The sequence below is a fragment of the Mustela erminea genome, chromosome 17 (assembly GCF_009829155.1).
Source record: "Mustela erminea isolate mMusErm1 chromosome 17, mMusErm1.Pri, whole genome shotgun sequence".
Taxonomy (NCBI): Eukaryota; Metazoa; Chordata; class Mammalia; order Carnivora; family Mustelidae; genus Mustela; species Mustela erminea.
In genome coordinates this window covers 65,854,861-65,967,689 of record NC_045630.1, presented here as the reverse complement: position 1 = coordinate 65,967,689, position 112,829 = coordinate 65,854,861, and the positions used below count along the sequence as shown (strand labels likewise).

Genomic DNA, 112,829 nt, shown 5'->3' with positions numbered 1-112,829 from the left:
AGAGCTTCCATTCCCGCCTTTCCAGATTCAGAGAAGGGCTTGGGAAGCTCAGGTGCCGCGGAGCTCTTGCAGAGGCTGTTTGCCGGGGCGGGTGCTGGGCGGTGGGTTCCCCGGCGTGGCCCTGGTGCTGTGCGCTCTGCTCGGTTCGGACGCCCGAAGGGAGCCTGCAGAGGTCTGGAGAGGCGGCTGCCAGGCGCGGGGATTTGGGTGCAAGCAGCTGACCCCTTTCACCTCCTCTATCGCTACCGTGCTATTATGTCATTATGTATTACTTAGACTGTCGCAATGGACACCTAGCTGGTTTGTCTGCTTCCACTATTTACCTGCCAGTTAGACAGAAGGCAGCCGGGGTGACCTTTTAACACGCAAGTCAGGTCATATTATTTATCCCAAATCTTCCTCATCACACATTAAAAAAAAAAAAATGATCACAGAGGCTTCCAAAGAGGGCCTCACGTTTGTTGCACCTGTTTCTCTGATTTCCTCTCCTCCCATGCCGCCTGCCTCTGGCTTAGCCCCATTGGCTTTCGCTGCTCTTTTAACTCCAGCCAAAGCATGGCCCACCCTTAAGGTTTCTGCATTTGTTCCCCTTTCTTGGGATAGTCGCCTACCAGATCTTTACCAGTCTGGCTTCCTCCACTCAGATCTCTACTGAAATCCTACTTCTGGGTGGCAGCTCTTGACTGTTCCAAGGCAAACGGTATCACACACTGCCATCGTCCTCTGTCTTCTCACTCTGCATTGTTTTTTCCTAATTTTTTTTTTTAAATCTGTGAACACTTAACCTATAATTATGTATCTGTAATCTAAGTATACTAATAGGATATAAGCTCTATAACAGCAGGGACTTGATCTTTCTCATCGTTGTAACCCCAGCATCTAGAAGAGGATCAGAGCACAAAGTAGCTCTCTGATGCCTTACCACTCCATTCTTTCATTCGCTCCGGCAACATCTGTTGAATTCCTGTAGCGTGTAAGGCCCTGTTCTAGGTACTGGGGTTGAAGCAGTGAAAAAAACAAACCCAGATGCCTGCATTCGCAGAACTTAACTTCTTTCTTAATGCAGGGTTGGGACTGTAAGGGGAAGACAGGGCCACACACACTTAAATACTAAGGTCATGGAGACTAGCTGCAAATAAAGCAGGGTTCACCTGAGTAGATGTGCTCTTTCACAGAGAGGGTTCAGGGAAGTCCCTCTGCTGGGGTGACATTTGAATAAAGATTTGAAGTGAGAGAGTGAACCATACACACAAGGGAGAGAACCTTCCGGGCGGAGGGAACAATAAGGTAAAAAGAGCTGAAACTTGAGTGTACTTGTACCCAAAGAACAGCGGGGAAGCCAGCGTGGCCAAGAAGCAGGGAGGCAGTTAATTAGTTTGGAGATACACGATGGGGGCCAGATCGCTCCCAGATTTATAGACCAAGGAGAGGACTTTGGATTTTATCTCCAAGGAGTGCTAGAAAGCCATGAAGGATTCTAAGTAAAAAATTGACACAATCTGATTTATTAGTAAAGAGATTTACTCTGGTTGCTTGCTTCTTTGAAAACCGCCGAAGGGAAGCAAAACAGAAGCTGAAAGACCAGTTAGGAAGCTGTTGCAAAAGATCTGCAAGACTAGTGTTGCAGTGGACGTGGTAGAAAGTAGTTGGATTCAGGCCATACTTCGAAGGTGGCAGAGGTGATTTGCTAATAGTTTGGGTATGAAATGCAAGATAAAGAGTCAAGCTATCTCAGATTTTTTGACCTGAGTGACAGGGTAAGTAGTAATGCCATTTACTGAGATAGAACTCCAGGCAGGAGGAGGGGAGCAGAAGGGTTTGTTTGGGTTTTTTGTTTGTTTGTTTTTTGGAAAAATGTCCAGTTCTATTTTACACATGTTAAACTGGAGATGCCTTTAGATTTCCAAATGGAGCTACTGAGTAAACAATTGAAATATGAATCTGAGGTGCATAGGAAAAGACAACTGGGGGTATAAACAACATATATAACCATGGAGTGGGGAGTACTTAATGTGGAAGGAAAGTAGTCTCTATACAGGCTGGACCCTCTAATCCCAAGGCGCCCCAACTAGTAAAGGTCAGGGTGGGGAAAAAAAATCCAGCAAAATTTATTTATTTAGAAGAAGCAACCAGGAAATGTAATTTAAAACCGGAGAGTAAGGGGTCTTATAAAACAAATTTCGTAAATGTTTCAAGAAGGACACTATCAACTGTCATTCTTGTTGAAGAGTTTGAGGTTAGGATGACTGGAAACTGACCACTGGACTGGGAAACACGGAGGTTAAGACTGCCAACAAGAGTGATTTTAGTGGAGCTACGGTTACTGGGACCCGGTTATTATGCTTTGATGGACACCATTGCTCTTACCACCAAATCTTATTTTGGGCTTTTCTATTGCGTTTGAGGTTGTGATGATCCTTGACCCCTTCTAAAAACTCAATCTCACAGACTTCTGTGACATGTATGTCACAGTTCGTTCATATCTCTTGACAGTTTGTTCCATGAGCTTCTCCTCCTCTTCACTCCAAAGTGATCTTGTGCATTCTCACAGTTTAAACTACCGTCCAGATCCCCAAGCCTTTACTGCCAATCCAGGCTTCTCCTTCAAGCTTTAGAATCACATATTTGATAGCCAATGGCATTAAAAAAAAAAAAAAACGCTTTATTAGAATGAAATTCACATACGATTCACCCATTTGAAGTGTGCCATTTGAACGGCTTTTAGTACATTCACAGATATGTGCAACCACCACAGTTTTCCACCATTTTTATCCTCTCAAAAAGAAAACCAGACCCTGTGCTATTCTCCCCTATCTTCCCATCCCCCTCCAGCCCTAAGAAACCATTAAGTACTTTGTGTCTATGGATTTCCCTCTTCTGGACTTCCATATAAATGAAATCCTACATTTTTGTGTGTGGTTGGTTTCTTTCACTTAGCAGGTCTTCAAAGTTCATCCATGTTGTATCATGTATCAGTATTTCATTGCTTTTTATAACCAAATATTGTTCCATTGTATGAATATTCCACATCTCATGTATCCCTTCATCTGCTGATGGACAGTTTGGTTGTTTCTTAAGACTATAATGAAGAATGCTGCTATAAAAATTCATGTTCAAGTTTCTGTGTGGACACATACTTCATTTCTCTCAGATCTACATCTGGGAGTGGAATTTCTGGGTCACATGGCTAATTCTAAGCTTAATCATTTGAGAAACTGTTTTTCAAAGCAGTTGTACCATTTCACATTCACACCAGCAGTGTATGAAGGTTCTAGTTTCTACCCATCCTGGCCAATATTTGATTATCTGACTTTTTATTTCCAGCCATCCTAGCAGACAGGAAGTGGTATCTCACTGTGATTTTGGTTTGCACTTCCCTGATGACTAACAATGTCATGTATCTTTCATGTTTATAGACATTTTCATCTTCTTTGAAGAAATGTCTAATCAGATCCTTTGCCCATTTTTAAATTGTCTATTTCTGAGTTTCAAGAATATATATTCTATATTGCCTGGGTGGCTTAGTGGGTTAAGCCTCTGCCTTCAGCTCAGGTCATGATCTCAGGGTCCTGGGATGGAGCCTGGCATCGGCATTGGGCTCTCTGCTCAGCAGGGAGCCTGCTTCCCCTTCCCCCACCGCCTGCCTCTCTGCCTACTAGTGCTCTCTCTGTCAAATAAAAAAATATATTCTAGATCCAAGTCCCTATGACGTGTATGATTTACAAATATTTTCTTCCATTCTGTGGGTTTTCATTTTTGATGGTGTCTTTTGAAGCGCAAAGCTTTCTAGTTTTGATTAAGTCTAATTTATCTTTTTTCTTCTGTTTTTCATGCTTTTGGTTCCATATCTAAGAATCCCTAGCTAAGCCCAAAGTTATAACAGTTTTAACCCTGTTTTTTTCTAAGAGCTTTACTGTTTTGGTTACTACTTTTAGGTCTTTGACCTATTTTAATTTTATCTAATGTGAGGTAAGGATTAGGCTCAATTCTTTTGGATGTGGCTAGCCAGTTGTCCCAGCACCACTGTTGAAAACACTGTTCTTTCCCCACTGGATGGTTTTGGCACCCTTGTCAAAAATCGGTTGACCACAGATGTGTGTTTATTTCTGGACTCTTCGCTCTAGCCCATCAGTATCTGTGTCTGTCCTTGTGCCAATAGCACACTGTGTTGATTACCATTGCTTTGTAGTAAGTTTTGAAGTCAAGAAGTATGAGTCCTCCTTCTTTTTCAGGACTGTTTTCTTCTGAGTCCACCACAATTTCATGTGATTTTTAGAATTACCTAGTCAATTCCCACAAAGAAGTCGGCTGGAACTCTGATAGGGACAGCACTGAGTGTTTAGATCATTTGGGAGTGCTGCCGTCTTGATGATGTTAAGTATTCTGCTCCATGAACATGAGATACCTCTCCATTTATTTAGATCTCCCTTGTTTCAACAACGTTTTGTATTTTTCACAGTATTGGTTTGCACTTCTTTTGTTAAATTTGCTCCTAAGTACTCTTTCCCCCCAAGTATTCTTTTTATGTTATTGTGAACAGGATTTTTTCTTAACTTCATTTTTGGATTACTCATTGCAAACGGATAGAAGTACAATGGGTTTTTGTAAACTGATCTTATGTCCTTAGAATTTCCTATACAAGATCATGCCATCTGCAAATACGGCTTTATTTCTTCCTTTCCAATCTCAGTGCCTTTTATTTCTTTTTCTTGCCTAAGTTTCCTGGCCAGAACCTCCAGAACAATGTTGACTAGAAGCAGTGAAAGCTGATATCCTTGTGTTGTTCCTGATTTTAGGGGAAAAGTACCCAGACTTTCATCATTAAGTATAGTGTTAGGTGTAGATTTTTCTTAGATGCCCTTTGTCATGTTGGGAAGGTTCCCTTCTCTTCCAACCACTGGTAGTTTAACTTTCCCAAAGTGAACTCACCTTTCCTGTACCTCTGTCAAACTCAGAACCTCTCCTATTCTTATCTCTTAGTTGACACCACTGTACTGTCTTAGGCCTGGATGTCCTAGAAGCAGAGCTCAAGAAGGGATTCTGTGCAAATGGTTTATTGAGGGAGTGCTATCAAGTAAAACTTGTAACAGAGTGAGGAAAGCAAGACAGGATGGGGGGAAACTTAGGTAAAGATAGGGGTTCCTAAGTTTACCCTCCACTGGGAACTCTTTGGCACATATATGGCACATCTGCCCCACCCTGAGGAAAGGGGGAAGAATCATTTGCTGATAACACAACTACCGATTACATGTTATCACTGATAATGCAATCTCTATCAGAATCCCAGCTGCCTTCTTTGCAGAAAATGGCATGTACCATTGTCTGTGATGCTGTCCCTTGGAGGCAATAACCTTCCAAATTTCCAGAAGTGGCTCCATTGGCACAGAGGACAATTCCCAAAAGGATGCAGCTATGAGCTATTTGCAGTCAAGACTTCTACTTCCTAGTAAAGAAGATCTCGACAGGGTACCAATAATGCTTACTTCAGTCCACTTCTATCTAGCATTGCTCAGATCCACATGCTTTGTACACGTTCTTTCTATCCAGGCAGTTTCTCCAGTGTTCACGTTAATCACAATTTGGGGGACATGTACAACAAGGGTCCCTAAGCTGTAAGTGGTATTGTCTCCCTTCTCTAGTACCCATTCTAGATTCACCTCCTCATTAACTGGCACTTCCATTAGTCTAGATGGCTTATCCAAGAGTAATCCCAGCCCTCATCCCTGAGGCCCTAGAGATCATGCCCTTATCAGGATGTAATTGTTTACTTCCTCATTTACAGTTAGAACTAGGCTGCAGGCATTAGGAGCTCCAAGTGACCAGAAGATGGCATATTTTTAATTTATTGAGATTCTTATGTTGAGCCTAATTGAAGGCTCTCCCACCCCACCCCAGCTTGCCGCCAAAACCAGGACCTCCAGACCCACAGAACTTAAAGTTGCAGGGAGAGGACATAAAATTTCTCAAGTAGATCACTAGAAGTGATGCTGAACAGGGTCACCTCTGTTTCTACCCTTGGTCCCAGAACTCTTGGATTCTACCTAAGGGCTGAGGATGAAGCACCCTATTATGGTCATGTAGGTTTATACTGTATTGTAAAGGACAGCACCGCATTCTTGCTGGCACCACCAACGTACCTTCTAAAGCGCATCCCAAGGCTCTACTGGGTCAGAAGCTTCTGGATGGAAAGGTATTTGATAGGAAGAGTATCCCTACTGCCATGTCCCTGTTGCTGCACCTGCTTTGTCATTAAATGGGTCCCTTGTTCCAAGGCATTATTATACAGGATCCCACACCAGTAGATCAAAAGTCTCTGGGTCTTTGGATGGTAGTACTGGCTAAGGCACTTTCAGCAGGATAAGCACAGTGAAAATATGGGATCAGAGGAAGCTGTTGGGTGTGACTTTTCCAGCATCGAACTGTTGCCACCAGGTGGCGGGCTCTTCTTGAGCAGTGGTACTGAACTAGGGGATCAGCACTGCTTTGTAGCTGACGGGTTAGGTATTAAAAATAGCTAGGTCAGCCATGGGTAGGAAAGGAGTCCAGTGCTAATAGGTGGGTAAGTATCCATCTCTCCAGCACGGTGATTCTTCTCGCGAGCACCCTGTGCAAGAACCCCGCGAGGTGAGGCTCCTGACCAAAGTGTCCTATTCATGTGGTTATTAGTCAACACTTTTCTGGTGAATACTGTAACAAGTCCTGGTCTCACAGACCCACTGAAACGCTCTTCACCAGACCTTCTCCTGCATTTTCTTATCTTGCACCTTCTGGGCTCCTGATCAACCAGCCCACTGGCTGTGAGAGTTCACCTATACCCTGGCCTCAGGCCACTTCTCTTTCCACACAAAGTGATCAGCTACACTGCCTGAAGAACTACTGGTTGAGGGGCACCTGGTTGGCTCAGTGGGTTAAAGCCTCTGCGGAAGGCTCAGGTCATGATCCCAGGGTCCTGGGATCAAGCCCTGCATCAGGCTCTCTGCTCAACGGGGAGCCTGCTTCCTCCTCTCTCTGTCTCTGCCTGCCTGCCTACTTGTGATCTCTTGTCTGTCAAATAAATAAATAAAATCTTTAAAAAAAAAAAAAAAACTACTGGTTGAGAATTTCTCATCCTGGACTCTCAGGACCACTCTAGATGGGGCTGCTGAGAAGCAATGGTCCCTATTTGTCTTGCCCTAACGTATCAAACCAACTCATCCACCGACCAGACCTGGACAAAGGGTTGCAAGAATCCTGACATTGCCACAGGCATGATCTAGGACAAAGCTAGCCCCATGCAACAGACACAGGTAAACGGAGGCCTGGGGACCCTTGTTCATTTCCACTTACTTGTGCCCACCAACTGTGTTTGGGCTTCTTCCCAAGTGCACCACTTCCGCTGTAAGACAGACAGCTGGTGTATCCGCCCAATCTCATGACCTGGCAGGTCTCACAGTGACCAGCGGGCTCTATGGGCAATTGGTCACACAGTCACTTGATCCTTTGTGGTCAGGCACTGACTGGGTCTCTATCGGGACCTAAGTGTATGCTAGGAGATGCTTTTCAAATGACACTTTCTTTACTGCAGAGGCCACAGCCTTTCTCTAGAACCCTAGAGAACTATGCTGGAACTCTCCTACTGTGGATTGCCCTAGAATCCACACATCATCTTTCCCTACCACAGACACCTCTAGCACCGCAGAATTTTCCAGGCCATACGGCCCACGCAGCAGCGCTGCTCGTGTTGTAGCCTGGATCTGCTGCGGGGGCCTTTCTTGCATTCCCAAGTACAGAATATGGGGCCTCCCAAACTGGAAGAGGCCTACCACGGCACTGGGCTTCTTTCCTGCAGTAAAGGATACAAGATGCAATAGTTTACCCTTTGCCTTACAGAGAATGTCCCTGCACACTCCAGACCATGGGGCTCCTACTAAAAACTTACTCAATGTGGTAGGACCCTGTAAGCTCTGCAGGATTTATCTTCCACTCCCTGGAATGTGTCTCACCAAGGAATCCAAAATACTTGACAGTGTCTTTTCATCGGGTCTGATTAGCATACCCTTATTTCCTGAGTAGCATACACGAGCGTGACATTTTGTAGAATGTCCAGCTCCCTTTGGACTACACTGTGACAATGGAGGAGAATTAAGAGCCCTAGATCAAGACTGTGAAAATACACTGGTGCCCATCGCTTCTGAATGCAAATTGCTTCTGATCCTTCTTTCTTTTTTTATTTATTTTTTATTTATTTTTATTTTTTATTTTTTTAAAGATTTTATTTATTTATTTGACAGAGAGAAATCACAAGTAGATGGAGAGGCAGGCAAAGAGAGAGAGAGAGGGAAGCAGGCTCCCTGCCGAGCAGAGAGCCCGATGCGGGACCCGATCCCAGGACCCTGAGATCATGACCTGAGCCGAAGGCAGCGGCTTAAACCACTGAGCCACCCAGGTGCCCCCTGATACTTCTTTCTGATGGGTACTGCAAACCATATTCACGGCATTACAGGGTCAACGAACTTTCTGTGAAGGGTCAGAAAGTACGTATTCATCACCATGTACCCATGGCAGAGGCTCTAAACCACACTCAACGCTGTACTGCAACAGGGTCAACTGCCTGCTCAAGCCCACTGCAGGGCACAGCAACCCGGTGTTTGCAAGAGCCAGACTGGAGAAACTAGAAGTGAAGGAAACCCACACCCTGATTCTTCTACCTTTCTAAGCACTGAACTATCACTGCCGTTTTCCCTAGAATGCAGGACGATTTTCTTATTTTCTATCTTGGCAGAAGTGGGGGTACAGTTTCAGGGGCTTTGACTGGGGCTTTCTGCCAACTGCCAAATACGTCCACTCTGATTATACATTTGGAAACTGAAAAAATGACCATAAAGCGGGTTTTTGGACCCACTGTGAGGCCGACTTGGGTGAACACTCAGCTCTGAGCCCACTTCTCCCTATAGCAAAGTGGATGAGTGTAGGGAGGGAAGTGCTGTGGTGGTCCTTTAGGTCACTGGGTATCAAGAGTCAATTCTGACCCAGTATCCCTGTTTTCCAACGTAAAAAATTAGGTCGTCTTCCCCCAACACAGTTAACCAGGGAAACTTTCAGTTGACAGGTCGAGTGTGAGAATGGTCTGAGGCCTAGGAAATGGGCAAGGAATTTTGACTTTTCGCTGAAGTTTCTGACTCCTTCTTCTGGGTAATGATTCTTGATCGCTCTTAAATATAAACCAGTGCCATCCTTGGCTGACCATTCGTCTGGTCCCTGGGACCACCCACATGTCATTAGCCACGTCCACTCTGCACGTGCTGCCCTTCTCCACTCTGCTTCTGAGAGGCTAAGTGCTGCCACTTGGCCTCGGCTGTGCCAGGGTCCTATCTTCCTTACTGCTACGGGGGAAACCGGCTCTTAAACATCCCCTTCCCTCAGCCTCCACCCACAGAGACAGCCACATCTAAACTTCTCGAAGATACCAGTGACCCATTCATTAGTGCCCTTCCTTTGTAAAAAAAAGTTGTCCTCAGGCCTTCCTGAGGAACATGGTCAGCCAGTGGGTTTTCTAGTATAATACACATTCTCTTCCTCTAGGCCTTCTGATCACTTTTCATATGGTCCAGCATCTCAACTTCATTTCCTGTGCGCCATTGTTTTCTCCAAGTCCCCCAAAGCCATCTCAACAGAGTGCTCTTGGGGCCCTCACCAGGATGGTCCAGAGTCACAGGAAAATATCCTCCTTATCACAAATTCCATAGGAATTCAATTCTTAATTCATGAAACCATCCAAACAACTATAAATTTATTATCTAACATACAATATTTTAGAACAAAGGGGCAGCTTTAAATCCTTTAAAGTTTGAGAGCAGCATAAAAACTCCTCATAGAGCTTGAACCTAAACCCTGGTTATTTTTAAGCAAGAGAAAAGGCTAGAAAAATACTATAAATATCCTTACAGAGACACACCTTGCCAAAGAAGCAAGTTCACAAGAGGCAATCCTCACGTGAGAGAGAACACGTACCGAGACTGTCCGGTGGCTGACAGAGCTCCAGAGCCCAGGGAGGGCCTAGCAGTGCTACTCAACGTGGTTCAAAGACTTGTACCGGTCCGTGAACAGTTTTCTTACTAGTCTACGACATGATGAATTAGTAACTGAGAGTGTTTAGACACTTTTTAGCATTTTGACATTGCTGTGATACCCCAGTGCATGATCCGTGGACTTCTGCTGAAAGGGCTGTGGTCAGTTCAGGTGTGCAGAAGCTCGTGGGGTGGGCAGCATACTGTGGGGACTGCACCGTTGTCATGGAAACACATCTTAGGATACAAAGGACTGGGTATTTATAAAGCAGAAAGCCTGGTCCTTTAGCAAAGATAGCTTGAGAAGGACTGCTCTGTCCTTCCCCCAAGTCCCGGAATCAGTCAAATAATGCTTTGGGAACAGACAGTAACCCACTGGAGGTCCATTTGTTTATGTTCAATCAAACTGAAAACAAATGGCCTGACCTGGGAACAGAACTGAACTGGACTAGGGCATCTGTTTCGACTCCTGGAGTAAGGCCAGAGTAGGCCAGCAGGAGTGAGAATCTGTTAAAGCCAGCCACCCCTACGTACAGGAGACATGTGGATCAAGGCTTGGGGCCTCTCTGTCCTTCCCTTCCCCTCTGTACCCTTGTTCAGTTCTGGCCGGGGATAGATGGACAGACTTTAGCCCTTCGGGCTCTGTGACCACCATAAGTCTGCCTGCACCGTGCCCACCTCCTCCAAAGGAGAGGAGTCCTGGGTTCAGACTGGGGTGCTTCCACACTCTGGTAAGAACAGTGGCTGGAAGTTCCCAAACAGCCTCAGGCTCTCAGATGCCCAATGTACCCCTGCTCTGGGCATCATCTTCTGAGTGCTGAACGGGACAGCCCGCTGGCCTGACCAGAGTGCCCACCAATACCTGGCAGCGAAGGTCCATGGATGCAAGGAGAGGTGCCAGGTCAACTCAAAAAAAACCAAACAAACTGTAATTTAAAAGAAAAGGTTAACAATATATTACTAACAATAAGAATGTCAAATGTTAAAGTACAGTACCAACTGAAGGGCTTGCCACATTGAAACACCCAGAGGGAGGGAATGAGGCAAGATGGCCAATCAGTCTCCTTTGCCAAGTGAGGTGCAGACTGAGCTGGGGAAGGCGGGCAACAGTAGAACCCAGCACGGTGAGATCATGCAGAACTCGTCTGCAAGCACTCCTCACTGCGGCTTACAGACGGTGAGGAAGAGCCGAGAAAGACCTGAATGAAAAACCGGCCACACTCCTCAATCAGAATATTTATTAGTCAAGAAAAAGGACCCGGGCTGCACTCCACTCCTGTTCCCAAGTCACCTGCTTAAGGGAAACGATTCAAAGAAATCAGAGGTCTCAAATAAGCCAGAACGTATCTGGGGAAGAACAGTCATTCATTTCCTAGACCTGACACTGTAATTACATATGTTTTCCAATCAGAGTGGTGGTGGCCCAGAGGAGGGGATATAAGATGGCCCTTCTTTGTCACAGCCTGGGTTCCAGAGAAGGCTGGAATAAACGAGTGTTTAAAAAGAGAAGAGATGAGGAGAGGCAGGGGGCAGAGGAAGGTCAAGGGCTGGTTTCACCCAGATCACAGAGCACTGTACAAAGAACCATGGTAGCAACTTGAGTTCTCAGGCCGGAACAGGGAGTTGAAGGCTCAGCACCTAAAGAGAGGAGAATCCCAGGGCTTCTCTCTCAACCCTACTGTGATTAGATGCAAAACCCCCACCTCCTTTTCCTTCACAGAGTTCATAACGGTCTGTCTGAAGGCAAGAGGACATGGTGGCAGACCTCGCGTCCCAGCCCAGGCTAAGTTTCTCCCCATCAATCCCAAAGGCTCTGCCCAAAAGAACTAGAGAAATACAGAGTCCCAGGACTCTGTCTCTGCTCCCCAGGTCCCAGAAGGAGTAGAGACAAGGCACGAAGACCCTGAATGCAAAAGTGAACATCAGTGTGGCCATATATAACATTATCTGGGAGGTAAGAAAGCACATGCCCCACGAGGGATGCCTTTCTTCACCTGGAAGGTAGCTGGGCCTTTGCTAGCAGCAGAAACTGCATGGATAGGGCCCACAGAAACGGCCCGCACAATAGGCCATGTTTCTAGAAAGACAGAGTAAAAGCCTCAGCTGGTATGGCACAGTCCCAGTCAGCTGGGACGACACAGGGCAGCGGGCAGACTGCTCTTGGAGTCGGCTCTCCTGCCTCGGCTCCCAGTGGTTCTGCTGACTCCAGATGCTCCCCATGGCTGGGACTCAGTGACAGACACGTGCTGTGTTTCACATGATCAGACACTGTTCGCCATTGGCACCTGGTGGGCCCGACAGATTGAGGGCATCCAGGTCGAAGTTGAGGCCAGGAGGCTGGAGAAGAGATGGAGAGACTGAGATTACTGCTCCCACCTCAAGTGAGAGCTTCCGAAGGTGCCTCCCCCAGAGCCACAGTGATCGCCTCATGTGAAATCATTAAAGATTACAGAATTCCAGAGACTTGGAACTCAGATTCAAATCTTAGAGAAGATATACTCACCATCTCCCCAGCCAGTTCTTTTGGAGGATGGCCCAAATCCTGTAGCTGGAAAATAAGAGGAACTTGAGAAACAGAAGATCCTAGAAAACAACAGAGCAACCCAAAAAGGAATCTGAGCCGTGGTATCTCTCCCATCTTCTGGGGACCAGGCTTTGGGACATCTCTTGTGCTCCCTCCTCCACTGGGTCTGGCAGTGTGGCGTTCTTCCCAGACCCCTCCTCCACCGAACACCCAGACAGCACCCGTGGGCAGACGGCAGAGGAGACCTTACCTGCTGCATGAGATCCAGCACTAACTCAAAACGAGCCTTCTGAGTGGCCTCGCTGTCCGTCGGGGTCTCGGCCTCAAACTGCTCACATATCTTGCCCATTACACTGTGCTGTTCCTGGTATTTTTCAAACTGCTCTGGAGGAAGAGACTCCCGGTGACTCTGCAGCCATTCTGGATACTAAGGAAAGAAGAGCATGGGTCGGGAAGAATTCATGAACAATGGAGAGGAAAGGAAATTAAATATGAAAAACAATAAAAAATGAAGGGGAAGGGGAGGACACGGAGGAAGATAAAAACTAAAGAAGCGAGTTCAGTGTCAAGCAGCGGCACGGACTCCAGCCAGACGACTGGCTATGCTAGCGCGATGGTCACCAGAGGGTGGCGCACTTCTCAGTGAAGGCCTACACAGTCCTAGTTTAGCCCTTACGGGTCATGTGTAAGCTCTGTCACAGAGTCTTTCTTCTTTCTGTTTTGACTGTACAACTTTAAACTTGTAAGAACCACTCTTAGCTTGAGAGTTGGCTTTGGTCCACCCAGACCCTCGCCTGCTGACTCCTGGTCTACATGGCTCACTCCACACTTGATCCCACGTAGTACTGTGTCACGGGAAAGCTTCTACTCCTGTATGTTGTTTCTTGAGCGAAACTGTAAGCTCCCTGACAGCAGGGACCATCTTTTCACTACTCTTAAACTGCATAGCACAAAACCAGCAAAAGAAAGGGCTGGTCGGACAGCAGTCGGAAACCAGTTTACAGAAACCAGAGCTGAAGGACCACCCCTTCCACCTTCAGCATCTTCCGTGTGGCACCCTCCCGCTCCAAACACAAAAAGGAGAAAAGAGTGGATGGCTTGTGCCCTCGAGTTACTCTCTAGCTTTGTAGGCTCTAGACACACAAAGTAGCCCACAGGGGCTGACACAATGGACAAGTAGGAGGAAAAGCAGAAATACAAGTTCACAAACCTTTTCAGTAATCTCCTTCAGGGACGGGTACAGCACGTCCTTGGACAGGAGGTTCTGCATGATGCTTTGCATGATGGGGAGGATGTTGCCCTCCCCCTCCCCTTCATCCATGCCCAGCCCTTCCATGGCCTTGGTCAGTTCCTCCTCTGACATGCCTGAGTTCTAGAAAGGACAGGAAGGAGGTGAGCCAATACAGGTGGTCTCTGACCGCGGACCATTTTCAACTTTATTAGGATGGTGTGAAAGGGACGCACATTCCGTAGAAACTATACTTCAGATCTCGAATTTGGATCTTTTCCCAGGCTGGTGATATGCAGAGGATACTCTCCAGCAGCCACGGCTCCCAAGCAGCCACGGCTCCCAAGCAGCCACACCGTCACCAGGGTCAACAACTGTGGCATTGGTGACGTCCCACCCCCCACAACCATTGCTTTTCACTTTCGGCACAGCAGTCAATAAATTACACGAGATACTCGATACCATATTAGAAAACGGGCTTTGTGTGGAGGACTTTGCCCAACTGTAGGCTCACTTAAGTGTTCTAACCGTGTTTAAGGCAGGCGAGGCTAAGCTGTGATGTTCAGCAGGGTAGCTGCATTAAATGCATTTCTAACTTAAGACATTTCCAACTTATCAGTTGAGGAAGATCCGTACACGGCCTTCTTGGGATGCTTACCACCCCTTCAGGTGCGAAAGAACTATTTAAACTTGCCTGCAGCAAAACAGTGTGGCAGGAACAGACTTCACCTGCTACGAGATAGGGTCTGTCTTTTGAGACTTTGCTGTTCTGTGAGTGAGAGATCCCTGGTGGGCCCCACCCCTTTCCCTCACCTGGAGATCAGTGGCATTTTTGGCGAGTCCACTTAGTGTCTCCTTTAGGCAAGACGTAAATTCTTGTTGGGAGGTTGCGTCACTGCCTAAGGAAGGGGAAGAAAGACAAGGTCTTCAGGTTTTAATTGTTTGCCTACCAGCTCGATATGCGCCATTTACTGGTGGATCACCAGCACTCCAAATCTCCGAGTCCTCTGTGTTCATCTTCACAGCCATTTTCACCAGTCTGCAAGAACTGTGCCTGTGTCGGTCTGTTCTCCAAGATGACAACCACAACACCGTGACCTTTCAAGTGGTCGGTTTTCAACAATCTTTTCAAGGACTTTCCAGCCTCATTCCTTTCTTGAAGCCCTGTAGCCATCCCTCTTCCCACCTCCTGGCCCCACCCCAGGGTGGTGATAGCCCTATCAGCCTTCCTGAGAGTTCTCCCTTTCTCGGGCAACAAAGACCAGAGAAGTTTGTTCCCAGTGTTCCAGCCCTGGGGCGCCTCCTCACCCACTCTCCCTGCGGCTTCCGAGAGCTTCTGGAACTGCTCCACCAGGTGGGGCTCCTCCTCAGCCAGCTCCTTCATTGCCTTCTCGAATTCCGCAGTGGCTTGGGAAGCCAGCTCGCTGTCGAACAGTTCCTGGAAAAACTTCTCTTGGGAGGCAAAGAGGGCATCCTGCAGGGAAGGGGTGGCAAAAAGGCATGTCTTACTCGGCAACCCTCTGACAGAAGCCACAGGCAGTGGCTCTGGGAAATGCAGAGCTTCCCTCCTACCCCCCTCCACTGGACATTCTAACTACTTCTCTTTAGGAGAACAGGAAATAAGGCTTCTGGCCACTGAGGAAAGGGTATGGGGTGGCATTCGCAAACCATCTAAATCCACTTTTTTTCCAAAGAACTTGCGCGAGATCCCACCAGTCCATCCTCAAAAGTCCCTGTTTACCAGGACTGAGGCCTGAAAGAGCACTCATTGGTGTAAGGCCAGGGCCTCCTCCCCCAGACCACTCCAACCCACAGGGGCCTGTCCCACCTCTGCTCAGAGATGCATGCCCATCCCCTCCCCCTCCCTTAAGAGGGTGCAATTTATACTTTGGCAGTGTCTCCTGGCGATCTCTTCTGGGGCCCCGAAGCATCAGGGGCCGTGGTAGTAGGAGGGGGTGCTGGGGAGGGTTTGGCCTTATCGAAATCATCAAGGGCACCTTCAGAGACAAGAGACATAGTGTGTGTGTTGGGGGATGGATGAGGATGCAAGGCTGGGGTCAGGGAGCGGTAGTTACGAGAACAATCTTTCAAAGTGCCAACCTTCCTAAAATTTTTTTTTTTTTTGGGTCTCCCTCTCCTGGGCCCCCCTCAATAAGCTTCCCACTTCCCTCCTCAATTCCCAATTTATGTGATCAAAGGAGAAGAAATCCCCCAAGGCGGAAGAGGCATCTCTCTCGGAGCTGGGGGGAGACAGTGAAAAGCTCTGCAAAGACCCCTCCCTCCACACAGGGCCTTCCTTGCACATGGAATGATTCCCCAGAAATCCCCTACACATATCCAATTGGAGCAGAGAGCACAGGCATCCATACGCCCCCGAACTCACTCTGGAGCCCTCCAGGGATTAATTTTTGGCAAGAAAGCAGAAGCCACATGATGCTCCACCCAGCCTCCCCAGGGTCGGGCGCTAGCACCGACTGAGGGACCGCGCGCTCTGCTCTACTCCCGGGGGAACATTCAACTCCCTTCCCTCATCCTGCGATTCAGCCCACCAGGGCCAAGCTCCCAGAGCTCCCTCCCGTCTCTGTGCAGCTGTGCCCCAACCCGCACGGTCGCCTGCCGCTCCTCACTTCTGCTCATCCTCCACCTCCCCACGTGTCTGTGACCGGGCAAGGGACAACACATACTCACCTCTGCCCTCAACAACCCGAGTTCCCACCCCCACACTGCCAGCCAGGCCTAGCGGGGAGGGCACGGCCCACGGCGGGCAAGCGGCCAACAGAGCAGCGGAGGTCAGGGCTAAGGAGGAAAAGAGCCTTCCGCCTCTCCGACGAGGGTGAACGGTCTGCCCCCAAGGCCGCAGAAGGGGGTGGGCTTGAGCTCTGACCGGTGAAAGAACCGGCATGGGGCCTGCTGAGGAAAAGGTGAGAGGCCTGGCGGAAGGTGGGTGAGGAGAGGGCAGCGCACAGAAGGCCGCGCCACGGGCTCGCCCATTTAAGCAAGCAGTCGGTGAGCGTCGGGGTCGCCGGCCACCGAGGACCGAACGCTGCGGCTGGCGGGAAGGAAACTGCTCAGCTAGAGCAGGGGGAGCTCAGGTCGGACCGTGACACGCCGGCCGGTGCGTTACCGCTTTCCCTCCGGCCCGGAGACCAACGGTCTGACAGGCTCAGGGGCCCACGGTGGCTCCCGAGCTCCCGCCGCGGAGGAAGGAGAGCGTGACCCGCAGATCTTCCTCGGAGTCGCAGGCTGACCCTCCGCCCCCGGCCAACATTTTGGAGAGCCTCTCCCGCTCCGCCCCCAATATCTCAGGTTCACTTTACCCTCGAATGAGTCCTTACAACCGCCCCCGTCGGGCCTCTCCCATAAGGAGCTCTTACTTTCCAGGAGCTCTTCCAATTCCCGGTCAGCGTCGGCCCCAGCACCACAGTCCTCCTCGGCAGCGGCCATCTTGCTCTCTCCGGCTTGCCGTAGGAGGCGGGTCTCCGAGGCGGATGCGCCCCGCCCCCCTGATCCCCGCCCCTTCCCCTCCTGCGACCAATAGCAGTGCAGGTCGGTGCGGAGCCGCCATTTTTAAAGGGACAGGAAGCTTTATGGGTTGTTTTTGTTTTGTTTTGTTTTGCGTGTTTTCCTCCCTTCGAGCCAGGAACCGTTGAACTAACGGAGTGGAACCTGCTGTTAACTTCTGCCAGGTTACTCGGTAGCCCGGCTTCCTTTATTTCAACTTCTCGCATTATCCAGAGAAGGAGCTCTTTCGTTTTCCCTAACACTTGACGCACTCGGCATTCCGTCCAGTCTACTCCCCCGGCTTCCTGTCTCCCCGCCGCCGCCGCGCCGGCAAGGACCGTCCCTGCCGGGTTCTCCGCTCCCGGGCCGGGGCCTGCGGGAGACGCTCGCGGGCCGTTCTTCGCCCGCCCGGGCCCTGACGAGTCCGACGGCTCCCTGTCACCGCCTGTTGCCCATCAGGACGGCCAGACTGAAGGACACAGACCTCGGAACTTAGAACCCAGTGTCAGCTGAAGCCACTCAGGCAGAAAAAGCCAGTCTGGGGCCCTGGAGCGAGCCGGGGGACGATTCGAATGTAGTCGTGGTAGAGCTGCCGTCCCTGACGCATCTCCTTTTCTCCAGACGGAACCCACCCTCCAACCCCAAGAGGCTGGGGGAGGCGCGGAAAGGGGCAACTCCACATCCCTCCCGTCCTCTTCACACGGGTCGGAACCCCTCGGACGCAAGCTCACTTTAGCCCTTGGAGGGCATCCACTGTTTAGGATCCTGTGCTGGGCACAGCGGAAGGAGAGGCCAGGCAGGCCCAGCCCCTGCTGTAGAACAGCGGCCCGGGGACTGGGCTGGAGGTGAGGTCCGACAGGCGGCAAGGAGGGTACACGGTAGAGGTCTTAAACGAAGGATCAAGTGCTATGGAGCTTAAAAGGGAGAAATTACATGAGAATGAAGTCACTTCCCACCTTCAGTCCTTGGCTTCCCGAGCACAGACTTGAGTTCTGTGTTATGCACCAGCTTAAGTACCTTCCTCTTTCCTTCAGATTTTTAAAATCATATCCGTGCAAAACCTACTGCATTGCTCCAGGCACAAGTGGTGTGACTCAGGAGAGAACATTCTGCACTTAAGTCAGAAGACTTAAGTCCCAGTCCCAATTCTGTAACTTTGTTCAAAACACTTCACCACCCAAGGCCAGTTCTGAACTTCTATAATGGAAACCCCCTCTGTTTAACCCCTTTCTCAACACCTGTACCAGAATCTATTCCAGGCTTCCCCGCTCAACTCCAAACCGCTTACATGCGCGTCTCTAATATGACTATTGTTCTATCAAGCACATTACAGGTATTTTTAAAAGATTTTATTTATAAAAAAATATATATTTTATTTATTTATTTGACACAAAGACAGACAAGTAGGAAGAGAGGCCGGTGGGGGAGGGAGAGAAAGCAGGCTCCCCGCTGAGCAGAGAGCAGATGCCAGGCTTGATCCCAGGACCTGAGACCATGACCTGAGCTGAAGGCAGAGGTTTAACCCTCTGAGCCACCCAGGTGCCCACATGAAAGGTATTTCTATCAGCTTTACAGTAATGTGGTAACAAGCATGTTAATAAGGAAATTACTGGAGGTAACTGAGACAACATGGAGTTGAAAACAAACACTTTGCATTACTTAAACTTGCTTCTGCTTTTATTAATGATATTCCTAAAACTTCATCTTCATATTTAGTCACCTCCTGCCCTTCTAATGTATAGTGAACACTGTTGCAAAATAGTATTTTACAGCATTTTTTAAAAAGTGAGCTCCAAGCCTAGTGTGGAGCTACGCGTGGAGCCCAATACTGCGCTTGAACTCATGACCCTGAGATCGAGACCTGAGATGGAGTCAACATTTAACTGACTGAGCCATCCAGCTGCCCCTGCAGCATTTTCTTTCTATCATTCTCTCGATTAAGGACACAATGGGTCTCCACTGTTTAACGACCAGCTTCAAATTCTTGCCTGATATTCACAATCATCTTACATATATCCATTTCGTTTCCCCAATAACATGAGCTTCAGGAAGCATGGACTGTCCTTCTTTTATATACCCCTGTTCAGAATAGTTTGTTTGTGTGCAAAGTTAGTTTTATAATTTAACTTTTTTTTTTTTTTTAAAGATTTTATTTATTTATTTGACAGAGAGAAATCACAAGTAGTTGGAGAGGCAGGCAGAGAGAGAGAGAGGAGGAAGCAGGCTCCTCACTGAGCAGAGAGCCCGATGCGGGACTCGATCCCAGGACCCTGAGATCATGACCTGAGCCGAAGGCAGCGGCTTAACCCACTGAGCCACCCAGGCGCCCCTATAATTTAACTTTTAAACTTGCAAGAATTTTTTTGGCCCAAATTTATCACCAACTTGTTTACAGAAAGAATGTTGACAACTTGAAAGAGTGTCATCAAAACAGTATGCAAATTTTTGCAAAGGCAGGCTTTGTTTGGGGATAGTAAGTTTAAGCAAGCAGCTCTTAAAGCTAAAAAAAATATCAAGGCCTGTGCTCTTCGGCGCAGGAATTCCATCTCGAGGAGTTTATCCTACAGACACATTTCCCCAAACTGTACAATGTATGTTCAAGTCATTCACTGCAGCATTTTTTTAATAATAAAGATTGAAAACAATCTAAACACCCATCAACAAAGAAGGCAACTTCTATGAACTAAATCGTACAATGGTACACTATGCGGAGAAGTAGAAAAAAAAAAAGAGAGAGAACCTAACATGTGATATAGAAAAATATCTTAAATGCAGTACATGATAAAACTAACAAGGTGCAGTCTTTTAGTGGTATGCGTCATGTATGTACAGCAGGGGAACGGGGAAGGACATATTTCTGTCTGTCTGCAGACACACAAGCCACTAGAGCATACAAGGATGCCAAGAGTGGCTCCCTGTCTGGAGGAAGGTAACAGGAACTGGGCATTTGAGGAAAAGAGCGGAAAAAAGATGTCACAGAATAGTTTTTTACCTTTACTGAGTTTTGAACTACATGAATGAATATATTGTTTATTGAAAACATGAGTTTAAAATGAAAAAAAAGTACAAACTCTCATCACAGGCACAGGATGTCAGTCTATCCAGTGTAGTCTTAGCACACGACAAGCAAACTACCGCGGTTGCCAGGGTAACGGTTGTAACATAACGTATTACTTATTAATCTTACACTTGTCTATTACTGTAAAACATCTAGAACAGAGACAAGTAGGAAAGGTGGGCGGCAGGTGCTCAGTCTGGCTCTAACTAGCAAAAGTGGGAAAGTACTGTCATCAGTCATGGAACAGGGGAGCTACTTGCTTTCTACATTCTCACAGTTTAATACATGAACGATAGGTGCTTTTTAAAAAAAAGACAAAGGGTATTTGTTACTTACAAAAGTAATGTAAATTACAAGTAACTCTAAGTAAGTAATTTTAATTGTATAATTACAAAAAAAACCTGTCTGCTTTGGTGAGGCAGCCACACAGAGCAGGAACATGAGGGTTTCCAGGAAACAAATGGGATCACAAAACTCTTAGAAACTTACTTTATTAAGGGGTGAGAAACAAAGCACAAGAACAATGGCTATAAAGAACAAATCAATAAAAAGTGACGTGCATTTCTGGAAAACAAGTTTCTCCCCAGACTTTAAGTTTCTGGGCATACAGAGGGTACTTGCCTGTGAGCTTAAATGTCTGAGGAAAATGGGGGACGGCTAAGAGTTTGCTGTGACCGGTCTCGTCTACTATATCCTGCTTCTTTCCCAAAGAAAATACGAAGACAGTGGGGAGGGAAAGGCAAGGCCAACAGCGACCACAACTCTAGTCACCCTTGAGGAGAGGACAAATAGTCAAGTGTAGACATTTTGATTAGCCACAGAAGAAGAGAAAGGGACACTGGTCTTAGGGCAGGAGACCTAAATGTCAATGATCTGAAGGGTAGTTGAGAAGGAGGAGCTGGAAAGACAGAGACTGATTCTCCGAAGGAAAATAGGGTCATTGACCTGCACACACCAAAGGGGGCCTTAGCGGAACTGCAGAGGACTGATCCTTAAACCAATGACATCTTTGCCGATCTCTGTCACCTGTGGAAAAGGAAACAGAGGAAAAAAATTAGGGATTTGTGAGGGCAAAAAGCCCAGAAAGCTTACTCCCTCCACTCTTCAGGGCATACAGCAGGATTCGTTGTTAACATCTGTTACTGATCAGTAAACAGCAGTGGGAGAAGCTCCAGCTTTCTTCAGTATCACTGCCTCAAGGAGCTACAGGCAAATACAGGAGGAAAAAAGGACCCACATGCTTCTTTCCCTTTCCTCTTCTCTCAAAATCCTGGATGCATTTCTAGAAGACAGTACTTACTGTAGTGACCTTGCAGATTTGACCCTTGAACTCCGGGGAATAGCAGGCCCCGCTGAGCGGACATTTCTCCACTGGCTTTCCACGGTAGATGGGCCGATAGGACGCAGCACAGATGTCAAAAGGGTTGTGCATGTCGTAATTGAGCTGGTAGGCATCTGTGGGGTTCTTCTCACAGGCAGACAGAATTTTGCGGGTCTGAGGGAGGGAAGGAATATTTCATTCAAGAGGACTGAACGTTGCAAACCACAACTCAAATGATCTCAGCACCATGACTGAGGAGTTTCTTTGATTCAAGATGCAACCATCCTGAGTGAACACAGAGTGTGTCCTTCACACAGGACCTATGCGGAGGGTCACAATCACCATTCCTGCTCTGTCAGGACTTCCCCTTCTCAATACCAAACTGGTTCAACGGACTGAGACCCATATTCCTTCACCAAGTCTGGGAATTATGAGGGTCAGGACTCAAGGGAGTAAGACTGGCTTCGACCGCCCGAGAGGAATGCTTCTCGAGAACGCAAGTAGGGGCACGTGTGTGTCGGGTTAGTGGTGGTGCTAACGGGTGGAAGGGCTTAGGCACAGAAGGCAGGAGGTACTCTAGGGAGCAGGTCGCTCTTACACCTGCAGCGCGGCCGAATGAGTTCGAAGTTCACTTTCCAGGGGCAGAAGGAGGCGCGCACGGCTGTTCCTCAGCGCTCTGCTTCAGATGCCAGGGCCTGGGTCTTCTACTCCCTCCACATGAGAGACCCGATTGCTTCATGCTTAAAGGGGTTCCCATCTACCTGCTGAGCCACCTCCGGCTTGGGCCCAAGTTCCAAGAGGCGCCGAGCAAAGGTGGCAGCTGTCTTAAAGTTCTTGAGCTTGAAGAAGAGGTTGAGGGCGGTCCGCAGCACCAGGATCATGTGCACCGGCTGCAGGTTCGAGTGGGTGAAGTAGGCTGCCATCTGGCGGACAGAAGGAGGGACACATGCCAGGCTGAGGCCGCACAGCTTCACAGATCAACAGATCATTTCGAGGCTGCCGCACATGCATTGAACACGACACCAAGCAAACAAACACGGGACTGACTACACGGCAGAGGGAGCCTTCTGCCCCCTGGGTGTGGAGGCCTGATGCAATGAAGAGGGGCAGAAAAATACATTCTCTCCTCACAGAAGTGGGCCCAAATCTCTTACTCCCCAGGCCAAAACCTGGGTTTAGAAGTCAAGAATTCCGATCTACTAGACGGGAGAGGGGAGGACACCTCTGTACGGCGCAGAAGCCCAGAGATCGTACCTCGCAGATGCGCTTCTGCTGTTCCAGAGTCTCTTTAGGCAGCTTCTTCCTCTCTATCTCCATGGACAGACCCACGATGTACTCACGGCAGATGGTGATGAGCTGCTGCGCCTGCAGAGGGGGCGAAGCAAGGTCAGGGTGCAGAGGCAAGGCTGTGGGTGAGCCCAGGACTAGAACAAGCGGCTGCGCCTCCTACCTCCGCGATCTCCTGTTTGTTGTCCACCACGAGAAGAGGCACGCTGAGCAAAATGGAGCGGAACTTCTCCACAGCCTCCTCAAACTTGCCCACTGTGGTGAGCTGGTAGCAGAGCTGCAGCCGCTGGATGAGGTCATTCAGCTTCAGGCCCACGGCCGGCACGCCATTCTTCAGCCCTGCATCCTTCCTGCGAGCACGGAGAAGCAGGAAGAAGACAGGATAACCGGGACTCAACGGGGGAAACAGGAGGGGGAACCGCACACAGGTGTACAAACCCAGCCGCATAGAGCATCAAGCCGAAGTTCTCTTCCTACTGGGAAACCTCAGCTCTGAGGTTACCCATCCCCCAGGCGACCATCGGAAGTACCTACCCCAAGCTGGAAGAGAGCAGAAGTCAGGCGCAAGGGGCCTTACCAGTTGCGATTAGGATAGCCATACATGGAGGGCAGGCAGGGCAGGGCCTGGTAGGTGGTACGGCCACGGGCAAAGGTCTGTAGGAACAGCTGCTTGTAAGGGCCAAACTGGGTGACCCCCACTTGGTCGTGAAGAAGCTGGAACACAGGAGGAAAGCAACACAAAAACTGACCACTGAGAAACGAGCTGACCCTGGGCAAGGTGCTTATTAGCTGCTCCGCACTTGTTTCCTCATCTGTAAATTATACTTCGCTGCAGGACCACCACATTCAGTAACACCCATAAAGCATTTAGGACAGTGCCTGACACACCGTCAACAGAGGAAAGGTTTGTGGCTGTTGCATCTGTAGTTACTGTCAGCGTAATGCATGGTTCAGTGTTTCACACACCTGTTCGTGTGGGGTGCTGACTTCACTGATGCGAGTCTGAGAACAGACTATACATGGGGGAAGGTGGCTGGTGGGCACTGCCTGAAGAGATTACTGAGCCAAATGGAAAGCAAGAGGAAGGCCTTATGAGGCAAGTTTCCTTAGGCCAGATGAGGGTTTCCAAGATAAAGGCACACCTCTGCCCTTGTGTGCAGGTTAATTTCCATTTGGTTAAGAGGGGTCGGCCACCTCCCTGAGGACCCTGAGCGAGGTCCTCGAGCCCACAAGAAGAGCCAGCGCTACTCTAAGACTTACCCGCATGGCTGTTTCAAAAGAGCCGGCCAGGATGTGATCGACTGGAAGCTGAGAGTTATTGCACCAGATCTACCAAGAAACAGAAAACCCAAGCCAAGTGACACTTCGCACTTTCTCCTCCCGAACTATTCCACTCTGCACCTTCAGCAAAAGAGCACAGTCTTCACGCGTTAATGCAGTACAGCCAGCTCAGAATCAGTCACGCCCACACGGCTGTGCTTCCCTGCGTACCTGAGTCGGGCTGGTTCCCTTGGTGGGGGGCACAAAGAACCCGTCCTCAGTGCCCCCCACGGCTCCAGGGGGTATATCCTAGGAGGAAAACACTCAAGTCATTTTGTGAGCCGTTCAAGCACTTGCCCTGCTAAGTCTGAACACTGCCCTAGACGTCGTTCCTGGATTCCACTGGGGAGGCAGGGGGACGGTTGTGGGAGCAGACCTTCAAAACAGGAGCAGCTCCACCAGTAACAAAAACCAAAAGCTCCAATTCAGGCGACAAAGCCTGCTGCCTTTTCACAAGCTGCTGTTGGCACAACCTGATTATCTCCTTTTTTCTTCCAAATGGAGACAGGCATCAGACCAGGAGGGTCCAGACCCCCTGCCTTCTGGGAACCTCAGGACAGATCGGGGGCGGTAGGGATGGCGGCCGGCACAGGGAGAAGCAGAGGGAGCCTTCTCAGGGCGAGAACCGCACGCACCAGCTCGGGAGGGAGCTCCAGGTCCTCTTCGACATCCCAGCCGCCTCCTTCCTCCTGTCCCTTGCCAAGACCATCATCCCCCAGACCTTCTGCAGCCTCCACAAACCCGTCTGTAAGGAAAATCCAGCTCAGAGTGGATTTGCAGAGTGACACAATCTTAGCCCAAAGAAAGCATAATGCTAGGATCTTTGTGGGTCCCATGGTCTGGAACCCTGCAGGGCCGTCCCACAACCCAGCCCCCAGCCAGGCAACCATCCTGCCAGGACAGTCCGAGAAGCACGCTCTTACCTTCGTCCAGCTGCAGCTCCGCATCCTCCCCCCAGCCCTCGGTGCCAACAGTGTCGATGTCAATGTCGGCAGCCAGCGCGCCCCCCTTGCCTGCACAGACAGAAGGAACGAAAGGAGCTCGGTGTAGTTGGCAAGTCTGAGATCTGCCCTTTCTGCAGGCAAGCTGCAGCCTTGCAAAAGCAGGTGGCAAGGCTCTGTCCACTTCAAGTTCTTGTTTATTATTTATTGTTATAGTATATATGCTATGCTAACTTGCAATAGGTTTCACAGAGAGAGGGAATGAAAGAGAGATAGAAAGGCCTTCCTGCTACTAAAATCTGCCTCTTAAACCATTTTCTTAAAAGATTTTATCTATTTATTTGAAAGAGAGAGAGAGACGTGTGTGAGCTCGAGCAAGTAAGAGGGAGAGACAGAGGGTGAGAGAGCAGCAGACCCCCTCCTGAGCAGGGAGCCCAAGGTGGGGCTCGGTCCTGAGACTCCAGCAGCATAATCCGAGCCAAAGGCAGACACTCAACTGACTGAGCCACCCAGGCGCCCCTCTTAAACCATTGTTTACTTAGCAATTTTTAAGAGTTTCCTGCTGAGAGCTCTGCTAAGCTAGCACCACCACAGTGTGTACAGGGCATGGGGACAAAGGGTAAGAGAGAGATGGAGGAACGAGCAGGGCTGGGACCAAGATGCTCAGGGCTGTATCTGAGCTCTCAGCCAAGAAAAACAAGCCAGGAGACACAGCCAAGAAAACCGGAGCAGGGCACACGTCTGCATGCGGCCCTGGTGCCTTAAGACCGTACGTCATGAACAATGAAATACTGAGCGGGACTGTACATGTACACATATGGAAAAACCCAAGGAAACACACCCAAATGTTCAGAGCGGTTGTCGAAGGCACGGACTACGACACAACTTTCTTTTCTCCCCCTATTTTCCAAATTCTCATCATCTCATAATGCTTTTATTTAATTTTTAGTGAAGTTGGTTTTTTAGATTTTATTTATTTATTTGGCAGAGAGATAGAGAACACAAATAGAGCAGCAAACAGAGGGAGAAGCAGGCTCTCCACCAAGCAGGGAGCCTGATGCGGGACTTGGTCCCAGGACCCTGGGATCATGACCTGAGCCGAAGGCAGCCACTTAACTGACTGAGCCACCCAGGCGCCCTAATTTTTGAAAGCATGTACCATAGCTCCGACTGGCGTCTCCGTGCTCCATGACGCTCACGGAGAAGAAAGGACGAAGAAGCTGAGGGAACTCTGTGGGACAGATCCTCACAAAACAAACAAACAACAAAACCACTACGGAGGGCGGGCACTTACCCTTGCTGGCAATGGAGCCTTCAAAGAAGCCTTTGGACACAGTCAGCAAGGGCCAGTTGGTGTCCAACGGCATGATGGGTGCCGGGGGCTGGAGCAGCTTGGCATTAGGGTCAATGTCCGGGATCTGAAGGGTGGAAGGAGGGAAAAGCCAAGAGCCGTCAGCAATCATGCAGGGAAGGTTACGGACCTCCTCTGATCTCCTCTGCTTCTCTGCCTCTCCTGGGAACCAGGCGGGAGAGGAACTTCTCTAGATTGACACTGTCCCCAGATCTCGGAGTCCATCCTGTAACCAGACCCTCAGGTCAGCAAAGACTCACGGTCTCCTTCTCTGGGTCAAATGTCTCCTTCAGGCTCTCAGCCTCTTCATCTAAGCCATGAGTAGCAGCTGTGAGGTAGGCCAGTGACTCTGTAGAGGAAACACACCCCGTGGCAGACAGCCTCCCAGACGTCCCCAAGCATCCCCCGCCTCCCGAGATTCAAGGCTGTGCAAAATCCGCCCCCACACCCACACCTGCCGTGCGGAAGGGACTCGGTGACGCACTTCTAATGAACGAGACATGGCAGATGTGACGGGCTATCACTTCTGAGATTAGGATACAAAGACCGTGGCCTCCACTTGGAGGCCATCGCCTGCTCTGAGGGAGCCCAGCTGCCACGCTGTGAGGTGCCCTGAAGAGACACCCACACAAAACGGACACTGCCCAGCCAGCAGCCCACAAGGCCCTGCGCACCGCCGGCAGCCCTGCAGAGCGTGGGAGAGCCTCCCTCACGCCTTGAGACCGCTGCAGTCTTGGCCGACGCCCTGACCGCAGACTCCGGAGAGACACTGAGCCAGAGGCACTCAGCTAAGCCGGGCTGCAAACTGAGGTAAGCAGCATTTGTTGTTTTAAAAGACTCCGCTTCGGGATAGTCTGCTACACAGCAGTAAGCAACGAATACAGCTGCTTATCCTTAAATTCTCTCATCAGTGCTGACAAGAATCTTGGAATCTTCCCCCACTCCTCTCCTCACGTCACACATCCAGCCCTTCAGTAAGTCACGACTCCACCCTCACAACACACAGCAAGTCTGACCCCGTTACTGTTTAGCTCCTCCGCCCAAGCCACGCCTCTCACCTTTCTTGTTTCCTAGTGTACCTCAAATGCTAGTACTGTGCTTGGTACACAGTGGGCCCTCAGAAAATGCCCCTGAGGGGCGCCTGGGTGGCTCAGTGGGTTAAAGCCTCTGCTTTCGGCTCAGGTCACGATCCCAGGGTCCTGGGATCAAGCCCCCTGTCGGGCTCTCTGCTCAGCGGGGAGCCTGCTTCCTTCTCTCTCTGCCTGCCTCTCTGCCTACTTGTGATCTCTGTCAAATAAATAAATAAAATCTTAAAAAAAATAAAAAAGGAAATACCCTTGAATATATAAACAAATCAATAAGTAAATGAGTGAAACCTGCTGGCTTGAAGTGAAAGACTAAAACTCTAATGGCATCGGACCAAGTGTATTTACTAGGGTCTCTGCTTCAGGATACGCTACGACTGCCTGGCTCCTCCGTGACTATTTAAACGGTCTTCCTCGGAGTGCTCGGCCAGACCGAATACTCTGGCTGTACCCACACCGGGCTCTGGAGAACGTTTTCTGAGCATGACGGGCATGCTGTCTCCTCTGGAGAAGTACACAACAAAGGGAAATACCTCACCCCTGGGTAATTTGCCACCCAGAGAAAATACTGTCCAAGCCCCAAGAGAGCCAGGGAGTCCCGCCCACTCACTTACTCTGCCCGCAGTTCTTCAGGATCCGGACCCGCTCGGACACGTCGCCCAGGTAGAGGGCATTCTGATAATGGCCACTCATGTCCTTCCGGATCTCAGCTGTGGAAGTCGGTAAGAGACACCGAGTTAGGTCTTTTCTTGTAAGTTCCCGCTCTCTTCTGTTTGCTTTCCTTCCCCGCCAAGGACGGCTCTTCCCATCCTTGGTTTCCGGGAACTCACCGATCTTCATCATCTTGCGAAGCTTCTCTAGGTTGCCAGTGATAAGGTACAAGAAAGAAAGTCTGTCGAAGTTTTTGGTGCGCTGATAACACATTTCCACAATCTGGTGGTTCCCTTGTAGCAAGGCCACTTCTCCCAGCTTCTCCCAGCAGTTCTTGTCATCCAGCGCTTTGGCTGCTTCCAGAGCAATCTAAAGAGTCCCCAGGGTCAGAGTTAACAGGTTGGCAGACACTGTGACTCAAAACCGGGGACTTCAGTTGAAGTATCCGCCTTCACAGAAATCTCCCCCAGTCTCTACACTTGTAATCACTGCTAGCATTCCGTCTAATTCTACTGAAAATCCTATCACCAGAGTCCCTTTCGTTCCATGGAAACAATCATATCACATTCTCCTCCTCCTCAGAAATTCACTTTTATGGTGCGCCAGGGTGGCTCAGTGAGTTAAAGCCTCTGCCTTCGGCTCCGGTCATGATCCCAGGTCCTGGGATCGAGCCCCAAGTCGGGCTCTCTGCTCAGCGGGGAGCCTGCTTCCTCCTCCTCTCTCTCTGCCTGCCTCTCTGCCTGCTTGTGATCTCTGTCAAATAAATAAAATCTTAAAAAAAAATTCACTTTTATGACAAAATCATCTCCGACCATTTGCTGACTCTGTAGGGCCAATTCTTACTTAGCTACCTTTCCTGCTACTTGCTAAGTCTGATGATCTTCAGGGGCTTTAGGAAAGACAAAAGAAATAACAAAAGAAAGAAGTTCAGAACTAGAAAGTCAATTCACCTAAGCCCTCTCCCCATTTAAAAATAATGCCTGTACCCTGTAGGTCCCAGTATCTTTTAAGATTTGATTTAATTTTTAAGTAGGCTCCACACCCAGTGGAGGGGCTTGAACTCACGACCCTGAGATCCAGACCTGAGCTGAGATCAAGAGTTAGAGGCTGACCGAGCCGGCAGGCGCCCCTTAGGGTCCCAACATTTCACAAGTGCTTCTTCATCTAAGCAGCCAATCAGCAAGTAAAAAGTGAAGTAAATAATGAGACTTTTCAGATTCCATGTGATGCTGCTCCAATTCTAGAAGTTAATGAATCCAGAATGACCGAGAGTGACAACAGTAGCAATGCTACGGCAGAAGCAGGGACAGGAAGTAGCAGAGATGGGCAAACAGCAATAGGAAGACAGTTCTACCTCACAGCTAGAAAAATCTCTAATTCTATCATACTCGCTGAAGAAGCAAGCCCAGAATGACGTCCTCGCAATGCGACCTTAACCCTCTCACCTTCTCTGCAATGACACGGGGCTCATGACCACGTCTCCCTCACCTCAATGTTTCCGCACTCAAGTGCCAGACTAAAGCGAGTCTTCTCGTCCTTGACGAAATGCAGTGCCACTTCCGGGTAGCCCTTCTTCTGGAGGTAAGCGATGATGGACTGGCCGACTAGCTTGGCATTCCTCACCATGTGCAACACCTAGACATTCGGGGTGGGGGCGGGCAGGACAGAGAGGTCACTTGGAGGGAAAAACGAGCGCTGGCCCACCTACATCCGTACTGTGCATTCTCGTTTCATACCTCGTCGTATTTTCTGTTGATCAAAGCCAGTTTGAACTTGAACTCCGTGGGATCAATGGTGAGCACCCGCGGACGACACTCCCGGTCCAGGCAATACACGTTGTTGCCCTTGACCCGCGTGACATAGATGGGTAAATCCAGAGTCCGGATGATCCCGTAGTCCCTGCAAACAGAGGAGTCAGGAGGCACCACTTTCAGCCAGTGCGGGGGGGAACCAGGCCTGTGAGGACCTGGAACAGGCTTAGGACACAACTTTTTCTCTTCTCACTGCTCTTTGGCCAAGGGCTGTCTGCACAATGGTACAGATGGGAAGAGACTCAAAAGAGAGCAGAACTAAATGCCACACTACTTCTTCTGTACGAAGCAGGAAAACACAGGGCACATGGTATGATCTTTCCTCATAAGCTACAACTCTGAGAGCCAACACACGTGGCTACAGGAACCAGGCCTGCGCGTTAAATCTTAAGGTCTGCTCTACAGGCACTGGGCCAGTTAAACCCTTCCCTGCAGCTACAGGTAAAAGGAGAGCAGGAGATGCAAAGTTCTGACGCACACAGAGATGACAAAAAGCAAAAAATAGTTTGAACTGAATGAAAACTAAAAATCTAGAACTTCTGGGCACAGCTGACACAATACTTGATGGGTAGTCCAGGATGCTAAGTGCACACACTGTATTAGAAGAAACACTGAAAACTACTGAGTTCTATGTACATATATTAGAAAATTAAGAAATCTAAAAAACAGGGACGCCTGGGTGGCTCAGTTGGTTAAGCAGCTGCCTTCGGCTCAGGTCATGATCCCAGGGTTCTGGGATTGAGTCCCACATCGGGCTCCTTGCTCGGCAGGGAGCCTGCTTCTCCCTCTGCCTCTGCCTGCCTCTCTGTCTGCCTGTGCTCGCTCGCTCTCTCTCCCTCTGTCTCTGACAAATAAATAAATAAAATCTTTAAAAAAAAAAGAAATCTAAAAAACAAAAATGTAGTAAAATTAATAAGCAGCCAACTCAAAAATGTTGCCCTTTTAAAAGCTAAGTCAAAGAACATACTTAGAGAAAAAATGAAGTCAATCATAAAATTAAGAAACAGAAAACAAAAATGTAACACAGGAGTTCATCAGTCAATAAAGGCAAAAGCTAAATAAAACGGAGAAGCCTCTCATGAGGCTAACAAGGACAAAACAGACCGAACTGCAGGAAGAGGAACGGAAAAGGGGCTGCTACAGGGGCTAGCTCCCGCAGGATGGGGGCAGGCATGAACTTTTTTTAAACGATCAAATGCCAAGAAAAGTAAAATTTACCAAACTGACTAAAAAGAAATAGAAAATCCCTACAGTCCCATAACTGTTACACAAGATAAACTGAATCATAAAAAAAATCCTTCTCTAAAAGAAAGCCCCATGCCTGGATGACTTCACCAGCAAATTATACCCAACATTTCAGGAAGAATTAAATCGAATCTTTTTACAAATTCATTGAGAGAACAGAGGAAGGTGTATTACTTTCCTCAACACCAAAAACATGACAAGGACAGAAAGAAAAAGAAAGTCATTGGCCAATCTCACTTAACACACAAATGCAAAAATCCTAAGCAAAATACTAGCGAACTGAAACTAGCAATATCAGAAACGGGTAAAATACCAAGTTAGATCTGTAACAGGAATACAATGTTGGTCTAACATTTTTATTTTTAAATTTTATTTATTTATATGACAGAGGGAGAGAGACAGACAGACCAACCCCGCACATAGCACGCACACAAGCAGAGGAAGTGGGAGAGGGAGAAACAGGTTCCCCATCGAGCAGGCGGCCTGATGTGGGGCTCAATCCCAGGACTCTAGGATCACAACCCAAGCCAAAGGCAGATGCTCAACTGACTAAGCCACTCAGATGCCCACTGGGCTAACATTTTTTAAGAACCAATTTAATTCACCAATCAATAAAAAGAGAAAATCCTACGATTACCTCAGTATATGCAGGAAAAGTATCTAATAAAATTTAATATTCATCTGAAATACAGCAAGGAAATTCCTTAATAAATAAAAGCTATCTCTAATGAAGTCTATGACAAGCTTCCATAATGCCAATACACTGAAAGCTTGATCTTTTTCTTAAAGATTTTATTTATTCACTTACTTAAGAGTGAGAAGGAGAGAGAGTGACTGCAAGCAGGGGAGGGGCAGAGGGAATCTTAAGCAGAATCGCAAGCGACTCCACACTGAGTGTGGAGCCCAATGTGGGCTCAATCTCACAACCCCAAGGTCACGACCCAAGCTGAAACCACGAGTCAGATGCTTAACCAACTGAGCCACCCAGGCGCCCCAAAGCTCACTCTTTAAATTGGAACAAGACAAAAAGTTTGCTATCACCTGTTTATTCAACACTATGCTGGGGACCCTGGTCAGTGCAAGAAAAACACATGAAAATAAAAGTACTGGAAAAGAAGAAACAAACCATTATTACCCACAGATGCTATGATAGCTTATGGGGAAGGGGGGGAAAAAGACAAATTACTAAAAATAAATATAAATCTAGCAAGGACTCTGAGATAAAATAAATTTAAAAACTGCATTTCTAAATATCATAAAAAATAAGAAAATTAAATTTTTAAATGGATACTATCCACTTACAAATTGCATTGAAAACTACCAAGGGCCTAAGAATAAGGAAAAGCAAGATCTCTATGAAGAAAATTATAAACTTTACCGAAAGAGGTTTTAGAACATCTAAATAAATGAAGAGTCACTACATCATGTTCACAGATTAGGAAATTTAATATTGCAAAGATGTCAGTTAGGCCCCAAATGACAAACAGATCCAATGCAATCCCACCCAAAACAGGAACAGTGTTTTATTTGTTGGTTTTATTTTGCATGGAATTTCACAAGTTCGTTTTTCTTTTTTATTTATTTAAGAAAGAGAGTGAGAGAGACAGCACAAGCAGGCAGAGGGGCAGAGAGCAAAGCAGGCTCCCCACTGAGCAGGGAGCCCCGTGCGGGACTCGATTCCAGAACGCCGGGACCATGACCTGAGTCAAAGGCAGATGCTTAACCCTCTGAGCCACCCAGATGCCCAGCTGATTCTAACATACTTTTTCGAGGCAAAAAAAATTTGAAAATTTTCCTTTTCAAGGCAAAAGTAATTAGAAAATAGCCTAATAACTTAAAAAATTAAAGTGGGAAGGATCTGAGGATGCTTTAGCAGATGCGGAAACTCCTAGAGCTGGAATACTTTAAGACAGAATGAGATCAGAGATCAACACACCTATCACAGGAAATAGGTCCTTGCATTTTTGGAAACATGATTCATATGTGACAAAGACGACACTGCAGAATGAGGGGGTAGAGACCGATCTTTCCAGTAAATTACACTGGCACCACCGAGTGGCCGTAAGGAAAACTGAGAGGCTGAGCTCCCTGTACCCCATAACACACACAAACACTAACTTCAGGTGGACCACAGTCCTACGTATGGAAAACAGGACTCTGAAGTTCCTGTAAGAGACTATGAAATGGTGCCTTTATAACCTTGGAGTCGATTGAGATTTCTTAAAGATACCAAACCCAACACCCATAAAACGTTTAAGATTCATAAATTCAACTATATTAATACCTGTTCATTAAAGAGTATCATGAAGAGAATCAGAAGACAAGCTAGAGAAGGGAAGAGACATTAAGATTTGCAACACGTAGCCCTGACAAAGGATGCACATGCAAATATACGAAGAACTCCTAAAATTAACAAAGATAACTCATTTAAAAAATGGATAAAAGGCCTGAATGGAACTCATAGAAGGGGAAACCCCAGTGGATGGTCAACTGAGAAGTTGCTTAATCATTAGGAATCAGAGAGCAGCAAAGGAAAATGACAATGCAATGCCACTGCACACCCACCAGACAGACAGAGATAAGTCTGGCAAAGGCAAGTGCTGGCCAGGATGACCAGCAGGGAAGCTTTGCTACCACACTGGTGGTCGTGCAAATCGGTACAGCCACTCGGGAGAGCAGTCTGACATTACCTAGTAACCGTGAAGATACACAAACTCTATGATCCAAAAATTTGGCTCTGGGTTAGACACTCTAGAGAAATGTTACGTGCATTTGCACCAGAACACATGTAGAAGAACGTCTAGAGAACACTGTTCATCACGGTAACCAAATCCTAGAAACCACTCAAATATCCCTCTACAGTAGAACTGGAAAACCGTGGCATAGTCACATAACAGCGTATTACACACCAATGAAGATAAATAAATTACAGCTACAACACAGAGGCAGCTTAGAAACAAAATATTGAGCAAAATAAGCAAAACATGAGACAATATGTTCAGTATGATTTACATAAGTTCAAAACCAGGCAAAATTAAAACACACTATTTTAAGACACACACTGGGCAGTAAAATTACAAAGCACAGCTAGGACGGAATGTCTGCAGAAATCCGAATAGTATGATCTCTGCATGGGAAGTGAAGGTGGTTGTGACCATGGCCAAGCACTGCTCTAGCTCCTGACCTGGGTGGCAGGGACACAGATGTCCACGATGTGACAATCTGCTCTCCTCTCTACATGGACTCCGTGCATGTTTCTTTACTTGAGTCATGTGTCCTGATTTTGTAAAGGGTTGAAAAAGAATGCTGAGATGTGCCTAGCACGTATGTGCCCAACAAAGATTTCCCACGAAGAAAGTTCAAGGAAGACTCAGTGACATCCCTTGAGACAGGACAGTGATTTCAAGAGCTACCTTCTCCCACTCTGGGCGTCAGATAACTCACTTACCCAGTGGTGACGGCATATTTGATGTGGTTGCTTGTGGTATAGATGAAGACCCCACTCTCATCCCAGGCCCCACTCTTGACGCGAATGTTCTCATGAATGTTACACAGAGCCTCCAGTTTGCGGTTACAGATGACAATGGCTGTAAGAGGCAAAGGACATGAGTGCTCTGCTGGACAGGGTGAGTGCAGCAGACTGGCAGGGGTGGGAGGGAGGGGCTGGTCTCTAAATCAGGGCGGATATAATTTAGACCTACCATGTTTGGCCAGTAGTGCTACGTGGGACATGTCTGCTGACCAGATAACATATTTCACCTTAGAAATCTTCACCGAAGCCAGAGTCCTGGGACAGAGAAAGGTGAACATGAGGGACCCGACTCCCTCGTCCCAGGTTAAGACTGACATCCTTTTCATCTCCAAATTATCAAAAGCCCCAGTTTTTTTTAATAACACCAAATAAACGCTCTGCATTGTAGTTGAGCGACTGAAACACGTTGGCTCACAGCGTACTCTCTCTCCTCCCTCAACTCCCTGCCCCCACTCGCACGTGTTGTGAGGGACTTGCGTATGTCTGATCTCACCAGAGGACGCGAAGCTCCTCTCATCACAAGAACCGTGCTGGTCATCCCTCCGTGCCCACACTTCCAAGTGCCAGAAGCATTCCTCACTCGGGAAAGTGCTCCAAAAACCGGTAAGTAAGCCCCTCCTTGAAACGCCAGTATGGAGAGGATGGAAAGTGACCCCAGAGGGCAAAGTGGCGGGATAGAATCCTGGAGTTCCAGCACAAAAGTGGCCACGCCTGAGGCAAACTCACTGGGAGAAAAGTTCCCACTGCAGAGGCCCACTCTCACCCACTACGAGCCTGTCTACTTCGGGGCAGCTGACATGTTACCGCTTCTGCTGAACGTCAAAGAGCGTGACAGATTCGGCATCCCGAAGCAGGAGGCTGCCTGTGCCGGCATAGAAGATCTCCTCGCAGTTGGGCACCTGTACCTTTTTGGTGATCTCATTCTTCAGATTCTTGATCAGAAGCTGAAATAATGACCACAGGTGGGGTGATCAGAAATGGGTGTTCATTGGGGCGCCTGGGTGGCTCAGTGGGTTGAGCCTTTGCCTTCAGCTCCGGTCATGGTCCCAGGGTCCTGGGATCAAGCCCCGTGTCGGGCTCTCTACTCCACAGGGAGCCTGTTTCCCCCCTCTCTCTCTGCCTGCCTCTCTGCCTACTTGTGATCTCTCTCTCTGTCAAATAAATAAATAAAATATTAAAAAAAAAGAAAAAAAGAAAGAAAGAAATGGGTGTTCGTGGATAGTTGACCATGTGCCTCAGGCAAGAGTTCCTTAGCTCCCAGAAATCAAATCTGGGTTGTTCCTGTCCAAGCCAGCTACCCCTCCAGGCAGCCCCCTCCAAGCCTGACCTTCTCCAGGGGCTTTGAAAACTTTTGTTTTTTTCCCCCAACCGAAACATCCTGAGAAATCCAACTAAAGTGTGAAGTCCTCCCTCAACCAAAGGAAACTTCTGGGGCTTAAATTTTTGTCATGTATTTTCTTGAGCTTTGTCTGTCTTACATTCTCCATACCAGCGGGGGTGGGGAGAGGATGTACTCCTCGTGCAGTCCACCGATTTCAAATTTGGTGTTTTTTGGCTTCTGCATTGTCAAGAGTGGCATGAGGCTGATTCTCAAGCTCAGACCCACAGGGGCCATCAATCCAATCAAGTCAATTTTCAGGTTTCTTTGCTTTCCAAGGGGCCTGGGGTATCTATCTGCTCCATGATCACAATTCCCCAGGCAGTGAGCAGAGAGAAACCCGCTCTTTCTTTGCACAGTACACAAACCACTGCAGCGACAATGCCCAAATCAGTTTCCCCTTTTAGGCTTCACTCACCGAATGCATCCGATCTAGGACAGCAAACCGATTTCTAGCAACCCAAACGGCTGTCAGGCCTGAGGATCGTTTCCCTTCTGGAGCTGAGAACAAAAGCAAAGGGCGGGAGCGTGTGGTGAGCCCCTGGCAGGTGACAGAGTCAGGTGCCCCGAGCTGCCAGTCATGCTGGCTGCCACGTTGGCTTCGCCAGTTCAGCTGCTTCCTAACTAATTCAGCCGTAACCTGAGGCTACTGTCAGTGACTTTTCCCCACCAGTCCCCTCCAAACTCCAACCTACACCCCTGCCAAGCCTCTTTTCTGTAGGCCAAGTAGCTGCATTTCAGCCAACACCGCGTACTGGCAGGAGGACCGCCCATCTTGGGAGACAGCACACTCCATCAAACTAACGAGCAGGGCCTAGCTGGCCAAGCAGCATCTAGGACCTCCCGTCTCCACAGAGCCCCCTCCCCAGGACGCAGCTGTTCTGCTGCTTTTAACATGCAAATGCGGACCTGGGGTAGCGCAGGGTAGGGCAGGGCGCTCCCAAGGAAATCTTGACAGGCCTAGGAGTTCTGTGCAGAGCAGCAGTAAGCACCAAGCTGTTGCTCCATAAATGTCAATCATTCTTATTACCCTGAAGAAGCTTCTAAATGTTCCTCGGTTCCCCAACATTTCACTGGCTGATTAGAATTCTGAATGGGCTCTCCACTCCCAGAGACACTCCCAGGGTCACAGGCAGAAGGCTGCCCCGAAACACTTTTATCTATTAGCATCGGCAGAAGAGTGGACAGCACGGGCTGGCCAGCCTTGCTCTGCAGTTCTCCGGCACCTGTGGTGACGGGCAACTCGCATCGCAGCCGACACCCCCACTCTCCGGGATGGGGAGGCACGCTCCTCCAGCCTTTGCTCTCTCTTCCTCCTCCTCTCTGCTGCCTGTCACCAGGCCGCACTGCACTCCTTTACTGATTATCCTCTCCCTCGAAAGGAGAAAACAAGACTGGTAGTAAAACAAAACTGAGGTCGGAGCGCCTGGGTGGCTCTGTCGTTAAGCATCTGCCTTTGGTTCAGGTCATGATCCAGGGTTCTGGGATGGAGCCCCGCATCAGGCTCCCTGCTCAGCAGGAAGCCTGCTTCTCCCTCTCCAACTCCCCCTGCCTGTGTTCCCTCTCTCCCTGTGTCTCTCTCTGTGTTAAATAAATAAAATCTTTAAAACAAAACAAAACGAAGGTATTTTAAATGCTATTAATTGTAAACAGATGGGGAAAAAGAACAAGGGGGTGGGTAGAGAGGGACACAGTCATAAAATTTGGTCAGAAATGGCTTCACGGTTTCATTTATAGAGAAGACTGATTTATGGGTGCCAAAGACATACAGGCTTCCTCTCCTCTCGCTAGGACCACACTTTAAAAAACCAACAGTGATTCATATCAGCAACACTAACAACACCGCAGCAGCCGTAACAAGGCCAGGGCTAGCAAAACGGTTTCTCGCAGTCTGCTGACGGAGTCTGAAGGGTCATGAAAGCGTACTAGTAAGGTGGGGACCCCAGGACAAGCCCTCTGTAGAGCAAGGGGAGGAAGCAGAGGGCAGGAGCTTCCGAGAAGGCGGTCTATGAATTCTAACAGGGAAGACTCAACAGGGGTGGGAGTGATGGAAGAGGCAGACAGGGGTCTCAGCTGGATCCTGGGGTCCCTGGTGGGGTGTGGCGCTGGGAGCAGCCTCATCTCTTTGACATGCAAAAGGAAGCCGATCTGATCTGGATGTGGATGGGAGAGCACAAATCCCAGTCGCAGGATGAGACCGGCAAGATTGGAACCACATTCTTAAATAAATGAAACTACTGGGGTGAAAATCATATCAGCTGACAATAAACTAGGATAACATGCTGTGCCGAAAGAGAAAATGGAGAGTTTCTAATAACCAAATTATAAAATATATATATCTAGCTGGAGTAATAAAATGGAGGAGGGACATGAATATTTCACACCATGGTCGTCTCTGATGCAACTGTCAGCGGCCCCTGCCAACAGCCATGAGTGATGTGGCCGCAGCCTGGGGACGGGACGTGAAAACCCTGAAGGGGCGGACGGCGCAGGAGAGGAGCACTGTGCGCAAGCCCGGCAGACACAGGGAGCACCTACCGTCGGGATTCTGGGAGTCCGCATCCTTGGGGATGGTGTACAGGTCGTAGGTACTGTTCTCTAAATTGCTGGCTCTCTGTAGAGGACAGAGAGAGGTCAAATCGTGAGTGACAGGCACCCAAGGCAGCAGTTTCTTCAGACAGAGAACACTGTGCGTACAACAGTCTAAAGCTATCCCTTCCTCACCCTTCAGCCAGAGGGCAAGGGAATGTTTCTACTCTAAAAATTCTCAGGCTCGCTGCCCAAGAACTCAGAATTCACGGCACTGTATATTTTGTAATCTCCGAAGATGCAGGTAGTATTTGAAACTTAACAGGGATTGCTCTTTGCTCCAAAAATTAACGAACCAAACCAACAGTCTGGCTGCTCTACCTGCATACACGTATCCCCTTTAACATCTGTTCAAAGGGAAAAAAAGGAAAAAAAAAATCAAGAGGAAAGAGAGTAAAGACAACTGTCAGGGAAAAAATGTTCTTAGATACTGAACAAGGACCAGATTAGACACTCAAAGTCGTATGGGCAAAGACAGGTTTTCATTCTTTTTAACTTGGTGAAAAGGACACTAATACTAGAATGTCACTTCTTTCCCCCCCAAATTGTAAGGCAAGAAACACGGGGGCTACTGGCTGACCTTGAAGCAACTCCACTGACAGGAACCCTCCTTCAAGTCAGCGCCACAATTTTTACCAACACGGAGGAATCAGAGAATCCTCTCTCCACACAGGACACAGTGACCTGGGGCATTCATCTCGATGGTTCGTTCAGCTTAGAGATCATTATCCTTATGCAAAAGAAGTTCACAAACCCTAACATGATCACTGAAGCAGACCTGGTTTGAGCCTGTTTACTATGTTAGCTCCCTTAAAGGACCATTACATAGCTTCTAAGGAGCCGCCGAAGGTTCCCTAAGGGCATCAGAAAGAGACCTATGGGAAACGGGAAGGTCCTAGGAGGACTCCATGGGTTACGTACCGTACACAGTAGGACTGCATTTTCTGCTGGATTGTATGACATGTTGAACACCGGAAACTTGGAACCACTGGAGTTATACATGGAAAAAAGAGAAAATACGGAAGAAGAATCAGGACGGAAGAACGGAATTACTCCCACGCCTCCTACTTATCTAGTCTTTATATATGTACTCATCACTTTTATAATCCGGAATAAAAATCAATATTGCATCTACTCTCTTCCTTCCTTTAAGGCTTGGGGACATCCCTAAATCAGCTTTGACAGACAGTTTTAAAAAAGACAAACCCTAGTAGCCCAGCTATCCGAAGGAAGCTAGGGTTAGCACGCACTGTAGTGAGCAGGACCGGGTCTTCTTGGGTACACATTCCTACACATAACTGCAGGGGACACCACAGAGTAACACGATGTGCTCTGTCTCTGGCTAATTTCTCCTGTCCCTTGGAGCGTTCGCATAAACCCATCTTTTTACTGTGGTAACGCTGGAGGGCGGCTATCAAAGCCTCATGCCAGAGTTTACCACCATGAATGTTTCAGCATGCTGATGCAGCTGGCTTTCCAAGAGGACAGTTCTTTTTGCCAGACATCCCAGAGGTTATCGTATCTTCAGAGTTAAGAGCTTCCAGAGCCATATATCCTACTTTAGAGATGTGTGCATTTTGCTGGAAAGCAAAGGAAAGTTACAGAAATGCCAAAGAGAGGCAAAAAGGCCTGTCACCAAGTTGGGCTGCTCTGCCCCAGGAGACTGTGGTTTGCAGGAGACCTGGCGGTCTGTGGCCATTACGGTCTCCTCTGCACAGGGTCACTAGCGTTCTCCTTAGGAGACCCCCACTCTCCTCTTGGCACCTTCCTTGCCTGCCACGCTCTTGGGGTTTCAGCTGAGTAGGCTCCCCAACAGGGATTTGATCAGTGAGAGGCGCTGAGATCCAAAATGTTGTTGGGAGCAGAGTCCGGTGTGGGCATCACCTCCAGCGACAGAGAGGGCTGGGGGAAGAACGGGTCGGACTTACCTCCGCAACTGCATCACGGCTACGTCTTTGGAGCTGTTGAAATCCAACTGACGCAAGAATCGGTCCTTGACGTAATGTAGCATATTGCCATGAACGGCATAGGCTGGCCGTTCCCGCTCCAGTTTAAACACAATCATGCCACCGTCATGGCCTGGGGCACAGGGAGGAGACGAAAGAATTAACTGTAGGCAAGAAAGCAAGCTGGAAGAAGCAGAAGCTACACAAGGAGAAGGACTGCATGTGAGTGCTAAAAACCAAGATACCTAAATGCATCCTTTATTTGTCTAAACTGTCACAGTTCTTAGAATCTTTATTCAGATAAATTTCTGTGAAACCTTTCCTAATCCTCTGTATCACACCAGCACATCTGACAAACCCTCCTCTGTGTTCTCCCAACACTTTGTACAACGTTCCATTAGAGCAAAAATAAACACACGGAATTCCATCACTAAAGGCTTCAGCACAGCAAAGGAAATCATCAACAAGATGAGAAGGATGAAAGGGCAACCTATGGGCTGGGAGAAAATATCTGTAAATCACACTATCTAATAAGGGGTTAATATCCAAAATATCTGAAGAACACAACCCAATATATAAAAAGAAAACCACACACAAACAGCCCAATTAAAAAATGGGCAGAGGACTTGAATAGAGATTTCTAAAAGACACAGCAATGGCCAAAAGACACATAAAAAGATGCTCAACACCACTGATCATCAGGGAAATGCAAATCAAAACCATAATGAGGTATCAGCTCATTCCTCTCTGGGCAGCTAGCACCAGAAAGACAAGAGATAGCCCATGCTGGTGGGGATGTGGAGAAAAGAGAACCCTCGTGCACTGCTGGTGGGACTGTAAATTGGTTGCAGCCACTATAAAAAAACAGTATGGAGACGCTTCAAAAACTTAAAAATACCAATACTGTTTGATCCAGCAATTCCACTAGTGGGTATCTATCTGAAGAAAATGGAAACACCAATTTGAAGAGATATATGCACCTCCACGTCCACTGCAACATTATCTCTAGTAGCTATGATACGGAAGCAACACACATATGCACTGATACATGGGGAAAGAAGATGTGTTACACACACACACACACACACACAGGCATACTACTAGGCCATAAAGAATGGAATCGTGCCATTCATAACAACATAAATGGACTTACGAAGAATTATGCTAAGTGAAGTAAGTCAGACAGAGAATGACAAAAACTCTAAGATTTCGCTCCAACAAACAAAACAAACAAAAATGCCCACCATCACCACCACAATGGAAACAGACCACGGATACAGAGAACAAACTGGTAGTTCCCAAAGGCTGGAGGCAGTGGAGAGGGATCAAAATACGTAAAGGGAATGAAGAGTATAAATATCCAGTTACAAAATAAGTAAGCCATGGGGATGTATGGATAGCGTAAGGAAAACAGTCAACGACACTGAAACTTCGTGTGGTGACAGACGGTAAGCAGACTGAATCCTGAGGATTACCTTGTAATACATAAAGATACCAAATCACTCCGATGTTCCCCTGAAACTAACAGGACATAGTATGTCCACTACGCTGAACCCCCAGCACTTAACACCCTGCACTGTAACTGTCTAAGTCCACAGCTCCCGACACCACCAGCTCCCTGAAGAGAGAAATTACAATCATTTCAATCCTTCCCCTGTCCCTAGCACACAGCAAGAACGTAAGAGGTTTTGCTGAACAGGGACGCTAATTCAAAAAGCCTTTTCAGTTGTTTTAAAAAATCTTTTGCTTTTTTTCCCTACTAGCATCAAGCATCTCTCAGAGAAACCTCTGACCTTTGTCCTCCTGGTCAGCTCTCCACACATAAACCAGATCATTCACTTCCCTAACGAGCACCTTCCAATGGCTCTCCGCCCATCCAGAGTAAAATCTGGACTCTGGGGCACCTGGGTGGCTCCGTCGTTAAGCGTCTGCCTTCAGCACAACTGATTTCAGAGTCCTGGGATCGAGCCCCATACTGGGCTCCCTGCTCAGTGGGAAGTCTGCTTCTCCCTCTCCTACTCCCCCTGCTTGTGTTTCCTCTCTTGCTGCCTCTCTGTCAAATACATAAATAAAAATCTTAAAAAAAAAAAAAAAAAAATCGGGACTCTAACCCTGGCCTGCAAGGCAGAGCACAGCCGGACCTGCTCTTCCCTCCCACGACTCAGCCCCTCCTCGCTGTGCCCTCCCTGACCTCTGATGCCACTCACAGGTGCCCCGCAGCCCTCCCAGCACCATCAGGGCGTGTGTCACTCTCACTGTCCTCCACACCCAACAGGAAGCAGCAGTGCCCACGCGTCCCCCCCCACGCCCCTGCCTTTTGCTTTTCTTCAAAGCATCTTCCACGTGCTGTTTTATATACTTGTTTTACCGCCCCTCCGCTCCTCACTACAAGTAAGAGTTCCCCAGGGTCAGGGACACTGCACTCGCAGCAGCACCCAGACGACTGCCTGGCGCGCAGCACACCATCTGCTACGCGGATGACAGAAACTCAGACTCTCAGCCTCTCAGCAACTCAGCTCCTCTGACTGGCAACCCTGAGTGTCCGCCATTAGCTTCCTAACTGATCAAAGGGAAGGGGCTTTCTTGTCAAATGGATCTGGGTGGAGAACCAACCCCAAACAAACAGTTCTCCAGGAAGGTAAGGGGGAGCAAAGGCGAGAAGCTTCAACTGCACAGCTCTGAGAACCCGAGCTCTCCCCACCACCCTGCCTCGCGTCAACCGGCGAGAAAGCTGAGAGAGGTTCACTCTCATGTCTTAACGATGTGCAACTTAAACAAGAGAAAAAGAGAAGAAATGGCCCTTACCTGCCGCAAAGAGGTTCAGATTGGGGTGGGCAGCTAGGACCCAGAAACGATCATGGTCCCTACGGAAGGTCTGAACCCCAGTCCTAGGAAAGCAAAGGATACACAAAGGAAAATATTAATTTCCGAGTAATCTTCAGCTTATCACATACAAGAGCATTGAGCACCGAGTGTAAGCCAGCACACGGATTAAAGATTAAATCAGGGACAGCAAGTTGCATATACTAAGTAAGGGGAGTCTTGATAAATTCTACCAAAAGAAAGAGGAAACCTCACTGACCCTAATATTTTGGTATTTCAACTTCCCCTTATTCATCATGATTACCTTCAATTCCACATTTCTTTCTCTAACTACTGAGGAACATGCTTAAATTTGGAGGAGAAAAAGAATGCATGTGGAAGTTGCATTTGACAGGAGATCTGTAAATGCGGGCTGATCTCTAGGCCCCTTGAAAACATCGGGTCAGACTTGTCCATGTGCTGAAGATGGGAGAGATGCACAGAGGCAGTCCGATCTGCCTTTTAGGAGAAAGAATGACAGGCAGGAGGGGCTTTCCCCTGGCTTGGGTCACACGTCATCACATCCCCCATACCGCTTGGACATATCCCAGACTCGGATGCTCTTGTCCTCCGAATTGCTGAGGATCAGCTCTTGGCGAGGATGGAAGACGGCACAAGACACGTTGTTGTAATGACCACGGCAGGTGTCAACCTCCCACGCCTTTGACTCTGAAGGACCAGAGAGAATTAGATCATCGCAACTCTCTGCAAGTTCAGGACTTAGAATTATGGCATCTCTGACCAAATGCTAGGAGCAACTCCAAAATGCTACACAAGTAACTTCTCTCTGACAGGGCAATTTTTCCATTTAAGCCTCTGAATCTCAGTATGTTTCTTCTTCCAATCAGACCCAACCACCAATGACAGCACCTCTTCTCTTCTCCGTCATTATCTTCTTACCCTGTTTTATCACTAGCTCTCATGGTAGAATAAATGCAGGCTCCATAGCTTTTAGTCACCACTGTATCTCCAGAGCCTCGAACAATGATTAGCACAAAGCAGGTACTCAATAAATATTTTTTGAATGTTTATTCTTAACTATGTTCAGAATCCTCAAAATCATGGGGCACCTAGGTGGCTCAGTTGTTAAGCATCTGCCTTCGGCTCAGGTCATGATCCCAGGATCCTGTGATCGAGTCCCACATTGGGCTCTCTGCTCAATGGGGAGCCTGCTTCTCCCTCTCCCACTCGCCCCGCTTGTGTTCCCTCTCTCGCTGTGTCTATCTCTGTCAAATAAATAAATAGAATCTTAAAAAAAAAAAAAAAAAAAAGGAATCCTCAAAATTAGGATACCTCAAGACAGGAAAAAAAAAGAATGGGCCAATTTCTATGCTCCTAGGGTTAGCGTTAAGAACCCAAGGTAGGAAAATGGGTCACTAAGTCCAGAAGACTTGGCTCCTTCACCTTGTTGTCCAGCAGCCAGCTCTTCAGACCCAGTGACACTGTCCCTGGTCGACTCACCGTTCATGCGCCAGATCTTCACTTGTCGGTCGTCTGCCCCAGAGACAATAAGGGGCATGGTGGGGTGGAAGGCAGCCCAGTTTACGCCACGATCATGACCCTGTGGAAAAAAAGAAGTGGTTCTTCTATGGCAGCTTTGTAACCATCACTGAAAGCAAACTAAAGCGCCACCAGGTGGTTATCAAAAACGTCTCTGATTTTTACTCTTCCAGAGAAGAGTCAAGGGATTATGGTAGTCTAACGTGAGAGTTAGTACCAACCCACCCAAAATTATACCCAAGTTCTCATGGCAATTCCCAAATCTTTCTACCCCCAAAGTCAGCATCACTTGCATTTGGGATACATTGCCTTGTTCTGTTACCTATTTATATGTTATTTCCCCAGCTAATTATTAGCCTCACAAGAATAAAAACCAATTTTATAACTGGAATAAATGTGGTCAGAAAACTCTCGGGTGAGTCCCAATACTCTTAGGAAACCCACGAGGCCAAAACTATTTTTGTAATAATGTTAAGCCATTATTTGCCTTTTTCACCTTCACTCTCTCCTGAGGATGTTTTCCAGAGGCTACGTGACATGACGTCATTGCTTTGATGGCTAACGGAATGTGTGCTTATGTACTTTATGTTTTAAAAAGTTCTTACTTTTAATTACAGATATGGTAAAAACTGAAAGATATAAACCACATTAACATGAACTCTTTGGGGTCTTCAGTAAGTCTCAAGGGTATACAGAGATTCTCAGACCACAAAGCTTGAGAACCGCTCATTTTCAGACATCTTGTACTTAGTTGTACTCAGTATTGCAACAGGACAACAGATAAGGTAGTCTCCAATTAGCAGTGTTTTAGAGAGACTTCATGCTGTGGCGTAAATCCCCTGGGTTTTAGAATCTGATCCAAGTTCAAATCCTAGTTCTTCCATTTACTAGACACATGTGAATTTTGGTATACTGCCCAATTTCTCTAAGTCTCAATTTTTTTCATCTGTAAAATGGAAGTTACCGCTATCTGCCTTGGAGGATAGCTGTGAGGATTAAATTAGATATTTTTAAAAACCTAGTTTCTTTCTCTAATGCTCTTCTGTTTCCTCACCACGCACACAACTTACTCACCCAGGGCTGGTCCTTAATAACTCTGATCACATCAGAACCCCCACCCCACTCCCTACTCTCACAAGAGGCATGCGAACGGACTCTGCTCGGAGATGTGACAGAGCCGACACCAGCTCTCTCCCTCCCTCCCCGCTGGGCTTAGGAGGTGACGTGACTCTCCCTCAGATGCCACAGAGGCTTCGCCTCTCCCGGCTTCCAGACTTTCTGTCTCCAGAGCCTCCACACAATGCCCAGCACTTCACAGGCGCCGCACAGATCTCTGCCCCAGGAGGGAACGAGCGAGCAGCATCCTGTCCCTGCTCCCCCGACGAGAGCCCCGACGAGCCTCGAAGATCAGTACCTCCAGCACGTGTTTGACCACCGCGTCGGTCGTTCCGAACAGATCGACCCCGGTTATTCCTCGCACGTCGGACTCCACTGCACCAGGGGACAAGTTTTTTTTCCTTAGACCTTTGAAGGGAGGAGGAGTGGGATGGAAGACACAAAATCCTGTTACCAAAGAGAGCCCAGTAACAGTGGCACGGGAAGGTGCAGGGAGAGACTAACGTTAGCGACAAAGAAAGGAAAAAGAAATCGGGAGAGACTGAAGTTGGTCAAGAGCTCCTATCTACCTCTCTAAAAACGCTCACGATGCTGACGTACTGCGATGAGCCTCTCTTTCCCTCCCTGAACGCTTCACAGCCCTGCTACTGGGATCTCCTCCCCGAGGACGAGGACAGCAATCCAGACTCCTGACCCGGCACGCTTCGCCCCAAGAGCTGTCTCCCTGAGATCATTCCCAGTCTTGTTCTTGAACTGTGGCCTGAAGCGGTAAACCTCCCATTTCCACTTTCAACTTTATGGCAACTATAGTAACTTTTCTTCCATCATCCCAAAAACCCTGGAAGAAAAGCCATTTGGGGAAGCCACAGCTCCGTGCTTCTCAAGTGGGAAGCTGCTCGGCCACTCCACGGGACAGCTCCAGAGCGCTAAGGAAACGAGGCCTATTGAACACCGACCAGCTGTTTGGTGGCAGAGAGGAAACACGTACAACTCTGCGGAAAGTGTACTCTTCTATGTGACTCTTGCGCAGGGACAAAAATCATTTCAACTGTCATGTCCTTATGCACAACAGAACTTCATAATGTACTTGCAACAAAAAGACGGCTGGACCAATGTAATTTCTTTCCTTTAGATCACGACTAATAAAATCTAGTTAGGCCCAAAATAAATTTTATAAATAAATAAATGAATAAATAAAAACTGTCAGTCCTTTTAAGCTCTTACTTTAAAAGGCTGGTTACAGATCTGAATGTGTACTTTGCCAACAAATCTTCTGGAGGCTAGTTTCGCTGGGAGGAAAGTCCCATAATTTGAAAACAACAGAAAAAGGACACCAGGGTAAGAACAGTCTTATTCACACAGGACCCAAACTCAGGGCTCAACTACACCTATCTTTAAAGACTATCTGTGGTACACAACGAAAGCTACGCTTGTTAGCATACTTTACAACTACTTTACATTTAAAAAGCACTTTGTGATTTTTCAAAGCACTCAATTTTACATTTTACACTTGATTACAGATGTTCTATAATTTGATCCGATAACAACCTTAGAGACAGGCAACCAGGTATAATTATACTTTAATAAGAAAACAGAACTGGGACTAAAATTCTATCTTTTGAAGTATTTGTGGGGAAAAGCGGAAATTCAAACTACTGGCACTTGTAAAATAAAAAAACAAGTATCCACAATTGGGGGGAAAATAAAATCTATCACTGAAAATAAAACTTAAGTCACCTTAAGTCTAAAAGTTGGCCTCCGTAGGAAAATATAAAATTTAACTTTAACGATCACATTTATCTTTGTTTTAAAATTACAGTATTAATGTAAGCTCTTCTCTTCCAGTGGCATGTAGACGTCAGCACAGGGAAACAGTGCTAAGAGGGCCCAATGGCATCAATCATGTCGTCCCCTGTCCAAGACGAGCACTTAGTCAACAGTCAGAGAAATAAAACGGATGCTGTAACAAAAATGCACTCTCCAAACCTCCGTTTAAGTACATCATCAAAGGGATGTCTCTTCTCACTTACTTCACTTGTCTCTTTAATGGGATCTGTCAACTTCTTCTAATGGGTCTGGTGTATGAAAGAGAGTCAAAGGAAGACACAGAGACAGCTGTGAGGAACTTCACCTCCAATAAACTTCAACAAACACATTAAAAGGAAAAGCCGTATGACAGAACTCAAGCCTCTGCTGCACTTGCTGTCATGATTCAGGAAAGGGGGCAGAGCAAAACCACATAGATGAATAGTGACAGGCAGTGAAAAAGATACTTAGAGAAGAAATATTTGAGCATTTGAAAAGCCACTCACTACGACTGAACGACAGATGGAAAATTTCTACAGCAGCTACTCAAATCCAGAGGGAAGGGAGTTCACTCTCAGACTGGACCAGGCTGACGCACGCTTCCCAATGGGGGCCAGGGGAAGTAGTAGAAAGAGAAGAATAAGGACAGGAATTGGCAGCAAATTAATACTTTTTTAGTTGTCATTTCAAAGATAAAGCCTGAATTACATGGGCTTGACATGCAAAGGTGTAAGCACATTAAGATAATTGAACTGTCAGTTTACTTGGAAGATCAAGCTAAAAAAACAACCTATCTTCTATATCTAGATTGTAAATATATTCTCTTTTAAACATACTTTGCCAGGCTAACAGAAAAGATTCGGGTTAAGTAAGCCCCAAGGGGCTCAATTCTCACAGCACAGATACCCAGACAGGTTTTTCTTTAAAGATCTCTGTTTTCTTACTGTATATTAAGCTCAGGTAGACATTCCAAACAATTAGGGTTTTCCGCAGTCCTTTAAATGTGAGGGTATTCATTCTCTAACTAAGAATGCACTTTTCCTCTCCCAGAGTTACTACCTCTGGTCCCTAAAAGACCTGAAAGCTAATTCCTCTTCCTGTGTTCAGACTTATTCGAACCCAGGCAAAAATAACTTGGCTAAAAAGAGTGTGCTGATCTCCAGAAAAGGAAAGAATAAATGTAAAAGTCAAACTCAAAGCCCCTTTAGGTTAAAGACCAAAGCAACTCCTTTCACTCTCGTTAAGGGGTTACTGGAAGTCCAGAGAGTTTTAAGTAGAGAAAAACACTTAGAAACGGGAAAGAGAGCATTCACATTAGTAAAGCAAGTCAGCACAAGGTCCTCAGTATCACATATGCTGAACAAGGCCAGCAATCGCAGCTGTTAGACGGTGACCCATGCCCTGCACACATTCAAGAGCAAGTAGAAACCCCAAGCAGGGTCAAACTCTCTCTCAGTTTTAATTCTGACGTAAAAATGACCTTCAACCTACAAACGTGAAGAAAAGGATTCCTTGCTTTGGGCATTTCAGGTTATCAGTGAGACTCCATCACCCAAACTGGCCCAATCACCATACCAGGCCACCGGCACCTGCTGTGCCAGCGTGGGGGCGCGGCCAGCACTCGCAGAGTGGGGTGGAGAGGCCCCTCTCCGAAGTCCTAAGGGCCAAAGCATCCCTTAAGCACGTAACAAATTAACTTCTTTATGATCTACAACGGCATTAGCTGTAGACCATTCTCGTGAGAAGTGAGAAAACAGTCACTCCAAGGATCAGAGTGGCACTCGGTCCTGTCACACAGCTCTGGCTGGGAGACGCTCTTCTCAGTACGGGAGGCTCCCCAGCAGAAACCAGGTGAGCCGGCTGCAAGCCCCGAGGCTCCTGCACCCAGAGACAGAGAGGGCGCTTTGAATGTGTGCACAGTGAAAACCACGGAAAGCCACAGCTGGGTTACTGAGAGAGTCAGTAAGGAGCCCCCGGCACGAGCGGTGAGGAGAGAGCACAGGCTTCATGCTGCCTGTGCTAACCCCTCTCGGCAAGGCTGGTCACATCTGGGTGTACTTTAAAAGGCCTCATCAGTCTGACGAAAAACTGCAATGGCAAAAGCCCCAGTGGAGAAGAGTGCAACTTGCCCATCTCCCATACACTCTTGCTGATGCCACTGCCCTCTAATCCTGACCCTCTGAGAAGTGCAGACGGTTCTAGAAATTCTAAGACGAGAGTCATCACAATGGTTTGCCATGACACAGGACTCAGACGGCCATTCCCAAGTTCAAGATAATACGTAACGTACACTGAGTTTCTGTCAAAAACTCTTCTCATGGCTGGGAAGGGGAGGGGGCTAGAGGGATGGGTAGGAGGGTCTGTGTCACCTAAATTAGTTTCCAGCTCTTCAGATCTCTGCCACACCAAAATATGTACACATGAGAAAGTTGAAAAGTTAAAAAAAAAAAAGACCCAAAGGTTCTGCTCTGCCTCTGCCCTCATCCTCCCCGAGCTGTTTCCATGCTGCACGGACCTTACCCCGCTGCTCCGGCAGCATTCCGAGTGCTGCTCCCAGAAATCCAGCTCTCTGACTTGCTGTTCCTAAGTGGCTCGTACAATGGGCAAGCACTGCGGTGCTCCAGCCCGCCATGTCACCAGCAAGCTGAGAAAAGCTATGACCTGGGCCACACAATTCAGACGGGTGACACGTTTGCCACAAGAAAGAACCAGGCCAAGGACCCCTGAGTCCTCCCTTTCATAGAAGGAAACAAGTGTTTTGCACTCTAGCCACTGACTTCCACAGAACCCCAATCTCTAGGAATTCTGAAGAGCAACAAGTAGAGAGACAATTCAGCAGGTGAGCACAGACTTTACTGGGCAGGGAACCACAGCAGCCGGTGTTCCTTTTCCACGGTCCAGCCATCCATGAAGCACTTCCAGCCAGCAGCCTGCTGGCCGACCGGCCTGCCCGCCTCACAGGGGCCGTCCTTCCCGCACGTTTATGCGCTCGGCTTAGCAACTTCTCACGTCTCCCCTACACAGCGCCAAACAGTAAATCCTTACGCCCAAATCAAGATAAACTGTGAAAGGAGGGATTATCCCAACTCTCCAAAATCTATAATTCTATTTTCATTTCTGGTCACTTTAACTTCTAGAAGTCTGCCCACTGAGAGGTTTCCTGGACATAAAAATCCCACCCTCCCCTGGGCTCCCTACATTAGAAGAAATGGAGGGATTTTTCTATTTCTAAGTGAGGCCACAAGATTCCAGAATCTTGCTTCCCTGCGTTAATCTATCCCCAAAATTCATTTTGGTGGAAGATGGTATCTCTTGTTTTATTTCACTGGAAGGCATGACTCTCCGACATTCCCAGGTACACAGATTCTCTATATTACACTATACAGCAGCATCTAGATTTTAACTACAAACTCTTCCACCTACCAAGTAAAACTCCCTTCAGGTTAAATATACTTTCCAGAGTAGCCACTTTCCTCAACAATCCGCTAACGCGAAGAACCATCAAAAGCAGACTTCATACCCTCATAAGCAGAGACGCTATTACATGAGAACAGAATATTCTAACTTCTCCTGTTCTAGGCCAACTACCCTCACTATTTTAAAAGCAATTGCAGTTTTGCGCCAGACATGATGAGGCTGTCCCCTGAACTTGGGCAGCTCACCAGAAATATCCCAAACACGCACAGTCTGGTCCAGGCTGGCTGACACAACCAGGTCTTCTGAGGGGTGAAACTGAGCACACATTACATAATGGTTGTGTCCTGTTAACACACTGCAAGAAGAAAAAAGAAAGACAACACCAAATTAGAGGCAGGACTCAACAGACTCCTACACACTAAATACCACTCTCCACACTAACAGATAACCGTCCCAAGTATTCTTTTTGGAGGCAAAGGCAAGTCACCCTAACAATTTTGAACTAGTAACAGTAAGCAAGGTCAGCTCTCTTAACAATAGTCCCCTTCTTTCCTCTGATGCTTCAGCATTTAAGTGTTACTAATTGCAGGAGACGTACACTGCACTGCTCTCCTCTCCTATTAAACATGTTCATATATCGGGGCGCCTGGAGAGCTCAGTCGTTAAGCATCTGCCTTCGGCTCAGGTCATAATCCCAGCGCCCTGGGATCAGGCCCCACATCAGGGGCCCTGCTTGGCGGGAGGCCTGCTTTCCTTCTCCTAGTCCCCCTGCTTGTGTTCCCTCTTAAACTGTCTCTCTCTCTGTCAAATAAATTAAATCTTTAAAAAAAAAAAAAAAAAAAGTTCATATGTCAAAATAAATGGAGTCATAGTAATTTATACTGGAAACTACCAGTTTGATTTTGGTGGGATAATCACTCTTAAATAGCATCATTTTCAATGGTCCTTACAGCTTCACGGAAAGCTCAAGACCTGAACACAAAGCAGGATGATGGTCTAGACCTTAACTCAGGTTTCATGGGAACAGAACTGAAAACTAGCTGAAAATTCTGTTCTAAAAGTCTAGTGATGCCCTCCCTTCCCTGGCAAGAAGTGATTAGAAAATCCAGACTGTTACATTACTAACAAGACTGCCTCTATACTTATCATCTGTAAAAGCATCTTACAAATAAATGAGTAATTAGTCAGTGGGCAGGGCCCACCAGGGAAGGGAAAGGATTGCTGTGAAGGGAAGCTCATTATGCAAACACGAGGCAGAACGAAGCCTCTCTCTCGGCTGTATCTCCTGCTTTACCAGACACAGGTTCTAGACTGCCAGTTCCACACTCGGATGGTCTGGTCATCTGAGGCGCTCAGAATCCAGGGATATTCCTGAAAAACAATCCAGACAAGGGTTTCAACACTAAACAAATGTGTTTTTTTCGGGCTCTGTAGCCATCCCTCTCTTTGGAGGAAACCCCCCATTGCCAGGCATCTCAGCTGTACTAGCAAAGGGACCACAGCTTCTTTCTCCTCCCCACCATTCTACCAGCTTTTCCCACAGCGGCACTTTCCCCTGGAGATTTCAGAATGAAGCCAGACAAAGGCATAAAGGATTATGAGAGGCGAAGAATATGTATCGTTCTTACTTTTACGTATCTGTGTGTGCTTACATGTATTTCTACTTATACACAGTTAGTCCTGTCAATTAAGATCCTATAAAAGGATCTTCTCTCTTTCACGCTAGGATTAGAACACTGTTTCATAGTCTGACTCCTGTCACACCATCCAGTCTCAAAAAATTCCCATCTCAGGAACCAAAGCACAAAATAACATGGAAAAACAACTGAGTTCTCTTAGAGTCTGTAAGTTTATTGAGAAAAGAAGGTATTTCTTATTCACAGTAGTAATGTTCAGTGCTTAGCACAGAACTGAGAAAGTACAAGGCACACATCTACTTATCCAGCCAAAAAAATAAAAGAAACCTTTTCTGAACTTTCCAACTGGATGGCAACTTGTTCTGGACAGATCTTCAGCACGTCCCTTACCCCAAGGACAAAACAATCTGCTTCACAGATCATTTCATCGAGTGGTTATCATTCTCAAATGTCTTCCTTTTAATTGATCACATATATTTCTATTAATTACCTGACATCACTGAAACCCAGATTTTTCCATCCATAAAATGGGGTTATTATTGACATTTCTGAGTTGAATGAGTCTTTGAAGGGGACCATTCTGTGCATGGAAGGATGTCTAGCAGCGTACCTGGATTCCGTACACCAGATATGGGCAGCCTTTGTGCCCTAAGCCATGACAACAAAAATGTGTCCAGACACTACCATGTCCTCTAGAGGGCAAAATCCCCCATGGTGGAGAACCATGGAAGAGGTACCTAAAACAATTCAGGCCACTCAGTCAGTGTTCCATTTACATTGGCCACCTCCTCCTCTAATCATTCTAGACTTAAAATAAAAGCAAATGCCACAGGGTCTTAACACTGCACATGATTTCCTCAAAGTACCAGTAGTGCTGGAGGTAAAAATTTGGGATGAAAGGACTCAGAGAATGGCCTTAATAAAATGTATTTCCTTCATTTTGTTCTGTGCGTTGAGAACAGAAAGAAACATAAAGCACTCTTGGCTTCATTTCTCATAAAGTGAAGCAGGTCCTCCAGGACTAAGTGTCAGCAGGACGGCCTCAGCACCAGCCACGAGCTCACAGCAAGGCCTGCGCCGTCTGAGAATTTTCTTTTTCCTCACGGTAAGTGCACTCTTTGATCGCCATCCTCTATTTCACCTAGCCTCCCCTCTGGTAACCATCATCTTGTTCTCTATAGTTAGGAATCTGTTTCTTGATCTGTCTTTGTTTCTCCTTCACTCATTTGTTCTATTTCTTAAATTCCACATGAAGGAGATCATTTACTATTTGTCTTTCTTACTTATTCTGCTTCGTATTATATTCTAACTCCATCCGTGTCCCTGTAAACGTCAAGACTTTATTCCTGTTTGACACTGAACATTCCACACCCCTCTTTATCCACTCATCTACCAACGGACACGTAAGATGCTTCCACAGCTTGGCTACTGTAATTCATGTGGCAATAAACATGGGGTACGTGCATCCATCTGAATTAGTGTTTCTGTATTTGGGGGGTAAACACCCAGTAGAGTGACTACTGGATCATAGGGTAGCTGTAGTTTTATTTTTCTTTTTTTTGCGGAATCTCCATCATATTATTTTTCCAGAGCGACTGCACCAGTTTGCATTCCCATCAACAGTGCATTAGAGTTCCGCTTTCTCCATCCTCACCAACACTTGTGGTTCCTTGTGTCGTTGATTTTGGCCATTCTGGTAGGTGGAAGGTGATAGCTCACTGCCGCTCGGCTTTGTATCTCCTTGATGCTGAGTGACGCTGAGCATCTTATCAGGTGTCTGCTGGCCATCTGTGTATCTTTGGAAAAATGTCTGCTCACGTCTTCTGCCCATTTTTTAATTGGATTATCTGGTTTTGGATGTTAAGTTTGTTGTTGCTCTTGTTTTTAAAGTAGGCTCCACCACCAGCATGGAGTCCAACACTGGGCCTGAACTCACACCCTTAAGATCAAGACCTGAGCTGAGATCAAGCGTCAGATGCTCAACTGACTGAGCCACCAGGGACTCCTGGGTATTAAGTTTTTTAAGTTCTTTATATATTTTGGATACTAAACCTTTATCGGATGTCATTTACCAATATCTTCTCCCATTCCACAGGTTGCCTTTTAGTTTTGATTACTGCTCCCTTCACTATACAAAAGCCTTTCATTTTGATGTAATCCCAAGTTTATTTTTGCTTTTATTTCCCTTGCCTCAGACCTTATCTTAAAAAATGTTGCTACGGCTCAGGGTGCCAAGTCTCTGCCTTCAGCTCAGGTCATGGTTTCAGGGTCCTGGGATCAAGGCTCTGCTCTGCAGGGAGCCTGCTTTCCCCTCTCTCTCTGCCTGCCTCTCTGCCTACTTGTGATCTTTCTGTGTCAAATACATGAGTAAAATCTTTTTTTAAAAAAAAGTTGCTAGGGCCAATGTCAAAGAAATTACAGCCTGTGCTCTCTTCAAGCACTTTTTTTTTTTTTTTTTAAAGTAAGCTCCATGCCCAGCATGAGATCAAGACCTAAGCTCAGATCAAGATTCAGCTGTTTAACCCACTGAGCCATGCCAACACTCCTCTGGGACTTTTATGGTTTCAGGTCTCATATTTAGGTCTTTAATCCATTTTGAGTTTATTTTTGTGTATGGTGAAAAAAATAGTCTAGTTTTTCCAACACCATTTCTTGAAGAATCTGTCCCATTGTATATTCATTCCTCATTTGTCCAAGATTAATTGACCATATAATTTAGGGTTTACTTCTGAGCTCTCTATTCTGTTCCAAAGATCTGTGTGTCTCTTTTTATGCCAGAACCAGACTGTTTTAATTACCATTGCTCTGTAATATAACTTAAAGTCTGAAATTGTGATACCTCCAGTTTTTTTCAAGACTGCTTTGGCTAATCGTTTCTCAGCCTTTTGGCTAAGATCAAGTGAAGGCTGCTTTGGCTATGCAGGGGTCTTCTGTGGTTCCATACAAATCTGAGGATTGTTTGTTCTACTTTTATGAAAAATGGTGTTGGTATTTTGACAGGAATTTCATTAAATCTGTAGATTGCTTTGGTGAATACAGACATTTTAACAGTATTTGTTCTTCCAAACTATGAGCATAGAATATCTTTCCATTTCTTTGTTCATCTCCAATTTCTTCCATCAGTGTTTTATAGTTTTCAGACTACAGGTCTTCAACCTTTTTGGTTAATCATTCTCACATGTTTTTGTTACAATTTTTGCAATCGTTCTAAATTTTTTAAATTTTACAAAAAGAAATAAACTATACTTAACCAAGAAGCTCTTGCTTATTTCTTTATATTCTAACTGAATTCAAGAGACTTAATCAAGAAGCAATAGAAATTAAATCTAATAGCATAGAATTATAGAAAGATCCAGACAGGTTGAGACTGGATAAGAGGCTGAGTCTCTAATCTACATTTAACTCCGTCTTCTAGGATACCTGACAGATCAAAGGGTAGAAAGCCTAGTTAAAGGAACAGCCTCTACTGCACCTTAAAATCCTAGGATTGAAACGTTTGATTGTTCATGCTTCAAACTGATTAGCTCATCAAAACGGCATCTAACCTCGATCTCCCTCCAGACACACCTACTTAAAAACACCCCACATGGAATTAGTGAGCAAACTTTTGTTCGCTAGCTCAGCAAACCTGAAATCAAATCTCTGCTTTTCCCAAGAGAATCAATGCCTTCCTTATAGAGCCCACTGAATCCAATTCAATTCAATTCAATTCAATTCAATATAACCCTAAGTGTTTCCTTTCCCAGAAGGAAACAAAAGATCAACAACAAAGCAGAAAGGTCAACACCACACAGATTCCAGAAGAGCCACTCCAAGAACTCCAATAATTCTGGTATCAAAGCATGGGTTCTTGAGATGCAAGTAGAAGATTCCACAGAGAAAGCGAAGAATGCTCTGCAACTAGAGGTACCATGGCTACTTACGTGATGGAAAAATGTGGTGCGAATATAGTCCAAATGCCCAAGCAATGTGAAGAGACAGCGCCGAAGCTTGTAATTCCACACCTGTAAGGAGAAACGCAACTAAGCAATAGGACACAAGGGTCCTGAGCCTCAAAGAGCTTCAGGTTTCTCAACAAGTACATTTGGTTTATATTTTGGCATTTCTAAATAAGTAGGAACCCTGATAGAAGTCTTGTTTAAGACTTGTTTAAGGCTGGGGCACCTGGCTGGCTCAGTGGGTTAAGTCTCTGCCCTCACCTCAGGTCATGATCCCAGGGTCCTGGGATCGAGCCCTGCATCGGGCTCTCTGCTCAGCAGGGAGTCTGCTTCCCTTCCTCCCTCTCTGACTGCCTCTCTGCCTACTTGTGATCTCTGTGTGTCAAATAAATAAATAAAATCTTAAAAAAAAAAAAAGACCTGTTTAAGGTTGGAGGCAAAGAGATCAAAGATGAAAACATACGTCTGCTAAATATATGGAGAGGGGAAAAAAAGGCAAGGCTAGGGACAATTATGGATAGGTTTTTCCTTTCTTTGGGGAGAAACCATCCCTATTTAATAACATGAGACAAGGGGCACCTGGGTGGCTCAGTGGGTTAAGCCTCTGCCTTCGGCTCAGGTCATGATCTCAGGGTCCTGGGATTGAGCCCCACATCGGGCTCTCTGCTCGGTAGGGAGCCTGCTTCCTCCTCTTTCTCTGCCTGCCTCTCTGCCTGCTTGTGATCTCTCTCTGTCAAATAAATAAATTAAAAAAACAAAACAAAAACAAAAACATGAGACAAGAGGTCTGCACAGGCTTAACTCTTCTTTCCACTTCATAATTGCGTTCTTAGCTTGAACACTGACCCCCTAGTGTGTTACCTACTACCTTAAATCAGGATAAAAAAGCGGGACAGATACTGTGACTCAAAAGGAAACAATAAGGGGCACCTGGGTGACTCAGTGGGTTAAAGCCTCTGCCTTCAGCTCAGGTCATGATCTCAGAGTCCTGGGATCAAGCCCCGCATCGGGCTCTCTGCTCGGCGGGAAGTCTGCTTCCCCCTCTCTCTCTGCCTGTCTCTCTGCCTGCTTGTGATCTCTCTCTCTGTCAAATAAACAAATAAAATCTTGAAAAAAAAAAAAAAAGGAAACAATAATATAACATACGGTATCATCTTAGACTGCTAACTTGGTGGCAAAGGATGCCCATACATTCACAGCCTTTACTGGGCAAACAGACTTTAATTCATTGCTATGGAAAATACTACATTGCCCAGTTGGGATGGACTAAGCAGACAAACATCACATTCAGATATAAAGTTGAGCTAACTACTAAAGTACCACGTATCAATGAATGTAACTAAGGAAGACACTAAACCAGGACCAGAAATGTAAGCACATACTCCCATCCAGAAAACCTCCCAAAAAAGTACAAAATTATGAGGTCAGTGGCTTCTTAAAAGCATTTTAACATTTAAAAAAATTCTTTTTAAGATTTTTATTTATTCATTTGACAGAGAGAGAATGAGATCACAAGCAGGCAGAGGGAGGGGGAAGCAGGCTCCCTGCTGAACAGAGAGCCCAATGCAGGGCTTGATCCCAGGACCCCAGAATCACAACCTGAGCCGAAGGCAGAGGCTTTAACCCACTGAACCACCCAGGCACCCCAATATTTAAAAAAATTTTTTACAATCTACCCCAAGCCAACTACTTACCATTCCTTTTTTACTTAAAAAAATTTTGATTTTCATTTGTGAATTACAAAAGGTAGTACCATTTCCCATAACAAATTCAAACAAACTGAAAGTATGATCGTCCAAACAAGAAGGCAAGCTCTCTGAAGGCGGGGTCCTTGTCCACCATGCTCAACACTATCCCCCAGCACCTAACACAGCGGCCACCACTTCGGAGGAGCTTAACAGGTATGTGTAGAAATGAGAAAAGGTGAACAAAACGAAACATCAAAGTAAAACGTGAACGTATCCCAATACTTTCACTGTCACCTGCTCAATTATCTATAAATAAAATACAGGTACACAATGAAGTTTGAGTGTCACACAAAAATTAGGTCATAAATGCTATTCTTTAACTTTTTCCTCCTTACAGAGTTCAGTGTTTTAAACGACATTTCCAGCTTCAAACTATCTTGACTCCCTTACAGTCCTCTATTGAACTCCAGAACTGTGTATCCTTAAAGATCTACAGGGTTTTTAGACTTTGGCCATCTGTGCCTTCCTGTGGTAACACTGCACACCCCGCCAGCTAGCTAATTCCTTTATTTAAAGGCTTTACTGGAATATAATTCAAATCCCCCAAAATTTACACCCTAAAAAACATAGAATTTAATGTTTTCAGTACATTCAAAGCTGTGCAACCATCACCACCACCAATTTTAGAACACTGCCCCCCAAAATTATACTCAATCGCTGTGACTCTCCATTTCCTTCCAACCCCTCTAACCTCAGACAACCATCTACTGTTTGTCTTTACTGATTTGCCTATCTGGACATTTCATATAAATGGAAAATAAACCTTTTTAAAAAATAATGATGTGGGGAAAAAATCCTTTTTCTTACAGGTCACCCAGTCTTTCCTTTCTTAAACAGATTATAAGGAATCCAAGTTAACCATTCTTGATAGTCAATGGCCATCAATATAAATAACAAATACTTTACTAAAAATATTAAAAGAAAGTGATATCCCGAGGAGCTTCTGAGATCTATCAAGTGGTTTGAGCTTCTCCGTACCAGCAAATAGTGTGAAATCTAAAAACAGAAAGAACTGTCCTTCCTATAATTCTAAGGCCTCTTTTATCTGTGGGTAGTCAGCATGTGTCACGCCTGTCACCTAAGTTATGCTGTGTAATCTAGAACATAATTTTCTGAGCTAGCTTCTGAAAAAATTATCTTTTTTATGAAGTAAATTTCACTGGTTTGATTTGATACACATGTTTAATGCAAACTTGTGGAAGTAAAAGAAATTTTTGATTTTGTTTTTTTTTTTACAGGTTCAAAGACTCTGCCTCTAGATTTGCCTTTATCAGTCAAGCTTCTTCAAAGAGTTGCCTATATTCTGCTTCCTCACTTTCTCTTAAGGTGCTAGCATCACTAACATCTCCCTCTTCAAGCAATCCAAAGGTTACTTGGTCCTTGTTTATCCCGACCACTTTTCTCCTTTAAATTCTTCTCTCCTCCCTTGGCATCGAATAAGCTTCCGCTTCTTCCCCGTGGTCCACCTCCAAGCTCTCAAATCATTCTTTCCTACATGAACTCTACTTCCTCTAGCTCTTCAATGACAGCTTCTCATTCAGCATAATCCCAGACACCTTTGGTGGTAGACACCTTCTACCACCTCTGCTCCGGCTCTCTCCTTCACGAGGCCAACGCCCAAATACGACTCCAGCGCAGACTCGTCTCCACAGACTGCCCCTTAGCTACCTCAGACTCATCAGCGTCAAGACGGTACTCATTACGCATCTGCCACGGACTGAATGTCCATGTCTGCCCCACAGTCACAGGCTGGAATCCTAATGCCCGATGTGAACGGATTAGGAGGCAGGGCCTTTGAGGAGGCTGGAGGCCTCCTCCACCGATCAGTGTCCCAATCAGACTCTGCAGAGATCCCTCACCGCTCCGCCACGTCAAGACACACAGCGGGAAGGCAGCCATCTGCAGCCAAGAAGAGGAACCTCACCAGAAGCTGACGGTGCTGGTCCCCTAATCTCGCACTTGTAGCCTCCGGAACTATGAGAAGTTTCCGTTGCTATAAGCCACGCAGGTTGTGGAGCAGCCCCCTCAATAGGCCAAGACACCATCCTCCGCCGGCACTCCAGGAAACTGAACCTACTCGTTTCTTCCTTTCCCTGTGAATGGTACACCGCTCCCCCAACGCAGTGACCTAGGCTAGAAGCCTGCAATAAACGCCATCTCGTTTGTTTCCCCTTACCATCCCTCCAGCAGACTCCCTGATGCCCTTCCTTAAGCTCTCAATTCCATCTCTGTCTCCACTGTGAAACACCACCACCTGAGGTCAGGCTCTGCCCATCTACCACTCGGGCTTATAGGACGGTCCCCTAACTGGCATCGCTGCATCCAGCTTGCCTGCTTCCTCCAAACCATCCTGTATACCACCATCCACGTATTCTTTAAAAAAAAAGAAAAAAAAAAAAAAAAGTGAATCTGATGTCACTTGTCTATTTAAACCCCCGTAATGGCTCCCAAAACTTCTGAGACACCCAAACTTCTGAATACTGCAAATAAGCACTCCATGATCTGGCCCCTCTCGTCTTCTGGCCCTTCTCACACCTTTTCTCCAGGGTTTATTCACACAAACTCATTACCTATCTCAGATGTATCCAGCTGTGTCATGCTTTTCTATCTTTGACCTGGACTGTCCTTCCCGATTTCACTTTGGTTACCTCTCCACTTTATCACTCAGCAAGCTGTACATGCTCTTATTTGGGGTGTATATGTATCTCCTCCATTAGAACATTTCTTATTTTATTAGAATATTTTTCCATTTCTTATTTATTTTTGAATTCCCCCCAAAATAAAACAGTGTCTGGTACAAGACAAGAGTTCGATGAATGTCTCCTGGATCACTGTCCCTGATAACATCAGAAGCCTGAGCTCTGTGTGAATGTGATGTCCTGTTTTGGGTCCCTTCCATAACTGCTCAAACCCAAATCCTATCCTTTACTCCCAATCATAACAGACCCTTTGTACCTTAATCTTATAGTCATCTCCTCCAGAAACAAACAATGGCTGCTGCTTGTGGAAGTCAATGCCTCGTACTGGACCTGAGGAAGAAAGCAGGCAATGTAGGTAAGAGAGAACTGTACTTCCTAATCAACAAGGTGATTCTTTATTATTATTATTATTTTATTATTATTTTTTTTTGACACACAGAGATCACAAGTACGCAGAGAGACAGGGGAAAGCAGGCTACCCACTGAGCAGAGGGCCGGATGCAGGGCTCGATCCCAGGACCCTGAGATCATCACCTGAGCCAAAGGCAGAGGCTTTAACCCACTGAGCCACCCAGGTGCCCCTCCAAGGTGATTCTTATTCAGAATGCAGTCCTTTCATATTCTCTAATCCTAAAGAAAGCTTAAACTACCCCAGAAGTCAATAAATACTAAGATCTCTTCAATTTCCTCCTAGAAACTGTTATCTTACCATCATGTTCATCAAACTTGTCGATAAGGGTACACATCCGATAGTCCCATAACTGGATGACTCCATTGTGTAAACTGGTCAGGATCCAAGGTCTTTTGGGGTGAAAACTGAGCCCTAGGATGAAAAAACAAACAAACGGGATGATCCAATTAGCTAAGCATAGGCCACAATAGCACCCCATCAATTCGGATAGGAAAAACAAAGAGCTAAGCTGATGCTAAGCTCATACACTCACTCACTGAATGCCAGACATGAATTTTATGCTGTTCGGTGCTGGATTTTGTTACATTCCTTTAAATATTGCTAGATTTTGTTTTAGGATGTTGTGAGGTTACTTGTTTGGAAGTCTGCTTTTAGCTTTGTTAGCGTGAGCACACAACAGCCGTTAGTCTCGATCTAATTTGGCACCACGGTGAAGGCGATGCCGCCTGAGGCCCCCAGGTGATGCCCCACAGCATTAGGCCTTCCATTCTGACAAGCAGGAACACAAAACTACTCCCAGCTCTGAGTGAGTGCAGGGATTAGTCTGCCTTCTTTTTAGATGCTCTTTCCCAGGCTCTGGGTCATTTTCTCACAGGCTAATGTAGATGAGGACTCAGACAAAGGGCGGACAGCATCCCCAGCAGGACTCCAGTGTTCCCTTTGTAGCTCCCTCTTTGGTATTTTGTCCAGCAAATCCTAGCTGTCTTCAGTGAACCACAGGGCTCTTTCCCCTTCCCTCTACCACAGCCTGGAAAGGCTCCAGGTGCTGAGCTCAACCAGCCACAGGACTCTCAAGAATCACTCTCCTGCACTGCCTGTCACACACACTGTGTTCAGTTGTACAGCTGCTGAAATTATCTGGAAGGTCTTTTTTCACTCTACGATGACTGGAAATGGAAGCCCACAGAAGTAACGACTGCTAACTGTCTGGAGTGTATCCTTTCAGACCATATCATTTTATGAAAAGGAAATAAGTTACACAAATTTTTTTTTCTCTATTAGTTATATACCATGGATCTCATTAAGTGTATATATATATATGAACTCATTCTTTTTAACAACAGCAAAATACAAATGTACCACATTTTTAAATTATTCTAGTGATAAGCACTAAAGATTTTCCCCCTAACTTTCATCTACCAGAAGCGGAGCTTAAAGAAAATATTTCTAAACATCATCTAGTCTATTTGCATTATTGCCATTTTAGGCTAAAGACCTGGAAGAGGATTGCTCAGGAATACGGTATGTGCGTTTAACATTTTCACAGATACTATCTGACTGCAGAAAGACTAGGCGCATATAGTCTGATCAAGTTTCTGAAGACACCAATTTTGCACACATTGCCCAACATGAATGTTACTGGTTATTTGTTGTTTTGTTTGTTTTACTAAACTAAAGTTTTAAAAAAGGTATTTAACTTTTTAAAAAGAATTTTTAAAAAATTTGTCAAAGAGGGAGAGAGCGCGTGCGCACGCACACGGGGAGGGAGAAGCAGGCTCCCCGCGGAAGGAGCAGGATGTAGGACTCCATCCCAGGACCCTGGGATCCTGACTCAAGCAAAAGTCAGAGCTTAACCAACTGAGCCACCTTTTCTTTTCTTTTTTTTTTTAAATATTTCTTTCATTATTAGTGAGTAGGATAATATTTTCATTTATTTACTGAACACTTCCATTTCTTCTAAGTTGTCTATTTTCCCACTAATTTTTTTTTGTTTCTGGGACACCTGGGTGGCTCAGTCCGTTAAATGGCTGCCTTTGGCTCGGGTCATGATCCCAGGGTCCCGTGATGGAGTCCCACATCGGGCTCCTTGCTCTGTGGGGAGCCTGCTTCTCTCTGCCTCCTCTGCCTGCCACTCTGCCTGCTTGTGTGCTCTCTCTCTCTCTCTCCCTTTCTCTGACAAATAAATAGAAAATAAAAACTTAAAAAAATTATTTATTTCCTTTGTGGCATGTAGTAATTCCCACTGACAGACAGTAGCTCTCGTATAGTCAAATACCTCTTCCCCCCATTTTCCTTCCCCACTGCCCAGTGAGAAATCAGAAGGGAAGGTTCAAGCATCACGCAGACCGTTTCGGCCGTCCACAAATTCCGCCACGACTCCCACAAGACTCCGACACTGCTGGGAATCTACTCCCACATGAACGATGGCCTCCGGTTTTCGAGCCACTGAGTCTATCCCAGGCACTGTAACAAGCAATCTCACACATTATCTCACTCCAGTTCTAAGGAGAACGTTAATCATGTGCATTTTAGGGGCGAGAAAGCAGAGCTTTAGAAACCTCAAGTAAGTCGCCCAAGATCACACAGCTTGTTAGGGGCTGTTTCAGGATTCCAAAGCAAAGCCCCTGGGACTCCAAATACCAAGTTCCCAAACCCCTCGTTCTAATGCACCTTACTAGATATCCAAGACATAAGCAGACGTCTGAATTTTTACATGCATAAATATAAATCGTTCCCACCCTCAAGAGGCCTCACTTCTCTGCCCTTCCCATTCTAACGTTCTAAGAGACACCGCTGCTATCTCAGCCCTTGCCCTCCACCTCCACCCACTGATCCTCAGGCTTCGGAGTTCCCGTATTTAGGAAATTAAGAATGAGGACGCCCCGTTAAAGATGAACTTCAGGTAAAAAGCGAACACTCCCGGAAAATCATTTCGCTGTTTCTCTGAACTCCAAATTTAACCAGGCGTGCAGTATTTCCTCCGGCAACCTGAGCAAGTTCGGACCTCGCCGGGGTGACGGGCCTCCGTGTCCCGCCTGCAGGTAGGACAAAGCGCCCAGTGGAGGCCCTGGACGTCGGTAAGGTGCAGCCCGCGCCTCGGTGAGAGGCAGCCAGCTCTCGTTTCCGAAAATGCCAGACTTAGATGCGAATGGCCCAGGGCGAGACCCGATCCCCAAGGCCACTCCCTACAACACGGTTATCAAAACGCCAACAGGTCGCAGGACCCTGGGACGGGGCAAAGCCGGGGGCAGTGGCTCCCGGAGAAGAGGGAACGGAAGGCACCGGGAGCAGCCCTCCGGGGCCTCCTGCCGCGCGGGCGCCGCCACAGGTGCACCGCGTCCCGAGGGCGCTCCGGAGACACAGGGCCACGGAAGGGCCGCCAGGCCGACGCGCCCTCCTCCCCTCGGCCTCCGGGCTCGCTCGGTGGGCCTCGCTCGGCCTCTGTCGCCCCCGCGCAGCGTCGCGCCGACACCCAGCCCCCGAGCCCCCATCCCCGGTTTTCTCCACTACCTTTGACCCGCGCGCTCTTGGTCTCGAATTTGGTTAGCATCCTTCAGGCCTCCGGCTCCGAGGTGCCGACCCAAGCCCCGCCACTCCCTGCCGCCCTTCGGCTCCCTCCACGTCAGCGCCGCGGCGCGGCACCTCCCGGAAGCTCCCCACGAACTTCCGGTCCCAGGAGCCCCGCCCCCGGGACCACAGAGACGACGCCGGTGTTGGCCTAGAGAAGCCACTGCCGGACAAGAGGGGAGGGGAAGCTTCCGCTCAGCCGTGAGGCAAGATGGCCACGGCTGGGGGCGGCTCTGTGGCCGACCCGAGGAGTCGGAGTCTTCTTCGCCTTGTGTCTTTCTGCGTCCTGCTGGCAGGTGAGGCCTCCTCCGCCCGTGAGCTCTGCTGCGTCAGAGGAACCTTCCGAGTCGGCCGGCCCGCGACTGCCGCCGTCCCCGCTCTGGTCCCCTCTGCCCCTGTCCCCGCACCCAGTAAATCCTCTTTCTCTTTCGTTCCCGCGACAGAAGTTCCCCCTTTTGCCTGGACTTGGCTTGAGGGTCCCTTCTCCCCCGCGACACAGTGTCTCCCCATTTCCTCCCCCGGGCCTCCTCTGGACTTCCAGCCTGACCCGCCCACTGCGCCCGCCGGCCTCGTTCTCCCCGCGGCCCCCGCCCCCCGCCCCCTCGTCCGAAGACAGGTGTCGGGCGGCTCCGCTTGGTGCCCGCGCGCGGACCCTGTAGGCTGAGCGCGGCCCGGTTCCGCGGGTGCAGTGCGGCCCTGCTCGCTCCCGGCTCTGGGGATTCCGCCGAAAACCCGCGTCCCTGTGCTTTGCCTCGGTTTGTCCTATCAGTGAAGTGAGGCGAAGTGGGCGGTGGGCGCTCTTGACTGCTGAGACCGTGGAGTAGTGATTCAAGGAACTCGAGGCATTTACAGTGCACAGAAATGTTCGCTTACGCACCTTTTTGTCCTGCTGTAGGTCTTTCTAGTTGGTCGAGCCCTAAAATGCAGACGTGCCTGGGTATGACTATGACCCTTCCTTCCCCTCAATTCATGTTGTCTTTAAAGAGCCCCAAAGGAGAGGCGCCTGGGGGGCTCAGTGTTAAGTATTGGCCTCTGGCTCAGGTCATGATCCCAGGGTCCTGGGATCCAGCCCTGCGTCAGGCTCCCTGCTCTGCAGGGAACCTGCTTCTCCCTCTCCCAACCGTGCTTGCGATCCCTCTCTCACTGTCTCTGTCAAATAAAATCTTTTTTAAAAAGCATTGTATTTATTCATTTGACAGAGATCACAAGTAGGAAGAGAGAGAGGAGGAAGCAGGCTCCCTGCTGAGCAGAGAGCCGGACGTGGGGCTCCATCCCAGGACCTGGGATCATGACGTGAGCCAAAGCCAGAGGCTTTAACCCACTGAGCCACCCAGGCGCCCTGAATAAATAAATAAAATCTTAAATTAAAAAAAAATTCCCAAAGTCACCCCACGCCATAGCCACACACAAATGACCTATGGATGTTGCATTAAGTGACTCATCTGTGGCAAAAGATTTCTCCCAATTCTGTTCAGATTCCTGGAAAAATGTCTCAGGCTTCTTATTGTAATCTCTGTCATTAGATTCCTCTTATCCTTTTATTAACCAGGTAGATATATACACACAAGGTGGAAGGCAGAGGTATGCTCACCCAGGCTGCCAGAAGCAGGTACTTCCGAGGCTACATTCTTTTGCTTTAGGAAATGAAGTTTTCCTTCTTTTGCTTTTGACATAAGTTGCCCTAAGTGAAACTTGAAATAACTCCCTGTGGCACCTAGCTGTGTGCGTTCATTGACTCCAGTAATGTGTCCAGGAAGTGAGAAGAATTTCCCTTAGTCCCATTTTAGAAAGTATGGTACACCCAAGCCATACAGCAAGTGAATGACTTGATAGTGCCAATGTCTGTCAATGGTTTCTGACACTTTTTGTCTTCTGATCAGGTTTCTGCAGGGGAAATTCAGTGGAGAGGAAGATCTACATCTCTGTAAATAAAACAGCTCCTTGTGTCCGTCTGCTCAATGCGACACATCAGATCGGCTGCCAATGTGAGTTGAGGTTGGGATTTGTATTTGTGGCCATTGACATTTCAGTCTGTGCCCTCGATATGAAGATCCAAGTTCTGCCTGAGAGTCTCAGCACCCAAGTCAGGCTGTGTGGGCAGAAGTGATAGAGAACTATTTGTCAAACCAGGCGAGATGGTCGTTAAGTGTTGCATACTTAAGCTGCTTCTAGTACAACTCATTTAACTGCCACGACAGACCCATGAAATAGATTCTCTTATTATCCCTGTTTTACAAACGACAAAACTGAGACTGAGAGAAGCTGAATGACTTTTCCAAGGTCCTCATGAAACTAGCAATCAAGCCCCACAGTTCAAGTTCTAAGCCAGGACTCTTAACCATCCGCTAGTGAAAGTAGAAAACCACTGTTTTCTAAGGAGAAGGAAGCCTCGTATTCTGTGGAGCCCGCCATCACCCACTCTCTGAACAATCTTTTTGGAACTGGAACCGGCTCTCTTAAGGCAGGGGACTGTTTGTAGAGAAGGCACCTGAGAAAGCCAAACAGTTGCAGGAGGAATTCGGATTTGTCTTTGTATGTTTTGTAAATGTGTTCCCAAAACAGCATATCCTGACAGTACGGTTATAAAATTGTGCAAGGGGAGAAAGCAGTGGCGTGAAGGCCGGAGCCCAGTCCCTCTGCGGCTTCACTTGTCTTCAGATTTTGTTCTCCCATGAATAGTTGTTCTGTCAGAAGGCAGTTGGGCAGTAAGCGGGAAACGTAGAGTCAGATCTTGGGGTTTTTTAAAGTTTTATTTATTTGAGAGAGAGAGAGAGAGCAAGTGTACGTGAGCAGGGTTGGAGGTTCGTGGGAAGGGCAGAGCGAGAGGGGGGTGGCAGATTCCCTGCTGAACAGGGAGCCGGATGAGGGACTCAATCCGAGGACGCTGAGACGGAGACCTGAGCCAAAGGCAGAGGCTTAACCGACTGAGCCACCCCGGTGCTCCAGATCTTTGTTTCTTCATCATCAAATTGGTCACGTCCGAATTTCAGTTTACACCTGCCACGTGGCTAGATTACACACGCACAAATCTGAAAGTCAAACTCCCTTCTCTAGACTCTTACCAATGGCGGCTGAGTGAGCAGCGCGGTCCCAGCAGTGAGGACTGTGTGGTCGCCGGAAACCTTCCAGGCTGGCAGGAGGACACACACACCGGCAGTGAAGGGCTTGCTTAAGGTCCTTCCCGGAGCTATGCTCTGTGTTAATTGTGCCATGTCCTTGGTGCAGGAAGTTCTGGGGGTAGGTTAACTGGCTCCAAACGATTCCACATAAAATTTGCAGACTTTGTCCTTAAACTGGGTTTGTGGGTGGCAGAGAGCTGGGTCCAGCATGGGCTGAGATCACACTTGCTGGTCTTGCTGGGACTCCACTCTGGTGCCAAGAGGCTCTGGGGGCACGAGGGCCCCCATCCTCCTGGAGGTGTGCTCTCAGATAGCCTCTCTGGGAACGAGTCATTCTGCTTCATGTTCTTAGAGCAGCTCCGTGGGAAACAATAGCCTGTAGACATGAGCCAAGTTCCAGGACAGAGAAATGACAGGGGAGGGCTTGGGCTCTGGCCACTTCCTCGGGAAGAGCTTAACTCCTTTTCAATTTATTTCTAAGTCTTACTTCATATTTGTCCATCCTGAGCAGGCTACACCCTCTTTAATTAGGATTGCTAGCATGATAAACTTAAGGAGAAAAAGACGTGGGTTTGATTTCCTGACCATAATTCTCTCTTTCTATTGGCCCCTTTTAGTTAGTTATTTGTTTAAAGATTTTATTTTTAAGCAATGTCTACACCCAACACGGGGCTCGAACCTGCAACTCAGAGACCAAGAGTGATACCCTCTAGTGACTGAGCCAGCCAGGTGCCCCGTCGGCCCCTTTTAAAGTGCTCCAAGGGGGCTATGTGTAGGTTTCTTCCTTTTCCTCTTTTCTTTACTTTTTTAATCTGTCGCCACAGTATGAGACGAACAAGGGTGAAAAAGTTTCTCCTCATTGACGGCCCAGAGAAAGTGAGCAAGCTACTCCAGACGACATAGCCACCAGCTGGAACCCAGGTCAGAATGCAGGTGTTTCGGTCCAGTGTCCTGGCTCGGCTTTCCCTGTGCTCCTTGGAGCTGCAGTGAAACATGTTTTGTTCCCAGAACAGCTCTTCCTTTCTGCACGTTTTATGTGGCAAGGACTCCTGCCTTTCATTGGACCGAGAGCCGCCATTGGTAGCTAGATCTTTATTAAAGTTATTCCAGATTCTGATACTACTCTAAAGTTTATTATTTTCACTATCACCAGGAATTTCTTAGGTACTTACTCTCTGTAAGATGTAGCTGAAGGTTGGGTACTTGCTTCCATGTCTAGATTACCAAATCTCATGGAAGAAACCTTCTTGGCTGACAGTCAGGATATGCTTAAGGTTTTGCACAAGTTAGAGATATTTCACTGCCTTGACCTCGAACCGTAATTCTCACGACTGGCTCTATGTAATAAAGAACCATATGAGGGGTACCTGGATGGCAGAGTTGGTTAAGCGTCTGACTCTCGGTTTCCACTCGGGCTATGAGCTCAGCATCATGAGATCAAGCCCCATGTCAGGGTCTGAGCCCAGCGCAGAGTCTGCCTGAGGGTTCTCTCTCCTCTCCCTCTGCCCCTCCCGCTCATGCACCGCTCTTCCTGTCTCTCTATACTAAGTGACTCTTAAAACAATAATAATGGCTGTCTGCAGCAGGTTTGGAAAGTGGACATTCAGGGGCCTCGCCTGTAGAGATTTAGTAGATCTAAGGCCCACGTATCTGTATTTTTTAAAACTCGAGAGTGATACACAGCAAGGGTCGAGAACTACAGCTCTGAGACAATATCCGAATAACACGTCCAATTTTCTGTGGGGAGAAGGCTTGTGGGGAGACCGTGGAATGTCTCTTCATGGATCACTAGGGACTTGACGGGCATTTGGGACTATGAACCCTCCATCCTCTACTGTGGTGCTTCCCAGTCTTTGTCATTCATGAGACACATAGAAAATGTTACTTGGGTGGCATCCTGGTATATACGGAAATGGATGCTATTTGTAGGCATCCTGGGCTAAGGGGGATGAGTTTGCTCCTAGCTGGGAGTGACCAGCCTAGGGTCTTTGGAAAACCTGGGTCCCCAGAAATGAGGGGGGTCAATATCAGCTCATCATTAATCCAGCAAGCCCCATCAGTTGGGAAGGTGTAGAGACCCCAAGGTTCTTTATTAATCTTACCCAAAACTGGCTGAAAGCAAGTAAAATCATTCCCAATTAGGGCAGAGGAGTGGATACCCAGGAGTTCTCCTGAAGCCAAGGGAGTCTACACATGTGTTCTCACAAAGGAAGATTCAGTGCTAGAACTCTGAGCGAGGGATCTAGAACCTGCCATTTCCTGGAGAAAATACAGTTTGAGAACTTTGGTGTCTGCTGTCCTAGAAATTTGTTTGTATGCCTGCACTTACAATTGAGGGTTGCGTGCAAGAAAATGATCATGTAACTTTTCCGAGATTTAGTGAATAAAGCCTCTAGTGTGTAGATTTCTTGGGCTCTCTTGTCCCCCAGTCAGGCCCACCAGCTGGTGGCCCTCAGATGGAGCTGGGTGACTCAGCCTTCGGTTCAAGTCTGGGTCTGGAGATGGCGGCATCCACCCAGTGTCCTGAGCCAGGTTTGGGGGATAAATGATCTGCAGAATCAGGCAAAGTCAGAATTGTCAACTGTGGGAGCTTTACTGTGACCCATTCTGTCCTGGCAGCTTCCGTCAGTGGGGACACAGGGGTCATCCACGTGGTGGAGAAGGAAGAGGACCTGCAGTGGGTGTTGACCGACGGCCCCAACCCCCCTTATGTGGTTCTGCTGGAGGGCGCACTCTTCACCAGGTGAGGGCTGTGTGTGCCTGCTGGGAAGACACAGCAGAGAGGGGAGGATTTGGGGGACCATCCTCACATCTGTGAATAGAAACTTCCCTTGGCCGCCCTGGTCTGATCAGGGAAGGGGGCAGGGTGGTGGGACTGAGTCTCAGAAGACACATCCGCCATCAGGGGAATCATGTTGGTGACCTCATAGATAGAGCTCCAGGGAGTAAAGACCCCAGGGAGGAAGGAGGGGTCCCTAGGGTGAGATTAAGCCCTGAGCTCCGGTTGGGTCATCAGCTTCACTTAGGAGTTAGAGATGGAGAAGCAAGAAAGGAGGCAACAGCTGTGGCGGTTTTTGTTTGTCCTAATTTTTTAAGTGTATAGTTGACAAACAACATTACATTAGTTACAAAGTTACAAGGAGTCAGTGGGTTGGGTTCCATTAGTTCCCCATTTGTTTCCATCCTTGGGAGATATTGGGACACTAATAACCTTCCCACCTTCCTTCCTGGCCTTCCCTCCCTGTTTCAGGAATCTGATGGAGAAACTAAAGGGGAGAACCAGCCGCATCGCTGGCCTGGCCGTGTCCTTGGCCAAGCCCAGCCCCGCATCCGGCTTCTCTCCTAGTGTGCAGTGTCCCAATGATGGGTTTGGTAAGAGCTCCAAAGGATCAGGGGACATCCCATCACCCAGAGCTCACTGCTGCTTCAGCGTCATGTCTTTGGAGGGGTTGGGGGTACGCATCTGTCTGGACGTCTGTCTGTGCGTCTGTTTGTGTGTAGGGGAGCAGCTGACTCCCAAACAGAAGATGGTGTTTCTTAGCGTCAGTCATGCCTTCCATCTGCTGCTTCCCCTTCTTCCCCTTCTCTCATCGTCCCTTTCTGTCACGAGCTCCGTCCCTCATCAGCCAGCTGCGGGCTCCCTGCTCCCACTGTCTGTTTTACTCTGGTGACAGTTTGATGCTTGCTTCTTTGAGCCCCCTTTCCTTTGGAACTCTTGGTCCCAACCCAGTGATATCCTAGCCCTCCTCCCTCGCTGGGTCCCTGAGCGCTTGGAGTCCCAACAGTCTGTCCCCCATCCACCCCCGCAGGCATTTACTCCAACTCCTATGGGCCGGAATTTGCTCACTGCAGAGAAATCCAGTGGAACCCCCTGGGAGATGGTTTGGCTTATGAAGACTTCAGTTTCCCCATCTTCCTTCTTGAAGATGAGAATGAAACCAAGGTCATCAAGCAGGTAATGACTGCCAGCTCCTAGCAATTCTAGTTGCAAAGAGCAGCTTTGTAGGCGCTTCGCCTGTTTGGAGGGACCTCACGCCCACTGAAAGACAGTTGCTCCAAGAAGAGCCAACACCTGTATTTTTCTCACATTTCCCTTCCCATTTCTATCCTGCCTGCTCTTACAGTGTTGACAGTTCAGGCTGGAAGAAAATAGAAACAGTATTTGCTGTGAAGTGAGGTGTGGAGCCCTGGATAGGAGCCGCGAACATGGTAGAAAGAGCGTCAGACTAGGCGTTGAGAGAGTCAGAGACCTCTGACGTTCTTTTTCAGTTCCGGCCAGTTGCTAATTCTGGTCTAGCTTCTTTGTGCTGACACGCAGGGCAATTAGGAGATTTGTTCCATAGTTTCACAGCGATGTCTAAGTGGTCTTGAATTTGTTCTTTGATCCTTGGTTCACTGCTCTGTACATCAGATCGCTTTAAGAACTTGAGCCAGGCCATTTGGGATGGGGTGGTGTCGTCCACCCCAACTAAGGCATTGAGCCTGTGGCTGTTTGGTGAGGTTTTCTCTTGGACCTTGTACACGCTGGGTTTGTACCAGGATAACTAGCTCAGGGACAGATGTGACAGTGGCTTCCTGACGGGGCTGGGCCCTCTTTCTGGGATGTCTGGGCAGGACTCCATGCGAGCTGCCTCCGTGGGGTCTGTCTCCCTCCCTAGTGCTATCGCGATCACAACCTGAGTCCGAACGGCTCAGCGCCCGCCTTCCCACTGTGCGCCATGCAGCTCTTCTCCCACATGCACGCTGTCCTCAGCACGGTCACCTGCATGCGACGCAGCTCCATCCAGAGCACCTTCAGCATCAACCCAGGTAGGCCGGGTCTAAGGCCCGCCGGGGACACTGGGGGGCTGGGGAGCGTGGGAGGGACAACCGCAGGCAGGGCGCGTGCGGTGGCGGATGCAGGAATGACTCTGAACAGCTGAGGCCACTGGTCCCTGAAGTGGGCAGAGCAGAGAAACCAACCTTGAGCAGCGGAGACAGAAGAGGATTCCCAGGCCCACGGGGCAGTGGGCGGAGGAGTCTTCCATGCCGTGTCTGGGGCTGCGGCGTCCCTTATGCCTGTTGCTGTCTCCCGTGTCCTGCTCAGAAATCGTCTGTGACCCCCTGTCCGACTACAACGTATGGAGCATGCTGAAGCCTATAAATATGTCTGGGATGTTAGAACCTGATGACAAGGTTGTGGTTGCTGCGACCCGGGTGAGTGTTGGCCCCTGGTCAGGGTGGACGGGGCTGGTCCCCGACGGGCTGGCAGGCCTCGTGCGGGCTCAGGTTTCCGGCTTGCTATGGTGGGGAGCCTCCGTGGAGAGGGATCTGGGCTCTGGGCCTCCCCAGCTTAGCCATCATCCCAGCCTATGAACATTCTCTTGGCTAGAATAGGTTCGGGGGCCTGGGGCCTTGTCCTAATGGCCATTTTCAAAGCCTGCCTCCCCTGCCTTTTCTGCTGTGCCCAGCTGGACAGTCGTTCCTTTTTCTGGAATGTGGCCCCAGGGGCTGAAAGTGCCGTGGCCTCCTTCGTCACTCAGCTAGCTGCTGCTGAAGCTCTGCAGAAGGCCCCTGATGTGGCCACCCTTCCCCGCAATGTCATGTTCGTCTTCTTCCAAGGGGTAAGGAAGCACTCTGGCTAAGGTGGAATGGGGGGGAGGGGCGGCAGGCAGGGCCAGTGGGGGCGTGGCTGTTGTCTGGGGACATCTGGGCACTTGATGTAGATGGTTATTCAGCAGAGAGCGTCTGGATGTAACTCCATGTGTCTCCCCTTGGAGTCCCACATTTTCGGAAGCTTTTGCACCCTGACATGAAATCGCTGTGCTGCCAGTCCCCTTGTCCCCTGCCTGTTACTTTTATTCTCTCAACCTTTTCACTGCCACTCCCACCCAAGGGCCCTGAGGCCCCTGGCTCTCCCCACGCCACCACAGCCTGGCCCTGGAATCAGGGAACAGCAGCCGTGGCTGAGTGGGCAGAGGGGAGGGAGAGGCAAGGAGCAGGCACATAACAGCTGATGTTCGCCTCGGGCCTTTGCCGAGGCTGCTCTCCCGTTTCTGGGCTCGAGAAGTCCTGTGATACACACGTGTGAGGGATGGTCACAGCTGGGAGGCGGGGTAGGAAGGAGGGCGGAGTCACGTGACTGCGTGAGCTGGCTGGCAATTGTGATGACATGGGACAGTAGCCTTCATGCCTTGAGCCTTGGTGATCTGGCCTCCCAGGACGGAGCCTGCCCTGATTCTTGGGAATCTCTGTTCCGTTTCCCACCCATCTCTACCCTCAGGAAACCTTTGACTACATTGGCAGCTCAAGAATGGTCTACGACATGGAGAAGGGCAAGTTTCCTGTGCAGTTAGAGAACATTGAGTCATTCGTGGAGCTGGGACAGGTGTGCAGCGTGTGTCCTCACCCCTTCCCTCCTCCTCCACGCTGCCGCCTCTGTGTCCTGTTGTCCCCGCTGCTGGTGCCACCACCTCTCCCCTTGACTTTTCTCTGACCTTACGCCTGTCTCCCGGGTACGGGCCACAGTGGACACCAGTGATACGTGTTGCGTCTTCATCCTCCCCCAGGTGGCCTTAAGAAATTCACTAGAGCTTTGGATGCACACAGACCCCATGTCTCAGAAAAATGGGTCCATACAGAATCAGGTAATCTGAGCATCTTTCCTCCTCACTTCCTGTTTCATCAGCTTACCATATGGGCACCCCTCACCCGAGCGCTATCCCCTGCACCAGCCCTCAGGACCTGTGAGACAGGACCTCAGGTTAGGTACCAGCTAAAGGATGGACAGCATGGCTGTTTCCGCTTCCCAGGAAGAGCTGTGAGCACAGCTCGTGTGTTGGTTTCCTGGGACGGGCAGTTCTCTGACTCTGTGCCTAGTGGTGGACGGGGGAGCCACTAGCTCCTTTCTCTCTGCTGCCACACCGGCCTGCTGGTCCAGGCTGCCCTGCCCGATGCCCAGCGGCTTCAGACTCTCTACCCAGATTGTCTTCAGCATTCCTCACCACTTGCTCAAAGACCTTCCTCAATCTCGGGGTCCAGCTTTAGGCCTGTTTTACTCATGAGGTCGTCTTCCTGCCCTCCGGTGTCCGTGCACCCCACCCCCGCTCTGGGCTCCCGTGTGGCAACCCGCGCGGTTTTGTGGGAGCGATTTGCTCTTCTAATTCTGCACAAGTAGGAAGTTGAGCATCTAGTGAGACTAAGACAGTGTGAGCCGCAGGACACTCAGCCTCAGTTCCCAAGGGCTTGAGGAACTGGGGTGCAGGAGGCCTGGGGGCATCTCCCAACACTCGAGGGAGATGGCCCTGTGGTCCTGGAAGAGACCTCCGGCCACCCCGAGCTAACCCATTCCTGCAGGTAGAGGCCCTGCTGAGCACACTGGAGAGGAGCGGAGCCGGCGTCCCCGCCGTGGCCCTCCGGAGGCTGAACCAGTCCCAGCCCCTCCCGCCGTCTTCCCTGCAGCGCTTCCTGCGGGCTCGGAACATCTCCGGGCTTGTCCTCGCGGACCACTCCACCGTCTTCCATAACCGGTAAGAGTCACCGAGGCCGCATCCTCGTTCCGGGAGAGAATCTACGCTGTAGTCTGGGGTCTGTGGCGGGGGGACGTCTCTGTGTCCAGGAAGAGCCCCACCCTCCCCTGCCCCCACAGCATCCTCTTCAGAGCTCAGGTCGATTCGTGTCTTCTTCTCAGTAGCCTGCTCACCTCCAGGCCAGGCGCCTCATCTGACTTGGCATCTTGGAGAACAGGCCCCGCTCAGCCTTCCCTGGCACAGAGCATCCTTGCTCAGCCAGCCTCGCCCCGCTCTCCGGAGGCCTGGGTCCCCAGGGCTGCCAGCAGAGGGCAGCACCTCTCGCAGGAGCTGGCCGTTGGGGGGCTGCCCCAGGGTGCTGTGCCGGGTGTGCAGACAGAACTCGTGCTCTGAAGTGTACCGTGTGCCTGCCGTTGGGGTAAAAGTGTCCCCTCCAGATGAAGGGACTCCAGAGCGAAGGGGTGAGGCCCTGTCGGTCACATCTCTCCTGGTCCTGGGCACCCCAGACTGCCCCTAACTGCAGCCCTAGGCTATCGGGGGACTTCTCACTGGGGCCGGATTGCTAGGCCCCCAGCTCCCCTTCCCTCTGCCATGAGACCAAACGGGTTTCTGAGTAAAAACACTTAAGTTTCAGTTCTCTGACTCCAGCCAGGGAGGACTTTCTCATTTATTTGGGTGCAGAGATGCTTCCAGAGCTCAGGTCAGCACTCTCCTCCCTGTCTGACCTCCGCAGCACCTTGGGGTCAAGATGGTCATTTGCACACGTTCAGCCTTGCTCCTGTGGGGGCCAGCGTATGTCAGGGCTGAAGGCTAGAAGTGCTCTGCTGGGCTTCAGAGCCCACATATGCCTCTGCTGGGCTCCCCGAGGACCTGGTGCGGTGCGGTGCGTCTGGGAGCAGACCCGCTCAGCTCCCTCTGCCCCAGCCCACCCTCAATGCTGACGTTTGATGGAAGCGCCGCACGAAAGCTCTAGTGATAGCGCGCGTGCTCCCAGAAAGTCCTCTCGGCCGTCCCGCACGTCTGCAGCCCAAGCAGAGCGGGGAGAGCGTCTCTTCCGTTTGAGGTTCCCGGGAAGGGGGCCTCCTGCATTCCTGATCTCATCTGCCTTTTCTCGCGTGTCGTTAGGAGGGTCCTTGTATTGAATCGCTCCTCTCCCGTCTCCCGGTCCCCACGCTGTCTTCGATGTGGAACCCTCGTGCTCTCTTCCCTTCCTCGGAGGATGAAAAGAGAGAGGCTCCTGCAGGAGGGGCCTGGGAGGGGGCTGGGGCAGGGCGCCGGCGGCGGGTGGCCGAGGCTCACGGCGCCTCTCCCGGCAGCTACTACCAGAGCATTCACGACACCGCGGAGAACATCAACGTCAGCTACCCCGAGCAGCAGAGCCCCGAGGAGGACCTGAACTTCGTGACGGACACTGCCAAGGTAGCACTCACCTGGGCGGGGGGCACAGTGAAGCTGCTAAGACGTTAGAAGAGGTGCGCCATTCAGCCCCCTCCTCGCCGCCGCAGGCTCTGGCAGATGTGGCCACAGTGCTGGCACGTGCGCTGTACCAGCTCGCAGGAGGGACCAACTTCACCGACGCCATCCGGGCTGATGCCCACACGGTAGGGACAGGCGGACCCTGCCTCCTCGCCAGCCCTGTGCCTGCAGCAGCCTGCCCCATCCTCATGCCACTGTCTCTTCTCCCAAACCTGGGAGCGCACGTGGGTGGAGCTCCCCGCGCCCCCCAGAGCCGGCCCCTGCCTCCCCAGCCCCTGGCCCACAACAGGGTTTTCCTGGAGAATGCTCCCTGGGCTCTGGATCTCCAGATTGTTGCTTCTCGCTGCCCCAATCCTAGGTCACCCGCCTGCTCTATGGGTTCCTGGTCAGAGCCAACAATTCCTGGTTCCAGTCTGTCCTCAGGCAGGACCTAAGGTCCTACTTGGGTAAGCACGTGCTGTGGGAATGGCACCCTTGGCCAAGGCAAGGGATTGAGAGAGACCATCTTGGTTTAATCCTTTTTTTTTCTCCTTTTGTGTTTTGTCCTTTTCTTCCCCTCTGTTTGCCTTTCCGTCTCCTGATACTTATCGGATCCATTCTCTAAACCTTCTGTTCTCGGGCCCTGCCAACCTCGGGCTCCTCTGTCTCACACCCACACCCGCCTCCCACCCTCCAAATCCTCCCTCCCCTGCGGCCTCTGCTCAGGCGATGGGCCTCTTCAGCACTACATTGCCGTCTCCAGCCCCACCAACACCACTTACGTGGTGCAGTACGCCTTGGCAAACCTGACTGGCCAGGTGGTTGACCTTACCCGAGAGCAGTGCCAGGATCCAAGTAAAGTCCCCAGTGAAAACAAGGATGTGAGTGGTAGTGGGTGTGGGAGGTGCCCCGAGGGCCTCTTTCCCCTGGGGAAGTTGGAGAATGTCCTGGGCCCGGCTGGACCCAAGGGGCTGGGATGGAGAGGCTGCCGCACCTTAAACGCGAGTGTTGGAGAGGCAGTAGCCTGGGTGGAAGCAGACCCTGTCTAAGAGAGGATCGCCTCGGCCCCACTCCATGGCCTGTCTTCCCGTGCAGCTGTACGAGTACGCGTGGGTCCAGGGCCCTCTGAATTCCAATGAGACGGACCGGCTGCCCCACTGTGTGCGTTCCACGGCGCGACTGGCCAGGGCCCTGTCCCCCGCCTTTGAGCTGAGGCAGTGGGGCTCCACCGAGTACTCCACGTGGACGGAGAGCCGCTGGAAAGACATCCGGGCCCGCATCTTTCTGATAGCCAGCAGAGAGCTGGAGGTGAGCTGGGAGGGGCCGGGCGGGGCTTCCCTCGCACCCCCTCCCGTCTCCCATTTGGCCCAGATGTGCCACAGAAACCACCTGTGACTCTGTCCCTTGTCAGCCGGCATGCCCCGTTAGGAAGCCTGTCTTCACGAGAGTCTGGGTCTGTACTCATGCTGGAGCGAGGCTCCCACGGAGACCCACGGAGGTGCTCCTCTGCCGGGGACCCCCCGCAGCTCCACTCCCAGCCCGCAGTGCCCCACCTGCTGCTCCTGGGATATGGACAGGGTCCCCCATTTCTTGAGCATCTGTCATGAGGAAACCAGTGATGTAATCGCCACCAGAGTCAAAAGTCATGGATCCTCACTTCAGGATGCTTAAACTCTAACTCAGGCAAGGGGGAAAGAAGAGCAGAGACCCTTTACTTCTCTTTCCAAACGGAGAGACTGGGTCTCCCAGTTGGGAAGATGTTGCCTCTGATTGCCCCGGACTTGGCGCTCAGAGCCAGGTCCAGAACTCAGAGCAAACTGGCTTGAGTTCTGAGAGCACCTCTGCCCTCCCCGCCCCTTCCCTGCCCCGCCCGCCCCACCCGCCCGCAGTTCGTCACGCTGATGGTGGGCTTCGGCATCCTCGTCTTCTCTCTCGCCGTCACCTACTGCATCAACGCCAAGGCCGACGTCCTTTTCATCGCCCCCCGGGAGCCCGGAGCCGTGTCTTACTGAAGAGGAACCTGGCTTTCCCTGCCAGCTCTACTGTTCGTGTCCTAGATCATGTGTCCCATGGGGACATAAACCACTAGTTTGTCACTGGAACCTCTCTGGGCCTGCTCAGACTGGAATTAATGTAAAGAAGTGCAACCGCCCAAAAGAAGGGCACCTGTCCTCTCCAGCTCCCCCTGCCCATCTCCCCTTCCGTGGTTGGTCCTCACCCCGCCAGATTCTGGAATGGCAAATAGAAGCTTCCTGCTCCTGTTCGGCTCCTAGCTGCGCCCCCTCACTCACTTTTTTCAGGGTCCCTCCTCTGCCCTCCGTCCCCCTCTGCTCCCCAACCCACCCCGTATCTAACCATTTCCTGTTTGCTCACTGGGAAGGACAGGAAGGCCAGATGCCAGGGGCAAACTACGAGGAAGCCCTAAGGAGCAGGCCAGGCCGTCTGGGGCCCTCGCCTGCTGTCTCCCTCCTGCTGTCCTGTCCCCAGACCCTTCGGTGGCCCAGCAGGGGGTGGGCTTCTGGGTGGTGGTCCACCTCCAGCCACAGCGCTCATTGTGATTTTACGAAGCTGTAATATCTATTTTTGTTTTCTCTTCTCCGTGTGTGTGTGTGTGCGCGCGCGCGTGCGTGTGTGTAAATATATAAATAGCAAGTTTCATTAAAATAGGCTGTCCCACGTGACCTGTACGTGTTCTTCCACACCCTCGCGTTCGGTGACCGCGACCAGAAGTCATGAAATTGTTACCTCACATGCTCTCTCTGGGTCTCTGGGGGCTCAAGGAGTGCGGCTCTCTCAGAAGCGGTGGAAGTCCTCCCAGCAGGCTCCCGGGGCGCCGCGGAGCCCTGGCTTCCCTCTTGCGAGAGCCCCGTTAGCCTCATTTCCCGCTTCGTGTCGGACAGGCGCGTCCTTGTTCACTGCGAGACGCCAGCTCGGGTGCGGGAGTGAGGGGACCGGCCCTCGGGGAGAGACTGGTGGGCGGTGGATCTGGAGGGCTCGGACAGCATGTGGCACGCTTCAGGGCCCTGGGGTGCGTCTGGAAAGGCCGCCCAGAGTGGGGAGGCATCTGAGTTTCGGTCCGCGGCGGAAGCACAGAGCCCAGGAGGCTCGGGTAGCGTTCGGGAAGGGCAAGTTGTCCAGGGCGCAGCCAAGGAGGAGACAAGGCCCGGGCAGGTCACACGGGCCTGGGCTGGAATGCTGAGGGATTGGGCCTCCTGTTTCCCGTGGGCACTTTGTAGACCAAACAGGCATGGCTTCCGACTCTCCTGGAAAGAAAACCTTGGCTCTGGGCAAATATTCGGATTCCCTGGGTCTTTCTGGGAGCAAAACTGCAGAGTATGGCCGCACAGCTAAATGCTGGGGTGGGAGGGGTGGGCAGCTGCGAGTCTGGGGAGGGGAAGACCCCTCTGGAGTGGTGCCTGAGGCCAGCCTTGTCCCCTCACTGCGGTGCTGAGACCCCGGAGGCCCCAAGACCGCTGACCTGGGGAGGACCTGCCCCCAGTCCCTGGGGCTGGGCTGGTCACCTTCCTGTATCCCGCTGAGGGGCTGATTTTCCTTGAGGCTCCCCTCAGCAGACATGTTTGGGGTTGTAGGAGGTAGAAATGAGCCCGCTCCACCCCACCCCCACACCCCTCCTGGCCCGCACACTGTGCTGGCGGGAGGCAGGAGCAGCTGCCACCATTGCTGGGCCGACTCCGCGCCTCCCTCGGCCAACAGGGTCTCCCAGCGGACAGGGCAGTGAGCTCCCGAGGCCCGCTGGCAGCTTCGGGAGGCAGGGAAACGGCTGGGTACCAGCGAGGGGGCTGCACAGCGTGGGCGCCGGTACAAGACAAGGGGCCCAGCCTCCTCGGCTCAGGGAACGCTCCGCACCAACGTGTCTTCCACCCCCCCGCCCCGTGCCACCCCGACCTCACAACCCTCCCACCCCAAACACAAAAGCAACAAACCGGGCTCTCCCCATGGCTCTTGGGGAAACCAAGCTCCATAGGAGGGGCCCAGACCCCTTGCTGACCCCTTCAGGGGCCCCTTCGCTGAGACCTTGGTCTGGCTCCTCCCCTTGCACCCGCTGTGTGCTGGAGACCTCATGGCCATGGTCATGGCTGGCAGCCGGTTAGGGTCACAAACCAACGCCTCAGCCTGCCTCCCCCACATTTGCTTTGGGCCTTGCTCACCCCTGTGCCCCCTGGGGATGTGTCACTTCCCCTCCCTACTTCTACCCATGCGGGGCTTGAAGAGCTGACCACTCTGTCCCAGGACCCAGCCCGTCTCTACCTGCCGCAGCCCCCTTGTATCTCAGCACCGAGGGCTCTCCCGACAGCCGGTGTTTCTTCCTGTGCTTCTCTCAGCCTTCCCAAAAGCAAGTGGCAGATATTTTCATGGAGAGTCTGGTGTTCTGGACCAAGATCCCACCTTATTCAGTAGGACTCTGTTTCTTCGTGGAACCCTACAAGCAGAACTTAAGAATTGTACGTATGAGCTAACTCATTCAACAAATGGGGGAAACAGTCGCCCAGAGTGAGTGAGTGGCTTGCCCAAGGTGTATTAGAACCGAGCTGAGACCAGAACAAGTCTTGTATCTGCACGGGCAGTAATCAACATTTACTGAGCACGGCTGTGACAAGGTGATCTGTCCTGGCCTTGGAAAAAGCTATGGTGAGATGTGGCAGCTTCCCTTAGAGACTCAGGGTCCAGAGCCTGGATGGCAGAAAGGGCCAGGACACAGTATAAATAACCAGGCAGAGCAGCGCACGCTCCGTGAAAATTGGTGCTGGGAATAGGTTCTGCCTGAGCTCAGACGACGGAAGGCTGGCCTTGGGCAGGGGGCCCGGTGTGCCATGAATGGTCTGTGTGCTTCTGGGAGGGGCCCGTGTTGCCTGCATCGTGCGGAGTCAGACGAGGGGCAGCTGTCCGGGGTCCCTGCTGGCTCTCACAGCCGCCTCCATGTGGCCTCACTTCCACACTCAACTCCTCAGGGCAGCGGGGATGAAAGGTTGGTCAATTCTCGGGGCCCCGGGATGATTTCAGTCTGTTCCGCAGTTAAGCAGCAGGCTCTTGGCTTTGGCTCGGGTCATGATCTCAGGGTCGTGAGATCAAACTCCCTGTTGGTCTGGCTCCAAGCTCAGCCTGAAGTCTGCTTGTCCCTCTCCCTCCGCATGCGCTCTCTCTCTCTCTGTCTCAAATAAATCAATAAGTAAAATCTTAAAAAAAGGGCAGACTGTTGATCAATTCTTGAACTTTCTAAGGCTGTTAGGAAGTTTTCCTCCCAGAGAGGAAGGCTTGGGAGGCACTTATTGCGCTGTAACCTGAGGACCCTAGGAGTCTGGGGGTGGGTGGTGGGACAGCAACACAAAGGCCATTGCAAAGTGACTCGGAGACTCAGGTCCCCGGCCGCCCATCCTCCCTGAAGTTGTAGCTGAGCTTGGGAAGGAGAGAGCCCTTTCCAGGTCAGGGTTCAAATGGCCTGGGGTCTGATTTGTATTCCTTCCTGAATCCACACACAGAAGGTACAGGGGCCCCCACCGTCCTGCAGTGGAGACAGGCAGGCAGAGCTCTGCGCCTTAGTCCTCAGTCCCCGAGTTGTCCCTGAGTCGTCGGAATAGGGAAAACACCGGCAGAGCAGAGCACAGGGGCCACCTCAGGAGGCCTAGAGATGACGCAACCCCAAGTAAGCCTCCAGGCTTAGGCTCCAGTGGGCTGGCCGCCGGGCGGGGTGTGGGGGGGCGACTGGGGCCGGGACCCTGGAGTCCCCTTCCGCCCACACCTCCAGAGAGGACTTGGAGAAAGGGCAGGGAGAGGAGAGGAAAGCGGGCATCCTGAAAAGAATAAACCAGTACGGGGAAACAGGAAGTAGGGAAGCCAGGGGCCAAAGGGGGAAAGGGAACTTCGGGAGCCGGGAGCCCGGGAGGTGGGGTGGGGGGGGTGGCGGGCGTGGCCAGGAGGGGAGCGGGCCTCGGAGCTGCCGGTGACAGATGGGTGGGCACAAAGAGCAGAGCTGCGGGAAGACAGATGGGTGGGGGAGGGAGGGGAGGGCTGGAGGGGCAGTGGTTGGAGGCCTTAATGAGATTGGGGCCGGGTGGGGCTGCGGAGAGGTGAGCCCAGCGGAGAAGAAAGGCGAGGCCGCCCCCGGGAGACAAAAGCAGTGAGGCCTGGGGGCCAGGCGGGGAGAGGGCCCTGGCCGGCCACTGGAAAGGGGGGCTTCCAGCCCGGCTGGCAGCGGAGGGAGTGACAGATGCGTAGTTCACCAGAGTGGAGACCCGCTGTCACCTTCTAGAGGCACCGGGAGGGGAGCCGAGAAAGACGGACGGACAGAGCCAGCGTGGGGGCAGACATGGAGGTGGAGGCTGGGCCAAGGCTTCCCAGCCACACGGAGGCCGCTGCCCAGGCTCCTCCAGCCTGCCTCACTCTCCTGGCCCGGGATGCGGACCAGCCTTTCCTCATAACAGCCCAGCCGGGGCCACTCCCTGGAAAGGGTCAGGCATCGCGGCACAGCTAGGGTTAACGCCGTCTGCTCTCCCTGCCAGCCGCTCGCCCGGTTGGGTCCCCAGGGCTCCCCACAGATGTCACCCCCGCTCCTGCCAACCCACTGCTCCCAGCTCCTCCGGGCCCTCCCCCACCCTCAAGGACTAGGCCCCGGACCCCGCGTCCTCCCCACACTCCAGCCTCCCACCCAGCAATCCACCTTGAAGGCTGTGTAGACGCGAAAAGGTGGTGACAGTCTGAAAAACTGGCCGGACACAACGGCACACAAAGTGATGACAAGCAGCCACAGGCCGGCTCAGGCCCCTTCCTGCTCCTCCCACACTCCTTGCAGCAGAGACCCTCACACAGCTTGGGGGACAGTTAGGGGGTCTCCTGCCCCCTCGGACCAGGGGACCAGGGCTGCCGGTGGCCTGGGCTGACCCCAGAGCCTCCCCTCCCTCACCCATAATGCCTCACATACGCGCACGCATGAAGGTGATTCAAATCGCCCCGCACAGATGTCCAGGTTGGGGTGAGTGCTGGGCCTAGGACTCCCCCACAGTGTTCGACACGCGCCCTGTGAGGAAGGCAGCTTGATTGATCCCCATTTCACAGAGGACACAACAGCCTAAGTCAGGATTAACGACCCTCTGAAGGTCACGGGCTCGCAGTTCGGGAGCGTTCTTTCCGGTGCCCCATGTTTTCGGCTCCTCTGCGTAGGACCAAATTCTCAGAGGCAAACAGCCTACAAGGAGAGAAGCTGAGGTCTAGGGACCCTGTTTCTCCCTACCTTCCCCACCCCCACCCCCAGCAAGGGGCGCTTCTGCTCCTGGGGTCCCTCTAGGTTTTGCTTCTGTTTCCCTTAACGTCTCCCTCTGTGGGAGGGACCTCCTGGCCTCGGTCACAGTCCCTCAGACCTAGAGTTCTGTTCATCTTGTCTCCCCATCCCCGGCTCTCTGCCCCCTTCGTGTCTGTGTCCCCACCCTGTCTTGGGCTCCCCCAGGGCTCTCGAGTACCAGGCAGGATCATCCCAGAATTCCCGTGTCTCCCCCTCCGAGCCCCCACCCCCACCCCCATGTCCCTAGCTCGCATCTCTTGAGTCTCCACAGAGCTTCCCTGTCCTAGCAGCTCCTGCCTGTGTCTCTCAGCTCTGGGTCTGCCCCGCATGTCCCTCTCCCTAGGCCTGCCCCACGTCCGCTACCCAGTCCCCTCCTCTCCCCCTGTCTCCCCTTCCTCTCCAGCCCACCCCATGGCACTCTCTCCTGGGTCTCTCTGTCTCCCAGTTTCTTGGCCAGGGTGGAGGGCAGGAGGGTGGGGGAGGCAGCATTGCGGCTGCTGGGGGCTCATTAGGTGGAGATTGGTTTTTAATCAACACCATGGCAATGATGATGCAAGAACTGAGATGCCACCTGATCCCCTGCCCCCCAACCCCCCTCCTCAAGCCTCCTTTCCCCTCCAGCTCAGCCCATCTGCTGGCGCCGGGCACCTGTCTGGGCCTGCCCAGGTGGGAGTTGGCACCTCCCAGACCTGGGGGTGAGGAGGGGCAGGGGAGCTTGGGGAGAGATGAGAGGACTCCCCTTAGGGAATGCCTCACCCTGGAGAAAGCCCAGGAAAGGTTGATGGGCAGCAGGGAAATGGCAAAAGACTTGACAACCAGCAGGTGGGGTGTCTCCTACTGAGGTCTGGGGATAACCAGACCTTTATGCAATAACTCAGTCTCCACGGCAACGTAGGAAGCAGCTCTAATTAACCCCATTTTACAGAAAAGGACGTTTGAGGCTTAAGAGGTTAAGTTACTTGTCCAAGGTCACACAGCCCGCCAGGGCTTTCTTCACCGTAGCCCACTCTCCGCAGTGCTCCGGGCCCTCGTTCGTTCTGGAGACGCACAAAGACTCCATGAAGGTATCCAACAGCTGGATGGAGGAGAGAACACAGGAACGCAGCCTCTGCCTCTCCGTGCTTCCCTTGCTCCCAGCCCCTGCCATCCTGCAACACACACACACACACACACACACGCGCGCGCGCACTCAGACACGCATGCACGGGCACGCACACACACACACACACGCATGGGCTGGAGGAAGCTGAGCTGCTTGTGTGAACTTCACCAATGCCCGTTTGCACACAGCTCTGCATCTGGTTTTCTTACTGCTCATTTGCTGCCCCTGCACACTCGCAGCTGTCCAGGCCGCCCTGCGCAGCCTTGTCCCGCGTCCTCGTCCTCACTCCGCCGCCTTTAGCCCTTCCTTTCCTCCCCAGGGCCCCTAATTCCCAGTGGGTCAGCTCCGTGTCGGGAATCTGACCCTGCCGCCCCTGGTGCCGAGGAAGGTGGGAGGATTAGGGCTGGGATAGAGGGTGTGGGGTGACGGAGTCCGGGGGTGACGGAGTCCGGGGGTGACAGAGTCCTGGGGTGACGGAGTCCGGGGGTGACGGAGTCCCGGGGTGGCGAGGGCAGGCCCTGAACAGGAGCCACAGGCAGCCTCCAGGGGGTCCGCCGGGCACCAGCTTTGTTAAAGATGAGAGCTTGGTGACGAGAGCAAGGGCTCTGGGGTCCTTTCCCACGTTTTAGCGCTGTCCACTTGCATACCTTGGAGAGCCTTCTTCCCAGGAGAAGGGACACAGGGGAAGGGCCGTCAAAGTCACACTGGGACTGGGAACAGGAGCATGGCGCTTAAACCTGGCATGCTGGGGGCCTCTGTCCCCACTGCCTCTGGTGTGGAAGACTGAGGGGGTTCATCTGTGATCCTGCCCTGGCTCTCGCCCCAGCCCCACCCCTTCCCCCGGCTCTCCATTTCTTGCTTATGAAATATGCATGGAGAACAGATGTCCCTGCTCCCCTACTCCCTGCCCCCCCCAGGGCCATTCCCCACCCCCAGCTCCCGGGAGGTGGGGTGGGGGGGTGTTCCCAGTTCCCTCTGCCAATGGCTGCCTGGCCTGACTGTTTAATATTGATGAGGGGGGGGCCTGGGCCAGCCAATGGAGGGCTGGGGGTGTGAGTGTATCTCCATATATATACATAGGGCTGGGCCCCGCACAGGTGTGTATGTGTCTGTGAGTGTGTGTGTATATGTGTGTGCGTGTGTGCCACTGGCCTCAGCACCTGGCCAAGCCCACCCTCTCCACCTGGGCCCTCCATCCTCGCCATGTGTACCCCTCTCATCTGCCCTGGAGCCTGCGCAGCCACGCCACAAGGCTGCCCCCGAGAGCTCTAGAGAGCTGGTCACTAACTTTGCAGACGGATGAGCTCTGAGCAGCCAGAGGAGACCGGGGCTGTAAGCGCTGCCCCCATCCTGCCGGCCGTGGATCCCCTCACAGGGTCTTCCTAGGTAAAGGGAGAACTGTGGGCTGGGGAGGGGTGGGTGAGTCCCTCGCCCTCTGGCTCAAGTCCCCTTCCGGAGCCTCCCTCTGGACCCTCTCCCACGACCCTGCACTTCCCTCTTCCCCACTCCTCCCCTTGGACTCTTTGTGCCTGTCTGTTCTCTATTGGGTTGAGCACAGCAGAAGTGGGGCCGGAGGTCCTACCCCCGATGCTTGGGATTTTGCTGCTCTCCCTCATCCTTGGAGCCTGGAACTTTGGGACCAGAAGTGGACTGGGGGTGAGGACTGTAGGGGTAAACAGAAGCTGCTGCCAGGACTGGAGCTGGGCAGGGCGGTGGGGCCAGGTGGAGGTGGACCAGGGATCACATAGGGAGCACATGGAGGGCGGGGTGGCAATGGCGGAGCGGTCAAGGGTGCAGCACCACGGGCACGGGCAGAGGGAGAAAGGGGCTGGGACGGACGTGCGCAGAGGAAACCCGCAGCTAACTCCTGAGCCGAGGGTGGGGAGTTGGGGCAGGAAGGAGGTACTGGAAGGTGCTGACTTCGGGGTTGTCACCCCCTCTTGTCCCTGTGCAGCCGGAATGCACAGTGTGTTCTGAATTTCAGTGCTGACCACCTTCTGTTTTATGTGACGGCTGTGCCTGTGTCTGTGAGATGGGGGGACCCTTGCACCCGCCACGCCCCCCAGCGCTTACTAACCACTTGTCAACTACCCCTGAGCCTGTCTTCCCTGCAGTGGGATGGGGCAAAGGGGCGGGGGGCTCCTGACCTCTGGGAGGAGGTCCCTCAGGCCGGAGAACTAGGCTGGTGAGGAAGGGAAGGAGCCTCGGTGCTTCTTGTTTTGGCCGGTTCAGTCCCGCTGAGCTCCCAGCAAGTGAGCCCCATTTCCCCCTTAACACTCCTCCGAAGCAAAGCTTTTCCCAGACCTTTCCCTGCTGCCTCACCCTGACCTCCTCTGGTCCCAGGGACAAACCAACCTCACCCAAGTCCTATAATAGGGTCCCAGGAAGCTGTCAATGCCTCCCTCCGCAGCAGACCATATCCGATCAGAGGGTGGGCTATGGGAGGACTTGGAGTGGGAAGCTGACTGCCATCCCTTCCCCTCTTCTTCTTTGTGGTGTCACTGAAAGCACCAGGGAAAGGCACCCACCGCCGAGGGTGTTGGAGGCAGAGCTAGAGGAAGGCGCTGGTCCTGAGCAGGGCCATCACGGCCAGAAGAGATAGAAGCCCCTGACTCTAGGGGGCGGGAGGTAGAATCAGGTGTCTTCGGGGGTCACGGTGGGCTGTGGGGGGCCGGCAGGGACTGAGCTGGGGCAGCTGTGCCGAGCTCCATATGTCCCAGTCCACTCTACAATGGGCAATCTGCGTGTGTACCCCTCCCCCCCCAGGGGGCAGCAAGGCTGGAGAGGGGCCCGGGGAGAGAGAATATGGCAAGACCAGGGCTTGGAGCTCTTGTCACAGCTGGGGAAGGCTTCGAGTCATGGCCATCCTCTCCTGAAGATGTGACCACAGTCGTGCTCAGTTTTCTTTTTCTTCCTCCTTATTATTACAAAAATGTTTTTATGGTTAAAAAAACCAGGTAACATAAACATTTACCATTTTCAGTGTACAGTGTGGTAGTGTTAAGTCTATGCATACAATGGTGAAACAGATCTCTAGAACTTTTCCAGCTTTCAAATCTGAAACTCTACGCCTTTGAACCACACCTCCTCTTCTCCCCAGACCCCGCTCTTGCCCCAGACCCTGGCCAAGTGCCACTACCCATTCTGTTTCTCTCAAGTTGACTGCTTAGATCCCTCGTATAAGCGGCATCATACGATAGTGGTCTTTTGGGGACAGACAGGCTTATTTCCTTTAGCATAATGCCTCGGGTGTCATCTGTGCTCCGGCTCCTTTTGAGGGCCAAATAGTATTCCACTGACGGTAGAGGCCACATCTTTACCGGGCCATCTGCCGCCGGACGTCGGCTTGTGTCCGTATCTTCACTCCGGGGACGAGTGCCACAGCGAACGTGGAAGGGCAGAGAGCGGTTCGAGATCCCGATTTCCATTTTGGGGGGCTACCACCCAGAAGTGGGATTGCTAGATCATCTGGTAGTTCTGGTTTTAATTTTGGAGGGGTTTGCCAAGGTGGCTGCACCATTTTGCAATCCCACCAACACACCGCACGGTCCGAGGGGCTCAGTGTCTCCGCGTCCTCACCCCACCTGTTCCTCGGTTTTTGTTTTGAAAGTAGCCGTCCTCATGGGGGGTGAGATTTTAGCTCGTTGTGGTTTTGATTTTCTTTTCTCTGATGACGAGGGATGAGAGGCATCTTTTCATGCCTGCTGGCCATCTGTCTATCATCTTGGGAGACATGTCTGTTCAAGTTTTTTGCCCTTTTTTAATTGCTCTGATGTTTTGTTGTTGTCGGGGTTCTTTATAATCCTCCGGATATTCACCCCTCATCAGATACAAGATGTGCACGGGTTTTCTCCCGCACCTTGCCTTTTCACTCTTCTCGTGGCATCCTTTGACTTACAGAAGTTTTCAAGTTCCACGTGGTCCCATTAGTCTGTTTTTGCTCTCCTGTCTTCCTGTCGGCTCATATGCAAGAGATCACTGCCAAGTCCAGTCCAATGTCATGAAGCTTCCCCTTGTGTTTTGTTCTAAGAGCTGTCTAGTTTTACGTGTTTAATTCTTCTGCTGGGTTATACCCTGCAGTCCTTAGCCCTTCTCACCCCGCTCCTTTCCTGTTGCTCCTTTCCGGGATTCTCTTCCCATCTTCCGTCCTACTCCTGTACTTGGGTCCATCTGCCTGTCTCTCCCAGACGTCACCCCTCCCACGTTTCTGCTGTTCTCCCCGCCCCCCTTACAGTACCTCCCTGCTCCCAACACCTGTCCAACCTTCCTCTTGCCCTCCCCACCTCGGAGCTGTCCCCTAATTACCCTAATAACTCCTTCTGCCCCAAATCAATTTCCCCTTCTCTCCTCCAGGCTCGGGACTGGAACCCTGACCATGGGACCTTGAAGTGGCTCCGACCTCCTCAGCTCAGTGGCAGACCCCGCTCCCCCAGGCCCTTCCTGCCCCTCCCACCACCAGCTTGCGGGCTCCCAGAGGGAGGGGTGGGGAGGGGACCGCGATCTCACGGGGCAGGGGGCTTCCATCATGATGCTCAACTCAGACACGGTGGAGCTGGACCTGCCTCCCTCCCACTCAGAGACCGAGTCAGGCTTCAGCGACTGCGGGGGCGGGGCGGGCCCCGACGGGGCTGGGCCTGGGGTTCCAGGAGGGGGCCAGGCCCGGGGCCTGGAGCCGGGAGAGCCCGGCCGGAAAGACCTGCAGCACCTGAGCCGGGAGGAGCGGCGGCGCCGGCGCCGGGCCACAGCCAAGTACCGCACGGCCCACGCCACGCGGGAACGGATTCGAGTGGAAGCCTTCAACCTGGCCTTCGCGGAGCTGCGCAAGCTGCTGCCCACGCTGCCCCCCGACAAGAAGCTGTCCAAGATCGAGATCCTGCGCCTGGCCATCTGCTACATCTCCTACCTGAACCACGTGCTGGACGTCTGACGGGGCCTGCCTCCAGCCTCGCAGGGGTGGGGGTGTCCCCCGGCCCCTCCTCCCCCTGCATCCCAGCAAGGCATGGAGTCCCACAAGCCCCAGGCAGGGTGACCCTGCTCCCCCAACCCTTCATCTCCCCCACAGATGCCCCCCCCCACCGGTGGCTAACAAAAGCCTGACCTCCTCTTTCCGACCCCTGGGTGGGGGCCCCTCCCCCACGGAGGGCGATTCTCCCGCACCTCCGGGGCGTTTGTGGTTGGGGCCCAGCTGTTCAGAAATATTTGCCTGGATGGTCCGTGTAGGGTTCTTGCTGGGGTTCCTAAGCCGTCTCCCTAGCTCTCTCAAGGTCTGCTGCCTGTTCTAACCCCAGGACCAAATTTCCAGAGACCCCAGACTCTGTCTGTCTCGTCTCCCATCCTCTTTCTCCTGCCCCTGGGAGGGAGGGTCATAGGCAAGGGAAGGGGGAAGGCTGGGCTCCAAGTACAAAGGGGGCTTCTTCTCAGACATCTCTGCCTGGCCCTGTTGGCCAGAGGGACAGGCCCGGGGCAGCTGGGGGTCTCCTGAGAGGGCTCCTGCCAGGGGAGTCTCAGAGCGGGAAATTAGGGGAAAAACTGTGCCCGTTTTCTCTCTTGTTCCTGAGGCTCAGCGCAGACAGACCTCAGATCTTACTTGGTAGTGAGTGCCTTGCCCTCTCTGAGCTCCCTGCCTGCTCCCACCCAGCCTCCCGATTTTCTCCCTTCCTGTGTGCAGCTGGAGAGGGGGAAACCTAGATCCTGGAGGAGGGGATGATGGCCCCAGACTCAGCGCAGAGACTCAGCAGAGGGCCCAGGCAGCGGGTGGGCCAGATCTCACATCTGCTCTCTCCATCCCAGCCCGCTGGGAAGATGTGCAAAACCCACCCGCCTTCCTCCCTCAGGTGCAGGGGGAGGTTCTCTTACTGCCCCCGGGAATGCTCAGCTCTCTGGGATCTAGGGCCAGTTCATTATAGCTATATTTTTTCTCCTTTCTTAAGCTTGTCTTCAGCAAGGGAAGTCACCCCGCCCCACTCCCCACTCCCCACTCCCAGGCTCTCTGCGCCTCCCTACCAGGTGGCTTGGCCCCCTCTGCTCCGCAGCCCAGGATCAGTGGGGAATGAAGGGCAGGAGGGCAGGTGCAGAAGCAGCGGCTCACAGCCCTTCCCACGCCCCCTCCTCCCCAACGCCAGACTCCACGCTCTACAAGGATATTATTTATTTACGTATTTATTTATTTATTCATCTATTTATTTACTTATTTATTTATAAATATTACTATTTATTGCCGAGTTGTGCACTTTGGGGTAGAGCAAGGGGGGTCCCGGCGGTTCTAGCTGGGTCTCTCTTGCTTCCTCCCTGGTTACTCCTTTCCCTTTCTTACTCCTTCTACAAACTCCAGGTGTGGGGTTTGTGTGCAAACTCCAGCTGCGAACTCTCTGCTCACCAAACTCATATGCATTCCTCAGATCCGTCTGTCCGGACACTGAGTCCTCTGGGATGGTACCCTCCCCCCAGCTCCAGGGCTCCTGGACTCTTCTGTAGCTTTCTCTACCCCCAGACAGTTGCGCCCAGTCCTGCCTGCCTCTTATCTCGCTCTAGCCCTCTCCCGTGACCTCTCACTTCTTCCTAATGCCCCCAGCTGCAGGCCCCCAGGGTCTGTGCCCCGAGTCCTTCATGTGATCCCCCTCCCATTGCATTTCTGATTTCATATGAAAAGAAAAATTAAAGTGACCTCGTTCTAGTACCAGGTATGACTGTGGGTCATTCGACTGGCTTGAGAAGCTGGCCTAAGCATGGAGGGTCCTAGGCTTTGAAGGCTTTTCTGATGGGGCCATGAGAGCTCAGTATGATGGGCACAGGGCCACAGAGTAAAGGGGTGCAGTGAAGGGTATCAGACACAGGTCCCAGACCTCCGCACCGAGAGTCCCATGTTCCTCCATCTTGGTATTCATTGAGTGACACTTTCTGACCCCTCTGACATTGTGCTTCTGCTCTGCTCTCTCTGAGCCTGAAGAAGAGCTCACGTTCTCAGGGGAAGCCAAGTCACACATGTGTCTGTAGGTCCACACTACGGGGGAAAGCCATGGCATGAAGTCTGTCTCTCCTCATTGTTGTCTCTGAACTGGGTCAGTGTTCACTGCAGTTTGTTCTTGGCCCGGTTTGTGCTCCCCAACCTGAAGATATGGGGGAGAACGTAACAGAGGACCTGGGACTCCGAAAGGAATAGGAAAAGGGATAAAAAGGAGCTCTGAGAGAATATCAGAGGAATCCTGGAAGAGACCCTCCAGTCAATTTACAGATGAGGACACTAAAGCCTGGAGAGGAGGCGGGGCCTTGCCCAAGGTCACACAGCCAGTTGGGGTACAGAAATGAAGTTCAAACCTAGGTTCTTTATGTCCTGTCCTGCCAACGCCCTGCTTCCCTGAAATGACCCAGACTGCGAGGGGGATTTCTGGGGGCCTCATATGTTAAAAAGAACCCCAATAAATCAGAGAGTATTCCGTTTTGTGGCCAAGAAGGCCAAAGCTCTGGAGAAAATTTTGCAGTAGGAATAGCTGAAAAACTGAGGCTATGTGTCTCCACAAGAGCACGTTGTGGGCCACATGGTCCTTATGTTTACATATTGAGAGAAGAAACGAAAGTAAGACATGTAGGGTGGCCCCTGGAAGCAGAACTGGAACCAGTGAGGGGAAGTTAGAGGAAACAGATTCAACCCCGCAGCTGGAGCTGTCCAGCAAAGGAAGTGCCTGCCTCGACGAACGGGAGTCCAGACAGCCCCAGGGGAGCGCGGAGCACAGGCAGGAGCCCTCGAATACTTTCCTGCCTCCGTGGACCATTGCCTAGGGAAACTCAAGGATCCTTTCCAAACTGGAGGTCCCCTGGGAAGTCTGAAGGCAAGCAAGGGGACGGAAATGCTGAGACACGTCCGGACACTGAAGGTGCCCTTTTCCTCCCTGACATCGGCGGCAGGAGGGGGTTAAGTTCGACTGGGGGAGAAACCGCCACACACCTTCCCTTCCCTATTTGCATTAGACGAAATGTGCTCTGCCCAGAGCCTAGCAAGAGGGAGGACTGAACAGAGACCAGGGAGAGTCTGAGGACTCTAGGGCAGGAGCTGGAGGAGAGCATGCCGTCACTAAATGGCCATCACTCAATTCAACACCTTTGTTCTGAAGGCAGGTAAGCTGCAGTCTACAAAGGCCATGGGACTCACCCATGCCAGTGGGCTGGTGTAGAACCTGTGTCCTCCATTCCTGGCCCTGGAGCCTGGTGCCTTCCCCTGCATAGCAGCATGGCGCTCTGAGTTCCCTGCCTCTCTGCTTTTCACTCTGCCCCGCTGGAAGGCAGAAGGAGGTTCCTGGGCCCCTCTGCTCGGGGATCCCTCAGGGCCGGGGGGTGGGGAGAGGGGGCAGCTGCAGCTGTTTGGCTAGCTCCAAATTTCTTCAGATAATCAATTGGCCTCGGCTGCCGCTCTGCTCCACAGGACTGGAAGCTGGAGGTGGGGAGTGGGAGGGGGAAGGGGCAGGGGGCCAGGCGCTGGGAGAGGGGACTCTTCTGGGAAACCCAAGTCCCCAGGCTGAGGTTGGAGGGAAAGTGGGAGCTTGGGGCTAACACCCAGGGAAGGAGGGAGGGAATGTCAGAAGAGGAGACAGCTGGGGCCCTCATTCCCTGTGCACCCCCGGCCCCTCCTAACCCAGCAGGTGGGCCCGTGGGATGGGCCAGGGGCAGGTGGGGGCACTAAGCCAGTGGGACTTGAGCACCTCACCCCTTCTTTCCTCCTCCAGCCCCTTCCCACCCCTGCCGGCCTCTTCCAGCTGTCCATGCCTTCCTTCCAATTACGCAGGCGCTGCCCCACCAGTGCTCTGCCCCTTCCTCAAGCAAACCCCACCCCCGTGGCAGAGCCCACAGCAGGCCCAAGGGGCTTGAAAGTGGAGGGAAGGCTCCTAGCCTCTCCTCCCCCTACACACACACACACACACACACACACACACACACACTCACACTCTCTGGGTAAGCTGCCAGGCATATGGCCCTTTGTGCCACATAATGGAGGCCCTGCCTGTGCCCCTTTCGAGGCTGGGCACGGGGCTCCTCTCCCTCCCCTCGCTCACCTCCCTTCCTTCTCCATCCTTACCGCAGGGCCCGCCTGCGCATCCTCTTCTTCCTCTAGCTGGACCTCCCCTTCCTCCAGCTCCCTGCCTCTTGTTTGCTCACTTGCTTGTGTCCTTTCCTGGGCCCCTGAAGTGTGGGCGAGGCCTGGGTACAGAAGAAAGAAGGGGAAGGCAGGTCACTGTCCTTGAAGGCTGGTTCAGAGAAGGAAGCCAGAGGAGGGGGGGGGGGGAGAAGGGAGGCAGTGCTGGGATGGAGGGGACAGAGAGCCCGTGGCTGGCAGACAGAGGACCTGAGTCCAAGCTCCAGACTCACCTGTGCTCTTTGTGCCACAACAAGCAAACCCCAGGTACTCCCTGCATCACAGTCTCCTCAGCTGTAAGATAGGGACTCTATTAGGATCTGCCTCACAGGGGTATTCCAAGGATGAAACGAGGACATCCCGGCAGGGTTCAGCATGACAAGTGCCCCCTAAATGACACGGTGAGGGGCAGAAAGTAGCAGGGACAACCTGTACTGTTGTACAGTCTGTGCACTGTACAAGGTGCCAGGCCAAGACGGTGAAGGGGCCTGACACCTAGCCGGAGCCACCGGTCATGCCAAGGGTGTCAGTAAGGACGCCCGGGGATGAACTTAAAGGAGTCCAACCGCAAACTCGGAGTCCTGACAACCTTGGAAACCGAGACAGAGTGGGGAGGGCTCGAGAAGGTTTTGGGGAGACCCCCGAAGGGGCGCTCCCTTCCCTCGTCTTCTCTGGAAAGCAGGGAAAGGCTGGACTATTAACAGGCTACCCCCATCAAGGAGACACGACAGCGCTTGGGAAGCAGGGGAGGAGGGAGAGCTGGGGCGGGGGCGGTGGGTGGAGACGGGACCGGGTGCGGGAGGAGGGACCTCTGGCTCTTGCCCCGCCCCCGGGGTCCCCGCGCGCCGGCGTCGCGGAGCCGCCCTGACGATCGCTTGTAGAACACCGCCCCCTGCCGGCCGGCCGCGGCGCTGCCTCGCCTCCGTCTCGCGTCCGTCTCGGGCCGCAGCCGCCCGCCCGCGGGGAGAGGTGCGCCCGGACGCCGGCGCGGGGGAGGCAGGTGTGGTGCGGCTGCGACCCGGGACTCTGCTGTGGTCAGAGTTTCTGGGAGGAGGATGGGACGTGGCTGCTGACCCGGGATGACGAGGTCTGGGATTCGTGGGTGGTTCTCGGACGTGTGTTACCCACGTGCGGGCGGGTTCTCCCTGCCGGTGTCCACTTTATTCGCTGCGTGTCCGCGCGTGGCGTGCTGTCCCCGGGGCGGTGCTCGCTCCTCTGCGCTCCCGGCTGTGCGGACACACGTGGGCTTGCTTCTCCGTCCTTTCCTGGGGGGCCGTCTGAGTGTCGGCTTGCAGGAACGGGGAGCTGGCGGTGGCTTCATGCTCTCCCCTGACCCCCACTGTAGACCCCTGCCTCCCACCAGCCGCTCGGCCGCCTACAGGGGACAGTCCTCTGACGGCTCCTGCCCCGTTTGGGCCAAGCTCAGAGCTTTGCTCTGTCTTTCCCCGGGGTTCTTGAGCCTCCTAAGCGGGGCGTCGGGCTTGGTGCCCAAGTGCATGAAGGACCCTGAGCCCAGAGCCACACCTCCTTCTTGTCCTCACTGGCGTGGAACCTCCAGCCTTCTTTTATTACCGTGTGGCTGTCCCCTTCGTCATCAGTCTCCTTCTACTCACTGCAGCGTATGTTTATGAAATAGCCCCAGCGTGGGCCAGGCACTGTGCCAGTCCTGAAATACCAGGCCGTGGCCGGGGAGGGGTGTGGGGAGACAGACGTGTGAACACACACTCCTGAGAGTGAAAAGCACAGGCGAGGACTGGAGTCCGGCCAAGGAGAAGGATGGACTCAGAGGCGGGGCTGGTGAGGGACGGAGCAGGTCCGGGACCAATTTTGAAAACGGTAAGGGCGTGTTGGGTCTGCGCAAGGGCTTGAAGACAAATCTGGGATGGCTGGCAAGACCCCTTCACAAATCGCCTCCTCTGAGTGGGGACACTCACTTGGCAGCTCATTGCCCAGGCCCTCCTCAGGAATGCCCTTGGAGGAAGACAGCTGCCTTGTCTCAAGTTGTGCTCCCTCCCTAGGGCAGCCTGCGTGCAAGGACTGGTGGGTGCGGGTTACAGAGTCCCTGTCCAGGGGCAGCCAAGAAAGGCCAGCTGTGCTTGCACACCCCCCACCCCCGCCCACGATGGCCAGAGGATCACATTTCAGCTCCTCCTTCTGCTCCCTGCAGCATCTCTTACACCTAACAGGTGTTCCCGAGAGCGCACCTGAGAGGGCTGTCCTGCCCAAGAATCCCTTTCCCAGAGACCCCTACCTAAGCCGGGACAGTCCAGGTAGAAGGCACGGAGGCCCGAGGAGGTTTTGTGAGCTAGAGTGCACTCTAAGCAGTGTGGTTTGTTGGGACATAAAACGCAAGGGGCTAGTGGGACAGGAGAGTGGTGGAGAGTGACCTGGAGAGGTAAGCAGGGACGTGTCCGGAGAGGTCCCCGTGGTCATGCTTCTATGGGGCCACGTAGCAGTGGGAAACGGGGAGCTGTTCCCTAGTAGGGCAGATACACACCATCAGATGGACAATGTAGACACGTCACTGTAAGAGTGGTTGTGAAGAGAGTCGAGCTAGCGCTCAGATCTGTGCCGGGACAGTTTTGGGAGGCTATGACAAGGTCACAGGCAAGGTCACAGGCAAGGCGATGGCAAGGTCAGCAAGTGAAGACAGGAGTCTGTATTGAAGCAGTGGGAGGGAATGGAGAAGAGAGGACAGACTGAGGAAAGCTGTTTAACCTGGGTTCAGTAGGGCTGGGTGATGGCTTAAACACAGTGGGCTAGCAGGGGACCCCAGGTGTCCAGTGTGGAAGTCTGGATGGACAGAGTTGCTCCCTTCCAAAATAGACTACAGAGGAGGGGAGACGTGCTGGGAATTGTTGGGGCATGTGGCTGTGGTGGCGACATTCCAGGGAGAGTGGGACAAACGTATGGAGGAGCCTTCCATGGTGTGGCCGGGGAGGAAGCTGCTCTCTGCGATTTTGCCGAACAGCTGGACCTCTTTACCGGGACGCCTCCCAGAGATCTGCGGCCCCCTGTACCCCAGCCAGGGGTCCCTCTCCTCGCCTTCCTCAACCCCACGTCTCCCCGGGTGTCCCTCACATGAATAAATGACACCCTCCACATTCCGCTGCCCGGGCTGTCACATTTCCGTCCCTCCTGCACTATCTCTGCGGAGGAAACAGATGTTCAGAGATTCAGGCCATTCAGTCCCGCTGCTACGGACTTGCCCAGTGCTAATGCATAATAGTGTTCAATAAATGGTGCTTATATTAGGGTAATCATTGCTTTTAGTACCTTCCTCTTTAATTTGCTGAATTGTCCTCCCAACATCCACGTTGTCATTTTATTTTATTTTATTTTATTTTGAAAGATTTTATTTTTAAGTAATCTCTGCACCCAACGTGGGGCTGAAACTCACAACCCAAAGTTTAAGACTCACACGCTCTACTGGCTGAGCTGGCCAGGACACCCAGTGCCTGTTACCATTTTATCTTGAGAATATGTAATTGTTCACATAGTCTAGCCCATTTGACACTTCAGACGGGGTTCTCAAGAGTTATTTCCCTCCAGAAACTTTGTCTTATCTTTTCACTTCACTGGAAATCATAGGATTTCTTATTTTATCTCTCTATCATCTATCTATCTATCTATCTTGAGATGGAGAGAAGGGGGGGGAGAGTACCCCAGATTTCTCATTTTATTTTTTAAAATTCTATTTATTTTTAAAAAGATTTTATGTATTTATTTGACAGAGAGAAAGAGAGAGGGACAACACAAGCAGGGAGAGCGGGAGAGGGAAAAAGCAGGATCAGGAGCACTGATCAGGAACCCACTGCGGGGCTCGATCCCAGGATCCGGGGATCATGACCTGAGCCAAAGGCAGACTCTCAACCAACTGAGCTCCTCAGGAGTCCCAGGTTTCTCTCTCTCTCTTTTTTTGTTTTTCCAGGTTTCTCATTTTTAAAAAGTGTTTCAAAAAGTACCAAAGTAAGATATGCCTATCATAACACATTCAACCAATACTAAATTGTCTGGACTTAAGGAGTGCCTGGGTGGTTCAGTCAGTTAAGCATCCAACTTTTGATCTCAGCTCAGGTGTTGATCTCAGGGTAATGTGTTGGAGCCCTCCCTTGGGCTCCATGCTGGGTGTGGCTCCTACTTAAAAAAAAAAAAAAGGGTAAATGTATGACCCCTACGTACTAATTGTATAAGTCTGAATTGCACTTCCCTCCCCAAAAGTAATTCATATTAACCATTTGGTCTGTATTCTTTCAGACTTTTGCGATTTTTGCAAATACATATATAAACATGTAGATGCATGCATTTAAAATTATACTGTACATTTACTACTACACTTTAACTTAGTATGCACTGCTGCTTACTTTTTCTTTAATGATACATTATAAATATATTTTTATATCTGTATATATAGACTAACTTCACTTTTTAAACTTCTGCCTAGGACACACGTATTCATATAACCCTCCTCCTGCTGACATTTAGGTTCATTCCAATCTCTTGTTAGGAATAATACAGCAGTGCACGACACTGTTCTCTGCATATGTAATTGGGCACTTATGTGAGCATTTTTGGAAGGTAGATTCTTAGAAATGGAACTGCTGGATTAAAGAGAATATACTTTTTAATTAAAAAAATTTATTTTTTTATTTATTTAACTGAGAGAGCACAAGCAGGGGGAACAGCAGGCAGAGGGAGAAGCAGACTTCCCGCTGAACAAGGATCTGGGGTGGTGGGATGGAGGGTCGTGGGGCTGGATTCCAGCACCCCGGGATCATGACCTGAGCTGAAGGCAGACGCTTAACTGACCGAGCCACCCAGGTGGTTCCCCCATCTTCAAAGTTTTGATAGATACTTCCAAACTGCCCTCCCAAAAGTCCTTATCAGTACAATTCTTCCAAACAAACATGAGAATCTACTTTTCTGCACACACTTCATAGCAATGATTAGTGTCATTCTTTTAAATATTTTTCCAATTCAATGCACAAAAGAATATTGAGTTTTTCTTAATTAAGGTTTTCTTTATTTGAGATTGATGATAATAGTTTCATATTCTTATTGGATGTTTGTATTTCTTCTGCAAATCGCCTATTCTTTTCCTTGGCCTCTTGAAAAAACTGTTTAATTCGTTTTCTTCATTTTATGCTACATGTTTTTCTCTAAATAATACAATGTATTTTAAGTAAAACAGGCTTTTTGTTCTACTTTTGTTAAGCTGGTATAATCAATTAAGTCCCTCAGTTTCTGGCACACTAAATAATTGGTCCACGTCTTCCTTTTTGTTGCCTCCTCTTTCCCATCCTTGCCCCCCTTTTCCTTGCCACCCCTGCCACGGATTTATTTACGCGCTCATTTATTCAGTCATTCGACTCTCCTTTCACTCCTATATCGACAAATATAGGTGTCCCTGATCAATACATTGTATTATTTTGTGTGTTTTGCATCTCAGGACAATCGTGTTGAATAACATCTCATTCTGTTTTCCTTTTCTTTTCACAAACATTGTGTTTTAAAATCCTGTTCTGCTTTTGCTGTGGAATGGCTGGATCCTGGGATGGAGGGCAGAGCACAGGGAACAGAGTTAAAAGGATTGCAACAGAGCTGTAAGGTGACGGCCGGATGGCAGCTCCACTTGGGAACACAGTGTAACATCGAGACTTGTTGTAGCACTATGTTGCACACTTGAAACTAATGTGACATTGTGCATCAACCATACTTCAATAAAAATAAATAGGTAAGATTGAAATGTCAAAAACTTCTATTCTGGCTTTCGGTCCCCTATGCCCCTCATAGCCATGCATTGCAAGATTGAAGAAATCAAGGACTTTCTGCTCAGGGCCAGGTGAAAGGATGTCAAATCTGTCAAGATCAAGAAAAATACGGATAATGTGATGTTTAAAGTTTCATGCAGCGGATACCTTTATACCTTGGTTATCACAGACAAAGAGAAGGCAGAGAAACAAGCAGTCCCTGCCCCCAGGTTTGGTTGTGAAGGAGCTGAAATGAACATGGCTCACTGATTTTGTGGCAGGGTTTCACAGTTCTTGTCTCACGGAGTCCAAGAATGAATCTCGGGGACAAAAAGGTGAAGTGAAGTGGAAGCTTATTAAGTGAGGGTGAGAACAGAAAGGAAAGAAAAGAGTTCTCTAGAGCCAGAGGGGTCCAGAAGGAGCTGCCACCGAGGGCTTTAATGATAGGTCTTTTATAGGATACAGACCAGGGAACCTGGTAAATTTCTTATGAATAGCCTGGCAGATTTGTGACTATCATGTCTATTTAGAACACCAAGGTGGACTTGTAACTATCACCAGCAAACAACATGTTCTTGTAAGTATCATGGGAATTTCTCCACATCTGGGATTTCTGTGAGCCTGGTTACCTATGCCCCTGAGGGACCCTAGTCATGGCTCCCCTTACCTGTCTCTCACTACCTAGCCTCACCTGTCCCTTACTCAATTTGAACTGTATCAAAATTTTAAAAATTTAAAGCACACACACACCCACCCACACACAACTTCTATTCTGCTTTTATATATGAGATGGTATTTAAAAATAATATATGGTGAACTAGTTCATTCTTTAAAAAAGAAACTTTATTTATTTAACAGCACAAACAGGGGGAGCAGCAGATGAAGAAACAGACTCCCTGCTGAGTGTGGAGCCCCATGTTGGGCTGGATCCCAGGACCCTGGGATCATGACCTGAGTCAAAGGCAGAGGCTTAACCCACTGAGACAGCCAGACGCCTCATGCTTGTTTATGATTTTGCCATAGTTAGATAAAGACTTTTTTTTGCTGGTAATATTACTGACTTTTATTTTTAAGACGAATGATCTTTTCCTTGGCCTCTTGAAAAAAACTGTTTAATTTGTTTTCTTCATTTTATGCTACATGTTTTTCTCTAAATAATACAATGTATTTTAAGTAAAACAGTGTTTTACTTAAATTAATTATATTTAATTAATATAATTACTTAAATTAATAAATTAAACAGTGTTTTACAAAAATTTTGGACTCTTTTTTTTTTTTTTTAAAGATTTTATTTATTTGACACAGAGAGAGAGACAGCACAAGCAGAGGGAGAGGCAGAAGAAAGGGAATAGCCGGTCATGACCTGAGTTGAAGGCAGATAATTAACCAGCAGAGCCACCCAGGCACCCCATGGATCATGCCATTAGTGTCATAGCTGAGAAATCTTTGCCTAGCTGAAAGTTGCAAAGATTTTCTCTTATGTGTTCTTCTGGAAGTGATGTTTTACATCCAGTTTTGTGGTCAATTTTGAGTTAATTTTTGTGTGTGATGCCAGGTATAGGTTGATGTTCTCCTCCTCATCTCTTCCTCCTCCTTCTTTTTTTTTTTTTTTTTAAAGATTTTTATTTATTTGACAGACAGAGGTCGCAAGTAGGCAGAGAGGCAGGGAGAGGAGAGGGGAAAGCAGGCTCCCCGCTGAGCAGAGAGCCCGATGTGGGGCTCGAGCCCAGGATCCTGGGATCATGACCTGAGCCGAAGGCAGGGCTTTAACCCACTGAGCCACCCAGGCGCCCCTCTCCTCCTTCTTTTGTTTTATTTTTTGGCATGTAGTTATCCAACTGTTCTATATTGAAAAGACCATCCCTTCTCTACTGCATTGCCTTGGAACATTGGTCAAAAATCTATTGACCATGTGAATGTAGATGTACTTATGAACTCTCTATTTTGTTCCAGTGATCTATTTGTCTTTTTTTATGCCTATAACTATACTATCTTAATTACTTGAATTAATAAATAAATCTTGAATTTTTTCAAGTCTTTCAGCTGTATTCTTCTTTTTTAAAGTTGTTTTGGGTGATCTAGGCCCTTTGCATTTCCATATGACACTTAGAATCAGATTGTCAGTTTCAATGAACATTGCTGTTATTTTGCTTGGGACTATATTAAATGTTTAGATCAATCTGGGGGAATCGAAGGCTTAATAATATTGAGTCTTTCAATCCGTGGGCAATTATGTATCTTGCCATTTATTTATGTCCTTTTCTTTCTAAGGTTTTGTTGTTGTTGTTTATTTTTTTGTTTTTGTTTTTGTTTTGAGAGAGCACAAGCAGGTGCGGGGAAGGACAGAGGGAGAGGGAGAGAGAGAATCTCAACCAGACTCCCTGCTCAGCATAGAGCCAGAGGCAGGGCTCAGTCTCCTAAAACTGAGGTCATGACCTGAGCTGAAATCAAGTCTGATGTTCCACTGACTGAGCACCCAGGCACCCCTCTTTAGGGCTTTTTTCATTTATCTGAGCAATGTTTTGTAGTTTTCGGTGCACATCTTTTGTCAGATTTATCCCTAAGGATTTTATGGTTTTTTTTGACGCTATAATCAATAGTATTTTTAAATTTAACTTTTGAGTGTTCATTGCTAGTGTTTGGGGTTAAATTGTGTGTCCCCAAGAGATATATTGAAGCCCTAATCTTTGGTACCTGTGAATGTCATCTAATCTGGAAGTAGGGTCTTTGCCGATCTAATCAGAGTTAAGATGAGGTCAGACTGGAGTAGGGTGGGCCCTCGATCCAATATGATTGGTGACCTTTTCAGAAAGAAACTTGGACACAGACATGCAGAGAGGGAAAATGACATGAAAACCCATGGGGGAAAAGACAGCCATGTGAAGATGGAGGCAGAAATTGGAGCGACACGTTTGTAAGCCGAGGAACACATGGATTGCTAGAAGACGCCAGAAGCTCAAAGAGGAAGGAGGGTGTCTCCCCTAGACCCTTCATTGAGAGTGTGGTCTTACCAATACCTTAGTATCTGACTTCTAATATCAGAACTGTGAGAGAACTAAGTTCTGCTGTTTTAAGCCGTCCCAGCTGTGACACTTTGTTATGGCAGCCAAGGGAAATTAATTCAACTAATACGCAGGGACATGACTGATTTCTGCAAATTGATCTTATAGCCTGAAAACCTGCCAAACTCAGTTGTTCGACCTAGTAACTTTTTGTAGATTCCATTGAATTTTCCATATAGATGACTATGTCATCTCTGAATAAAAACAATTTTTCTTCAGGGTGCCTGGGAGCTCAGTCAGTTAAGCATCTGCCTTCAGTTCAGGTCACAATCCCAGATCCTGGAACTGAGGTCCACGTCAGGTTCCCGCTCACTGGGGAGCCTACTTCTCCCTCTCCCTCTGCTGATCCCCCTGCTTGTGCTTTTTCTTGCTCTCTCTCCTGCTATCTGTTGAATAAATAAATAAAATCTTAAAAAAAATAAAGTAAAAGACAATTTTACTTCTTCCTTTCCAGTCTGGATGCCATTAATCTTTCTAGCTGTATTGCGCTGGTTAAAGCCTCCAGTATAATTCTGAAGAACAGTGGTGAGAGCAGATATCCTTGCCTTGTTCCTGATCTTAGGAGGAAAGTATTCAATCTTTTACCATGATGTTTTTATATGATCTTTTTGTAGGGGTGTGTGTGTGTGTGTGTGTAGAAGCCTTTATCTGGTTGAAGAAGTTTCCGTCTTTTCCAAATTTGTTGAGAAGTTTTTAAAATCAGAACTTTACACTGGATTTTTGTCAAATGTGTTTTTGATAGGTATTAAGATGATGATATGTTTTCTTGTCTTTTCTTTTTGGTTTTTCTTTTTTAAGTTAGAAATGTTTCAATGTTTCAGATGTTTACTGTACCTTGCATTTTTGGTCATGATGTGTTATCCTTTTTATATAATATTGGATTTGACCTACTAAAATGTTGTTAAGGGTTTTTGCATCTGTGTTCATATGCAACACTGGACTATAGTTTTCTTATAATGTCTTTGTCTCATTCTGGTGTTAGAGTAACGTCAGCTTTATATAATGAGTTGGGACATATTCCCTATGCTTCAATTTTCTGAAAGAGTGTGTGCAATTGGTATTATTCTTTTTTTTTCTTAAACATTTGGTAGAGTTTGCCAATAACACTATTCAGGTCTGGTGTTTCCTTTGTAGGAAGGTGTTTGTTTGGTTTTGTTTTTTAAGATTTTATTTATTTATTTGAGAGGGCATGAGCAACAGAGCACAAGCAGGGGGATGGAGAGGCAGAGCCACCGGGAGAAGCAGATTTCCTGCTGAGCAGGGATGCCTGATATAGGGCTTGATCCCATGACCCTAATGATGTCATCACATGAGCCTAAGGCTGACTGAGCCAGGCAGGTGCCCCCTTGTGGGAAGTTTTTATTTTTTATTTTTATTTTTTTAAAAAAATGTTTTATTTATTCATTTGACAGACAGAGATCACAAGTAGGCAGAGAGGCAGGCAGAGAGAGAGAGAGGAGGAAGCAGGCTCCCTGCTAAGCAGAGAGCCCGATGCGGGGCTCTATCCCAGGACCCTGGGATCATGACCTGAGCTGAAGGCAGAGGCTTTAACCCACTGAGCCACCCAGGCACCCCTTGGGAAGTTTTTAAACTATAATTCAACCTGCTTAATAGCTTATAGGGTGATTCAGGGGATCTATTATCTTTTGAGTGAGCTTGATATTTTATCATCTTATTTTTATTTTTTTAAAGATTTTATTTATTTATTTGACAGACAGAGATCACAAGTAGGCAGAGGTAGGCAGAGAGAGTGGGGTGGGGGAAGAAGCAGGCTCCCCCCTGAGCAGAGAGCCCGATGTGGGGCTCGATTCCAGAACCCTGGGATCATGACCTCAGCCGAAGGCAGAGGCTTTAACCAACTGAGCCACCCAGGCGCCCTGATATTTTATCATTTTTAAGGAACTTTTACGTTCAACTAAGCTGTCAAGTGTTTTGCATAAATTCTCCTATTATTCTTTTAATATCTTTAGAGTCTGTAGTGACATTATCTCTCTCATTCCTGATATTAATCATCTCTGTGTGTGTGTGTGTGTTTCTTGTTTGCTGATAAGTCTGTGTAGATTTATCTATTTTTCCTATCTTCTCAGTGAACCAGCTTTTCGTTCTTAGTTTTCATTCAGTTCAAAAATTTAAGTTTTCTCTTTGATTTCTTCTTTTACCCATGAATTATTTAGAACAGTGTTGTTTAGTTTTCGAGTATTTGGGGATTTTCTGGATAGTGTTCTATTATTGACATATAATTTAATACCTCTGTGATCAGAGAATATATTTTGTATGATCTCATTCCATTTATGTATGTAAGTATGTATTTATAAATATTTAATTTTTAAGTAGTATCTACATCCAGTGTGGGGCTCAAACTCACAACTCTGAGATCAAGAGTTACATACTCTACCAACTGAGCCAGCCAGGCACCCCAGATCTCATCGCTTTAAAATTTACCAAGACTTCTTTTACAGTCTAAGATATGGTCTATCTTGGTAAATGTTCCATGCACACTTGGAAAGCATGTGTATCCTGCTGTTATTGAGTGGAATGTTCCATAAATATCAATTAGGTCAAGATAATTGATGGAGTTGGTCAAGTCTTTACTGATTTTCCGCTTACTTGTCCTATCAATTATTGAGACACAAGTATTGTCATTTCTGATTATAACCGCAGATTCATTCATTTCTCCTTACATTTCTATCGATTTTTGCTTCATGTACTTTGAATCTCTGTTATTAGGTACATAAATACCTAAAATTTATTGTTTTCTTCTTCTATTTTTTTTTAAGGTTTTATTTTCAAACAATCTCTACATCCAATGTGAGACTCGAACTCATACCCTCAGCCAACTCAGCCAGCCAGGTGTCCCTCAAATTGTTATGTCTTCTTGATGAATTGACCTGTTTATCATTATGAAGTGATCCTCTTTATTCCTAGTAATACTCTTTGCCCTGAAATCTATTCCATCTAGTTTTAATATAGCCATTCCAACTTTATTTTGACTGGTGTTAGCATGGTATATATTTCCCCATCCTTTTACCTTTAACTTATTCATGTTTTTATATAATGATAGGGATTTCTTGTAGGCTGTATATAGTTAGATATTACTTTACAATCCAATCTGACAAGCTCCTTTAATTGGTGTGTTTATTTTTTTTAAGATTTTATTTATTTGAGAGAGAGAGTGAGTGAATGAGAGAGAGAGAGAGAGAGAGAGAGTGAGCACAAGCCGGGGGAGAGGCAGAGGGAGAAGCAGACTCACTGCTGAGTGGGAGCCTGCCATGGGCTTGATTCCAGGACCCTGGGATCATGACCTGAGCCAAAGGCAGACACAACCTACTGAGCCACCCAGGTACCTCTAACTGGTGTGTTTAGATCATTTACATTTAATGTGATTATTGACATAGTTGGATTTAAATTTTCCGTCTTGTTATTTGTTATCTATTTGTACCATCTGTCCTTTATTTCTTTTCCCCTTCTTTTCTGTCTTTTTCTTAATAATGTAAATAAGTGAAATCCAAAATAGAAAATATGGCACGAGAATTTCAGAGAAAGATTTGGGATTTTACAGATCACACTGATGGTGTCAGGAGCGGCTTAATAGAGAAAATATCAGGTCTTAATTCCACTCTGGGCTGACCCTGGCATCCTTGCTGAGGGTCACATTGAGCTGCGAGGGGCTGCAAGGGTGTCTTTAGAGTCAGCACCAGGACAGAAGACATCAAGACCAAAACCAAGAACCACCAGACTTCCCCTTTTGACAGCCGCTTCCCCAACCAGAACCAGACAAGGAACTGCTGGCAGAACTATGTGGACTTCCCTGCTGAGAGGACACAGTGACTACTAAAGGGGTGATGTCTCTGTGTGTGAATGTACCGGCATGAGTACAAGTCCTTGTGTCCCACATCCTGGGTATAAGCCTGGGACGACTGCTGGGAACAAGGCACGTTTCCTGGAAATATCTGAACTGGCTCCATCACCTCTCCTCTCTCCTCCATCGTTCTCTCAGGGTGGTGAAAGGGGACCTGGACATTTGGTGATCCCCAACCTGGGATCCTGAGCCAAGGCTTAACTAATAATAAATACTCCTTGGAAAAGTGTAAAGCTGTGTATGACCAGGAAGAGTGCTTGAGGATGATTTTTTTTTTCTGCTTTGTTTTCTTTTATGTTTTTAAACAGACCACATTCTCTATAAAAAGAATAGGGAAAATATCATTTGAACCGGATCGGGGTGACGGTGGATGGAAGGCACACCATGTTGAGGGAATAGGATGGGCAAAGGGGATAGAGACCAGAAAGTAGGTGTTTGGATCAGGAGAGAACGGATTATCCAGATGGTCAGAGGAAGAGCGGCAGCAGAAGATGTGGAAGGGACTTGTGTTATTGCCAGCTTCCTGTGGACATCCCCACCCTGATGGCCTGCAGATAGCTAAGACACCTGTCAAAGCAACCACATTATCTGCCTTCAAACCTACTCACTCTCAGTAGCCCATAATTTGATGTATGGCATCACCATTTTCCTTAATATCTATACCAGAAGCCTCTGAGTCATCTTAAATGCCTCTTTGTTCCTCAACTCTAACCATCCCACCCATAGGTCACCTCTCAAATTTGCACTTTCCTTTCTCTTCCCCTGGTCTTGAACCCAGCACATGCTTGCTCTCATTCTTGTGCTCTCCCTCTCTCTCTCTCTCTCTCCCCTCAACTACTGCATTAGCCTTCTGTCTCGCCACTTCTAGATTCTTCTACCTTCCCACCATCTTTCACACAGGCAATAATTCCCTGTACCCCCTGAAAATGGATATGAAATTCTATGTGTGTTTTTCCTGGGGGAAACCTATAGCTTTCATTAAAGTGTCAAAGACAGTGACAGTCCACAAAAAGCTAAGAGTGACTGCCTTGTGTCTTTATTTCAAATGAAATTATTGATGCTCAGTTAATATAGTGCAGTCGACAGACTACTGAATGAGAAGTCAGGAGACCTAGGGTGCCTGGGGGGGTTCCGTTGGTTAAGGGTCCAACTCTTGATTCTGGCTCAGGTCATGATCTCAGGGTGGTGAGCTTAATCCCTGCATCAGGCTCTGTGCTGGGTGTGAAGCTTGCTTAAGATTCTCTCTCTCCCTCTCCCTCTGCCCCTCCCCATTCCTCTCTCTATCTTAAAAAAAAAAAAAAAAAAATCAGGAGACCTAGGTTCTAGCTCTGGTGTTACCACTAACTTCCTGTTTGATTTGGGGGCAATGTGTTATGCCCTCTGCATCCTTTCCTCACTTGTAAAATAGAGAACGATCTCTGCCAGTCTCAAAATGTTATTATTTTATGACTTACAAGTAGATTCCTTTAACATCAAATATTCCACAGTTTATTTCCTCTCAGGCTCTTCTCCTCTGTTCTGTTTCACTAGACAAACATTTACTGTCTTGTGCTGTTACTGAGCAAAGCTCTGCATTTAGAAAATAAATAAAGCACTGTTTCTCCCACTTCAGAAACTCATAGACCAGCTGGGCAGATGGATATGTAAATAAGAAATTACCATACAATGTCATAAAATGCAGAGCTCTGGAAGCACAAAGGAGGCCCTTTGGGGGAGGGGCATCTAACTTTGCTTGGGAACATTGGGAGGCCTCAAAGAGGAGACCACAGCTGAGTCTTGGGGGAGGGACAGAAATTTCTGAGCAGAGAAGGTGGGGGAGGACATTTCAGGCCCAGGAAACACCACCTGAAGGTAGAGGGAGGCAGTAACCAGTAACAGCGTCCCAAGTTGGCAAAACGACCCACACATGAGGCTAGTTTGAATGTCCGCGTGTTGAAGGCTTGGGCTGTGAGTGCACAGGAGTAACAGGACAGAGGGCTGGAGGACAGAGTGAGTCGAGTACTCGAGGCCCTTACACAGAGTGCCAAGAAGTTTTGACCTCATTGTGGGGAACTATTGGATTTTTTGAAGCAAGGGAATGACCATCTGATTTCTCTTTCTCAGAGAAAGCATGCTGGCCACGGAGGGGAAGGTACATTGGAAGGGAACAACACAAGTTTGGAAGTGGCAAAGGTCTGAAGAGCCAAGGGGATGGGGGATGGTGGGGGAAGACCATGTGTTCCCTTTATCCTATCACCCCCAAAGAAGAGCCAAGTTAAAATGTCCAACAGGCTGTTGGAAATAGGAGTCTGATGCTCAGAAAAGGGATCTGGATTTAGGAGCAGGAATAAGTAAGCACTCATGGAAGGCACGAGAAAGACAATGACAGTACTTTGGAAGAGCCTTGTAAGGTGAGGCGTAAAGGGGCCAAAGGCTGAATCCTGGGAAATATCCGTGTCTAAAGTCAGGAGGAGGAAAGATTGAGAGGTTGGGTGAGAAGCAGGAAGCCAAGAAGCCAAGGGAGGAGGGCGGGTGGTGATGAGGAATCTGCTCCTTCCAGAGGGTTCGATGAGAAGGAGAGAAGTGGGAGGCCTGCAGCAAAGGGAGCCTGCGGTGGGGGGGGGGGGGGGTATCTGATGTCGTTCTGCCAGCTAGGCAAGGATGAGCCAGGAGGCCCAAGTGAGAAACAGGAGAGACGGGGGAAACAGGTGGACGCAGGAAGGGACAGTATCTAAGGCGAACCTGGGGATCGTCGTCCTCGGCAAGGACATGGGGCTTTCATTCTGCCAAGGAAGGAAGAAAGCCATCAAGAGTTTGATTCAGAGGTTCTCACGGTAGAATCACCGAGATAACACAGACGCACACACAAAAAGCCAATAGTTGGGTGCACCTCGGAAATTTCTGGTTTAATTACGCTGGGATGGGTCCTGGGCATTGGTATGTTTTCAGAGCTTCCCAGGTGATTAAAATCTGCAGTCAAGGTTGAGAACCACTGGTTTAATTGTAGGTAACTTTTTAGATTGGTGATAACAGGATGGGGTTTGAGGAACCTCGCACTTGATAAAGGTTGGATGATAGGGGACGGTAAAGGTTTGGGACGGGTGAGAACTAGAGAAAGAGAAGGAAGTGAGAAGGGAAGGGAACATACAACTTAGTGACTTACGTGCCATCCATGTAGCAATGAATGAGGCTCAGTCCTTGTTCCCAAAGACACCAGGAGCTTAGGGAAGAGAGAGAGACACTTCGCAACAACCCTAGGATATCACCGAGTTTTTAACCAGTTAAGATGTTTTGCTGTTTTGTACCCTTTCTCGCTAAAAGTGAAAAAAAAAAAAAAAAATCCAGCTGTTTCACAGTATAGACTGGATCCAGAAATACTTCTGTAAGCATTGAGAGTTGCCTTTCTAGGAAAGTGGGTGCTCGTGAAAGAGCTCTAATTATCCCAGGAGATAGAACTGTGCCCGGTTTTATCAGCAGGGCTCCAAGAAGGTGATGGTTCTGGCTAGGATGTGGGCATTGCTGGGGTCACCTGTACCTGGGAGTGGGCTGAAATCGCTCATCACTCAACAGTGAAAGGCTCTGACGGCCATCCTGCTAGGATGGGAAGCTTGTGTTTAAGCAAGGTCCTAAAGATACCCCTTTTTCAACAGTGGTGCTGGGAAAGGGCCCTGCTTTTCACCAGAGTGGAAGACCTAACATTTGCCACTGTGGTCTGTGCCTGACTTCTGGGAAGAGCTTTGTCCTCACCGGAAGCAGGCCCTTCCCGCAGCTGGGACTTCCCTTTAGAGAGTGTCCATTGCCACGGCTCGAGCCTTTGGGTATCCTCCCTGGACATGCAGACTTCACGGCTCCTGGGAGGCCTCCGGTCAGCCTGTTCCAACCGTCCCAACTGCTCGAGGACCATGACGGGGGGAGGGGCTGAAAGAACTTCTGCTGAGAGCTCTGGTTTGGCTAGGAGCCCCTTCCTTGAGCAAGATTCTAGAAAGCACTAGGAATCTTGTAAGGTACATAACAAAGAGGGGAAGTTTGAGAATTGACGGGGGCATGATGGGTATACAGAGGGGGTTCCTTCTGTTACCTTATTCGTCCCATTTTCTATAAACAGGAATTGAGCAGCTGCCCAAGTCCTCAAAGCTAGGAGCTGTGCTTTTGAAGTTGTTGATAATCATCATCATCATCATCATCTGTTCCACTCTATTGTCCTTCTGGCTGCTGACCTCCCTCTGTCACTGTGGGTTGGGCCTCTTGGGACAATTCCAGCTGGATGTCACCTCAGTGTCCTCTTCCCTCCTAGAGTTAGGCTAGGTCCCTTGGGCCCCAGGATACATGGACCTTCTCTTTGGCTCTACACTTCTTCCCTCTGTGAATCCAGATGGGTTTCCATTCCAGGGGTGAGCATGGAACGTAGCACAGAGAAGGGCCACATGGGACACATCACACTGCTTAGACTGAATGTTGGGCTTCTCCTGTGGGAGCCAGGGCTTTCCATGCACAAGTAGAATTGGAAGCCTCCAACCTCGCCCTTGCAGAGGAGAAAGGAGACCCCAAGTTTATTCCGGCTGACCTGATCTGTTGACATCCCGACTTAGGTTTTGGCTGTAGGTGGGGTCCGTACACAGAATGATCTGTAATTCCCATGCTAGAAGCCCTGTTTCCGATTCTTTGGGCCTTTTTGAGGCTTGTGAATCAGGCTACCGTCATATGAACATATTCACGCTGAAGCTAGTGCAGCCTCAACACTGGGTCAAATTATACACCCGCTGCCTTGCACTGGGGGCGTGCTCGGGGCCGGGCTGGGAGCCCCTACGCCGGCTCTGCCTCACTTTCCCTTTCCCAGCTCTTCTGCCACGTGTCCCTCATACCGTGCCAGGACCGCGGGTACAGCCTGGTGCCGGGCGCGTGACAGGCCCCGAGCACCGGGGCTCGCACAGGGACTTGGGTACCAGAATGATGACCCTGCATACGGCAAGCTGTCTTGGTACTGAGTCACTTGCTCATGCGTGGCGTAGGATGGAGAGGCGGTGGAGAGGAGAGGAAAGGGCTAAGAAGAAGGTGCGTGTT

The 112,829-nt window shown here is 49.5% G+C and overlaps 4 protein-coding genes and 2 pseudogenes across 8 annotated transcripts; 4 read left to right on the top strand and 2 right to left on the bottom strand.

Moving 5' to 3' along the window:
* Positions 1-576: 576 nt before the first annotated feature.
* Positions 577-65,586, bottom strand: COPA (COPI coat complex subunit alpha). 3 transcript variants are annotated; one of them, XR_004280042.1, is made up of 36 exons: positions 65,460-65,586; positions 62,247-62,360; positions 61,794-61,867; positions 57,076-57,156; positions 52,810-52,886; positions 51,761-51,870; positions 46,591-46,700; positions 45,138-45,237; positions 44,210-44,345; positions 43,620-43,702; positions 40,797-40,947; positions 39,790-39,856; positions 38,818-38,893; positions 36,698-36,780; positions 35,706-35,845; positions 35,071-35,156; positions 34,818-34,956; positions 30,050-30,212; positions 29,802-29,948; positions 28,493-28,682; positions 28,277-28,372; positions 26,838-26,926; positions 26,521-26,644; positions 25,209-25,298; positions 24,921-25,030; positions 24,457-24,534; positions 24,226-24,294; positions 23,543-23,679; positions 23,129-23,315; positions 22,933-23,043; positions 22,440-22,601; positions 21,658-21,852; positions 21,319-21,383; positions 21,082-21,285; positions 8,700-8,709; positions 577-589 (listed from the first exon to the last, which is right to left on the bottom strand). XR_004280042.1 is itself a non-coding variant. In XM_032317853.1 (34 exons), exons 1-33 carry the CDS (start codon positions 65,497-65,499, stop codon positions 21,324-21,326), a joined length of 3,675 nt encoding a protein of 1,224 aa, XP_032173744.1. In that variant the 5' UTR covers positions 65,500-65,586; the 3' UTR covers positions 20,314-21,285; positions 21,319-21,323. The 3 variants fall into 3 exon arrangements, 2 of the variants coding, with proteins under 2 accessions (XP_032173744.1, XP_032173745.1); XM_032317853.1 differs by lacking the exons at positions 577-589; positions 8,700-8,709 and having other exon boundaries at positions 20,314-21,285; XM_032317854.1 differs by lacking the exons at positions 577-589; positions 8,700-8,709; positions 21,082-21,285; positions 21,319-21,383 and adding an exon at positions 21,407-21,560.
* On the bottom strand, positions 10,979-17,293 carry PEX19 (peroxisomal biogenesis factor 19). The gene is made up of 8 exons (XM_032317863.1): positions 17,173-17,293; positions 15,686-15,795; positions 15,107-15,272; positions 14,612-14,697; positions 13,781-13,942; positions 12,821-12,997; positions 12,550-12,594; positions 10,979-12,383 (listed from the first exon to the last, which is right to left on the bottom strand). The coding sequence occupies exons 1-8, from the start codon at positions 17,240-17,242 to the stop codon at positions 12,300-12,302; spliced, it is 900 nt and encodes a 299-aa protein (XP_032173754.1). The 5' UTR covers positions 17,243-17,293; the 3' UTR covers positions 10,979-12,299.
* An 82-nt stretch (positions 65,587-65,668) lies between the features above and the next one.
* NCSTN (nicastrin) lies at positions 65,669-80,279 on the top strand. 3 transcript variants are annotated; one of them, XM_032317855.1, is made up of 18 exons: positions 65,669-65,812; positions 67,066-67,125; positions 67,397-67,501; positions 71,255-71,378; positions 71,886-72,007; positions 72,445-72,590; positions 73,294-73,444; positions 73,722-73,831; positions 74,086-74,238; positions 74,898-75,002; positions 75,184-75,261; positions 75,971-76,143; positions 77,460-77,562; positions 77,649-77,744; positions 77,978-78,065; positions 78,325-78,479; positions 78,694-78,906; positions 79,488-80,279. In XM_032317855.1, exons 1-18 carry the CDS (start codon positions 65,728-65,730, stop codon positions 79,608-79,610), a joined length of 2,190 nt encoding a protein of 729 aa, XP_032173746.1. In that variant the 5' UTR covers positions 65,669-65,727; the 3' UTR covers positions 79,611-80,279. The 3 variants fall into 3 exon arrangements, with proteins under 3 accessions (XP_032173746.1, XP_032173747.1, XP_032173748.1); XM_032317856.1 differs by lacking the exon at positions 67,066-67,125; XM_032317857.1 differs by lacking the exons at positions 65,669-65,812; positions 67,066-67,125; positions 67,397-67,501 and adding an exon at positions 69,464-69,556.
* Positions 80,280-87,105: 6,826 nt separating this feature from the next.
* On the top strand, positions 87,106-91,780 carry NHLH1 (nescient helix-loop-helix 1). The gene is made up of 2 exons (XM_032317494.1): positions 87,106-87,380; positions 90,348-91,780. Exon 2 carries the CDS (start codon positions 90,520-90,522, stop codon positions 90,919-90,921), a length of 402 nt encoding a protein of 133 aa, XP_032173385.1. The 5' UTR covers positions 87,106-87,380; positions 90,348-90,519; the 3' UTR covers positions 90,922-91,780.
* Positions 91,781-100,664: 8,884 nt separating this feature from the next.
* Positions 100,665-101,699, top strand: LOC116575878 (annotated as a pseudogene).
* Positions 101,700-106,397: 4,698 nt separating this feature from the next.
* On the top strand, positions 106,398-108,966 carry LOC116575949 (annotated as a pseudogene).
* Positions 108,967-112,829: the final 3,863 nt, after the last annotated feature.

Coding starts and splice junctions, on each gene's coding strand:
- PEX19 (XM_032317863.1), bottom strand. CDS start 17,242: ATGGCCGCTGCCGAGGAGGACTGTGGTGCTGGGGCCGACGCTGACCGG. Junction 15,273..15,685: donor CGCCAGGAGACACTGCCAAA/GTATAAATTGCA, acceptor CCTTCCCTGCAG/GATGCCCTCTTTGCCTCCCA. Junction 13,943..14,611: donor AAAATGCCACTGATCTCCAG/GTGAGGGAAAGG, acceptor TGTCCTTTCTAG/AACTCAGGCATGTCAGAGGA.
- COPA (XM_032317853.1), bottom strand. CDS start 65,499: ATGCTAACCAAATTCGAGACCAAGAGCGCGCGGGTCAAAG. Junction 57,157..61,793: donor GAGATGACTATAAGATTAAG/GTACAAAGGGTC, acceptor TTCTCCTTACAG/GTGTGGAATTACAAGCTTCG. Junction 46,701..51,760: donor GCGTGTTTGGGATATTTCTG/GTGAGCTGCCCA, acceptor CTCCCTTCAAAG/GTCTAAGGAAAAAAAACTTG.
- NCSTN (XM_032317855.1), top strand. CDS start 65,728: ATGGCCACGGCTGGGGGCGGCTCTGTGGCCGACCCGAGGAGTCGGAGT. Junction 65,813..67,065: donor TTTCTGCGTCCTGCTGGCAG/GTGAGGCCTCCT, acceptor TTTATTAACCAG/GTAGATATATACACACAAGG. Junction 75,262..75,970: donor ATGGGTCCATACAGAATCAG/GTAATCTGAGCA, acceptor CCATTCCTGCAG/GTAGAGGCCCTGCTGAGCAC.
- NHLH1 (XM_032317494.1), top strand. CDS start 90,520: ATGATGCTCAACTCAGACACGGTGGAGCTGGACCTGCCTCCCTCCCAC.